This window comes from Mya arenaria, chromosome 10 (assembly GCF_026914265.1).
Source record: "Mya arenaria isolate MELC-2E11 chromosome 10, ASM2691426v1".
Taxonomy (NCBI): Eukaryota; Metazoa; Mollusca; class Bivalvia; order Myida; family Myidae; genus Mya; species Mya arenaria.
Genome location: NC_069131.1, coordinates 48,705,909 through 48,827,804, shown reverse-complemented (window position 1 = coordinate 48,827,804; position 121,896 = coordinate 48,705,909). Strand labels below are relative to the sequence as shown.

At 34.3% G+C, this 121,896-nt stretch overlaps 5 protein-coding genes and 1 pseudogene across 8 annotated transcripts; 4 read left to right on the top strand and 2 right to left on the bottom strand.

The window, feature by feature from the left end:
* Positions 1-678: 678 nt before the first annotated feature.
* On the bottom strand, positions 679-7,628 carry LOC128206183 (MORN repeat-containing protein 2-like). Of its 2 annotated transcripts, XM_052908488.1 has the most exons (5): positions 7,525-7,605; positions 4,863-4,874; positions 2,973-3,053; positions 1,800-2,040; positions 679-1,524 (listed from the first exon to the last, which is right to left on the bottom strand). In XM_052908488.1, the coding sequence occupies exons 1-5, from the start codon at positions 7,529-7,531 to the stop codon at positions 1,419-1,421; spliced, it is 447 nt and encodes a 148-aa protein (XP_052764448.1). In that variant the 5' UTR covers positions 7,532-7,605; the 3' UTR covers positions 679-1,418. The 2 variants fall into 2 exon arrangements, with proteins under 2 accessions (XP_052764448.1, XP_052764449.1); XM_052908489.1 differs by lacking the exon at positions 4,863-4,874 and having other exon boundaries at positions 7,525-7,628.
* A 166-nt stretch (positions 7,629-7,794) lies between these two features.
* Positions 7,795-25,250, top strand: LOC128206224 (dihydrolipoyllysine-residue acetyltransferase component of pyruvate dehydrogenase complex, mitochondrial-like). Its single transcript, XM_052908550.1, has 12 exons — positions 7,795-7,966; positions 9,468-9,541; positions 10,039-10,262; positions 14,313-14,472; positions 15,306-15,448; positions 16,051-16,197; positions 16,447-16,532; positions 17,239-17,379; positions 19,635-19,716; positions 20,472-20,552; positions 21,481-21,620; positions 23,271-25,250. Exons 1-12 carry the CDS (start codon positions 7,848-7,850, stop codon positions 23,398-23,400), a joined length of 1,527 nt encoding a protein of 508 aa, XP_052764510.1. The 5' UTR covers positions 7,795-7,847; the 3' UTR covers positions 23,401-25,250.
* A 2,356-nt stretch (positions 25,251-27,606) lies between these two features.
* LOC128204768 (uncharacterized) lies at positions 27,607-32,386 on the top strand. The gene is made up of 2 exons (XM_052906173.1): positions 27,607-27,717; positions 31,242-32,386. The coding sequence occupies exon 2, from the start codon at positions 31,289-31,291 to the stop codon at positions 32,384-32,386; it is 1,098 nt and encodes a 365-aa protein (XP_052762133.1). The 5' UTR covers positions 27,607-27,717; positions 31,242-31,288.
* A 12,942-nt stretch (positions 32,387-45,328) lies between these two features.
* On the top strand, positions 45,329-64,907 carry LOC128204767 (uncharacterized). Its single transcript, XM_052906172.1, has 12 exons — positions 45,329-45,476; positions 45,919-46,097; positions 46,522-46,690; positions 47,281-47,418; positions 53,159-53,269; positions 53,988-54,194; positions 54,865-55,046; positions 56,507-56,633; positions 58,784-58,901; positions 62,479-62,623; positions 63,154-63,308; positions 63,844-64,907. Exons 1-12 carry the CDS (start codon positions 45,329-45,331, stop codon positions 64,007-64,009), a joined length of 1,845 nt encoding a protein of 614 aa, XP_052762132.1. The 3' UTR covers positions 64,010-64,907.
* A 4,986-nt stretch (positions 64,908-69,893) lies between these two features.
* LOC128204766 (uncharacterized) lies at positions 69,894-75,310 on the top strand (annotated as a pseudogene).
* An 8,965-nt stretch (positions 75,311-84,275) lies between these two features.
* On the bottom strand, positions 84,276-103,602 carry LOC128206371 (C-type lectin domain family 17, member A-like). 3 transcript variants are annotated; one of them, XM_052908765.1, is made up of 8 exons: positions 103,544-103,602; positions 102,703-102,985; positions 101,991-102,085; positions 101,707-101,797; positions 100,161-100,247; positions 87,832-87,890; positions 86,790-86,894; positions 84,276-86,119 (listed from the first exon to the last, which is right to left on the bottom strand). In XM_052908765.1, exons 2-7 carry the CDS (start codon positions 102,863-102,865, stop codon positions 86,832-86,834), a joined length of 558 nt encoding a protein of 185 aa, XP_052764725.1. In that variant the 5' UTR covers positions 102,866-102,985; positions 103,544-103,602; the 3' UTR covers positions 84,276-86,119; positions 86,790-86,831. The 3 variants fall into 3 exon arrangements, with proteins under 3 accessions (XP_052764725.1, XP_052764727.1, XP_052764726.1); XM_052908767.1 differs by lacking the exons at positions 84,276-86,119; positions 86,790-86,894; positions 87,832-87,890; positions 103,544-103,602 and adding an exon at positions 93,545-93,934 and having other exon boundaries at positions 102,703-103,335; XM_052908766.1 differs by lacking the exons at positions 84,276-86,119; positions 86,790-86,894; positions 87,832-87,890; positions 103,544-103,602 and adding an exon at positions 93,550-93,853 and having other exon boundaries at positions 102,703-103,334.
* Between the last annotated feature and the right edge of the window lie 18,294 nt (positions 103,603-121,896).

Here is a 121,896-nt window from a genome sequence, read left to right as displayed (position 1 = left end):
CGACGGCAGAGCAATCTTAAAATGTTTACATCATATTCCCAATATCGCTTCGAGTTGTAAAATGAAGTGAACGTCGCGACATGGTTGTTTTGAAAATGTTGACAAGGACATCAAGGATAGATACCTTGATGTTTTATCACGAGCAATTAAAACACTGGACGCTGCTTCCATGTAGAGTCGAACCCCGTTGGCTCGAACTCCCCAGGGACCAGCGAATATAATAAACCTCGGGAAGTTCGAGCCATGTGGGAATGCTTTCCTTCAGTCAAAAGAAATCGCTCCAATACATCCAGTTCGAGCAAACGAGGAAATCGAGCCAAGCGAGTTCGAGCCAATGGGGTTCGACTAAATACACAAACTAAGAACAATTGCGTTTTTATGAAAACCATCAAACAAACTATAGTGTTGCCTTTTTCGTTTGGATTAAAAGATTAAAGAATTAATTGAACTGACCTTTCTGCCGAAATGTTAATTTAAAGTATCACACACTGGCCGAATTATTTAAAATGCATTAAATTCCCATCTGCAGCTGAAAACAAGTCGCAATGTTAAATATGCCTATTCAGTTGGTAGCCTGATTGTACTTTATCCTAAAAGCGCCAGCCTGACATTTCATCTAATAAAAGTACATTAGAATTACTAATGCTACAAGTTAGCAAAATAATGACAATGCATGTATTGGTTTTGATAATAATATTTATTACAAATAGATTCAACAAATAATGATTTATTTACACAATAATAATATTGTTGTAAGAATGATCCATTCATAACAATGACAGCAAAGTAAGTTTTTGTAGTGCATATTTTCTCAATTGGTAGACGCATTTAATGAAAAATATGATCATAATCTCGAAGCTTAATTTATTTCCATGTACACATACTAACAAACATTAATTATTTATTTCTGAACAAAATTCATAAAGATAATCTGATCCCACAAAAACTCTTTTTGCACTTAATTTTAAACTAAAAACATAATTTTGGAAATGTACATATTGTTTATGAAGATGTACATCGATAATGACTTGTAATTTATATTCAGCATAATTAGCATTTCAGCATAAATCACCTCGATCAACGGTGTTTAATACAAGATTCTTTTATTGATTGTTTATTGATTTTTCGACTCTATGTCTTGCATGGCTATTAAAATACAATCAGATAAAATCAGGTCCATGACACATGATACATAATAAAAAAAATATATATTTCTTTTCTTTTCGACTCACTGAAATGTAAAGTGTTTTTATGTATATATCCATATAAAATAAAGTTAAAACCGCCCTGTATCATTTTTGTTTTTGTATGTTCACACATTAAGAAAAAAATGTTTCTTTTCGAATACTTATGTATAAATAAATGTTCGTGAAGATGGCCGATAGAATCCAAATTAAGTGTTAGAGCGGAAGCGGAAGTTACTCTAGACGAAGCTGAAAATGGAGACCTGGCGCCGCCTTATACCGGAACTGGCCGGTCCATATTTGTTGGTCGGTATCTGTGAAATTTCCAGTTCCTTCCAACCTGCAATATTAAAAAATTACATGTAACTGTAAATAAAGATCTGTTGGGAATACAGTGATTTAAGATAGTCTTGACAAATTGTTTTTCTCTCCCGAATTTAACGATTTGTTGCTGTTCTAATGAACACTTGAACGAAATGAAGTAGGTCATATCAATCAAAGCGCGTTCATCCATTTTCAAGGAAGTTTGTATGCAGTTAACAAACGCATTTTAAACAATAAAAATCAAATATCTTCAACAAATTCTTAACACTGCATCTTAAAAATTGGACTCACTTGTTTTCCACGAAGTCTCCCTCATACGATGACCCGTTAGGCCAGGTGTACACGCCCCGCCCCTGGAACTGGTTATTTACAAACTCCCCCGTGTACTTTGCCCCCGAGTGGTGGGTGAGCATCCCCTGGCCCGACATCTTGTCTTCCGACCACTCGCCTTCGTAGACGCTCCCGTCCGTGGTCACGTGACGGCCCTGACCGGTCCGAATGATGGAGCCGTCTTGCTGCATGTATTCACCCTCTGAAGAGGCGTGAGAGAAATACGTGCATGAGAATCAGATGATATTTGTGTTTATAATTTTCGTAAAACTTAGTGTTCGACATTATGTTTTATCTAATGGGATGGGATAATTTAAAAAAAAATTGGCAACTCAGCAGTCAACCGTTTTTTTTTTTTATTCGGGTAAATCGATATATTTAAATAGAGGCTGATCAGCCAGTGTACAAAAATCTAAACACAATCAACAAATCGGTTTAAAGATGTTTATCTGCTACAATCCGCGCCAATTTTGTTTAGTAAATGCATAGTTATAACCTTAAATATATAACTATATATATCGCTTGACACATCGAATTTTAACACACACAGACATATATCTAAAATGTATATTTAAATTGTAATTTATATACATTGATCTCGTTTGCATACCCAGTGTGTGTATATACCACGTGATAAATTACGTCATATATGCTACATCGGAAGGCAATATTTTGCTTAAAATGAAGACTTGATTAAAACAAAGATAACTTTTCTTTTACTACACCATTTTAAATGAAACAATTTTTTTACCGGAGTTTGATAAGGTGATTAGTTTCATCAAACACTTCGACAAACCTGTTTCCAGAAAAAAATGTTTTGACAGTGCTCCGTCAGACGGCCGTATTGTGGAAAGGTTTGTCGAAGTGTTTTAAGAAACTAAACTCTCAATCAAATTCTAGAATGCCGGACTCCGTAAGCGGCGTAGATTGAGCTTTGTTTCATTTAAAATGGTGAAGAAATAGTGAAGTTATCTTTGTTTAAAGTCTTCATTCGATGCAAAAAGTTGCCTACCGACGTAGCATATATAACGTATTTTATCACGTGGTACACACACACTGAAACCAACGGTAAAGAAACTAAAAACAGTATGTTCTTCTAAACCTAACTAATAATGCAAATACAAGGAAACTGACCATATTTGTCGCCATTCGGGAAAACAAACATGCCGTTCATGATGACGGGCCCAGCGTCCTCCCCTTTCTTCCCCTTCTTCTCTGGAAGATAATGTAAAAAATGTTTTATTACAGCATTTGAACGTCCGTGTAGGAGGAGCTACAATAGTGAACGTTCACACAGGGGGTGCTACCATAGTAAACGCTTATGCGGGAGGTGCTAACATAGTGAACGCTTACTCAGGAGCTGCTAGAAAGGGACAGCGCATATATGCCTACTTCGGTCATATAAAAAATCTCAGTGAATAAGTTTTTATTTGAATAAACACATTTTGGCAAGCGTTTATTTTCGTTGCTAACTTTCATTCTTTTTATCAGCCATATGTGCACATTGATTATTAAAAAGCATTAGATGTGTATGTTTGGCTTGATAATTGTCAGTGTATTGAAGGAGTTGTAAAGTGATCAAGTTTGTTGCAAAACCACTACTGTTCCTGTAGCAGGTCCGATCGAACGATAAGGATGATATTACATGCCTGTGTATGTTAATTAAAGTAAACTCATAAATAATTAAATTTACTTTATTAATATCTTAACGTTATATATTATTTACTAATAAACGCACTATAAAAACAGTATACAATTGTGACTTAAAAATTGAAACAATACATAGTGTAGTGTTAGTTGTTTTGGGATCGATTACACTGATATTGGAATGTTAATTACGATTATCTGGTTACTAGGAAAATAATTTACACAATTTATAACTAATAAATACGTTTTTGTTTCAAAGAACTATACAAAACATAAAATACTCTGAGCAGAAAGGAATCTTAAACTAGAGATTAAACAGCTTTACTCGTTTGATCAAACAAAGATGTCGAGGAATTTGTTAAATAGGACGGATGAATCAAGAAAGCTTAACTATATTAAACTATTGTTTGTTTATCTATCACGGTTCTCGATGTACTTTGCAACTTTTCATTTCTAGTTTAAGTTCGGATTGAAAATCAAATTCTTTGAAAGGCAACGACAGACTATAAAAATCTTATTAAATACGGGTACAGTGAAAACCCGTTATGTCGAAGTCGACGGGACCTCGGAAAAGACTTCGAAATAGCGAATATTTCACATTACCGAAATACAAAAAATGTAGCTTCAAACCAAGAATATTCGAGTCCAAATCAAATGATGTCATTGTTGTAATATATATATATATATACATATGTATGTATGTATTGAACCTATTTAAGCAATGTTATAACATATATCTAAGTTTTTACCTTGCACACAAAAATGTTCGCCCATGTATTCCGCATACATGTACACGGATAATTTAATATATAATCATAATTTTGAGAACTTCAAACATCCATAAAACATCCATAAAAATTGGTACAACGACATAATACTACATTGTGAAAGCAAATTGGTTAAATGTGTACGTTTGTTCGTCATGCAATCACACCACAATGACCATTGGGTTACTACATGCATATATCAGGTGACAAAAGTCTGATAATTATAATTATGTTAATAGAACTCATAAAAAAACATATTAAAGGTTTGTCATAAGAATAATATATATGTATTTATAGATACCAAAGAACCCTGCACCAAAGAAACTGTTAAACATGAATAGCATAGAAAGTTTTTCTTAAGTACATGAGACAAGTTTTATAAGAATTATTTAGTTATTTAGTGTATTCCTGTGAAGGTAATCATGCTTGCATCACACAATGCTTTTTAGTAAACATAGCAATGTTTTTAGTAGAAGTAAAATGGCAAGGGCACAAAAGACCGGCAATGAATATGACAGAGGCTGATTTGTGAAGGCAAGCAAGAATGCATAAAAAGAGCAGGACCAGGAACAGTTTGCTTCAACTACAATGAAACTAATTAGTATGGTACCTTCCACATTCTCTGAAAAATAAATGAATGAATGGTCGTAAAATTTGTAATGAACGAGATAAAATACAATCTAACAAGAAAAATAAATTGCTATCTGAAAGAAAAGGAGTAATTGCTTGGTTTCTTTATATGTTATAAAAATGAAAAATGTGTGCATGCAATGAAAGGCAAATTAGTTGCAAATGCACATCAATCTAAATGTGATGTTAGGTATCTAATATCTAAAATTGCATTACATATTGACAATCTACTTCCATTAAGTAGTTTTAATTATAATTGTAATCAAGTGATTTGTATCTAGTATTGCATATAAATCATTTTATAAAAGGATGTTGTTTTAATTATATCCATTTCCAGGGACCGCTCCAGGATTTGAAGCTAGAGGGGCCGTAACTTGCGCCCCACCCCCTAAGAACTGAAACATATTTTGTTTGAAGTCTTGGCAGGGGGTCTAGGGGTTACAAACTCCCCTAAGACTAAAAGTTGGTGAAAATACATGAAAGCTTATTCAAACAAATAAAACCCTGCAATGGTAATTCCAGGTCACAATGGTTTACACTTTACAGTAAAATGATATTATCACAGTAGATGTCAATGAAGGACTGATGCAATAACCAAAAGTGGGCAACATTCCCCTAAGGGGTCACTTAAAGAAAAGGTTAAACTAGCTCTTTAACTTCTTTACTAAAACGTCTTCAATAAACCACCAAATGTTTTTGCACTTATGCTGGCAAAAGCAAAACTGGTGATGGCCCAATAAACATGTTCATGAATGAACATTTACATGTATATGAATGTTGATACCAAACATGAGTTCGCAATCAAATGTTAAGCAAAGTGTCACTTTTTTATGGATGCCAAATTTTGAGATGTTTTGTCCTTGAAGGCATTGCTGGTAACATGTGTTTAAAGATTTATGTGTACCTGGTATATGTCTGTGTATATGAGTTTTTATATGGCTCAGATTTGAATTAAGTAATTGCTGTTTTATTTCCAAAAAAGATGCTACTGACATTTTAATCCAGTTTCACTATACCTCAACCTTTCCTTGAAAAAAAAGAAAATTATTCAATTGTCTTTGGTGCATGCTGTTGGGGGAAGGGAGCAAGACAAATCGGCCACTTACCAAATCGGCCTACTACCAAATCGGCCCCTAAGACGTTTCGGCCCTGCCATTTCGTCCCCTTAATTAAAATGACTCGAGATGTTTCGGCCCCTTAGTGATTTTCAACAGAGACATTTCGGCCCCTTAATTTTATTTTATTTTTTATCTTGAGTATAAAGAAAAACATTGTCGTCTTATAAATGTAAATGAGATCTGTAAATAAGTTGTAAATAACATCTTTAAATTTACAAATAGACAAATATGCATGAAAAACATTGATATGACTGGTATAAAAAATATAATTAAAATCTAAATAACTATTAACCCCGATTTTTAATATAAAATGTTAGAAAATCTAAGAAAGTTTATTTGTTATAACTGTTAATTATTAATTGATCATTAAAGACTTCAAAGAAAATGTGTCTTTGAACCATGCGTTCTTTGCAAGGCAAACTGTAAGTGTTGTGGGTGTGAAAAAGACATTCAAAGACGTGTGAATGAATAATTGTCTTTAATTCGTTAATGTTATTTACAGTTGATTTGAGTAATTATAAACAACGTAAGTATATAATATATATATTATATTAAATCGTTTCTAAAAGTGGGTACCATTTGTTTTAAACGTGTTGCTGTGCTACTGTTAAATTTTCGTGTATTGGACATTATATTTTTATTGTGTAATGGAATTTTGTTAAAAATTGTAATGTCTGATTAGGATTTGTGTATTGAGTGTGATAAGGTTGTGAGGCCGCTGCAACATGCCATCACCTGCGATGTATGTGACCGTTGGCAGCAAATCATTATCCATCAATTCAGATGTTTCGCAATGGACATGTCATTATACATAATATTAGCAACATAGTTATGTATAATATTTAAAGATTATTTAAAAAAAATGAAGTTCAAACAATTTTTCTTCAACTCTATTTCGTTTTATAAAAATATCTCGTGAATAAATCTTTACATGTTTTCAAGTGTACAGATATTTTCTTTAAATCTATTTTTATCTATACCTTTGTATGCATGTATATAGCTTTGTCTATTAAAATAAAAAAATGAAATCACATGTTTTTTACTTATATTTAGAAATAAAAAAATAAAATATAAATAAGGGCCGAAACATCTCGGTAATCAGGGGCCGAAACTTCTACGGGATGGGGACAATTTGGTAAGGGGCCGAAAAGGTTACCGTTTGAGCTAGGGGCCAATTTGGTAAGGGGCCGATTTGTCTGGTAGCCTGGGGGAACCCATGATAGTGATATCGAATGCACTTGGTGTGCCTCATTTTTTACCAACATGTCACAATGAGAACACTATTATCATAATCTCTACAAGTAAGAGTGAGTGGAAGTCAAAAGTACACACTAGTATGTGCAATGTTGATATCATACATGTACATGAAATCTGACAAATTGTCAATCACTGAAATTCTGAATCAACTTTTTTGTGTTTTTTTGCCTAATAAAAATGTAAAATAGTGATAGCATTACATATCTTAAACATATTGTTTAAGTGCAGTTCCATGAAGTTTACAACCTAACATATCTGCCAAATTACCTGGCATATTGGTCTCTCTTTTGTACTTTTCTCTCTTTATTCTTTTTATTTCCTGAACATGGGCGCCGCCATTTGTAAACAGTGTCCTAGGCGACACATTTTGAGCCGCAGCTTCGACTCAATATTCTATGGAGAAAATGGAGATCAAATTACGAAAATGGGCAATTATTGTTAACTATTTCCAAACTTGAATACTAAAATCATTATACAAGTACAAAACTATAGTTTATTGTATACGAAACTAAACCGTAAACAAACTGACTACGAAAACGAGGCTTACGGATTTCTGTCGGTCACAGGGGCAAGGTCGCTCCACAAAAATCATGTTTCGATCAGCATCTCTTGGTCGAGAAGTTGTCAGAAAATGTGCATCTCGTAGATGTCTTTCAACTCTACCTAACTTATGCAAAACCGTTAGGAAATCGCAGAGCATCGGCCTAAGGTAAGCTTGGAATTAAATGTGTCACACAATTTCGTGCCTTAAAACTCAACCACTACCACCTAGATATTACTTCTGACACAAGTAACTATGTTCTGACAACTTGACATTGAATTGAAAATTATAGAAACCCTAAATGTCTATATTTCCAAACATTTTATGTTCATATAAATGATCAGTGATTAAGTGTGTAGTGGCTAGAAAAAGCCACCTGGTTAGTCCAAATAATTGTACATTGACGGATTTTTTTAGATTTTTGATATGGCTATTCCTTCACGTACAAATTGTTTAGTATCAAAAGTGGGTAGTTGTTCCGATCAGGATTCCGGGTTAAAGCATATAGCGTCTATAAAATATCATAAAAACAAGAAATATTGCCAGATAATTTTATTTTACATTAGTTCCGTACACAAAAAATAAATATCCAACTTATAATTATGAGTTTGACGGCTTTTCTTCATTTCATTCTGTCAAAACTTAACGATATATACATGAAGGGCACCTGCAAGGCTTCAGGGCACAGTTTTAAATCGCTCGGAACATTTCGGCCATGGCCGAGATGTTACGATTGTGCAACGAGGTCGATCTCGAAGCTTTGTCGGAGGAGGCCGAGTTATTACGATTGTATCGAGTTGTTTCCCTTCGCATAATTGTTTTCTGTGTAAGTCAACTTTCGTTTTATTGGAAAGGTAAACAACTTGTTTTAATGCATTAAATGCTTGTTTAGTGCAAAATAACTTTTCACTTACATGGTAAAATATGAATATAACTCTTTATGATCAATTTCAACTATAAAATACTTCACTTAAAACAATTTCAATATTTTTAAAACACCCCCGTTTTTTGCACATTCCCGTTTAGACGTTAGGGATTAGAAGAATCCCGTATAACACATCTATTATTTTAGACTAGCCACCTGGTTAGCTCTGTTTGTTAATTTATAGCCACGATAATGCGCGTATAGGGAACTTTTTTTAACATTTGGATATTCATTTTGTTCCCTAAACGGCACAAGTCGACTGATTCATACCAATGTAAAATACATTCTTCAACAGTACTGTAACTCCACAATATTTAACACTGCATTGTTAAATAAAAACACAAAAGTTAAACATAAATTGTTTTTAGCCAATACCTTTCTCTTATTACGCTCGTGTTTAATGAAACACAAATTTAGATCGATCTGTAAACAAAGCATCGCCATTTTTTTTAACTATCTAACAGGTGCCCATTACCTTTCCGCTCAATATACTTAGCGCTGGGATCTGTCATTCTTGGCTAGGAAAACAACAAGTAGGATATGGACGTGTAGAGTTGCCAACACAAAGATCTTCAAATACTCTGAAGCCGCTGTTTATATGGACTAAGTTTGTTAGAGCTCCATGCTAGTGTTCCAGCGGTGGTGGGTTTGAGCCCCATATTGGGCGCACTTTTCTTCCAAGGCTTACTTAAGTGATCATTAGATTTTGAAATCAACCAGAGACTGTCCTGGTTTCACTTTCAGATGCAGAGCAGGTTTCCCTAATAGTGCGGTTTGCAGTCAGCCATGGATCAGTCAGCAACGCTTTTACTCCTCAGGTAATAAACTCCATTAAATAGTTGGTCGTTATCAGGCTGCAATTGTTTACAATTATCTTTAAGTTACAAATGAAAATCCAGCAGCTGAAGAATGAAACCTTAAATAGCCACAAAAGGGCTTGATTCATTACAACTGCACCAAAGTCAGAGCTGACCAAGCTCTTCTCTCTGTGTTTTAATGTTTAGATGTTGTATATCCTTGTTACACGGCCACATTTTTGCGACTGAATTATTATCTTGGGCTTTATAAAAGTGGTGGAAATTAACACAAGCCCTCAAGCCCTGCACTTGTAAAATGTGTTCCAGGCTATCTCATCTTTTGACTTTTATATAGCAGGGCTTGTTAAAAAATTAAGTCTTATTTCAATGACTGCTTTATACCTCAGTAAAGAATGAGGGTGAATTTTCACCCAAGGCTTTTATATTCCTTTTTTAACTGCACAGGAGATTCATGAATTACATTAGTTGTTCACCATGTGAAAATTCCCTAAATCCAGAGCTGCCTAGTCATATCAAGGTCGTACTGCCAGCCCTATCACCCACAATGGAGATGGGAACAATCGTGAACTGGCAGAAGGCTGAAGGGGACAAAATATCGGAGGGTGACCTATTGGCTGAGATAGAAACAGACAAGGCAACAATGGGTTTTGAGGCATCCGAAGAGGGATTTCTTGCCAAGATTTGTCTTCCAGAAGGCAGCAAAGATGTTCCTATTGGCAAGGTAGAACAGATTTTGGCTTATACTCTATTAGACTTTCAATTAATGTATAATAAAGATAAATATATAAGCCTTAAAGCTGTACATTTTGACAACTTTTATATTTTTTATCTTGGAACGAGTCAATTTTGGCGAGAATGCATGGAATCCAGTGTTATAAGACTGCTGACATAAAACAGATCGCAGATTTTCATACTTAAGTTCAAAAATTGATGTTTTATGTATTTTGGGCTTTACTTTTCGAAGAATAAGGAGAGCTGTGCTACTCACCCAGGTGTTGGCGTTGGCGTCACACCTTGGTTAATGTTTTGCATGTAACCATCTTTATACCCCCCAAAACAAAGTTTGGGGGGGGTATACTGGAATCGGGTTGTCCGTCTGTCCGTCCGTTTTTTTTTTGTCCGGGATTCATCTTTGTCGTTATTGAACAAATCTTTTTCAAACTTTCAGATATTAATGGCCATGATGTAAACTTGCGCCTCTGTGAAATTGGTACGGGTCACATGACCCTGACCAGAGTTATCTCCCCTTGATGTGTTAAAGTAGGCAAAATAAGCCCTGTCCGGGATTCATCTTTGTTATTATTCAACAAATCTTTATCAAACTTTCAGAAATTAATGGCCATGTTGTAAACTTTCGCCTCTGTGAATTTGGTACAGGTCACATGACCCTGACTGGAGTTATCTCCCCTTGATGTGTTAAAGTAGGCAAAATAAGCCCTGTCCGGGATTCATCTTTGTTATTATTCAACAAATCTTTATCAAACTTTCAGAAATTAATGGCCATGTTGTAAACTTTCGCCTCTGTGAATTTGGTACAGGTCACATGACCCTGACTGGAGTTATCTCCCCTTGTAGGCAAAATTAGCTTTGTCCGGCCTAACTCCAGGGCAAACAACCTAGACATGGAGGGGTGGGGGGTATTCGTTAGCCTATGGCTTACAGTTCTAGTTAGGTCATTATCTCAGCAAATGCATCATGTATTGCATTGAAACTTTAGATATGTATTCCCAAGTATCCAACCTGCTTAATTAATCAAGTTAGATAACACTAATTTGAATATAATAGCAAATTATGGACCTTTATTATTTGACTTAAAAATTCTGGTTAAGGTTTTGCATGTAAGCACATAAAGGTTAATATCTCAGCAACTACTTGATGTATTGCATTGAGACTTAATACAGTGATTCATGCATGTTTTGCCAAAACTATTCAATTCTTACAATGAAAAGCGGCAGAATATTTCAGTGGAAGAATTTATATTATGGCATTTTTATGCCCCTGAAGGTGGTCATATTAAAATCGCACCGTCCGTCCATCGGTACGTCCGTCCTTCCGTCCGTCCGTGTGTCCGGCTCAATAACTTGTGTCCAGGCTGTAACTTTCCCTTGCATGGACAGATTTTGAAATAACTTGCCACATGTGTTCCACATACCAAGACGACGTGTCGCGTGCAAGACCCGTGCCCCTACCTCAAAGGTCAAGGTCACACTTGGGTGTTTATTCACAATGGAATGCTGCAGCATATATAAGGACATAGCAATGACGGTTGTCAACTATGGGTGGTAATTTTTATGTTTAGAGGCAATTTAAAATAACTTGCCATATGTATTTGACATGTAAAGGCGAAATCAACTTTTCGTGTACTGACCTGGTTCATAGGTCAATGTCACAATCGGGGGCATTCGTCACATACTGTAACAGCTTTTGTTTTATAATAAGACAGTTAAAATTTACATACAACATGAACAACTTTCAGGTACATGGAATGATCATTTCAAGGCCAGAGTATGAAAAATACCCAATTTTTTCAATATTCTTTTCTTTTTTGTAAGTTCATTTATCTATTTGTACTTTCTTTGAGACTCATATGCTATCAACATGGATTGCTAATAATTCAAATACATTAAATTTTCATGAAAAGCTATCACACTCTTATTTCAGCAGATACTTTGGAAGTTAACACATTCTTGATTCTTATTTAGAATGAAAAAAAATCCTGAATATGTGCAGTTTATATGTTTTCTGACAAGATAACATTTTTTTATTTTCTCTTAAATTACATTAACATAATATCGCTTAGTAAATAAGAGTTGTAATCAATATTGATATTGATATCTAACTTGAATAAAATCAGCTTCATCATTATGTATAATGTTCTTTTCAACACAAATTAATGGCATTTTATTAAAAAGGTCAATGTTATCAATTACCATATAATAAACGTGTCCAAAAAATACCACAGGTACAAATTTTCATACTTGAAATAAAAAATGCAACATATCATAATGATTAGATGATATAACTGTTTCATAATGTACTTCATACGCACATACATTACTACGCATTTCAAAATGTAGGTCAAAATCATTTGAATGCAAATATGATCCATTTCGACAGCGCTGTTTTGATAAAATCTTCGTTTTGTTTGAAGTCCTAACATAAATACAATCACAAAACAGCTAATTGATATATTTCATCTCTTTTCCCATATTAAAAGACAAAATACAATGTTCCTACTTTAAAGGGCATCCAGTGCAAAACGAGATACATGTATATGAAATGTGTTTATGAGTCTCATGTAAGCCCATTTAGCCGTAAGTATCACCGTTTAAGTCCATTTTGTGTTTTTCCAACCTAATGTGTTAATATTCTAGTACCAAACAACCCAATAAACATCTTTCCCCTGGTCGAAACAGTATTTAGAAAGCAAAAACGTGTTTCTATAAGTCCACTGAATTCCCAAACCCCATTAGGACGCAATTTCAAATTGTGTCTTGTAGACAAAATAGGTCTCCAGCAGCTCTTTGCATCCTTATTGTGGTTACAGACAAACCGACTCATTATCAAACAAGCCCCAGACAGGCTCGAAAAAAAAGTCAAGCCAGAGGTCATTCAACGTCATTATGGCTACTATCAACCCATATCTGCCAAACAATTACCATATATAGAATGTTCTCAAGTCCACTGTGTGTCGAATAAACATTATGTGCCAAACAAACAATAAAGGGGCTCTAAAAATAGGGGATATTATGATAGGACGCTTTTCTGGTGACCTGTATCATGTTGAGTTCGGTGTGTAAACACGTATCCGTCGAGACTTCATGTTTATTCACCGAAGGAGACGTGATGCAGGTCACCAGAAAAAACGTTTATATCACTGGTTTGCAGATATTAGCGCAAAAATGAATAATTTCAAGACAAAATGTAAAAAAGTTGTCTAAATGGTAAATCTGTGAGAGTGCAGCTTTAATTATATGAGTACCGAACAATTAATAAATCGATAAAAAAAACTTAATTTTAAAACAATTTTACTAAAGAGTTGATTGAAAGACACTAAAGAGTTGATTGAAAGACACCATGAAGTAATTCATATTCTAAGAAAAGCTTCAATTCAATATGTGTAACCTTTGTAGAAGCTTGTGCCAATTGTTGTACGATTTGTTATAAATACTAATTTCTTTAAGCTTGATTTAAGCTGATCTAGCTTGAAGAATCACTCTCAAGTCTGTTCGCTGGGTAGAAACCAGCAATTTTTTCCATTTAAAAAGGCCATGAGGATCAAACCCACTACCTAGGCCTTAAAAAAAATACATTTGGTTCGGGTAACCCGACCCTACCTACGGAATAGGGCCGACCCACCGTTTTTTTAGTCAGTTTGAAAAAAAAAAATGAAAAACTAAAAAAAAATATTTCATTTTGTAGTTGAAAACCTTTAATAAATGCTTATACAGAAGATAACTTTAACACCATTATCCAATGATGAAAATGACATTCTTATATAAAGCCTAATAAAAAACAAAACAAAAACCAACCTCACCCTATTTATTTTGAAAAGGATGTTACCCTAACCAAACATTTTTTTAGGCCCTATTGGGTGAGAGGTGGACCAATAGTATCAACTTTTATTGTGATCAGGTCTATCTGTTTTCACCTGTATAGTCATAAATATATGATTGTGGTATGTTATATAGGCATTATGGCCCATAATTTATGGATATATGGTATTTTATTATCAGTAGGTGGTCAAAAAAATCAAATAATTCTCTTGCAGCTGCTGTGTATCATAGTTGAAGATGAGGCTGACATAGCAGCATTTAAAGACTTTACTCCAACAGCTGATGATGATAGTCCACCTGATACTGTTCCATCGAAAACAGAAAAGCCCCCTGCACCAAAACCCGCCACACCACCCCCACCCCCTGCTGCACCAGGTAAGAACGAGGCTGTATCATGGATCAACACAACGCCATTATGGCATTAAGTCACAGGTTTTTTGTCCGGTATTTTGGGATCATGACCTTTACCTTTGGAATCTGGAATTTTCTTGCATGTTGAAAATCTTTTTTTTTAAAAGTAACGAAAAATCCTTGAACAAGATCTTAGTGATTGACTTTCAAAATGGGCTTACAACTTTATTAGCCAAGCATCAAGTCATGGAGCCATTTTTTTAAATCTATTTTCTTTAAGTGCTAGACTCTTTGATTTTGACTCGAACTCCTTAAATTTGTGAGGGTGAAGACCTAATAGCAGAAAACAGTCGGTGTCAAACATTGGCAAGTAGGCTTAACATATAAAGTTACATCAGTTTTATAGGCAGTAAGGGTAAACCTTCAGGATCAGGGTTAAAATTTAACTATTTTTGCCACTAGCTGCAAAGAACCAGTGGCCTAAAAACATATTTGCTAAATATAAATTCTGCTAAATTGTCAAAAAATCATCAAATCACATGACTTTCAATATTACTTTGATAAAATTTAAACTATTTAAAATTAAAACTCAGTATTCTGGGATAATGATGTCACATGTCCAAACAGTTTTTTTTTCCTAAAACATGGGACATGTGCGTGATCAATGTAATAATGCAGAAAAATCAATATGTACATAAGTGTCTTGCTAAAAATATCAAGTTTGCATCACATGCTACACGCATTTTCTGAAATTGACTTGCAAATAGGGAGTTAGCAACTGCTAAATTTGAACCCTGAGGATAGTACTAGTTTTGATTACTGCATATAGAAATAATTCCATTTCATTCCATATTCAGCCCCTCCACGGCCGACAACGCCAGCTCCAGTAGCCCAAGCCCCACCAGCTGCCCCTGCTTCATCGCCTGCCAGCTCTGGGGGACGGGTGTTTGCTACTCCATATGCACGAACGCTTGCAGCAGAGAAAGGAGTTGATCTTAATGTAGGCAGGGTGTTCTTTTTTTTAACATTATTATTTTCTTTTTAACCATTTGGCAGCAGCTCAATATTTATAAATTTAGAAGCATATTTCACAAAGAATCGTGATGTAATTTATTTTCAGTAAAGATCCTTCTACGTATGATAGTGAAGTGCATACAAATTAAGAGGATCATAAAATATTTGAACACCTTAATAAAAACAATATTGGTGTAACATTTGTCCAGATGACTCCATTTATATAGTTTTACCTTAAAAGGAGGTTAAACAATATTTATTGGAATATAAACCACGTGGAGCTTTGTTTGTAAAAGGTGATATAGTTTACTTGTATTTTGTTATTTCATGGCAACATTATTGTCAGAATATGCATACAGTCAAACACCATTGGCTCGAAACCCCAGGGACCGGAGAAAATACCTCAAGCTTCGAGCGGGAATGCTTACCTTAAGTATAAAAAAATCAGTCAGAGACAAAATTGAGACAACTTCACAAGCAAGTTCGAGCCACCATGGTCGACTGTATATGTTAACAAAACCACAAAGGTTGATATATACATATGATATCTGAATTTAATTTAACATGCAAGCATGATAATCTCTGCAGATGGTGACAGGCACTGGCCCCGACGGTCAGATCCGGGCAGAAGATGTAATGAGCTTCACCCCCAGTGGCACCGCACCGACCCCCTCAGCACCAAGTGTGGCTGCCCCTGGGGCTTTTGTAGACATACCTGTGTCTGGTATGAGAAAGGTAAGATATCAATTTATGCTTTTTTGTTGTTTGAGGGTGTTGTGCAAGCAGTTTACCCTTGGCTTAAGTACAAAAATGTTTGATGTCTGTTTTCAGCCCTTTTAAATAAACAAAAAAAATCATTAAATGGTGTCATATATATATATATATATATATATATATATATATATATATATATATATATATATATATATATATATATATTTTTAATTTTTTTTTTATATCAATATTTTAACTTATTCTTTTTAGACAATCGCCAAGAGACTGACAGAGTCTAAACAGACAATACCACACTATTATCTCACCATAGATGTAAGCTTGGATAAAACTCTCTCGTAAGTAACCAGGTTTTAAACTTTTTTTTCCTCTTTTCTTTTAAATCCACAATTTATGGCTGCACTCTCACAGATTGACTGTTTATATTTTTGGAATGAGCAAATTTTAGCTTAAATATCTGGAAACCAGTGACAAAAGATTGCTGACAAACGATCAGTTTTCATTTTTACTTTGGTAAATTGATAGTTTATGGCTAAAAGTGTTACTAATGCTTTAAGAAAAATAAGATTTTCGCAGTTGTCCAAATAATTGAGATATGCTCTATTGTGAGTTATACTATATGACTGAATTGAAGGCATTGATACCAAAATCCGCTGATTCTGGGACAAAAACTTAAAAAAAATGTTAAAGCTGTCAATCTGTGCGAGCGCAGCTTTAACACAAGTGTTTGTACACAGACCATATGGAATTCATAAGACAATTGTTCTAAAATTTATATTTATAATAAAATATTGGTTAAATAGTTGAAGTGAAGTGACTTAAAAGAATGCTTTTAGTCATTTATACAAGCCTTAATTCTTATACTATGGCTTGGCATCACATTTTTGAACAAGCCCTGCTATATAAAATTCAGAATTTGAGCAAGCCCGGAAGACATTTTACCAGTGCAGGGCTTGCGGGCTTGTGTTAATTTCGACCAGTGTGCTTTGCTTATAACCAAAAGAAATTACAAAAAATCATACTTTAAACTCTTTTTTGCTTCAGATTGCGTAAAGAATTGAACACTCTGCTCGAGAAACAAAACAAAAAAATATCAGTGAATGACTTTATCATAAAAGCCTCGGCTCTTGCGTGTAAAGTGGTCCCAGAGGCTAATTCATCATGGCAAGATTCATTTGTTAGACAGTAAGTATCTTATTTGGGTTATATAAATCATGATGTTAAACTTTTAATGTTGAATTTTATATTGTGTAATCTTATTAATGTGTGATAAAAATTAACTTACATCAGTGATCGAAAATATGTAATAAACTAGTTTAATATTTTGAGCTAGTAAAACTTCTCAATTTTCTTATTGTTTATTATATATAATGACAAGCTAGTGTAATTTTTGGTCTGTCATAAGAATATAGTCATACATGCTATATTTTCTTGAGACCATTCAGGGGGATTTGTTCAGAAAGGCTGAAAATTCGGGGGGATTTTGGTAGTATTTAGGGGGATTTTTTAGCAGGTTTAAGTTGGCGAAATATCAAAGTATTTTTAGATGCAAGTACGAAAAAATGTATTCACATATATTTTGCTATGAAAACCTCTAAATTTTTCATTATACAGAATTATTTTATGTCATGATTTATCATATTCTTATGATACACTGTCATGTCATACTGTAATACTGTAAATTAAATTTAACTTCCTCCAAAGTCTTAAAAATTCTGCTTTATACTATCAGCTATGATGACGTTCAGACACTAAGTGAATGGACTTATTGTTAAGGTTTCCTTTTGGCATTAATCAAACATTTTTTAAACAGTCATTTCACCCTTGCGGAGATGTTCCTTTACATTCAGTTTCACTCACATACTCAGGGTTCGAATTTAGCACTCGCAAAATGCGAGCCAAAATTGAAAAATGCGAGTTGAATTTAAAGACATTCGCAAAAATTTATGAGTTCAAATTTGCAGAAAATATGCAATTCTCGAAATAGATATGAACATAATTGATGATAAATTCCTGCACAATAGATATAAAACTCATTCAAGAAATGCCTTCAGTTTTCGGATAATCATACAGATATTTATGACGTAGATTAACGTTATGCGCACAGGCAGGTACTCGTTATTATGTGGCAGGTACTCGTTACTATATATTTTTGTAGACTGGTTTTTCGTTTCCATTTTTGGCGGCGGTATTTAGCGATAATCGTATCGAGATACAGTCTGTATAATGATGAAGAGCAAAAAGATAAAAAAAATTACGCGTGTTGATTTTAAATCGCAGACAGCTGATGGCAATGATAAACCAGTTCTAAACAAAGAAGCCAAAATGAAATAATTCGTCCGTTAAAACTGTTCCGATGTGGAAGAGGAAGTTGAACATTATATTGACCCTTAACACAGATGTCAGTAACACTCGGAAGAGGAGTTGACATTAAACAGAGATAGATAGATAGATGACGAAAAGAACGTTTTCAAAATATTTCGCACATACCAATACTTGCCTAATCAAGACTTCCTCAGTACATAATATCAGTGTTACATATATGATAATATTGTTTAATATACAATTACAGTCATGATCTCTCATTAAAACAATTACACCATACCTTAAACCATTGTTTTTCATACAATATATACTTTCGCCTTGCAAACACAAAGGTTTGCCTTAAAAAATACGAGTGAGTGTCTGGTTTTGCAAGTTGAGAGTGTCAAAAAAAGTTACATTCGAACCCTGATACTGTGGTTTCACTTAGTCATTATTGCCTGATGTAAAATATCTAAAAAAAAAAAGACCAGGGGATGGATCGAAATTTCGGGGGATTTTTCCCCCCGCCAGGGGATATGGCATGTATGTAGTGCAAGAAATTTGGGCTTGTGCTTTGAAACCTACATTTCATTTACATTCAGAAAGTGTCATCATAGCATTTTAGAAAGCCCATGATTCTATAGCTTAGATTATAAAATATAACTAAAAAACTGGTCATGGTATTCTAATACCGCATAGTTCACATGTTGCAAGAAGGAATATTACAATATGCTAATGTGTAAGAAAGCCCATTAATCTGGCATTAATTAAGTGTTTTTTTCTGAAAACATAACCCACACTGTCTTACAGACTACCATTTGCCTCCACTTGCGGTGGTCCTGTCAAAAGGTGGTTTTAATGTCATTGAAGTCTAATAAATACTTTTATTACATGCTTGCAGGTGTTTTATAGAGATTTATCAGTGAATTTAAATTGATATTTCACTGTTTCAAACAGTGAAAATATCAAAATGATATAATTTTTTACTGTCTTTTTCTCACATCCAAATCAAACATCAGTGTGCAAAGGGCTAGGCCACTTGTGAAATTTTACTTTTTTGAGCTTACTTGGGGAAATATATTGCGATCTTACACTTAAACATCCAATTATCCTCTATACATGAATCTCTGTTTCAGATATAACACAGTAGATGTCAATGTTGCTGTGGCAACAGATGCTGGTCTTATTACTCCCATAGTTTTTAGAGCAGATTTAAAGGTACAATTTACTTATTGTATTTAAAACTGTTATTAATAGAAATGTGAAACATTTGCATGTTCATGTGTTCCAAGAACTGAATGAGCTATTAAATTGGTTACTTAAAAATAATAAAGTGATTTGTTTAACCTTACTCGGCCCCCATTTTGAATGGTGGTTTTTTTTTTTTTCTGGTGTATTTTTTGTTTTGTTTTACTTCCTATGGCTAACCTTTATGAGATAATGAAAACATGAAATAAAAAATATGACCACAAGAAAGGCTAAACATTCTTTTGGGTTGTGGGTAATTTTGTATGTTGGTCAGCTAAGGCCAAACAAACTATTTATTCATTGTGGTCCAAGTTCAGCAGAAATCGCATTTACCTATTGAAGAAATACTTGATAGTTTGTGGGTGACTAGTAATTGGTATGTGTTAAAGCATTTGCTAAGATTCACATCCCATTTCTATACATAATACAAGCCTGCCTTTTTACTTACTAAGTAGAAAACAAACTTACAGATGAACAGACAGACAAGGGATACTTAGAGGTTATTTCCTCTGAGGCTATAATGAAAAATGATTCTCAAGTTTTTATGTATTAATAATATTGATGTAAGAAATTGAACTGATTTGATAGAATCAGATTTGATCGAAGTTCCACCCCTTTTCATAATTGTGTTTAAAACTTTCCCCCGTTTTAAAAGTCGAAACTGATATAAACCCTCTTTTTACTGAAGTAGTTATAAAAGTTAATTTTTGTTGTTTTATTGATAGGGATTGTCTCAGATAGGAAAAGATGTTGGGGTGCTGGCCACGAAGGCTCGTGAAGGGAAGCTACAGCCTCATGAGTTCCAGGTATGGGGGATGCAGTATTTAATTTTTTGTGTCACTAAGGTAGCATGGCTGACTCATAGGCAGGGCTTCTAAAAACCGGCATTTTGCCGGTCTGGATCGATTTTGACCAAGCCAGACCGATTTCAGTTTCAAAAAGTAAAAAAAAAAATTGGTCCGAAATTTTCTCATTTTTTTTATAATTTCAGTCCAAAACGACTAAGTCAGTAAAAATTGTAGAAATTGTAATACAGAAACATTCTTGGGTCATTCACACATTCAAAATTACCCCAGAAATTACAAAGTGTCCTAGTTACCATCGGACCAATGCGACCAGCTGCTTTTTCCGCTACGCTGAACACTCGATATCTGTTAATTTGCAGACGCTTGAGTCATAGGGATTATTTTGTCTGTCAGCATGGCAGCATCACACTTATGTTTCCAATTAATAACTTTTGAGCAGCTTTGTGTTTTGTCTATTTTACTTGGTGTGCTCATAGGTCAAAGTCAGTATATGACCTCTGTTGGTTTTGGGGTCAATAGGTCGAAGTCATCATGACCTTTGCTGCAAAACTACAGGCTTTTCCAATAAATAACTTTTGGACAAATTAATGTCTGCTATCTGCTATGCACATTGGTCATGGCCGGTAGATGACCCGTGAAGATTGAAAGGAAATCTAAAGCCTCATGAATTTCAGGTGGGCAGTGTTTTATTTTTTTGCTAGGGCTTGATTTTGACAAAAAGTCATAACATTTCAAATAACTGCTATTTGTAAAGAAAACAGGTTTTGTCCATCATGGGGACTTCAGGCAAGAAATAAAATGCTAGTAAAGCTTGTTAAACGTTAGAAAAATAGTCACAGTTTCTGTTTTTGGAGGACGAGCTCTAAAACAAGAATGAAACCGAACAACAACTTGTTAATCACTGACCCTACTTTTATGTTTGTTCCAGGGTGGCACATTCACCATATCCAACCTAGGCATGTTTGGTATCAAGAGTTTCTCGGCAGTAATAAATCCGCCCCAGGCCTGTATTCTCGCAGTGGGAGGAGCAGAGAAAAGACTGGTTGTGGATGAGAACTCCGAGACTGGGTGAGTGTGTTATAAGTGGGCTGTAGGGGTGGGGTGGAGACAGGACTGGTTGTGTATGAGAACTCAGATTCTGGGTAAGTGTGTTATAAGTGGGCTGTATGGGTGGGGTGGAGACAGGACTGGTTGTGGATGAGAACTCAGATTCTGGGTAAGTGTGTTATAAGTGCACTGTAAGGGTGGGGTGGAGACAGGACTGGTTGTGGATGAGAACTCAGATTCTGGGTAAGTGTGTTATAAGTGCTCTGTAGGGGTGGGGTGGAGACAGGACTGGTTGTGGATGAGAACTCAGATTCTGGGTAAGTGTGTTATAAGTGGGCTGTAGGGGTGGGATGGAGACAAGACTGGTTGTGGATGAGAACTCAGATTCTGGGTAAGTGTGTTATAAGTGCACTGTAAGGGTGGGGTGGAGATAGGACTGGTTGTGGATGAGAACTCAGATTCTGGGTAAGTGTGTTATAAGTGGGCTGTATGGGTGGGGTGGAGACAAGACTGGTTGTGGATGAGAACTCAGATTCTTGGTGAGTGCATTATAAGTAGCCTGTAGGGGTGGGATTGGTGGTTGACTGTCTATTCAGTGGATAAAAAGATTATGAGTGAGTGTGTTTAAAAAAGCTACAATAGGTATGTTAAAGGGTAATGTTGGAGATCAGGATAAGAGGGCTACCTGTGTAATCCCAGTGGGAGGGGCAAAGAAATGACTTGAAGAGAATGAGACCAAAGATTCTGGGTGAGCCAGTGCCTTATAAATAGGTGGTAAAGGTTGGGCTGTGAGGGAAGGTTTATGTATAATTGCAGTAGGAGGTGCAGTTAATAGAGTGTAAGAGGGTGAGATCAAAGATTCTTTTGTGTTATAAGGGGGCTCTAGGGGTTGGGGAAAGGAAGTGTTTGGCTGGATAATAAGCGTTAGAGGTGTGATGAGAAGATTGGTAATTGATCAGAAAAAAAGGATTCTACAAATATGAATTATTAGATATTACTGAGCCCTGTTAGGGAAAGGCTGTGATGGCATGCAGGGAAGCTACAGTCATATAGATATTGTACAAGCTCAAAACCTTAGTGCTCCCAAGATGACCTTTCCGAATAAAATTAGGGATGCCTTACGCATATTGTTATGGCCTTGTTGTTTGCATCAGCAAAACTTAAAAAAAAACTGTTTAAGAGCCTGGAAGAGGATGTTTTATACATATGTTCACTATGAAAAACTCCTTCATACATGTAGGCAGCTCCATGACTTGGACTTTTATAAAAGTTATGCCTGTTATTATTTGAAAACAATAGACAGTGGCATCCAATCAGAACATCTCAGCCAATACATCAAAAACAACCTTGGATGTATATGGACAGTTTACAATGTCAGAATTCTTACATTAAATACAATGCATGTAGATAACATTGATATTTTAATGTAGCAGATAAACTGAATGACTTTATTCTTCATATTATAATACATACACTTCAATTTGAACTCAGTAATACAAATTACACGTTAAAAATACAATTAAATAATATTATTGATTTTACGAACTGCTTCTACTGGTGAACCAGCGTACGTTGTTTTTGATGGAAAATGGCCAGGTGTTCTGATTGTTCAGTGGCCACTTGCAGAAGTCTTGGATCATACTTACACTTATCATTGTCTGCATATTTCAGATACCGAGAGGCTACAGTGATGTCAGTTACTCTTAGTTGTGATCACCGGGTGGTTGATGGAGCGGTGGGGGCAAAATGGCTCGCAGAATTCCGCAAATTCCTGGAGAACCCGTCAACCATGTTATTATGAGGGAACATCTCAGCATTGTAGAAATCTGTTTTCAAATTTAGACTTATTGAGGGGTTTTCTCAAAGTTGCAGTTTTAAATGAAACGTTTGGGGGTTTTAGTATTAGGGATTTCCTCAAAGTTTTAATGCCTGTAGTTTGAGGAGCATTTTGAAATTGACTGTTGTGTTTCACTGATATTCTTTGAACATCTTTTGGAAGTGCTGTGGAGAGATCGAAGTGATTTTTGAAGAAATGACTACTCTATATTGATTAAATATTATACTTATTTATTGACTGACATCTTATGCAAGAAAAAGTGCTATTCACAATAAGAAGTGCTACCAAGTTTCACTTACAAATCATTTTTATTGAATTGAAACTGTTTCCATCAAGAGTGCTATTTAGTTCCATTTGTTTTCTTTATTAAATGAATCTCAGTGTTTGACCATATATTTTGTCTAATTGGAAGGCAATATTTTTCAATTCTACCATGCAATATTTTTGGTATATCAGCAGTCACCTTTTATTGAATTTGATCAGGTGAATCAGTAGATTTTAACAGGCTGGGCCAGTATACAAAATATAATCTCAAACACTAAGTTGGCCAAAGGGTTATTTGTCTGCAACTCTGTAGGCTCAATGCCCATTATTTTTGGTATATGCACATAAATTTTCTCTATGAACAATTTCAAAGAAGCGTTGAAAGTTTTGAATTTATAATTTTAGTTTTATCCAATTCATTTTCTGTTAACCCATATTCGACCTAATTAGTTTGATAACACAGCATATATGGTATTTTGTGTGTTTGTTTCTTGGTTGCCTGAAGAAATGACAATTGCTCTTTAAACTCAAATGCTTTGAATTTAGTCTAGTTTGGTAAGTGTTTGATAATACATGGCATAGCTGGGCAATCACTTTGATTTGAAAATTTTACAAATACTTTCCTGCTAAGTGTTCAAAATTATGTTTTGTCTACTGCCCTAGATTTTTTTTATAAGCTGAACTACTAAAGAAATATACATTAATGTTTTGAATTTTTTTTGTCTGCCACTAGACAAAATTTAATTTTGAACACCAATGTTTCAAATGCCCATGTAATATATATATATTATTAATCTATACATTGTATGAAGGTGTGGTAAGAGAAGTGATAAGTAAATGTGAGATTATTACCGAAGTAAGATTTTTAGTTGAGGTACCAAAATTTAATGAATACTGTTTTTTAATTGAATTTATCACATATAATGATATATGAAGAAAAAACCCGCACATGTAATTAAAAATACATATACATGTTGTCAGATGTATATCTATGCCATATAAGGGACAGGGCTTAAGCCATGTTTAAAAAGGACAGAGTGTTTCAGAAAAGGGACAGGGTCTAAGTGAGAAATGGGCACATTGTATCAGGCTGTGAACATCTTACGTATTTGTCAGGAAATGTTATGCAAAAAATGTAAAGTTTGTATGTATTTATAATCATATTATAAGTTTTAATCAAAACAAAATAAATATTTGACAGTCTTAAGCATTTTCATTCTATGAAGGCAGAAGGGTGCTATCAAATAAGGGCAGGGTGCAGCACCCTTCCATAATTCTTGAGCTAAAACCTTATATTTGTTCAGACATGACTAAAAAAGTTTGTTTTTTTAAATCAGACTGAAAGTTGTTCAGTTGTATGAATGTAAATGAAGCATGCATGTAAAGCAAGCAGCCATAAAATGTTGACTTTAATGAAGTGCTAATGCTCCAGTAATGTGAATTTTGAGTTCGTAGTCAGTTTTTAATCTCCAACTGTTTGCGATGTTTTGTTGTTAAGTTTCGCTGTAAGAATTATTGTAAAATATACTAATAAACTCATTTAAACTGGTCGCCTTGTTTGAACTGTTTTGTTGCGGTAAATTTCATAAGTGTGGACGGGGGAAATATAACCTGAACTCAGGAAAAGTGACCATCTTTTCTGAAACCAGAAGGCACAAATATTTAGTCCAAATTTAGGAATGTACCGGCAGCAGATAGAATCCATTTACCAAGTTTGTTCAAATTGGCCCTGTCACTTGGTTTATTGTTTTATAGTGTTTGCTTTTTGGAATGTATAGCTCCTTTTAGAGACATTTTCATGGGGGGAAATGTCTCTCAAAGGAGCTATACATTCCAAAAAGTGTCAATGATGTAAATACATTGCTGTCAGTTTAACAATCTATTTGCATTTATTATATTGCATCTTCCAAAGTCCAAATATTTGAAAGCATCTAATAATTAAAAAAATACTATTTAATGGTCACTAAAGAGGATTTGAAAAGTAGAATCGTGGAATTAGTAAACAGAAGGGTAGGTCTAAGATATTTGGTAGAAGTGATATACTCACTTTATGTAATAAAAACAAACCCTGGTGTAATGTTTGGCCCCGCCCTGGGGCTCATTGTTTAACTGTTTTAGTTCTGTAACAGTGTTTTCTGAAACTGTTATGCTCGGAGCCTAGATATTTGATATAGAATGTAGGACTAAGTGAACCACTTCCCAAGTGAACCAGGACTAAGTGAACCACTTGGTGAGACGAAGTGAACCATCTATATGTTATATAGGGAATATTGTCTTATTGTTATATTATGTTTTAGAGTTTATTTTCCCGGTTATAAAATGATTTAATAGGTAAGGAGAATAAATTGTTTATCATATCAAAGTGTTTAATTATTAGAAGTTTGTATTTTGCTATAACAATGTTTTGAAAAAATAAAATAAAAATGAACAACAAAATTCGCTTTTATTTAATCCTTATAATGAATATATTATCAATACATCCTACTTTGTTGAATTTTATTCCATATATGTTACAAATCTCTATGTTTATTATTTACACCTCAATCATCTCCCAAAAACAAATAAATCTTAAGTGTACTTAATGGATAATAGGCCTTATTAATTGGTAATTACTAATTAAACAGCTCACTTACAGAAGCTGTGAACAAACATAGTGACATATACTTTCATTATATCAATTATTTTTTTCTATTCGGAATTGCCAGTTCATGATCAACAACACGTTTATTTATTTATTTAAAAAAAAAAGCAATACATACACTATAGAAATAGAAGTGGAACAATATAATTTAATAAAGGAGGTGAATAGTGAACATTTTCAAAAATGCTTTAACATTATATTGTGATTTCATTAACAAAAGTGTTCATAAAACGTTTAGAAATGATGCAATGGGCAATTTGACTTAAACACTGTTTACAATATTATACTCTTTTTGGTCAATTTTGTCACCTATTACTATATCTTAAATTATTTCTGTATTCCACATCTTTCAAAAAATCTCATGTATAGCATTCCAGAAAGTTGTCAAAAATGGACATTCAATAAAAAAGTGTTCGTAGTCTTCATTGCAATAAATACATGAAGGGCAGTCCTTCAGCTTCCATGTAAATAAATTAAAATCGTTGCTACATGATTATGCAATAACTTTTTTTTTATTTTAACTATCGTTTGACTTTATTATCCACAATGAACAATATAGTGCCAAGAGTTCCAGCGAATATGCTCTTGTAAACGTCGATCCAAATAACCATGAATGTAATTCATTGATTTGTAATAAATAATTTATGTCACTATCATACAGTGAAAATAGCTACTATTTTAATTGTCATGAAGCTTAAAAGTCTAAGGTTTCATGCCTTTTCAATTTCTAACAGCTAAATAAACATCTTTAACTGTGTAACAAACGTGTGAAGTATTGCATTCAAATGGCGATAATTACTAGTTATTATCACCTTTCAGGCAGTGTGCCATCACACAATAGCCACTATATAATGCATATGTGGTTCACTTGGTCCTGAAATGGTACACTTAGGAACAGGTTCACTTGTGAAATGGTTCACTTCGTCCTGCACCCTTTGATATGTAAGCGTCAGGTTGAGATTCTGTATTATTTTTGATAAAATCAAATCAGCAATACTCATTATTTAATTACAATTGACGGAACAATATAAAATCCGAAATGTCGGACTGTAGCGTATTTGACTGGACTAGGATTAATAATAAAATGATTCCAGATTATGGCAGATATATCTTAAATCCTACTCAAAGATATATCTAACCATTTCGTTAATCATTGGCGCAGTGTACCGGAGATTAAATTTCCCGCCTTCATATTGCTACCGAAAATTGCCGAGGAGTTCCGATTGGTATTCGGTGAACCTTAGATAGTGAGAGCACATCAGAGTGACCGCCCCTGCATTGTTTACATTGTAACCAAGTCGTGCAATTGACGAAATTTATTCGTGTAAAAGCGAATAATTAAGCGAAAAAAGAGTGAACTTGGAAGGAAAATGAAGGTAATGTATTTAATTTTTATAAGGCGCTTATGTTTTGTCATGAACGGACGTTCATTGCACGATTTAAACAGTTTTACATGTACCTCTCTAAACATGTAAACAGTATATAGATCGAATAGTGCTAAAACCCGGTATCAAGTAACCGGTATTGCCCGCTATCTGGTTTCGCGTATCGTGTTTTAAAAGCACTAATAGATTTAACACAAATATCATTTAGTTCATAATCAAGCGGAAAGTGGACACTTTAAAAAAATAATTTTTATTTTAATCTTGAAATTCACTGTGTTAGAAAATTATGTACGGAATAACTTCTAGGACATCAAGAACGCGTAAACTGATTGAGTAATTTTAAAGAATTGTCAACATTTTATTAAACATGTTTATAGGAACGAATTATAAGCACTGGAAACAAAAAACCTTTCACGCAATAATTACAAGAACATTTTATATAAATATAGGACAGTGTATAACCGTTAATGGAATAATAATTATAGGGACGGAATAATAGCCACAATTAAAGATCAATACAAGCTATACAAAAAGTAACGAATAGTCATGTATATTGTAGATTTTAAACAATTTAATTCAATATGGAAAGGTAGTACCTAGTATCACCTCACTTTTATGACAATTATTTTTATTAGTATTAGTATAAGTATTATTATCAGCTAAAACGGTACTACAACAGCTTCTATAACAGGAGAGCTACCAAGAACAACTAAGTATCATGGTTGTTTTCTTTTCAATAATCGATCTCTTCCTCTCTAACATATCAATTTGAAATCTGTTATTGTTAATGTTATCGACATTATCGCACTCGTCGTCAAAAAGAGAGGGAAATTGGAGAAAAGAACATAGAGACGAGCTGAGGTAAGATTATAATTGAGGTTGATAGGAGATGGGAAGAAGGGAGAGAAAGGATAGGAGAGGGGACAGGAAGGAATGATGATGGGAGAGTGGAGATTAGATGAAGGGAGAGGGAGGATAAGAGAGGGGAGAGGGAGGATATGGGAGGGGTGAGGCGTACTAAAAAAGGGAAAGAAAGGAGAGGGAGGGTAGGAGAGGAGAGGGGGAAGGTAGAAGAGGGGAAGAAGGGAGAGGGGGGGATAGAAGAGGGACAGGCGACAAGGAGGATGGGAGAGGGGAAGAAGGGAGGGGGTAGGAAGGAAGAAGGGAGGATGGGAGAGGGGACAGGGAGGATAGAAGAAGGGAGAGGGAGGATAGGAGAGGGGAAGAAGAGGGATAAAAGGAGAAGTGAGTGGGAGGATAGTAGAGGGGGAGAAGGGAGAGGTGGGGGATGATGTGAGAGGGAGAATGAGGATAGCAGAAGGGAGAGGGAGGATAGGAGAGGGGAAGAAGGGAGGGGGGAGGGGGATGGAAGGGGAGAGAGAAGAGGGAGGATAGAAGAGGCAAGAGATATAAGTGGGAGGAGAATGGTGAATATAAGATAATAATGGTGATATGAGATGGGAAGAGGATGGTTGTTGGAGAAAAGAAGAGATGAATCCTTAGGGAAGATACAAGAGGAAGCGAGAATACAAGAACTGGGAAATGAAGGAAATAGGTCGATAGAGCAGAGTTCAGAGGTAAGTGGGGAGGAAAAAGACATAAGGATAAATAGATGATTAGAAAGAGAGGAATAATGGAAATGAGAAGAAGTAACGAGACTTAGATACTATTAGTGCTAGCATTAATGAAGAAAGTAGATTTGATAGTTTTCGTAATATGCGCGACCACATACGCATGTACGATGGGAACTCTGAGAGTCAATGGAACACTGTCAAAACACTATTTTGGAAACATGTTTGTCGAAGTGTTTGATGAAACCAATCACCTTATCAAACTCCGTTAATGAAATGAAGGCATGGCTCTTTAAGCGGCTTAGACTGCCCTTTGTTTCATTCAAAATGGTGTACTTAAAGAAGTTAAAGTTATCTTTAATTTTAGTCTTCATTTTAAGCAAAATATTGCCTTCTGACGTAGCATATAAGACGTAAGACGTTTTCCCCCACAACACAAGACCGCACTCTCGCGCGACTTCGTGCCAACGAGAGTGAATTATATAAGTTGTAAAATTAAATAAGTTCAAACTAACGTTAGTAGCTGTTAATAGCTCATTATAGTTCTGAGTAGCTCTTAATAGCCTTTAGGAGCTCTGACAAGTAGTTTTAAGTAGATTTTAGTTAATCTTAGTAGCCCATCGTAGCTCTGAGTAGCTTTTAGTAGTTCTTAGTAGCTCTAAGTTAAGTACTAGGTAGTTGTTAGTATTTGTTAGAAGTTCTAAATAGCTTTTTTGCTGGACCAACCAATACCGCTGAATCGACATTCAAGAATTGTCTAAAAATTCGATCAATTTCAATGGGACGAAAGTCAAATGCATAGTATCGCTATGCTACTAATTATTCTAAGAATCCAAATATATGGTAGAACAGCAGTACAAATTATTTTGCATTGAGCTGAAAACCTCATATGGTTGTCATTGAAGAATACCTCCAAATAACAAAAATAAAGCATAATAATTGCTTTCATGTTTGTTCATTCTAGAACACACATTTATGGTATTCTCGTATTACTCTGAAGATACACTCTTATCAATTATAACTTTTGTTTTAATTTTTCAAAAAGGATGAATAAATGTTGAAAACAATGATTCTTATGAGGGATACTGAGTTTAATTTGAAAGAAATGTACATAAAACTCGTTTTTTTTCTACCTAATGAGACGATAGTTAATCACAGTAAATCTTTCAGCATTCACCAATCATTTAGTATTTTTTTGCGTTTTCAGCTATTGAATACACGATTACAATTTTGGTATCAGTAATGAATATTTTACATAAATGAAATAATTAGTAAGTAGTTAAAGGTTTATCACTCAAAATTTATGTTTGCTGCACATGTGTATGTATTGATTTTGAATAAGAGTGTCACTTTAAATGAACGTTAAATCGAAAATTGATCGAAATGTCTTGACCGATTATTTCCGATGATCAATTATGATTTAAGACAGATTTTAATCTTTTGACAATATTGTAATGAAAATTGTCAACATTGAACATACATGTACATATACTATCATTTTTGCCCACTGTCATCGAAGGGAATGCATTCCTACTTTGGTGTCATATGAACTGCAAACATTTAGTAACATTTTACCTTAAATTATTTATTTTTTCTTCAGATTCACCAACGATCTAGCATAAGATATTTTAGCATTACTGCAATTTGAAATATCGGAAAATCTCAAAAGGCCTGGATAGGCTTGATCGTTACTATAAGAGACCCCTTTCGTAAATCTAGAGAAAAAATAAAATAATTTTAGGTTAATGTCACTAAATATTTTATATGTCATATGATACCAAAATATGAGTTCACTCCCTTCAAATGACTGTGTTTTTGTCAACGTTTTTATTATCACTGGTATTCAGAAGTAAGAAGAATTCAAGTGTGTTATTCGATCAGTTTTATAAATTTATAATAACGTCTTTATTCGTAAATATGAACACATAGTAATTGGTGTTTCAGGTAGATATGTATTGATATGAAGATGTAATTCTAAGACCGAGGAGTTGATGGGATCTGCCGTGTGCGGACACTCTAAAGTGACCGCTGTCCAGACCCTTGACAACAAGCCGCACAAGCTGACTGACCACACTACTGACCCATATATTGGGCATAAAACTGACCAGGAAAACAATACCTTGGCTGACCAAAATACTCATTCACAGGAAGACTGCAAAACTGGAGAGGAGGTTGAAAATAACATTGCGCAACACTTTGACCATCAAAGCGAGCAGAAAAGTGACCAGCAGTTAAGTGAGACTGAGTATCAAAGAGGTGGTGAAAGAACTGTTTTTGAATCAACTGATCAAGGTCTAGACATGTTTGCTTCAGGGAAAATCAAAAATCACACAACTGTTGAAGAGAAAGAGCAGGGTGTTGAAGGAATTCTAGAAGGAGACACACTCAAGGCTGATGAAATGGAGGATGAGAACTCCAAGCCTAAAGAAAGGGAGGTTGATAGAACTAAGAATGAGGTCGAATCAGATGTTAGTGATGATGGTGATGATGATGGTGATGATGATGATGGCGATGCAGAGGAGGGGGAGGGAGACGGTAAAAAGAAGAAAAAGAAAAAGCTAAAGCTGACTGCTGAGGAACTCAAAGAATTAAAGGATAGAACATATGGTTTCTTGAGGAAAACTGTCGAAGAAGTTATGGAAATTGAAGAAAGGGTTAATGAAGACGGGTACTTTGCCATGAAAATACGAAATGCGTTTTTGAGATGTAATCAGTCATATTTTAGCTGTAAACGGACTACCCTTGAAGATAGGGTGCAGTATAGACTCGAAATTGCGGATATATTAATAGAAACAAAGTTCTACGAAATATGCTGTGAAACTTTGATTAAAACCTACCCAAAAGGATGGAATGATGCGGAAGGAAAATCTGACACCAAGAAGTACGCGCCCCTCGTCAACGGGATGTTATCCTTGTGTAATTTCACAGACCAGTCGGAGCCCCTGCGAATGGCCGTTGCGGATTACCCAGCGTTTCTTGAGACGCTAAAACAAGCCCTGGAGGATTATGCTCCCAGACACAAGCTTGAACAAGAACCACCACTATCTGTGAGTTTGCATTGCTTTTATACTTTTTATAGACACACATAATCATTGTGTGCATATGATAAATTACATAAATTACGACTTAAATGCTATGTCGGCATTTTGCTTCGAATAAAGAATTGAAACACTTTTCTTTATTCACCATTTTAAATGAAACAAAGGTCAGCCTATACTGTTTAAAGAGCGTTTTATTGCCGGAGTTTGTTCAGGTGATTAGTTACCTCAAACACTTTGACAACCATGTTTACAATTAATACTTGGACATTGCTCAAGCACAGTGTGTGTGTATACCACGTGATAACATAGTAGAACTGAACTGATATTTGACATTTAATTATTACATAACGATATAAAAGATTGATAATTTTCAAGTTTGATACGATATGTTATTCAGTTCAAATCATTTTCATAAGCTGGTAATTTTGTTACAAACTACCCCCTGTTCCGCATTTTCCGAAAAACTCAACTGACTTGCGTCCCTTGGCGTTGCTATACATGCGTAGTTGCTTCCCTTGGTACTGCCTCTCGGTTTTGATAGAGAATGAAGATGAAACGGGAGCCAGTCAATCGACATATCAACTTCCGCGTCCGCGAAAATTCAGTAAAAAAACATGGACTTTCCGAGGTTTCCAGTCCACTTACATGGTTTATCACCAAAATAACGAGTAAAACATATGGATTTTGCTTAATCTTCCGAAGTAGACGCTTTTAATTTGAAAGTTAACAGAAGAAATGGAACGAATCAATATGTTCAACCAAGTCAAACTCAGAAAGTTTGAAACAGTTTCAAACTGACAATAAATCCTGTGTTCCTGAACCGGCTGAAGTCTGAATCTGTGAATAATTTAGTGTACCAGTATCAGTATAATATGCAGGGGCGGTTATACAATTTTAATTGGGGATCGGTGTGTTTGCCCAAATAGGCAACAGCTTTGCCTCTGTCCAATCCAGACCAGATGTGATGTTGAAAGACCAAGAAAAAAATTGCCAGCCATTACAAATTTAGGCACTTAAATTCTCATGAAAAACATGGCATAACAGTAGTGACACGCAAAACGATGGCAATGCCAAGCTGATTTAGTGGCAGTCATTTGACTGACAAAAGGAATGTCGTGCTATGTTACAACAAAAGTGGCTTTAATAACCTAGGTATTTATCGATGGAGTACTATCAAAGTTTGTATTTAAAGAAAGGCCGTCTCTAACCGACGGCTTGACTAAAGAGTAACATCCCTTTTATGTAAATTAGCCATGGAATAGATTATTTGCTAAGCAAAAGTTCTCAAATGTCAACCAAATTTTACATCAAGGTTAGCTAGATAAAACCTGCACAAAATGTTAAATCATTTAGCAGAAACTTCAAATGTATGCATCTATTTATAACATTAATTTTGCAAAACTATCTATTGTGAAATTTGCAATGAAGCGCATATGTTGTTCATTCTAAAGGTGAGAGAACTTCATCATGGTTCATGCTGGCTTTGACCAAACACATGTATTCTCTACATAGAAAATTGGTGAAATTACTACAAACATCTGAACATGATTAGTATGCCATGAATGTACTATGCACTGGCAGTTCCAAACCAGTGCATTTGTAGTCTATGGGATGCTTAGTCACAATCTGCCATTCACGGAATCTGATAGAGTTATACAAATTAACTAGATAAATTAAGGTAAGTGTGATACGATTTCAAAGAATGAAGTCATGTGTAAAGATTAAGGACAAACTTGCAACTCTAGAGTCTAAACATCAAAGTGGTCAAGACATGTTAAAGCTGCACTCTCACACATATAGCATTTTTACAACTTTATTATTCTTTGTCTTGGAAAGAGCAAATAAAAGATTGCTGACAAAAGATCAGATCATAGAACTTCATATTTCCATTCGAAAATTCATGTGAAATGGTTACTAACGGTTTAAGAACAATGCATAAAACATCAATTTTTGAACTTAAATATAAAAATCGGAGATCATTTTTTTTTGTCGGCAGTCATATAACTAGTTTCAGTGCATTTTTCGCAAAAATTGGCTTGTTTCAAGGAAAAAAATAAGAAGTTGTCAAAACGTTCAATCTGTGAGAGTGCAGTTTTAATTTTATGATATGATGATAAATTTCATTGATTAATGCTTTTAGCGCAGATCTAGATAATGTCTTGAAAAAACATTATTCACAATACTGATTTTCCATATGAGTATTCCATGTATTCATGAGCATTTTATGATGTTGACTTATTTAAGTTGATTCATCTTCATGATATCCAATCAAAATTATACACAATAAACAATATAACTGATACTTGTTTTTATACATATATTAAATGTTGAAAAAGATACTGATATAAAAATATTGCATGTAATTGATTTTCAATACTCTAATATGCTTGAAATTTGATTCAGTGTTTAACCTAACAGTATTTTTTAAATCCTATAAAATTACAGTTTAAGGACAAAAAGCAGTAAAATAAAAGTAAACATCAAATGCTGAATACAGAATATTTCACCAATAAAATCATAAACAAAGCAACAGTAGGTCATAACATGTACATAAAGAACGAATCTCCACCAACACACAATTTGACATACAGCATACAGATTTAATGTCCTTAAACTTTGATTTATTTTAGTTCTTCTGAATGACAGTGACAACATTCATAAAAATGGTCATGAAACATTACTATTATTAATTATTTGAAAAGTGTAAACTTATATTTCTATGAGCACAAGTTAAACAGTATCTTAATACTTGTGTATTTAATACATGTAGTATTATTAAAAATCATACACAAGTTTTATCAAATTAATTCTCTATTTTATGTATGAATACAACAAATACAACAAAAAATGCATTTCAGCAAGCAGTTATATTTTTTAAATTTTCAGGAAAGATTTTTCATTGTTTACAATGATCAGGACAATAAAGAAATTGACAAACTTAATAATAATTAATTGCAACAGAAATTAAAGTGTAAACCTCTTTTCAATAAAAAAGATAAATGTCATTATTTGGGAGTGACAGAATACAGCCATTGTCCATTTCACTCTTTGTACTCAATGCATTTATAGCAGCTGATTGCTTTTTGTTCACAAAATGACTTGTATACTTGTAAATATGGTAAACATATATATTTTCAAGTGGGGTTTAATTAAAATAATTCAGAAAAAAAAGAAAAATTTTTCAGTCTGCTGTACAACAAAAATTTAGAATGATAAGAAGTTTGTCTTAAAGCATTAATATTTTAAGTTTTCTGATTTGTCACCATTTGATAGAGAATTTCACAAGCAGATCCAGTGGGATGGGGACCCCCCCCCCCCCCCCCAATATCTAAGATCAGTTTTGTTTCAATATAGTAGAAAAAGGAAAAAGAGTAATAAAATAATATCCCCAAAATGCACCATTTCGATCAAGAAAATGTGAAAATTTCAAACACCACTGCCAATGCTTTTAACTAAAAACATTTCAGTTTTGATGGAGGGCTGCAAATTAAATGTTTTTGCCCTTAAATTATGCCTCCCAGTATCAAATACTGAATCCGCCCTTGAATTTCCCATTGTAAATCAAGCCTCTATTAAAAATTGCACAATTGAAGGATCAACAGCCTTTTAGCTAGGATCAACAGCCTTTTGATGACTGTAAATAGTACAAATTTCTATTAAAATCACTGAACCTTATTTTCACCCAGAATTATGAACTGAACTTTCCACAAACTCTAAAGTTGTTGATTTATGATTTTTTTCAGTCTTTCTTGTTTTTAATCGTTTTATTATTTTTATGGATAACTCCCTTTTAAACGGTTCCTAAAAGTGTTAAATCATGTGATTATGGGGGATAAAGGCCCATAACTCTAGCTCAATGATTTGTTTACAGATTTATTTTACAACATACTTTCAATAAATAGGCAAAATAAGTGAGTATCACTTAAATGAAAACCAACCATTGTTGTATTTAAAATGTGAATGACGGTCTTTAAAATCTCAAAGTCTCTTTTTGGCCAATATAAATTAATTGCTTTTCAACCATTTTTTTAAATGGGGGTATTTTGTTGTTCATTAGATAAATGTTCATGCTCTTTCTTAATGCATAAGGGGCCATAAACATGAGTTTCTAGACGAACCACAATCAAGATCATAACATTTCTCCTTTTTGATAAGTCAATGTTTTACATTGAAGAATAAACTCAGTTCCTAGACAGTTCTGGACCGATATGCAAATACATACCGGTACACTAGATCAACATTTTTATTTGAGTCAATATTTGAAAGTGGCGGCAAAAAAAAAAGGATGTCGGGGTATGGAAATCCAGCAATGAATTGATAGTTGCCTTATTGTTGTAGTGTGCATTGTATTTGGGGAAGCAGCAGCTTGGTTAGCTAAGTTAATAAGAATTCCATCCTAACGTTTGAGTGTTTTTTGGCTAGAGTCCAACACCGGACACACTGTTCATCCAAGGTTAACTTTTATGTTAAATGCAAGGGTGTCTTGATAAGTCTTTAGATAAAAGGGAGAGGGGTGAAGTTTGTGGGTAATCCTATACGAACATGGGGCATCGGTTAGTGTTTTAGTATTCATAGGTTCGAGCCCATCATTGGGCCCGCTTTTCCTCACAGATTTACTGTTAACTGTTATTGTGGAGGTCATTCTTTGATAAAATACAAGTAATTATCAAATCACTCACCTTTATCACTCACAATTTTATCTTCTTAAGTAGAGTGCAACACAGCATTCCATTAAAAATGCTGACTTAAAACAGCCAAATGTAAAGCAATATTATGGAATGCTGGTTGTTCCAATTTCCTTGTATAAAAAAATCTCCAATGTGTATAACATGTCCAAGTCCTCGCAAGTATTACGATTGAATGGCACTGCAATTATTGTTTGGTAAATCAATCCATTTCAACCAGCTGCCCCAACATACGAGCACGGTCGTAAAAGTTTAAGATCGTCTGCATTTCATTATCGCTACCTTATTTTGTGCCACTGACTTGTCGGTTTCTGAAAGTAGTGTTGCCATGGCCTCCATTTTAAATGGCTTATTTTAATCCAAGGGAAGTAACACGTTTATATTTATCGCAAGGATACAGACTGACTTCATTTAAAACACTTCGTATCGCTATTCAAACCGACTACGTAGATTTTGTAGATTTAATTCTTATATCAATGTGTAGGCGATATCAGAAACCCAGAAATATCTAACATTTTCCGGGAAATTAAAGCAATGCATTGTGGTAAATGGTGCAATGCATTGTGGTACTCGCTGGGCATGCGCACTTAAAACAAAGGGAGACAACATAGTGTCCACTCATTTCAAGGGCATTAATTCATCTAGCAACCATAGAATGGGCAGAACAGAGGCCGGATTCCGTGGTAACGGTAGACCGTAGAAGCAAAAATTACGCTTTGTATATTAAACTTGAGCGCGTTTAGTAGAAACAATGAATAAAATTAAGAACTAGAAATTACAGTTCAGTTCACCTTTAATGAAATGTTTTACTCGTTGATATCATAATTGTAAAAAAGAATACCAAAATTAAAAAAAAAAAGTGTCGAAGACCGGGTTCGAACAGGTGTCGCCAGTGTTGTATCCACTGAGCTACGAAGGCTAACTCTAAACGGGTGATATAATTAAGCTATTTACCTAACTCGATAATATCACGAGATAACATCGACTAGCCAATCATACGAAAACACTGCGAAAAAAAAATTAATTGTAAACTATGTGGTACTTCAGTTAATAAGTTTCAATGCATTGTACACATCGATACCAAGAGTATGTCAGTTTTCGAAAAAACAATTTTTTCGCCTTTTCATCATACGGAGTACAATCCCTTTAAATATGGCGAAACGAAATGATTTCCAATTCTTACGAAAAGTGTCATATGTATGAAGTTTCATCGGTTGGCCTTGTTCTAAAAAGCGGTCTTAAAGATCTTTCTTCTCAACAAGTAAGCTATCCCCCGCGCCAATGCTTAGTTCAGTCGAAAATAATGTGGACAGTATACGTTATCTAAAAAAAGTAATTAAAGCACAATTAAATGATTACAAATGAATTGATTAAACAGGCTGAAGATCAAGCGTTTTAGTGAAAGTACACATGTATGCCACTATTAAACACGCACATTTTCTATTCTTAACTAGTTTATATGATTTTATCATGTTGAAGGAAATTAAATATACAATTCAAAGTGATGTGTTTTAATATGCAGAAACAAACGTGTTTTACGATTGGTTGGCTCTGCTTATGAACAAGTTGCATTAGGTCAGGTAACGAACTATATTATTTATTTTGGTTCTGCTGTTTCGTTGTTTAGTGTGTTTTTTTTTGTTGATGGTGTTGTTGTTGTTGACTTTGTGTTGTGGATGTAATTGTCTTTATATTTGGGCATTAACCCAACAGTTTTAAGTGTAACGTTATTCAATGATATTGCCTCTTAATTATAAGACAAAAATAAGTTATCAAACCATTTAACATACACGGAATGCATGTCACAAAGATATCTAAATATACAAGATTTTAGGTTAATATTTGTGACTTTAATGCCCAGAAGTTTGTTTGTATATCTATGCACATTTTACGTTGTTTTAACATATTACAGGCTGTTTTCATTGTGTCTGAAATGGACTAGCACTACTCATGTGCCTGAATATTTGAACAGAAATCGAAAACCGTGAGCGTGTCTTGTTGGTTTGAGTGACAACAATTAATTCATTTTTGATAGAGCAATCGTCCAACAAGATAGGTTTGTTAACAGCCGTTTAAAATCATTTGTGTAACAACGTTAGATATGAAAATTTTCCGTAATGATTAAGTTAAATCTATCAGTCATGCGTCGTATTTAGCCGACTGCCTTCTTTTTACATGCCAATACCAGTTCGGTAATAAAACTCATAACCCGAAGAAAAATCCTAACTACTCATTAACGACTTTGAAACAATATTCAATTTACACCATTGCTAGTGTGGTAGTTTACATGTATTTCAATAAATTGTTTTTTTAAACAAATATTGTATTGATGAACTGGAACATTACGAATTCACATATAAAACCTGCCAATGAACGGCATTTGGATGGAACTACTTTCAAGTACTTGCAAATACTGTAATGTACTATGTATCTCGTGTACCGTGTTTCAAACCTGAATCAAATTTGAACTGATATGTTGATACTGATATACTGATAAATTTACCATTTTAGCAACATGTTATTTACTTTGGCAAATAATTAATGATGTATGTGGGATCTGCCTCTACTAACACGAACTTTTCAACTACATTTCATAAGCACCGTATGCGTCTTGGGGCTTGAGGAAGCAAGCAGTATATTATATCCGTATACAATAGCAAAAATATGTTACATAAACAAAAGCACAATACATCATGTAATATTTATTGTATAAATGTTGTATATATATATATATATATATATATATACATACAACCATGACCCCATATTTTTTCATATTGAGTTAGTTAATTTAAAGTACCAAAATGGCGGCCATTTTCGATACATAAATGAAACAATTTCCATAATTTGATTAACATAAACGGTTTGTTGACGAAAAGGCTTCGCTTACATCATATTAAGGTTCCTTTGCCCCGTAAATCCCGAATCGGATCACCTAGTAACACCGTAACTTAAAAGAAATAAGTTTGTAAGCGGCTCGGTAGCTCAGTCGGTAGAGCACACACCCTGTTAGCGACGGGTCCGGGTTTCGAGCCACAGTCTGTCTAGTCATTTGTCTGATCATATTGTGCCCAAAGAGGGGTTGTGACTGTGTATTTACTCAAAAGCTCTACCCGTGGTTTCGTCGATATCATGTTCACTTTGTTCTCTATCATTGAACTCAAGGACGAATTCCAACTTCGCAGAGGAGCATCATTATACTATAGCATTACTTATACAGGTGTTGAGAATGTGTTTAAATAAGTAAGTGGGTAATATCAGACTAATTGAATATTTTATTAACATGGCGTGTGCATTAAACAGAAGATATAATTATATATGTAAAGTATATAATGATAAGTTAGTTATAACGCATTCGAAATAACAACCGTACAATCAGACTACATAGAAAAGCATGTACGAACACGATCATTAAACAAAGTAATTACTTTTTATACTTGTTTCATACAAATAGAAAATATGATATGGATATGTATACAAAACGTACTCAGTAAGGTTAAATGAAATGATGGACTTAACTTAGTTATTTATTAAGTGAATTTCGTCGTTTAAAAAAAATGCAGATATAAGATATTAAGTCCTATTTGATTCAAAATATTTGTCTCTAAGGCTGTTATACACAGGACAGCAGAGTATAAAATCCTGTTCAATTTCTACCAGTCGCACATCGCAAAGTGTACATAGTCTCCCCCGACGTATCTGCCTGTCTCCATATGTAAAGGTTATATCCCAGACCGTGTCTCGGCAAGTAGAGATTCCTCTCAAGGTTCCACTCCAAGTACCGCTCAGTTTCAAATGAGCGTTTGAATGTGGTATAGGTACGAAGCTTGGCTACTTCGTTCACATCCTGTTGCTATTCAGTGTTAATAAGGTCAATCATTCGTTATTTTAATTCGTAAAAAATAACCATTGCTTTTTATGATAATGTCCAAGAGTGTTAAAACATCTCTCATTTCAGTAAACATCCATACCCCTGTTGTAGTCTGTACGGAATACATTTGGTTTGTCTGTTGTCAAAAAACGACCAGAGACGATCCAAGTATCTAACCATGCCTATCCAACGACGAAAGTTGCTAGGTAGCCATTCCGTTTCTCATGTCAACATTTGTAGTGGCGTATATCGGTGCACACCCATGAAATATCTCATTGCGCGGTGCTGATTGACCTCAAACACCACCGCTACAATAGTCGAATAATGACACAACACATGGATCATATATCAAATGGTTCCACCTTGTATGTAAAATCCACTTTGCAATGAAATACAAATGCCTATATACATATATGTATATACTGTCCTGTTGTTCCCCATATTAAACAGCTGAGCTGTGGCCTGACTGCGACCATTTTTGACGTGGATACATTTCGACTTGTCCGTGTTGATGAAAACGCGCCATTTTATGTGTCAATCATGAAGCTAATTCAGAAACTGTTGAAGGTCGTCCCCTTATTTTGATACTATAACTATGTCATCGGCATACAACAGTAGCCCGCAAGTGACAATTTACAACCACCAACTTCAAAACCAAGGTTACAAGGTTATTCACAAACATGGAAAATAATAATGTTTCAGGCCAGAGCGGCTGTCGTACCAATTGTTGATTCCACCGCCGCCCGAAGACCTTAGAACACTTACGTGCAATCTATCAAATCAAGCCCAATCAAGTAAATCCATCAATCATAATCATATTATCTCCACCTTAAAGTGTCTTACATATGCATATGATGTCACTTTCCAAAGTCGTTGTTATTTTCGATCTTAAAACACTTCTGAAGCAAAAAAACATATTTGTAATGTTGCCATTACCATGCCGTCCTTGTTCGACATCGCCGTCAATCAGCTGCCGCTACCGCTGCCGCTGCCGTGCTATTCACTGTTTAGAATAAATCCGCTAGCGTCGACCAGTAGACTTTGGTTATGTGGCAGATTGCACAATTCCGCTCGTAAAAACAGTTCTATGAGACGTTCAATGCATGAATCGTAAAAAGACACCCTTTTTATCAACTGACTGGACACTTAATTTTATCAAAAGAGGCCGGTCCGAGAGTTTTGCTAGAAGTCGCTCAGCCGATGTAATATTCACTTCCTGTGAGGCATTATCGTCAAGCGCACGGATGATATCACGTGCCTTCTTGAGAAGGTCATCGCCTCCTGACTATGATATCCCGCTAACGGTCAGGTGAAATTGAGAGCATGTAAGGGGCTGCAATGATAGCCGCCGTAGCCGTGCGCTGGGCATTGGTCAGAACAACCATCAGACCCGTCATTTCTCACAGAAAGTATATTTTGTTCATTAGAAAGCAATCGAGTGTCAATATAGCGAATGGAGTTCGCAATGTCACCAATTTTATTTGCCACATGCACAATTTCTTCTGTCAATTCATCTTTTAACGCCCGAACATTAAGGTCTATATTATGCATAGGGTCTGATCTAAGCTGATCTTACTTAGAGTCCAACATTCTCTGTAAACCATCCTGCCCTACCGTCATATCTTGCACAACATTCAACATTTCAAAATACTATTTACAATAGTGCCCTCAGACTCCTGTTTGATTGCTGAACCAACGTGCGCCATATTTCTATTTCCGGCGGTGACCTTTATTTTCGTGTAAGACGTCGTTGAGATAATGGGAGCTTCCTTAAATGTTGGGCTTCCACTGTTTAATACACTGTTTGTGCCTGAACGTGTGCTGCTTACCAAAGGTTCCCCTGGTAAAGCTCTAGATGACACCTCCGATGGCTTGGTTTATAATGTTTGCTATAACGTTATCAAACACTACCATTATTAACACCTTTTATAATCTGATATAAATCCAGTAACTCCTATTATTATGAAATGTCACATTAAATTTTTGAAACCGTGTCCATTACGCGCCCCAGTTTGCACCTCTGTGTATAAACAGCCAGGTAGCTCAGTTGATAGAGCACTCGCCATGTTAATGCGTTATCATTCATCAGAGGTTTGAAAATGATAATCTTACCATTCAATCGCTGCAAAATAAAATGTGCAAAGCTATAAACAGATCGTTTTCCTGATATCATCGTCGACTAATCAAAAAGCTCGTTATATTAAGCATACTTAACTATTGATCACTGACCATCGATACGCTGTTTTGCCGCTAAATTATATTTCATTAATTTAATTAAGCATTCTGTTTTCATATGACTATGACTTTCTTAGCAAATATGTTATTTTCAGCGATTTACATTTAAAACACATAGCATTCAGGTACTTAATTTCATAATGGACAAGTTTTGCAATGAAGTTATCGTTTAAAATTCGGAAAAGTCTATTTACAATCTTAAACAAGCAATATAAGATGCACGTGTTTAACAATTGTGTCTTTTATAACGCAGGAAGTAATTACGATTTCATTTTTATTTGGACTATAGTGGGGCAGGTGGCAGACAATAGTAGTGTTCTACGGGGGTGAATCTGTGGAGGGTAGTATATTGGCGTTCACACAGTTAATTGTTCACACTTTCGTAGGATAATCAAATAAATAGTTTGATATCTGAATATCCAATTAAGGTCCATTTCTTTAAATACATATTAGTATGGAAATGTAATAACGGGATAATCGCCAAATTATAATCAATCAAGCATATTAACTAGATATCCCTAAAAGTTCTAAGAACAATAAATGTGGTGGTAATGATAAGTATTTTCCTCTCAATGTCCTCTCGCATGTCATAAATGATGAACCAATATTTAGATTATTTGCCCCTCGGAGATGACACATATGGAGCCGCCAAAAACCAATATCGCGCATTCCAATACACCATTCCAATTAATTCTGGCTACTCATAAACCTTTATACATCTGAAAACACATATAACGAACTTTCAGTTTCCCTGGATCTAAATTAATCAGATAATTTTAAATTCATATATGCTTAATATCGATCGACAGATATATACCATATATGCTACTTCTTATACCTTTATATCGAGGGTTTCCAGATAAACCTAAAAAAAAACATGTAATTATCACTTGAACATTAAAAAGTATCAAATGCAATATTTCCTATCAGTAACATAGGAACTGGAAATATATCTAATAAGTTAATAAGCTACGCCGGTTTGAATATTTTTCTTTTATGTGGATTCTGTGAGCCTAATTGATATACGGCAATAATTCGTCGTCGCCGCTATTTTCAAATTTTAACGGATTGAAGATGTAAGTATAAAATATGAGGCAAACATGTCATCAATCATCATACAGTATTACATTAATTTAAAATGCTTTTATCTTGTCTCAAGTCGGTTGTCGTCAGGATTCCTAATTTTAATTGCATAATTAAGGCTCTTTTTCATTTGCTATAGTCAATCGCCACGGTTTGCCGACTCCAAGGGAATCTATTAATAGAAAACAGCGAGATGTTTCTAAATGTCTTAAATTTTCGCTGTTTGCACTCATATTCGGGGCGATAAAACTAGAGTGTGGTACGCAAAGCATCATCACTCTGGTGAACGAGAATGTGTTAATGAGGGGTCCCGGATTCGAGCCTCGGTCTGAATGCACATTTAACTCACACTGTGACACGTACATGTTTATCATTCAGTATATATATGTACACTTCAGATATATGTTATAGTAAATGTATAAATGAAATGTTTTACATTATAGCATATGTATATTTATACATAATACACAATTCATAATTATAATAGATTGCTTGTCAACATTACGGATACTTTTATCAAGCTTTGTCGTATATATATCAGGTGTTTACAATTGATGGCGACAAAATTCAACTGCATTTTCTTGGAATCGATTATCGCTATGTGGCTATTTTCTCTAAAAGCAGAAATAGATGGTAGGATAGCAGTACAAATTACTTTGCATTGGACTTAAAACTTCAAGCTGAAAATAAATTCCAATTATAATACTGCCGTCATATTTATGCATTGTTAAGAACACTTATGAAAATTAAATTCAGCTTGATAATATCGTATACCACTTAAGTTAAACATATCTATGAACATTTAGTTTCGATTAACTTATTCAAGATTTATTTAAATGTCCTGAAAGATGATCTCCGATGATCAATAATGATTTCTTGTCAACTTTGCAATGACATTTGTCAACATTGATCTGTTTATTTTGATGGTAAATTGAACATACATTAACTTGAAAAACAAAGCTTATACTTTTATCAACGCTTTTTATCATCACTAATGTTCAGAAATAAGAAGCATTTAAGAAACTTATGAAAAGTTCTAAATTCGTTAATATGAATACTTAAACAAAGGTATTTCAGGGACTGAAATGAAAATCGTATTGTAAGAACAAAGAGGTGATGGGATCTGCCGTGTGTGGACACTCTAAAGTGAACGTAGTCCTTGACACCAAGTCGGACAAGCTGACTGGAGAAGAAAAAGTCAAGACAGATGAAATGGAGGTTGAGAATTCAATGCCTAAAGAAAACAGGGTTGATAAAACTGAGGGTGGCGTCGAATCAGATGATGATGATGATGATGATGATGATGATGATGATGCTGCTGCTGCTGCTGCTGCTGCTGCTGCTGCTGCTGCTGATGATGATGATGATGATGATGATGATGATGATGATGATGAAAATAGCGGGAAAGAAAGGAAGAAAAAACCAAAACTAACTGCTGAGTTTGAAAAAAAATAACGATAGAATCTATGGATTGTTGAGGCAATCTGTTGAGGAAGTATTTGAAATTAAGGAAAAGCGTATTGAAGAAGATAATTTCGAGAAAAAATTACTAAACGCATTTGTGAACTTCTATAAGTCCTATTTTGGATGTAACCGGTCTACTCTTGAAGATCAGGTGAAGTATAGACTGGGAATTGCGGACATATTAATAGAAACAAAATTCTACGAAATATGCTGTGAAACTATAATTGAAACCTACCCACAAGGATGGAAAGAAAATAAAGGGAAAGAGTGTATTGTCATGAGCTTATTGGGAAATTTCGCCGACGTGTCGGAGCGCCTACGAATGGCCCTTGCGACTTACCCAAGGTTTCTGGAAACGGTCAAACAAGCCCTGGAGGATTTTGCTCCCAGACAAAAGCTTGATCAAGAATCACCACTATCTGTGAGTTTGCAGTGTTGTTGTTCATGTTATAACTAGAAGATTAATTCATAGCTTCATTTGACTATAAATTAACCACTTTTCTGTGTTTCTAATGTGTCTCTACAATCTAAATTATCATAAGTTATTAACGTAATATTTTGAACATAAACACCAATATGTTAAGATAATAAAAAAGCTGAATTAAAGATATGCTTAGTAGCTGCTAAATGAAAATCATATTAAAGATGCTATCTGGAATGGGGCTTGACTCATTATGGATGTCATAATGGTTGTATTATATATATATATATATATATATATATATATATATATATATATATATATATATATATATATATATATATGGTATTGAATTAACTGCAAATTCAAAGATTTAAGATATCTGTCTAGCAAATTAATTTGTAATATTATTTTCTAATTCCAGGAGATAGAAGCGAAATTGTTGGATTCCTGTTTGATGGTACTACACAATACATCGATGACAGATGGCACTGGTGCACGCCTCCGAAGCCTTGATTTTACGACAACCACACAGTTATACCTCACTTCGCCGAAAGAAGACAGACAGCTGACCGCATTAGCGACACTTGCAGGTAACAATGATGATAGTATTACGTCCTGTATAACAAATATGTAAATGCTATGTAAGGAAACACAAGGCAATACTGTGTAAAAATTATTTCAAGTTTCCTTAGCTACACTACTTATCTAAGCCTACTTTCTATTTAGTTACTCTTTTAGTGGTAGCTTCGAGAATGTTTTTGTTTTTTTGTTTTTGATAGATGTTTAGGCCAATCACAATTGCCTTACAAGAACACAGTCAACCTACAAATAGATGATATCAAAAACACAAACATTGCAGTAATATTTTTATGATTGTTAGCAACTTCAGGTTATATTGGTTAAAAATAAATACAAATCATTCCGATATTAATAAGGCCCCACAACAAGGTTTGAGGGTGCCCTTCAAATATATCACCCTGTCCATATTTCCACTTTTTAGAATGTTTTTCTTTATTGAATTTTTATCTTTAAAATCATCGAAGACATATATTGCAGTTTTCATACATTAACTTAAATTAAAAATTACGAATGTTTAGTGAAATTTAACAACAGTCATAAATTTTGTTTAGCATTTTCATTATATCACATTAAAATACATTGGTCTCTATTTCATGTGTAGGCATAATAAACGAGGCAGAGTGTAACGTAATCAAAGCGGCACAATCTCCGGTGAAGCAACTTCTCAAAATAATTCAGAAGGGAATCAAACAGGCACAGCGACGTTACAAAGGCTGGTCTTGTCAAGAATGTGCATTCAGTAAGTTGCAATGATAATTGGATTATATTTGAGATCCCCTTATTTCGAAGGAAATTGTCGAGGTATTGTCATAGACTTGGTAACATTGACTTGACCTTAAGTAAAAAAACTGTTCAGGATATGTACATGCAATTAAGTACAGATATTGTTAAAAGACAACCCGAGACAATCTGCACATGGCATATGTAGCCTATTTTAATGGCTTTGAACCTTCTAAAATTTCGCACTTACGCACTGGATTCCAGAATTTCAAGGTTACAAAATGTAACTAACTTTTCTGTAAATGCATGCTACTACAGTGCTCAATTATTCAGTTTTAAAATGTAACTTACTTTTTGTTAGCATATATTACTAAGGTGCTCTATTTAAATTGTTTTAAAAATATGAGTTTTCTGTGAGCCCACAACATGTTTATATCAGCGAAGTCTAATCAAAGGACTTTTAATAACACTATTAAATACTATTGGAATAAAAGAATACATGAGGCAGTTTTCCAATAAAATCGCATTTTTAAATATTCTTCCTTAACACCATATTGTCAGATGCTTGCATATTCAAATGGTCTACTTGGTTGTTGTAAAATTGGTATGAATCTGGCGGACTGAGTTTAATACCAACTTTCGTCAAAAAATTGTTCAGTATCTGTGCACGTTCAAACATGCAGATCAAAACGAAACCTGCAATGCGTTCAGTATGGCGAATGTTAACATTACGTTATCAATCTGGTCTGTTTTGTTTTCCTGTTTCTACGCAGCGCATACACTGCTAGCTGGAAACCGGAAACGCGTCTACTTAACGTATGACAATTGTCATGACGAATTACAAATTAACCTAAATACATTCATTGCGCACGTCAATAGGAAGTAACGTGTGTTAATGAACCTTTACGGAAGAAAAATGAATACATTCACTGCGCTTATCGATAGGGAGTGACGTTTGTTTTAGCCACATTCATGCTACTGAAGCCATTCATTTATTAAGAAAAACTGTATTTCTATGAAACTAATTTGTAGCAGTCAAAACATCAGGAGTTTGTTGATAAAATGGACAAGATGAAATACCTAAAACGATGAAGTATTACCTGTTAAAGAAACGGACAGCGATTGACAAAAATTAATAATATTTGACGATTATGTTTGGGAGTAAAAATGACATTGGCATTGAGTTTCTGCCACATAGGATATACCATTACATCCAGGAGAGATAAGGAAAGTCACAGGTTTTTTCCTGAATGAAAGATAATTTTGAAAGTGCTGTAACTGAACTGTTGCCTGAGCATGGTAACAGCTCGATAGTGTATCCTAGAGTTGTGGAATCCCAAAAAGGAGGTGCCAGTGCTCGGATTCCAGTCCGGCTTTGTAATGTATCTGTTAGGCCGATAATAATCAAGCGAAAGCGGAATAATGCCAGCGCTAGAAAGTAACTGTGTTACGCCGAGAGGATCCATCAAAACCTATGTCTGCAGCTTTGTCAGCATCATCTGAAATAGAATACAAAACTAAAAATGATCATGAAGCAAATACAAAGTATGGAGTTAATTTGGATGAACCTGAACTTAACGAAGAGCAAAATAAGTTATTTGAGAAGTGGGAGAGTATCATTCCGAAGAATACAATAGATGTTGGTAACACCTTTGGAATCAAACAAAGCATACTACTGATCAACAATGAAAGATTTAAAGATCCTTTACGTAAAATACAACCAGCAGTTTAGAATGAAGTGTAAAACACTATAAAGAAATGATTGAAATAGGTGCAATTCGAGAATCAAAAAGTCCATTGTCTTCAAATGTAGTAAGGCCACACAAAATAAATATTGTTTTCCTCGGATTATGGACACAAAGATTGGAGCGAGAGAGCGAAACAAAAAGATAAAATACAATCTTGTCATAAAACCCGAAGAGAGCGAAGGGAGAATTTTTTTTCTTCAAATCATTTTAAAGAAGAAAGATTGTTGAATATAATTTTGGTTAAACCTTAAAATGAATACAATTTTGAATTTTATTGGACAATTGAATTATCAATTCGTTCTAAGTAATCACAGTATATGAACAAACCAAATTTCTAAGATAATTATATCATATTTTATTTATGATGATTATTCATAATAAAAAAATCCTGCTGTTAGGAAACATTTAACAAAAATATCTATCTGAAACACTTTAACATCACTTGCAACTGTATTTAGACATTAATTATGATTGACTTTGGATGTTTGAAAAATGACCAGATAGCATGTTTTACTAAGGCGGAACCCAACGAGTTAAGATTCAATCTGATTTTTTTAACTTCTTGATTGAGTTTCGTTTTTAATATCACAGTAAATGCCCTGGCATGTTTTTACCAAAATGAAAAGTATGTTGGTATAATAATAGTTCTTGAGTAAAGTACTAATAATGGTAAAAAGCTTTGACAAATATAAACTTATTTTCACAGACAAATGATGCCATTTCAAGAATTTATTCTAAGTTAAGTTTTCATTTCACATGAGAAAACAACATTTCGCCACAGTTTTAAAAACACAACTCATGTTTACCTGCAGCGGCGCAAATTTTGGATATCAAATTTTATTATCATAGGATTGTTATTAGACTTGTTGGTCCCAGTGTGGAGTCATTATTTGTCATTCCAATTTACATCCACTAACATCACAAATAACTCAATATTATAGCTACCAGTACCAGGCACAGGTAGCAGTTATGTTGAGAGGACCCACCATATTGCCACGCCTCCCCCAAAAATATATACATTTATATCTTTTAAGACCAAACATGATTGAAAAATGATCATTTATCACAAAAACGTATACAATGTATATCTATAAAAGATTCCACGAAAAACCCCAACTGATACCATTCTTACTTATTCATAAGTGATTGGTCCTGTGAACGTAACTGCTGCCTGTGGTATCAGGTACACATATCAATTTGCATAATTAATAATGTTGTTTATCATGGAATGATGAACAATGGTAGTACCATGGCCACAACACATTTATTGTTAAAAATAATATTAAATTTCAAAATTGCAAGCCATAGTGTTTTAACAGAAATCTGCCATTTTCATGGAATTTATTGAAACCAATTTCCAAATCAGTTGATTTACAATATAATTCTCGATGCATCGGTTAATTCCCTTTACCAGAAAAAAACACTAGAATTTCTTAGGAAAATTATAATTGATTATATTTCAGCTGTAGATATAGCTTATTTCGTTGGAAAATTATAAATGATTATATTTCAGCTTTCACTCCAAAACAAGTGTTGTTTATTTACATTTTCAAAAGAATAGGTGCGGTAAATCCAAGGAAAGAAACATCAATTTCGTGTGGCCTAATTGTAAGGAAAAAAAAGGTGCAATGAGATTGTGCATAGACTTCTGCATAGACTGTAGGACATTGAACCGAAGAACTAAAAAATTGAACATTTGGACTCCGTTTTCTCTCGATTAAATCTTAAACTTCAACCTTCCGCATGTACATTATTCATTACCAAGACAACATACATTGAACATGCTATATCTCGGGAAGGAATTGAAACAGACCTGCAAAAGTCAGTGGTTGTTAGAAGATGACCAGTACCAAAAACGGTCAAAGATGTGTCGGCTAGTGCAAGTTTGCAAAGGGATTCGTGGACATTGCCCGTCTACTGATCAACGTGCTAATATGGTATCCATCAGATAAGACGAAGAAAAATCACCACCACTGAAGAACACCCTATTTATTTGGGAACAGGATCAGCAGGATGCGTTTGATGAAATGAAAAAAGGCTGGGAATCCACCATTAATCAATACGGAAAAATTAGGCGCCTAAATAGGCAGTAACGAAAAAAAAACTACGACTATCACCGACGATAACCCTTTGACATACATTACACCTACAGCAAGGTGGTTAGCTTTATTGGCGAATTATATCTTCACTCCTCGTTACCGAGACGGACACACAGCACTTACGTCGACGGGTTCAGCAATGTTCACATCGAAATAGACAACAATGTATCTACCACTACAAATACATCATCAGAGCAGACAACATTTTGTTGAACTCCAAAACCTTACTGGAAGTAGCAGAAAACATACCTTAAGAAGTCCTTGAAGCCTACTTAATGTGTACAATATATAAGATGAAGGCTCAGCTGAACGACGCTATCCTCTCGATTGTCTACGAGTATATTCAGATGGTGAAATGCCTCTTGCCCAGCAGAAGTATGAAAAAGAATCTACCGCTGTATTGAGTACTCACTTTTTACTGTGTTTATATCATAACAGCTCATTTTAATTAATCCTGGTTTAATATCTAAATCTTTCAAAGTAACATACATACGTCTACCTTTGTTTTCAATTGCCATTACAGATATTAGTTTCCTTCTCTTTTTCCTAAGAAATAATTTCATTTAATGTATGTGTTTAAACACTTAACTGTCTAGTGAAGCTACTTTTTTATCACGTTCATGTTGTTGTTGTTTTTTGATAAAATTTGCGTCTTCTTGTATATTTTTCTCTCTCTTTTTTTACTCAATGTCATATACATATATTATTTTTAATATTTCCATTAGTAAAAAATATAGTACAAATCAAAATAATACATCAGTCCTTCTATCTATAATAAGGTTTATATAACATGTTAAAATACTATTTATGTTCTTCATATCCATTCAGTTTATAATATTTTATATATCTTACAAGTTGCACAACATAAGTAACTTGTTTTTCATGTTCTAAAATTGAAAACCGGTTTAATTATTTCCTTTTCGTCAAAACTGTTTCCATTGATATCTTCTATGTGTATGAACTAGTTCTTTAAAATGTTTGTGCTGAGCTTTAAAAGTTGCCTTCTGTCTTTAAACTGGGTTGCTTTTAGCAAAACAGAAATCTCTTTGGGAATGGCACCAACCACTGCTACAACAATTGGTATGCTTGGTAGAAAGGCTAAAACGGCAGTACATTCAATAATGCCACAAGTACTTTTCAAGCTGTATTTATATTTCCACATACTTTCTTAGTTCATAACTCTTTCTATGTGCTGCGACTAAATTTTATTTAAAGAATTAAAATATGTCCTTCATTTTCTATTTTATTATCTGTCTTATATCGTTATGATTTGAAATCTTCGCAAAATCGGGATAGAATCCACTGACAGAGCAAACGGCCATTTCCATTTACGCAAGTTGGTATTTAATATTCCCGTTCCAGAAATCAGTCTGCTTATATTTCCGTTGTTGTTTCCTGTTATTAGTATTATTGTGTTGTCAAAATGGTTTGGAACCACTATTAAAATTGAGCACTGTTGAAAAGTGGGGCTGAGAAAAAGGTGAATTACATTTAAAAACTATTAGAACTGAGCATTGTAGCAGTGTGCATTATTGGATTCAAAGAAAAGTAAGTCCAATTTTGAACCTACTACAACTGAGTGCAAAAGAGTAAAATGAAATGAAACATGTATTAACTGATCAGTGAATCCCATAATGCATACAATCGTCCTATTTTTATTGAACACCATTGACAGACGAGTGTCGGCATCCACTTTTATTTTTTAGGTTGGAACACTGTTATTTATTCAATTTGCAATGTAAAGCTTCAAAGTTGCATCGTATAAAAACAGATACAGTCACTTAATTTATATTTTGGTAATATATCTTTAAAATTAAAATTCTCAGATTAATGCAAAATCTTCACTGTATTTTAAACTGTTTGAATATTAAAATGAGTTTTGTTTGTAACAAGTTCTTTTGTACATTTCTAGCTGTGCGAAAACTTGCCCAGAACGATGCAAACATTCACCTACTGGTTGAACTTGGGGCGTTGAAACTGCTCGTAGAAATGGGCAGAACTGGCAGCGAGGCTGAACTGTATGGTACGAGCTTTAAACTTACAATGCTTAAAAATACACATTGCTTATTTTCGATTTCACGACGAAAAAAAACTAGGGTAGGTAGAAACCGGAAACAAGAATTTGCTTGTTATGCATTAGTTATTTTGGCCAAAAAACAAAACAAATAAAACAGTTGGCCTCTTTAAATATGTCACAGTTGTCTCGTTGTAAACAAAGGAGTTTAAAATATTTTAATGACTATAAATAATCTCCCATAAGAGTATAAAAAGCTTATTCCAATTGCCATGATGATCACGAAATAAACTGCAAATAAGTTGATAAATCTGACACATTACGGTTAGTCTCTGCAAACAAAGGGGTATATATATAAATATATATATATATATATATATAAATATATATATATATATATATATATATATATATATATATATATATATATATATATATATATATATATATATATCAAAATAGCCGGCTTGGTCTGTAGATAATGAACATGTAGTATGCAGTTGTGAAAACAGTTGTCCAAAATATCAATCCAAAATGGCGTCCAAGATTTCCGCCATAAACTATGAGAAGTTTCAGCTATTGCCTACATATTAAAAATAACTATAAATGCAATTAATTAACTCAAAACACCGAAGAAAGATTAAAAAGAAGACATTATGTGGACACAATTTTGTTAAAATTATTTAATACCATATACTGTATAGTATATAAATCCGTGCATTTTCAGAGAGCGTACAAGGAATCTGGGCCCTCTGTTTTGACAAACTGGTCCAGCAGAAAGTAGTCGCCCAGGCATACGAAGGGGGTGTGGTCAGCTTCCTGTGGGACTTCAAACAGTCGGCAAGTCTGAAAGTGACGCAGGCGTGTAATGGAGCTCTTTGGACACTCAAGGACATGCTGAGAACTTCAAAAGTTCAGAAATACAAGGAAATAGGTAAATATACATTGTGGTTGTTTTTGTTCTTTGTTTAACTCCGTAATTTTTCTCTGAAAATTTCTTTTAAATAAATCATTTACATACCACTTTTCATGTCTTTCCAAATTGAAACTTACTTGAGATTGGAAATTTTATCCGCATAAAAAAATTAAGCGCTATCGTTCCTCGAATTTAAAAGGCTAAATATTATTCAAACCAAAAACTTGAGTTGATATTTGATCAAATTCTAAATATTAAAACATATAGCTTCCTACAAAAAATAATCCCATTAACGATCCTGGCATGGTTTAGAAAAGAGTAACTGTATTTTTTCATACATAGTCAAGATTAATGAAATTACTATATATATGGGTCATTAGGTCATTACACAAGTTTTATCTACATTAAAAAGAAGAGCTACTTGCATGCAACTGTCATAACAAATGCGTTTTACAAGGGTTGACAAGTACCTAAAACATGTTCACAAGATCTTTGTATATAGTTATAAATTATTATTATTATTATAGATTCTTGTATTACCATAATGGATTCACCTTCCGTTCCTCCGTGTATCCGTTTGTACGGAATGAAGATTTTCAACGGGCTCGAGTGTCGCCATTTGACCTCTTTTGAGTAAGTTTTGTTTTTGTACAACCAAAACATAACTTTTATTAATATTATCCCTCAGGTGAACAACTTGAGTCCTCCACAGAAAAGAAGAAAGAAAGCGAACCGGATAAAGCCGTTAACAGGGAAAATATTACAGGAAGCTCAAGTGAGTCACAAGGTCACGTGATGATCTCCTACCAATGGGCGGATCAGCAAAAACTTAAAGAAATCAGGGACAGGATCAAACGGCATGGGTATAAGGTAAGATATTTAATTTCTTGGATTGTCAATTAAGGGCTTATCAGCATGTTTGCATTACCTGCACATTATGACAGACACATAAGAATTACTCTATCCCTCGTCGTCGGTGTCCATATCATCACACTTTATACTCCGATCAATAACTTTTAAACGCATTGGTGTAGAATCTTCGAAATTAGTGTGCACATTGGCCATTACTAGAAAGTGATAGATGATTGCAGCAGGTGGCATATCTAATTTGTTGATCTGTATTGATTGCATTGATTGAAGTGCCCCATTTGCAAGTGTATATATATATCTCATGTCTTCATTTTTCGCGAGCGGTCAGTTTTTCATTGGTTATTTAATGCAAGCACAACCCGAGTTATTGAAATTTTACCCAAACGCGAACTTAATATGTCAATCACATGTGTAGTTAAATGTATTCATTGTACAATGTGTTTTTTTCAGTAAATCGTTCAGTTACTAGAGTGTATACATGTATATTTTAATGTCTTTGTCATTTGTCTTGTAATTGCACTGTTAAGATTTGCCTATTTTTATAGTTCTGATAATAGAGATAACTTAAGACAAAAACAGAAAGCACACAAACTTCTCTAAAGTAAGTGACCTGATTTTGGAGTTTAAAATATTCGTATGTGTTGGTATATACTGTACTAGTCAATGAACTGAAGTATAATTAAGCATTTATTGTGAATTATATATTGTATGAATTAAGGACTTTGCTTGAATTCTTCCTTAGGTTGGAATATTGTTTAAATTACCTCTTCTAGATATTGTAATAATTGTTTCCGCTAGGTTTGGATAGTGTATGAACTACTCCCAAAAAGGTGTGGATATCCACCTAGGTTTTGATTATATAACAAATATCACCTATATGCGTGGATGATTTATGACATGTATTTCTTTGTTTAAGATATTGCATATGTTCCTCCGCAAGGTTTGCATTTTAGGTAAATTATCTCTAAAAGGTTTGGAGATGTTTTGTATTTTACCTTTCTTAGGTATAAATAGTGTATGTATTACCTCCGCTGGGTCTATTGGGTTAATTATCTCTCAAATGTTTTAATACATTGTTTAAGTTACCTCCCATAGATATGGATATGGTATGAACTATTTCCCCTATGTGTGGAAAATATATGAATTGCCACCCATATGTATAGATACCGTAACTATGATCTATCTCCACTATGTGTGAATATTGTAGGATTTATCTCACATATGTATGGATCGTGGATGAATTATCAGGGTGGTTAGCTAAATTATCTTCCATAGGTTTGGATAGTGGATAAATTATCTCCCCAAGGTACGGATAGTGGATAAATTATCTCCCTAAGGTATGATAGTAGATGAATTATCTTTCCTGAGAGTTAATATTGTCTATATTATCTCCCGTAGGTTTGTATAATGGATAAATTATATCCACTAGGTGTAAATATTCTCTTAACTATCTCCCCCAGGTGTGGATGGACATAGATGAGATGGGTGGCTCCACTATACAGGCGATGGCAGAGGCAGTGGAGAATGCTGATCTTGTATTGATGTGTATGTCTACAAAATACAAGCATAGTACAGTCTGCCGGGCAGGTCAGTAATTAAATCTACAAAGAAAACTATTTTTCAATGCTCACCTATCCCAACTTTCCATACTATTATTTGACACAACATTGACTTTAATGATACTGTGTCAAACATTTCAGACATCACCCGAAAATAAAACAAATTGACACTCATCTCTATGCTTGTTTCGAATGATCTCCAATATATGAAAATATGAAACACCTATGTTTCTCTGGCCTTGTGTATATTTAATACTTTTTAACATAATTAATTTTGCTTTTGCTTTTGGGAGTTACTGAAACTATTTTGGTACATATAAAGAGCAATTGAGTGATAATATTCTCTTTTTGTTTTGTGTATTTTTACAAATTTGACACAAGATTACATTAATGGGACCCCTTAGTTCATGTATGTTTTTTTCTGAAAATAATCTAAATCGAAAACTTACAGATATTAACAAACAACAATCAACAACTGGTATTTATTGTATTAAGCATTTTTTGTATATCCAAGCTGAAAATGATCAAAATTTCAGAAGTGTTAATAACGCTTTCCTGCAAACTTGGTCGTTTATTGACACATTTCTAAAAAGTCATTAATAATAGTGCTCTAATTTTAACTTAAGATGGTGTTTTGTGTTTGTTATCACTAATTTGTTCACACTATACACAATTGTGTTTTTTTTTCAATGTCTGATCCTATAAAACATGAAAGAGTCAATTTAATTTATTGTCACATACCACCGACACAACGGAATTCTGAAAGGGTCATCGCCTGTAAGTGTGTTGATCTGAAATTGAGACACTCGATAGTACAATGATGAAAACGCGAAATCACGACGATAACAAAAACGCGCAAGTAAGATAGTAAAACGCGATCGAATTGGCGTGCTTTCACCATCGAACTGTCGCGTTTTCACCATCGTAATATCGGATATCTAGTCTTTCGTTATCGTAGTATCGTACGATAACGTTTTATCATCATACTGTCGTGTTATTATCAACGTACTGTCGTGTTGACATTATCATATAATCGGTTTATCATCATCGTAATGTCCCGTTATCATCGTCGCACTGTCGCGTTATTATCATCGTACTATCGCGAATTCATCGTCATACTGTAGCGTCGTACAACGATGGTGGAAACGCGACAGTAATATGGTAAAATCACGATAGTATATAGCATTATCATTATCGTACTATCGTTTTTTTTCCGTTATCGTAATTTCGTGATTTTGCGTTTTCATCATCGTAAATGTACTATCGAGTATCGCATATCAGATCAAAACATTCACAAGCGATCGCCCGAACGACACATTACAACGCTATGGTCCGTTGTGATCCGTGGTTGATTTGGCTAGGAAAATCTCGTAATCATTAATAATTACTAAGGCAGTTGCATTGTGTCCGCTAGGTATCAGAAACTCTGCCGTAGAAAATTACTTTGGCGAAATCCGAATTTGAAATGACTCCGCCCTTTTCAGTACAATAAATATTGACAGCAGTCAATACCACACAGGCATGGAGGCTACTGACACTATAATGTCATTGAATAATATTTCATTCTAACATGTATTTATTCGAAGAAGAGTTGACTCCCCTGCCTCATGCATATTCATTAAAACGGATTTTAGTAATTGTTTTCACTGTATTTATGAAGTATAACGGAATTAAGCAACGTGGTTGCCGATGATGATTTAATTTACATATTAATTTTGTACTCTTTCATCCTGGCTCATAAAACATTTCGCTTAGTTTTGACTCACTGGTGTACAGTTCTATTATCACCTTTGCAAACTTATAAACATTGTAAGATTTTTTCATCTCATGTATGTACATATACAGAACACGTAAAAGTCATTTACTTAAAATACATAACCACTTATTACGAGTTATAACGATAAAAGCTTTAAAAATCAAATTTGACATTTTCACTTTACCGATACATAACACAATGTACTACTAATTCTATTCAATGTATATATTTGCCATGCTGCGTCACAATACGCACTTAGCCTTCTAAGGAATATCGAACATACAAAACCAAGTTAAAATCTTCAATTCTTACCGTCAAACCTATATTTAGTGGCGAACTTTGAGAGAAAGTCAAATTGACTGCTTGTGGCAGATGATCACCTAATGTTAAAATGTACATTTAATATAACGTTCAACTTACAGAGGCTGAGTACGCATTCCAGAAGGGAAAAAGGATCATTCCATTAAAAATGGAACAGGGTTACGTACCAGACGGCTGGCTGGGGTTCATCTGTGGGGCTAAACTCTTCTATGAATTTAGGTGTAAACAATGTTTCTGTGTTGTATTAGTTTTTCTGTGTTTCAAATTTTGTGGCAGCAATAGCAGCGTCATTGCCGTTGTAAAAACATTTTTAGCATTCGCAATAAAAATAGTTGGAAGATATGACCATGAAACTAAGTAATATTGACAGCGACAATACATACACATGTATCAATACCTTTAAGGTATTAGCCATGTAATACAACTCGGGAAACATCGGGTAACATCGACATATATCGCCACTCGCCGTAACAGATCGCGACGAACATCGGGCGTATTCGGCCTGTACCGGATGTTGCTATTTTTAGAAACAGAAGGTATTTCCCGGCTATTCATAGGTCAATAATGGAATTTCTACATCGTAGGATTTGGAAACATTGTGATGTTTTTCTCATGAATATACGTTTAAAATAAATAAACACTAAAAGTACACGCTGACAGTTGATTACGATACAGCTAACAATTTGAGTCATTACAGTAAAACATGGATTATAAGTGAAATATACGCGTAAGAGAAGATTTTTTCTCGAAAAAACGAACTGTCAACAATCGGCATGGAACTGGGATATTCGTATCAAAGGGCTCAGAATGTAAGTATCCTTGAGCAGTTTTGTACGTTGATGTGTTAAAAAACGTTTGTTTTTTAATTTATCTTTGGAATTTTTAAATCATTTTTATTAGCTAAATGTTTAGACAGCATGTTCATATTTTACATGTACTTATGTACATGTTACATATTTTTATATATACTTATGTACATAACTTATGTTTAAGATATGATACGAGTATGTAATCTTTAAATTGATTGTTTTATCTTAGAAAAATATTAGACTTAAAATTTTGTTTAAAAATGATGTGTTTTGGTACGTGACCTATTTCTAACATACCACAATACATGTACATACCCGTTATTTGTTTACAAAATGCATATTTTCAAAATTAACCTGTTGTATGTGGTTTGGGGCTTGAAGCCGCATCTGCTAGGACACTATTGACATTCATTGGCTTGGTGTAGGTCTCGTTAAAACCCCATACTGTTGTGAATCATTATCAACCATATGCACAACAACTACACATTTGTGCCTACCAACCCTTACTCTTGGCTAAAACAGATATTAGTGCAGAATGTATAATACTTGTGCATTTGTATTTTACGGTGGTAGTTTCTGCTGGTTGATAATCAGAAGTCTAATTTCTTCCAGGCAGGAAAATGACTGAATATTACTTAGTCAACAACACTGGGTTATGAAGAATTCCAGCCTGCATTAAATACTATGTTGGATCCTTGAGAGCGGATTTGACAGCCATGTCCATCCACAAGGCAGTCGCATCTGATCAAGATGATGTGAGTATTTCATATAAAACATATTTGACTTGGTTTTTGTTTTTATAAACCTTCTGTATTCAATAATCAAGTGGTGGTGGTGGTGGTGATGGTGGTCAAGTGGTGGTGGTGGTGGTGGTGGTGGTGGTGGTGGTGGTGGTGGTGGTGATGATGATGATGATGATGATGATGATGATGAATTTTATTGATAAATTGAATAATTTTCTTTATATATATATATATATATATATATATATATATATATATATATATATATATATATATATATATATATATATATATATATATATATACATGTTTGTATCAGCTTGTTGTTTTTTCAAAATAATGTCGAGAAATATTAAACTGTTTATATTTTATTTTGTATATGTATGGCAGTATAATTATCTATACTAATTAGTTAGAAAGGCTTTAAAGTACAACTTTTTTCCTTTACAGCACTAAACATTCTTGATGGGTAAAGTACCTGAAGGTGCATGAAAACCAAATCAGCATTGACTAAGCATTGAGTAGTTATCATCTGTGCACACACTACAAGTACAAAGCATGGGAACAGACCAAACTTCAAATGTTGAAGAGTGAAGAATTATTGTGAAAATAAATAATTGTTAGAATACCAATGACAAAATAAAACAGATATACATCAAATTACCCACAGAGATTGTTTACATGTTATAATATTAAAAAACAACAACATTAGTTGAGAACTTTCACTCTGATATTTTTGGAGGGGCGAGCCCACTTATTGTTCTTGTTTCTTCACATATTTTAGTTTAAAAGTACACTCATTTGTTTTAAACTCTGTAGTCTGAGTTATTATCACAAGTAAAATTCATTTATTTGAAACTGTACATTTTATGAATAAGTCCAATTAAGCTTTATAAATTTTTACAAGAAAAAGGTTGATTTTTAAGCATTTTATTAGCTATAAAAATGTATGGTAACATGACATTATGTATATTTTCTTCAAAACTGGACGGTAAACTATCATAAATTGTCTTTTAAATTGTTCAATAGACATCATAGATAATATATAAAATGATTTCAGCAGCTTGCCTTATAGTTAACTATTTTTTATGAATTTTATAAAACTGCTATATATTTTCAAACATCGAAAAACTGCTCTTTTCCGAAGAATCATAAGATCAATCAAAATGATTTTTTTCCATGTGTATCAATAATGTGTTCATTTGAACTTTAGTTTTCTGTTAACTGAAGTTTATTTTATTGTGTTTATTTCATAATCTCTGATAATGCGAAAAAAAAATCAAATATAGACAAAATATTTACTCGTCGCTCTTTGTAGCCCTTGGATTTTGGGGTGGGTGTAATGAAACATAAATAACTTTTTTAATTCACGGTAAAAAATCTTCAAAATTTGGATAAAAGTCCCATAGTGTACCGTGATTATAACTATGTTGTCGGTTAAAGCTTTTAAAAAAGTGTGTATTACGCGGCTAATACCTTAACTTTATTTTTTAAAAAGGTTAAGTTATAGATTCGATTTTAATAGTGGTTTAAGTATGCCCCTTTTTCGTTTTAAATAACCAGGCGAGCGTTGTCATCCGCTTGTAATGCTCTTTGGACTGACAGTTTATTTTTTTGTTTGTTTAATGCGCATATGATTTCCTCTTAATATATGGACAGTTATCGAAACAGTTGTCCTACTTTTAATTCTTGCTTTGAGCTTTTGAGGCTTAAATTCAACTTTGAAATATTGACGTATGCACTTACTTTGCCTGGCCAGGGACATAAAACACCTTAAAACAACATCCATCCTAACTTAAGTCATTTTGCTTATAGAAGTAAGTTATTGGTCATATGATAATAATGATATTAGTTTTTTAAAATGCATTTTTTTCATTGACATTATAAAAAATAACTGTTAAGACAATGACTTAAGTTATGAAATGACTCAATGAATACGGCTACTGTGTTAAATATGGAACACTCGTTTCACATGATTGGACTCTGTTGTTAACAAACAGGCAACAAACTTTTGTATTGTATGGGTCAGTTTAACATTTTTAATTAAATTAAAATTAATTATTTTTATTTCAAATTCAATGAACAATTTTATTAGACCATTCAAACGATTTGCGATAAAAAAAAATATGTTAAAACATCATTATTTTGCATGTGCAAAATGATTTTTGTAATTCATATGGGTCCTTCAGGTTATGCTTATTTTTAATTACTGACATAACTTAAATAGTTTAATGAAAACTGCAGCGAGAAATACCCTTTTGAGGTCAAGATGGGTGAACTTATGAAAGAGATGAACAAAGTGCTGAAAGCATCTCATTCCAGGGACCATCAAGCCTCTGGGCACATAGATCACACACTTTCGCCGGTCATATCTATTGTTGTGCCTGTGGTATGGTCAAAATTTCCTATGTTTGAATCAATCTAAAAAAATATTTATTTATTTTGTATTTGAGTCAGACCGGTATCAAAAAATTAAGCACTCAAAAACGTAAGCCTTGGTCATAACTCCAAACATTCAAGATATCTAAATGAGTGTTTTGTACGCTTGTTGCCAGGGTTAATAGGCACATCTAATTCTGGCTTAAAATTGTTGAACTATGCTCTTTATTTGACCGGATAAAAACAGTTGCGCTCTTGATTATTGCAAGATAAATCAACGATTCAATCTATTTTTTTAAATGCATTTTTTTACTTAATGACTAGTTATTGATCTTATGAAAGGAAGATCAGACTTTTTATGAAGATTTAGTATTGATCGGGATGCAAGTTGTAAACCTAGTGAAATATAAAGAAAGAAATCGTGAGAATTGATATTTTGAATTTAAACGATGTACCGAAGGCCTTTTTGTAAATAATTTTCATTGTCGAGGATCATAACTAGTACAAGGTTAAGTAACGCAATTTTTTGTTGCCTCCTAGGTTCACGCAGAGCCTCCAAGAGGAAACGATACGCCTGATGGAGTTTCCATGACAACAGTTGCTAAGGTGCCAGTTACCCTGGCAACCATTCAGGCTGTTAGAAAATGGAGTCCTGATGAAGTAAATCAATGGAGGAAAAAAAATAACATAGCAAGGTAAACGTTATGGCAAATACATTGCATGTTTTTCTTTTTGAGTTCGTCCTTTTTTAAGATAAAAACATCTGAAATTGTTGTTGCATATGTGTCGTCGGCTCGGCATCGTTGCAGTGAAAAACCTTTTTTTTTTTGGGGGGGGGGGGGAGTAAAACAAGGTTAAAGATATTGAAATGAAAATTGGTACACATGTTGCTAGGGACATACACTACGCACATGTACTGCAAGGTCAATAACTGTGGCTTTATTACTAGATACGCCCCCTTTTTACTTATAAAAACAAACATTTGCTCTGAGGGTCTCTTTTTAAATTCATCTTTCATTGTTTTGTTTTTTTAAATCTTAAACACTCCACTTCAGTTACCTTGCATAAAGTTCTTTCATTATAAAAGACATAATCTGCTTAGATTTTCTAAATGTATGCACAATTTCAATAAAAATAACTTATACAGTCTACTAGGAAAAGGGTGCCTTATGAAGTGTTGTGATAAGTAGACAATTTGTTGTATTAAAAAATGGTAAATTTGTATTCTAGTTCAGTACCAAAGCTCAAATCCGGGGAAGAAGTTGCATTTTTGCTGACCATGAGGGCTGAGTCACCGGACTTCTTCTACCGCTGTGTACAGGACATGCTGAATGGGAAGGACATTTCATCCATGGCTCGCCTGTTTACGGCGCTCCATGACATAACACATACATGAACAGAGACTGCCACTCGGAACACCACGGCCTTTATCCAATAAGTTTGACCTCGGAAAAAACATGGGTCCATAGAAATAATCCAACATGGCGGCCATATTGAAAACGTTTTGTATGTGTTTGTTTTGAACCGAAAAGGTACATATTTAATGTTTAAAAGAAGAGAAAATGTGACATTATATCGGTTATGAAATATAATATGAATCTGTTTTCTATGCTTTTCCAAATTCAATAAGAAACGAATCAAAATAATTGATTTCAAAATATTGTTTACTTTATTGAATGGGTCTTCTTATCGAAATGAAAATTGAGTAAATAACCGGCGGCCGAATTATATTTTCGTATATCTTGAATCCCATTTACGAGTTCGATCCCGTAAGTTTGCCGGAGATGGCCGAGTTGTTACGATTGATAAAAAACTGCAAAGAAACATTTCCACCATGGGCCGCCTGGTGTGAACGCTGCATGACATCACACAGACACTGAAACACGGACTCCATACAATTATTCTTATATTTCTGCGTTATATTCTTTCAAATTCACACGTGTATATAATTGTAATCACTTTTAAAATATACTTTCAGAGCTAGATTTACTTAAATATGCTAAATTTTCAATTTGCCTTCACATTGTTTTGATTTTTATTCTTGTGTTTAATCATATTATAATTAGATTTCGATGGAATGTAGTCACAACGTAAATAGACACATGGCTTATTACAAACCAAATAGTATTTCTAGCTTTCTTAAAATTGGCTCTTGCATGAAACAATTCGGCATTAGACCGGTTGATATATTTTGTCCATTTCAACAAACCTACAAGTCTTGAATAACATGTATAAATTAATTTAATAATATTTCAGATATAATTGTTATAATTTATTCTATCGAATTAGCATTGATAAGTGTTTCCTGTGTTAAGACACCGAACGTTTTAGTTCCTCATTTACATGTATTATGGATTCCATTTAATATGTTTTTGTTTAGAATTGTTGTCAGTGATATCATTTACGAAAACGTTTTGTAACGTCAAATGAAATTCGGTGATTTTGTTTTACCTTTGATAAAAAGCCGTTATAGAGAACTGTCCTAAAAATTATAAAGGAAACATTTAAAATCCATATCCTGCAAACAATGTAAGTTGAATAAAATGTTATTATACTTCAATTTGTTACTTTAAAATGAACAGATCAAAACAGAACAGAAGTTTATTTCGACTTATGCAACATATATTGTATCTCGTCAATCAAATATCAAAACAAAACTATACAAGTAAATTATTCATGCATGTGATCATCGTGACAAGGCAGAAAATATAAATAACCATTGAAGTATAGCTAAGAAATATGACCAATGTGCATGTATTCCAGTTTTGTTCTAATTATAATTGATTAAAACTGTATTACTAGTTACTTAGATATATTATCGAAATGAGGGTGGATAATGGTTTCAACAATAATATCAGAACTTAAACAATATCACTGATTTACATGTTTCTTCTTTTAATTGCCTGTACTTAGAATATCCATGCATTTACAATATTTTTTTTGTTATTATAATTAACAAGTTGAGTGAATTTAAACATGCTGGGTTTTAGATATACATTCATTATGATAAGTTTTTATAGGTGGTCATCGAAACAACTACATCTCATAACACAATGAAATATACCCTAAACGTCATGTATATGGCATAATATACATAGTCTTTCATTTCTTGGCAGTCTATCTTATCCATACTAACCAGTTTGAATACGTATCCATAGGGTTTTTATTTCCCTTTTTATAAAAACTATTAAGATAATCAGCCATACAAAACGTACTATGGAAATGCATGTATATTATATGTTCGCACTGTTGGTAATATCAGCACGCCACTTTTGTAGAAAACTATTAATTAAACGTTGTATAAAATATGGAGCAAAGATGTGACATTATAAATTCCCGGATTAACCCAGACGTCTAAAAATCCATTCTCTTCAAATAAACATTTTACGTTAGATGCTGAAGTTGTGAGGCGTTCCTAGCTTAAATCCACGTATTACGGGTACCGAAAATTAGTAAAATATTATTAGATTCATGAACTTTGAACAAATGAGCACCTATCTGTAAATATATTCAGTAAAGCGCCCTTATTCTCTGCCCCCCCCCCAAAAAAAAACAACAAAAAAACAACACACAAACAAACTGAGGTTGCATAATTGGGGATCGAACTTACAAATAACTCACACAATTGAAGTGGTGTTGGTTTTGTTATGATGGTTAAAAATGAAAAGAAAGAGATATCCTTAATATAAAACGTCAAATGAAAGTAAATTGTTTAGAACAATAAAAGCAGATATGAAGGATATTCTATGTTGAGGTTGAAGTCAGCTTTACCCATTTAGATCTTGTTTTTGTTTTCCTATTGTCAAACATTTAGTGTTCTACCTCCATTGACACTAATGTCAAATTTTGGTAACATTTTAAAATACTTCCCTCTTACATAAAATTTGTACCTACCTTTTGTATATACGCTCTGTATTTTAAATGGTTTCAGACGTACATGACATATTCTGTAATCTTTGAAGGCAACAAACGTTAAACGACGTTTAGCACACAAAACCCTTTCAAATGAAAACTAAATAGTTTGGGTTCAGCAGCCTTCTTATTCCGAAATTAGGCTTATTGTTAATACAAAAAGCTACACCTGCTTTGTGAATAACATCTTGTGGATGAATTTCATTTTGTTATAAGATGTTGTTGATTCGATGACCCGTCAATATAATTACATACGTGAGCAGATTTACTATATATTTGTCTATCAGCTGCGAGTTTAATGAATCATTTAAACCACTGAAGGGAACTAACTGTTATAAAATCATGATTACTATACAGCGGTTATCCTTCGAACATCACTCGTAGATGATATGATATATTTAGTAATAGGTATCCAAATACGAATATTGATAGTAGCCTTTTATTGATCTAAAATATTCCATATACCCATTATTATTATAAGTATTAGTAGAAGTGTTGTTATTGTTTACGTTAGTAGTAGTAGCAGTAGTAGTAGTTGTTGTTGTTGTTGTTGTTTTTGTAGTGGTAGTTGCAGTGTTAATAGTGGTGGTAGTAGTTGTGGTAGTAGTGTGGTAGTGGTGGTGGCGGTGTTTGTAGTAGTAGTGTAATTGAAAAAGGGGATAAAATCCTACTGATCTTATTTTCGAAGACATTAATGGAAACCACTCCATACTTGAGCATAAGATCCATAACCACTACCGTTACGAATTTGTGGTTTAGACTCAATAATACAATCAATACTGTAAGGAAAAGCCCAGAAGTTCAAAACTTAAAAGTTATCCTTCAGGAGCACAAGGCAAGAGTAAAAACTAGAAAATATATCATGTTGTTAGACTTCTATACAAAGCATAGTTAAATGCCTTCTGCCGTGGACGCATGCAATTGTATTCATAGGCACTGATGTACAATGTCGTGAAAAACATGTATACAATTTTTGATTACTCTTTTTCTCTCATTTTTACCGTGTTACTTGGTATGCATTTTACATAGTTTTAGAATTGTTTGCTGATATTTATGTTACTCTGAATAAAACTGATTTTTGACTGACTCTTGTTGATCAATCGATTTTTTATGGACCCAACAATGTTCTTCTGTTGTTTTTTTCTTTTCCATCATTTTTATTTGTTAACATTATGTCGTCATTATTCATTTCTAGTAACTTGTTGTCATTGCAAATTACTGACTGTTTTACTGTTTTACTTTCAATAACATTCTTTCGTTTTAAATTAATGCAAAGGTATTAGAAAAGAATAGAAAGTAGATTGGATGAAGAGGGAGAAGGAAACAAAGTAAGGTTTTGTCTTGTCCGAATTAAGGGAAAATCACGAGATCTGTTTGAAATGATGAACTATAAAGACACAGAAAGCTCTGAGATCTGTTGAACGGACTCTTTTATATGTTTATAGGCTCTATTGTTAATAGTTATTTAGAAATATGACACATTTGTTACAAACACTATTATTTTTTAAGGTTGGATTTACAAAATTCATTTTAAAGAATATTTTGCCAGTTGTTGTTTGGCGTTTGTTCATAAACGTAAGTACAATAAGAAAGATTAGAATCATCAAAGCTTCAACACATCGTTGCCAGCCTAAAATATGTAGGTGAGTCCTATAAAATGTTGTACTTTCAGTTTTATTAATTGTAAGATATACTTCATGAATAATATAAACTTTAACTTATAGTTAACGTAACTCCATTGGATTTGTTATAACCTATAACAATGTCAACCCTCAAAATGTCACTCATTGTTACATTGAAGTCATATCTGCCACATACTTAAGTTAACAACATTGAAATTCAAACGTAGCTTTTAAATAGTACTTAATATTAAACGATATTGTTAGGTTTCATGATATTATTGCCTTCTCGGAGTCAAAATAATAGTTTTTCTTTATACTTAGCTGACTACATGTACATAAAGACATTGCATATACAATCAGATTAAATAAGTTGGTAATTATATGTCATGAGTATAAAACCAAATGCTCTTCTGCGGCGGAAATCTATTTACCACAGGTAAGTCAGATAATTCATATTGACCAAATTACTTGCCATAAAATATTATTGTATTTGCAACGAACATTACTTATTACATGATTTGGGCGAATTAGAAGTTGCATAGCATTATCATTGTGTATATACTATGTGGTGTAAAAGGAATCTGTAAGCGCTCTATTCGGACATCATCCATATTGTGTACAATCCTTAGCCAAACTTTCAGCGTTGCATCGTTCTATAACATTCTGCCAAGTTGAAATTTGGCCAAGTATTGCATCATAAAAACACAAGTAAATAGAAGTAACAGTAGTATATACTTGCATACTATTTTAAATATCAAGTCCATCAATCTTTAATCATATGACTGTATGATCTAAACAAACGGCTTGAAATTAAAAACAGTGCATTATCTTAAGATAAAAAAAAACAGAACAACCTATCAGAATGATAACGATCGTTCAAATAACAATTATATCAACATGAATGCACGCCCTTCTACCTCGATTGTAATCTGGCAAACAATCAAGAATAGATCTAGATTTGTTTACTCCCCTGTTGCTTTATATTTTAGTACAAATACCGAATTAAAGACATTGTTGCCTGAGGCAGATTTCAACCAATATTTGGAGCTTCTAACAAAAAGAAGCTCTTCTATCGCCTGACACTCTTTTAAAGCCTTAAGTACTAGATGGAGTTAAAATAAAACTTGTGTTTGAGTAGACATTATCTCATTGCATAAAAAAGCTTTATTTTACTTACACATAAATACCAACCTATTGAGTCGAACATAAGGAACGTTAAGGTGTATTATTTTTTAGAACGTCCACAAAAGTGTTGCCTACTTTAACTGTCAATATCACTTGAGACTAGCATTAACAGCGAGAAATAAACAGTTCGTTTCAAGTTTCAAGTGATCAATTGTTAAGTGTCTCGGAATAATCCTAGCCACATTCTCGACGGATATGGATGTTGCCGGCGGTCGTCGGACCCGCTTTAACTATCTGTACTACAAATTCAAATTGATTGGTAAACAATCGAGGTATATTTTTCATTTTATTTTTTTTGATAAGACTGAATATACCCTAGTTACGCTAATCGTCAGATTAACTTAAGTTTACGTTTAACGGTATAAAATATATTGAAAAATTATGAAAAAACAAAACGATTTCATTTTCACTTAGCTATATAACTATCTATGTATATAACGTTCAAAATATGGTGGCTGATTGGTTCCATTTTGCGTTTTAACAAAATTACGAGAAAGCACAAACAGCCCTTTGGTATGAAAATGCACCACGTGCCGGTACGATAATGTGCCTAGTGCCGGTATGAAAACGTGTCAAGTGCCGGTACAGAAACGTGCCAAGTGCCGGTATGAAAATGCACTAAGTGCCGGTACAATAATGCGCTCAGTGCTGGTACGAAAATGCGCCAAGTGCCGGTACAATAATGCGCTAAGTGCCGGTATAAAAATGCGCCAAGTGCCGGTACGAAAATGCACCAAGTGCCGGTACCAAAATGCGCAAAGTGGCGTGGCAAAAATGCGCCACATGGTTATTAAGCTTTTTTGCTTACCGTAAATGACTGGGTATAAGACGATAGGGGGTATTAGACGCAGGGAAAAAAATCTGTGAAAAATCCGAGAAAAAAACTTTTAATCTATATTTTTGGTTAAAAGACGCATAGAAAAAATGTCAAAATCGTCCGGCATTTTCAGCCACCATGTTTGTTGACAGTGACAAAAATTTTTTTTTCGTGAAAATGGCGATGGTTATCTTTAAAACCATACAACCATACTGTCGAGAATGAAAAGTTCTGTTATGCAAAAAATATTTTGACAGTGCCCAACTTTGCTTTTTATATGTAAGTTTGATTATTGTTTAATTCAATTTATTATGCAAAATAATATTGAATACCGTAATTCACAAGAGGTCGGACACCATAGATTAATTATTTGTTTCGCTCTCCGAATACATAGAAAATTATCATTTTTACATTTTATTTACATGTTTGTTTAACCTGCCTTTTTTCTTCATGTTTGCTTTTTACCACTTATTAATTTATCCATAGTAATCAATGGTCATAAACTTATTTATTACGCCTATTAGTGTAAATCCTTCATGAAGTTAATTAAAACACCATTTTATACATGCACTGAACTGAATAGACACATTCTATCGGCTTCAGATTAAAGAGTCACACTGTGTGACGTCACATAACTTACAGTTATACCCACGAGGATCTCGTGGAGAGCATGGACATTGCTATGCAGGATTAATGTATAACTGTACGATTATTGCTTCATATAGTCTGTAAGTGTGGTACAAGTTTGAAAGCTTATTGGCAGATCGTTTTACAAACATGCCATGTCGATGTTTTCTTAATCCCTTGATTGCCCTTGGTGTTTGTTTAATCCTCAAATAAATATATCGCACTTCCTTTTCAACAGGCAATAAATCGTTTAGGATGGGTAGTACCTAATTAAATTGTCACAGTGGTATTCGCCCTGCCACTTGTTGATTTCAGCCCTGCCTCGTTTTGAATTTTGCCCCGTTATGTGCCGTTTCTTCCGAAAAAGTGACAACACCACCATATATAAACGACCCAAACAATAGTGACACCACAACAACATAAGCAAAACAAAATGGTGATTACAGATCCACAAGTCTTTATTATACAGTCAGTTTTAATATTTCGAATTCACTTTGAATAACGTCATCATGTGGCATTTATTTATATGAGGGATCGACCATCAACTGCCAAAGCTGCTTTTTATCGAACCTGTGATACCTGGATTGACAGTCAAATATGTGACCTCTAGACCACGGATCCGCCACTGTATGAGAACATACACTGATGAATTTAGCATTTTATACAAGTGTCTTATATGGTTTTCAAAATGGAAATTTTCGAAAAAGACGATCAACAAGTTCTGTCATCTTTTTAAATGGCACATAAATAAAACATCATAGGTAATACTTACAATCGTTTTTGAAATATACAGATATTTGATAAATATAATAAACAGTCGCCTAATTTACAATATAAAATTTCACCTAATTTACAATATAAATACATCATTCTGCAAGATACTTTCAAATTGTTTGATATTGCCAAAATTCGACATATTTCATAACTGATGGTGTACTTTGATTGCATTTCAATACATATTTACATAATTAAACACGTTGCATTCAAATTCCTTCAAGCGTTAACGTTCGTTTATAGTATTGTTAACAAAGCCGTCAAACGTGCAGTTACAAATTAATACTAATTTTTATCATGATCATCATAAACACAACTGTTAATTGCAAAATTCGATTTTCGAATCGCTTTTTTTTGAAGAAACGTTTATGTCTGTATGCGATGAAAGTTCAGTTCGATGTGGAACCAAAACGACCATGCATCAGAAAAAGATAAAACAGGCATGCATATAATGGTGTGCCTTTTAAATTAGGAAGTGTTTTTTTTTATTATAATCGCCGGCGAGTGGAGGACTGCCTTCTGAAAGACCAGTCACTAAGGGAGGATCAAGTCAAATGTAAGGTTCCAAGAAAGAATTAAAGTTAAAAGGCTAACACGCTATAGAATGGTGGTCATTACAAATTGCAATTTGATAGAAAAAAGCATTTGACAATACATGTAGCCCGGAGTTCACATAGCTGGGGTTCCTCATTGCGGTACAAATAAAAGGTGAAATTCAAGCTATTGAATTTAATGAAGCGGATCAATGATTCTGTTGTTTCATAAGTAACGTGTGCATATTAAACCGGTAAAATTTTGCTTTTACCGGGGGATTAGCTTGGGAAACCAGTATTGTTATAATTTCGTGCTCCTACTATAACCATTGGGCAATAAACAATTTTTATAACGCATCGGAACTCATGATATATGTTAGTTTCGGTCATGTGATCAGTGCTGGAAACATGTTCTCCAACCTAAAGTCACTTGTCTGTCTTGCGAAAACAATGACTTGAACAAATAAAGAAGGAAAGGGCTCTCGCGTTTTACTTTTACAGAATGTTTTTTTCCAGTTATTTGTCATTTTCCGACTGAACCACAGCACTACTTAATTGGCAGTTAGTCTCCTTGGATCTAGCATTTCCGACTTCAAGGTTATACGAACGTGTCTATTTTCAATTTACATTATTTTCAGTAATCCTACAGTCATTCTCAGTTTTTGTCGAGAACGGGGACGGACGGATCTCTAAAACAGAAATAGCGCGGGCGTACCGACTGGCGGGCTTTAACCCGACCAAAGGAGAGTTGGAGAATGTCATGAAAGAACATGACGAGAATGGTACATCACTCCTCCTACCTAAATATATGAGCCCCATGGAAAAAGCTCAATTTTCAATAATGTGTAATTGTTCGTCTCATAAAATGATCGTGAAAATGTTAAGCGTTCTGTGATGGAAGAGCGCAACATTAGAGTGGTCCGGGTTATGTACGGTCTAGTTTTTGACAGCGACCGAATTAAAGCCCGAGACCCAGTACCTGTATGGTGTCGCATGAATATCACATCGAATCCTGCTCTCTCTCTCTCTCTCTCTCTCTCTCTCTCTCTCTCTCTCTCTCTCTCTACGTCTAGGAAAAAAACTCGTACAGATATTGTATAAACCTATTTGCTTCTTAAAATTGTCTAAAGGTACCAGAAATTTATATTTTAAATGTATAAGCCGTCGCACTTTATTTTCATTAAATAACTCGGTAAAAATTGAGAATTCGAATTATCGTCCTGTAAAGACACGCTGGGTTGGGTACGATATTATTATTGAGCGCTTTTATTTGAAAAAAAGCAACAACAACAACATTCTCGCCAACTTTTGTTTTCAAATAAACATAAATGTCGTTTTTGGCTCTTCAAAATAAGGGTTAATTTAGTCTGACCGTATTATGACACAGCTATAAATTAAACGACAACTTTTAAATGTGTAATATATCACTAATGCCACAAAACTCTCCTTTAGAGGTATTTTTGAGATTTAAATAATAACTTAACCAAAGTATCTCCTGTATTAACTATTTGTATTACCAAAGAAGACGATTTTCCTCTTGCAGATGATGGTTATATCGATTTGAGAAATACTTCAATGTATTGCGTTCGAAGATGATCAAGGTTGATTTCGAAATGGAGCGCATAAAGACGGCGTTTCAGGTAAAACTACTCACATATTAGATCCCCATGCAACTTGAATTACACTTATTTTTAAACGTTTTTTCATTTGTCTTCTGGTTTCATTTAGATAGTGTTTGAAAATAACCAGTTAGCAAAAAGCAACTAAAAAGTATGTTTTTGCAACGTGCAATCAGTGGATGGAATATTCCTCATGACGTACATAGTTTGGGACTTTTACTTAACTCAATCCCATCCTGTTTGCAAACTACTCTTACCCTATTCACTTTGCACCTTGATATGCCCTTTGCTTAAACAACCATGAAACAATTTTATATCTTTTTCTAACAAACTAATCTTACGATTAAATAATGTTTCATAACCTTTACAACATTATTATGCTCATATTTTAAGCATACATTCGTGTAACAGCCTTAATATCCGGTCCTTACAATTTTTGTTGCATTATTGGTGTGTCGTGACCTGAGAAGTCTGCCATCTGTTCTTAATTGTTCGTAATCCGCGCATACATGCTACACACTTGATGTACGCTCCTTACGTATTTTTATCATATATTTGTCTGCTCCTAAACACGTTTTACATCAGTTCGGATTGTTTGTAGTCTGCGCATACATGTTACTCATTAACTATGTGCTCCTACCTTACTTTATTCGATTCTCTTCGTTTGTCTGCACCTAACACATGTGTCGTCTGGTTAAGGTGTTGGATACGAACAACGATGGATGCATCACAGCAGCCGAACTTTGACACGCGCTGACAGGTGCTGATGACCATTTCACGGAGCGTGAGATTGCGGACATCATCGGCCGAGCGGATAAAAACCACGATGGGAAAACAGACTATCAAGGTGTAGATCAATACAGTATTTAATGTTTTTGGGGTCGTTTAACTGTTTAACTGTTATCAGTGGTTTGTTGAAAATACTTAATATCGCTTGAGTAAGGAACAGAACAAAGCAAATACTTTATTTTACCTGAGACGAAACATATTGGTCCCTAAATTGTAAATTATTATTTTTAAAGGCATCTCGTCATATAGCAAAAGTGTATTTTAAGACATTGGAAACATCCAGTTGTCTGTCTTATCTAATTGATGGCATGCATACTTCATGAACACAACATCACACACTCGCGTTGCATCGAGCCAGTATGAAAATAAATATAATGTTGTTACTTGTTTCACAATCGCTGTAAAACCATTTCTTTAAACATTTTACTTTTTGTATGCCTCGGAGCAGGGTATATTTTACCAGGGATATATTTAAATAATTTAAATAAAAACAACATTAAAATGCATTCAAACGCAGTGCTGCAAACATGATAATAGTATTCAAATTCACGAACTTCAAGGATTATTTTAGTTTGGATGTAGACGGATTTTTAATAAAGAACTTTTCATTTAATCAAATAAAACAAGACATTTTAACTTAACTATGATACATGAAAAGGAGTTTTCACTCCCTCCAAGTAAAGGATTGGCAGGCCGAATTTGATGACCATAAAAAAGTATGTAAATGACGTTATAAAATGATATTAAGGTGTTAACCCCACCTGATTGATTTTGTTTCCAGAATTTGTTGATGCGGAATTATGCAAGTCGGTCTTCTGAATCTAGCGGCGACAAAATACAGAAGATTGTTTGTTCGAATTATTTTAAGTGCAATCTTGGATATTCTTGGATGTATAGTGTGGGTATTTATTAAACTTAACTTTTCATTGAAATGCTGCAATGATGTAATGTAAGTCAAATGAAGTTTGTTTTATGTTTCCAGGCCTCATATTCACTAATGTCTTGTGTTTAAGTGTGATAATATTACGAACGGCCTCGAGTCCTAGTCGAGAATCAAGAATTAAAACTGAAAACTTCATTGTTAAGATACCTTTATATGAAAATTGATAGTGAAAACTACTGTATATTTTAAGAATTTGCTTTTCTGAGTCTACACTTGAGACCTTCCTTACGCATGGATCAAGAACTGCAGATTTATTCGCAAAATCGATCTGACCAGAGCAACAATGGTAAAATGTGCTGTACCTGTTATCAATCACCTGTTCTACAATGAGAGGGACATTTAACTATTTAAAACATGCATACATCAAAGAGCATGTGTCTCAAACTTAGACTCAAAACGTAAGTGCATATGGCTTTTGTTTTGTGAAAGGTGATGAAAGATTAAGCCTGTAAAGAGGTTTTAAAACTCATTTATAACGCTGTTACTTTGGTGTTTACAAGACGCAATAACGTATTAAACTGTGTGTTTTGAAGACTGTTTTTGCAAATACGTCACATTGATTTGATTTGCTCGTCGATTGGTAGTAAGAAACTCTGGAATGATGATATATATCATGTGTTTACGGTGCGGATCGGAATATCCGACCAAATGGCACGCAAGTAAGCCGGTAACGAGGATAGCCAATAACTGGCCATGTAGCGTGCCCGAGGGTCGGATGTTTTTAATTGGTACGAAAAAACATAATTGATATTTTTTCTTGCGTACCTTAAATCTTCATGATGCGTAGAAATTTTAAATCAAGATTGACGTCAAACAGTTCCTCTATAAAGAGCGTTATTAACGATTACTTATTTTGATTTTGTGATTTAATTTCATGTATACATGTTTTTACTCGAGCTCTATTGAAATATCATTCTTTACCTTCCATAGACTACACATTAAATGAATTAAAAAGTGGCGCTTTTTCACCTGATTCACTAGAAATGCCAGGTGTTCTTGGTGTGCAAGAACATTCCATCGACCAATCGACAGTCATCGCCAGTTAAGTATGTAATGTTATGTTGTAATCGCTAAACTTTAGTGTTTATGAAATATCAAAGACATGGAATAAATAAACGATCTATATTATATATATATTGTTTGATATACATGTTTTCCCAAATGTGGTAGTCAAATGTATAAAACCTGTGATAAAAAAAAACTGTGATAAAGAAATTTAAATATTACAAACATTGTGAAATGTATTAAGTATATATTGTATTTGTACATATCTGTTCCTTTCTACCAGTTGTTTTAGTTTTAGTGATATGCAATTTGAGTTTTATGTTGATTCCTGTTATTCAATTAGATTACTGATGTATTTGAACCATGTGTCGTCACGTACCGCAATTTGATTACAACCTACTTTTTAAAGCCGAAATAATCTTAAAATTAATCAAAATGCTGATCTTCATACGCCCATTTTGTGCAAATAAATTGTTATATACCAACGGATGTCCAAACTAAATAGGCCATTTATATGCTGCATATAGGAAGACATACAATAGTAAGCCATTATCGGAGTTAATAAAATAAATCAAGAACATCTGAGGCCCATGTACAAAAACGACACAAACCTAAAAATTGTGCATTTTCAAATAGGAAAGAGGGATATCGGTTTAATGACTGATTTATTCTTCAAATACAGGTTAGATCAGATAAATATATCATATATTCATTTAGAGTGTTTTGTAAAAAGGAGACGACGATTTATTATTATCAAACAACAAGTTTCTCAGACTTTACACACAGGATTATTGTTTAACTTGATAACAGCAAGCTACTTCTGTTGGAACTACATTTTACATAAAATTATTTTAATATATTTGCAATTCAATTTCAAACGGAGTTTAAGCAAGGTTTGAGACCGGAAACAAGAGTTAACTAGTAAACCAGAAACCATCGCCGAAAAACAAAGACAACAAATCCAATCTGCTTTCAGTAGGGACTTTTGTAGAAGTTACGAGATGGGGAGCGAAGGGAAACAAGAATTAAAAGTTGCTCTCATTAAGCTAGAAAGCAGATATGATCCTGATTCCGTAATCTTTCCTGTGTGCAGACATTCCTGTTCAAGCTAGCTACTTTACCTTATATGAAATTGTCAATATATATGTAGGAAAACACATACACTCTTACTTTATGTACGTGTATTCTGCATTTGGATGGATGCAGTTTCCAAATTATGTGCTTATAATGTTTATACATTCTTATAATCTCAAAGGTCTATTGAACAATTGTCATATCTTTTAGATGACACAGACCAAGGGAGATTCGACATTGGAAAGATCGGTGGTCACACGTGTATGAAAAGTGTTTGGGTTTGAAAATGCGGATACTTGACATGTGTTACTTTCGGACAGCTTGACTTAAGAGTTATAATGGTACAAATAAAACAATCGCCCTTGATAGTATTCCAGATGAATTTCCGATAGGCAATTGCATTGGTTGGTAATAAACGGACATATATTGACCAATCAACAAACATTTTCACTGACTTTTTTTACCAAACCAAAATTCTAACCAGATTGATACAATTGGCTGTTGGTTATAAGTTTTCAAACTCCCCGATCGTTTGATAGAATCGGAGATTCAGGGTCACTTGCAATTACAGATTCTGACCATGACATGATCTGCGCAGCATGGTAGAAGGTTGATGTATCGGAAAGTGACGATAGTGGCGCTTCTTAAAAGAATGCAAGGTTATGCATTTCTAGAAGTTTGCTGCACCATTTTATTCGAATGTCAATAATAATTCGACGAGTTTGGCAAAAGTTGACGGAATAACGCAAGAAGTAAAGAGACAAAAATATGTATTTCGGGTTTGAACAGTTTTAAAAGAATATGGATTGTTATCAACTGACAAAAGTACGATGAAAGTCTCATCTGTTCTTGATATTTCACAAACCATGGAACCGGAGCAATGGTATATATACAAACATCATATCATAAATTTCATTGTTATTATTTCGATGTTGACCCACGTTTTATATATTTTCAAAATGAGATTAAGTTTTTGGTTAGTTGTACCATATTGGAGAATGTTTTCATTGTTTTAATTCCTTCCTTTATTCTCATATTGAACTTAATCTTGCCTTTGAAATGGGACGTGTTTAGATACATTTTTATTCCGAGTACACAAACACATATACTTACATGTCATCTGTAATCAACAAACAATTTTTATAAAATTGAAGAAATAATACAATATATTAGTTTTGCAGATAACAGGTAGCCCACAGTAAAAATAAAATAAAACTACCAAATGAGAAAAGTTAATCAAACAATCAATTAATCAACCAATAGCTCTCTTTCCTCCGTAATGTAGATATGAATGAGTATGTACATGTTTAAATATCAAGTTTATATATTTACAACAATAAGATAAGCATATACTGTTAAAGTTTGTATTGTGCTTTGATAGTCAGGTAACACACATATTATGCATATTACAAGTTCATCATTATCGGGTTTTAAGTAGCACCCATCAGTTTAAGAGTAAACAATGTTCCGTTTAATTGAAGAAACTATGATATATATTCACAACCAAAGTGAGTAATATTACATATAAATAATATGGCTATCGCTACACACTCACTTTATCAGGTGTACAGGTATTACAGTTTTGACAGAGAATGACCTAATAATTATGTTAGTTAATGGTTGCATAACATGGCAAAAACCGGTCTTAATCGGCGAGAAAACGTGTTTGAACGAAACAATTCTCGTTTCGTTTCTGACCGGCTGAGTGTTAACAAAAATCATATTTCGGGCCACGATTTAAACAAAAAAAATACTTGTAGGAAAATTTCCAATCACAAATCTACTATTGCTTCTTCGGCAGCAGGCATAGATGAGTTAGTGGTAAATGAGTCCACAACACTCATCTACATTGATAAATATATGTTTCAGCCACTTCTTTTAAACATCTACTCGAATCCGAGTGTGTACGAAACCTTTATACAATGTCCTTTTATTTCAGTCTTTGTAAATATATTTGCAAACACAAAACATTCGATGTAAAATAACGTTTAACGACCGTCTTTATGATTGAACTCAAATCAAATGAGGAAGTTATTCCGAAATATCTACGTTTTGCGTTCAATTGATGAAATTATCAATGAAAATAGTTTGTTGGTATTTGTGAAATAACACTGTTTCAATATGTAACGTTACAAAAATTATCGAATTGTAAATCGTATAAGGAGAATAACAAATAGGGAACACTGTTAGAATTTGTTAACGTATCAAGAAAATAATGTGTTTCCGTCTTATGTTCAACAATAATAGCAAAAATACAACTTCGCACTTTGGCATGAAGGCATAACATGGACGTCCGCAGAGGTCAAAACCCTCGAAAAAGTGCATTATCCCTATATATAACGTGCAGAGGTCAGTGTTATAAATACGACGCACATCTCATATCGGACGTCTTGGTGGTAACAGTATTTTCATTTTACATCTTCTAAGGTTATGCTATGAAACACACCACTACTTTCACAGTGGGAGGGTGGCGGGTTTGCATCTGGTGACTCTCCTACCCTTCCGGTCGCTCTTGCATAAACTGCGTATCCTGTTGATACACATGTGCTTGTGCGTGCTCTCTTGTAATAGTAGTTGGGTTTAAGTAGATCTTGACTGGATAAAATAGAACTCAAATGAAGTACTTAGTATTTTGAAAAATAACAGAAGATTAAACTTCAACCTATAATAGCGTTTTTGAATGCTTATTGTATATCAATAGGTTGTTGAAGTCATTGCAGCAATATATAAAACATGCATAGTAAATAAGGCGATATAATGTCATCTTAATGTATTGAGTGCCTCTAAACAGAGATGAGTTTTGAATTTATGAACTTTTCCCTGCAGTTTTCATTGTTTTTTTAATATAAACAGAAGCTACAGTTTCAAAATAATAGTACTTATTTCAAAGCATGCCTTTATTGACCAAATATATTTGTAATGGACAACAATCAAAAGAAAGAAATATTATAGCGTTTTATAATCTTATCAAAGAAAATATTTAGATATTTAATAAAACAGCAACAGAAAAATCAAAGCAACAATAAAGCATGATAACTGATCTTTGTCTTAAATTTAAGCTCGCCGAAATAGAACAATGAGAAAAAGAAGACATATAACAGACCTTTGTCTTTGATATGAGCTCGCCGCAACAGAACAATCACAACAACAAGAACGATAACTGCTACCATCGCCGCTCCAAATAACGATCCAATGACTATCATTCCAAAATTTGCCTCACTGCAATATTAAATGTACAATTTATAAAAGCATGGCAGTTTCTGAATAATGATATGTTAATATATAGTTTTTACTAGATGGCCCATGACTTGATATCAAAACAGTGCTCATAAGACCTGAAATAGGATCTGTTAACATATAGTTTTTACTAGATGGCCCATGACTTGATATCAAAACAGTGCTCATAAGACCTGAAATAGGATCTGTTAACATATAGTTTTTACTAGATGGCCCATGACTTGATATCAAAACAGTGCTCATAAGACCTGAAATAGGATCTGTTAACATATAGTTTTTACTAGATGACCCATGATTTGATATCAAACACAGTGCTCATAAGACCTAAAATAGGATCTGTTAACATATAGTTTTTACTAGATGGCCCATGACTTGATATCAAACACAGTGCTGATAAGACCTGAATTATGATCTGTCCTCATATGAACTGAAATATGATCTGTTAATATATAGTTTTTAATTGATGGCCCACGACCTGATATCCAACACAGTGGTCATAAGACCTGAAATATGATCTGTTAACATATAGTTTTTACTAGATGGCCCATGACTTGATATCAAAACAGTGCTCATAAGACCTGAAATAGGATCTGTTAACATATAGTTTTTACTTAATGGCCCACGACCTGATACCAGTCGCAGTGCTCATAAGACCTGAAATATGATATGTTAATATATAGTTTTTACTAGGTGGCCCACGATCTGAAATCCAACACAGTGCTCATAAGACCTGAAATATGATCTGTTAACATATAGTTTTAACTAGATGGCCCACGACCTGATACCAAACACAGTGCTCATAAGACCTGAAATATGATCTGTTAACATATAGTTTTTACTAGGTGGCCCACGATCTGAAATCCAACACAGTGCTCATAAGACCCTTATATATATAAACAAGACACGTATAAAAGTAAAGAACGAATCAAAAAATAACTTTGACCTAAACTTTGAATACCCTTTGACGTAGGAAGATGTCTGCTTTAATTTCAGTTCTCTATTTAAGGATCATTTTAATTACGCCGCATTGTAAGATGTTGACACGTTTTACCGCCAAAAACTGTCAGTTTAGCCAAACCGCAAATCAGGTATAAATAGAAGACATGACATGTTTTTAGAAATGGCCTTATTTAATAGCTGTCTAAATCATCCATTGTGATTGCGTTATAGCCTAAGCATAGTTTGAATATAATTATTTGTTCCCATAACAATAGAGGATCTGTTAAACTACAATAGGATGGAAGTATCGTATTCGACGATCACACTATACATCAAATACATTGATGGACAACATGTCCATGGAATCTATTTATTTAAAAAAGTTATGCCTCTCTGGCCGTTTATCGGTAATCTGTACATTCAAACAGTCAATAAAGACACCTCATTTAAATTTGAGAGGGAAATGTTTTTGCCCTATAGTCGACACACGCATTCAGAAATTGTGAGTACAAACATTACTTGTGGTGGCGTACATGTAGTACACGCCTTACACCGACAGCACTAATTACGTTTACACTCAAATTTGACAAAAATGCTCATCTGCACGCCTAATAGGTTCAACCTAAAGGCGATAATGTATAAGTACAACACCACGAGACAATCCGTACATATTTCCCCCTTTTAAGCAATATGCGTACACACCCATCTGATTGTGGTGATACTGTAGTAGTTTCCCTCTTACATCCTTCGCATGTCTGTATGTTTGGACAGACGGAAACAGCCTCCCGTGATACATGAGCGTTGTTCAACCGTTCTGTAAACAGTCTAACATTTAAAAAAGATTCTTGAAATAATGGTTTAAGTTAAGCTTCATAGAACCATATTTTAATCAAGCGGTATGTTCCGAATTTAGCAAAATAAAAGCTAAACGCAGTAAATGCGTAATTTTATAACTTGGTAAATATTATTTTAAAGAGTAACAAAAAGGTTAACATAATTGAGTTCTGACCTCTTTATACTCTAATCTTGACCAGTCTCCTGCATCTTGAATGACGTTGTAGATACCGTTCCCGACGTTGCCGTCCCCATTAGCAGTAAACACTTTCACATTATCACCCTTACTCGCAAGGTCAAGCTCAATTGACTTTAGTTTAAACATATTTATTTTACAACGATTGTGAAACAAGTTATTACAACATTATATTAATCACTCTCGTTGGCACGATTTTACGCGAGAGTGTGGTCTTGTGTTGTGGGGGAAACCGGAGAACCCGGAGAAAACCCACTTGTCCGGCTTGGTGACCACGAACCAAACTCACATGCGCCCGAGCCGGGAATGGAAACCGGGTCGCCTAGGTGAGAAGCGAGTGCGCTAACCACTGCGCTCAATTGACTGGATTCGCTTGACAAGGTTGTCTATTTCTTCATGATTTTAGAAAATAAAAGCGAGGTTTTTTTTTTAAATAATTTATACATATGCTACCAAATACCGAAACAAAGTAAACATTGAACATAAATAATCGGTCTGGTGTGTTATAAGGTATTTAAAATATAACTATAATTGCACTATAATAATTAGCCGGTACACACAGTGACTTATTTATATTTATAAATAATAATCTGTTAACCCTACCTCGGTAGCTACTAAACTGTGCACACATCGTCGTAGACATAGTGCCACAGGTGTTAATATGGTGTTGATGAGCCCCCATAAGCATGGCACGAGTTGCTACAAACGCCGAGGTAGACCAAGCGTCCAGAACGAAATTCGGTTTGCTGAGGGGATAAGTCATACAGCATACATTAGCGTAATTCTTTCTAAAACTTATGCTGAAGTAGCAGTCAAGATTCTCTTGTAAGTAGAAAGTGACCCAGGGGTTTTCTTAAAGTGGTTGTGGGTCTAAACCTTTCGTGTAGTCCACGAGCAGGCTGTCGGGACTGATTTCAAGAACAAGAGTAAATGAACCAAGCATGATTTGTTTATCGTCTTCGTCTAAGACTTGGGCATTCCTTGCCCACGCTTCGGAGCCAATAAACATGAAATCTCCAGGCCTTATCTTCTTCTGCAGTTCGACCATCAGAGGATGCACCATATGCGGTCGTAGGAAAACAATGACAGTCGTCGCGCTCGCAGCGTTGAGTAACTGGTGATATACTAGATGGTACTTGTGCTCCGTGACTTCGATGATCTGTGACACACAAATAGCGAAATCCAAGGCTTCCTTTATAACTTTATTTCGATTACCCTCTCAGTACGCCCCCGCGCTGAAAACGACTTGTATATAGTCCGCTCCGAGATTGTGAAGCAAAGCGATCATTGCCTTAGCATGAGGATCGTCGGGTGTTACTGTACGCATGGAATATAGATATTTGCTTCTGTCACTGAGGGCGGGACTAGTTGATGCGTAACTGATTTGTACGTATTTAAGACGGGGAAGAACCTCGGCCACGGAAATACTAATGGAACTTCCACCACACCAATAAATCCAATGATTTTGTCCTTTACGTTAACTCTGGTACCATCTCTTAACACCACACCATCTTTGACTAATTCGTAAATCTTTCTTTGCACTACTACAGGGTTATTGCATGTACACAACATAATCACACCGATCTTTAACTGTGAAAAGTACAAACTGCTCTTATTGATCTGGTTGACAGCAAACCGAATCGCCTCAGCAACCGTATAAGCGTTTGTCGGGGAAATCTCACCACACCCGGTTTCACCGTCTGAGTTAAAAATGGGATTAATTCCAACAACATACGCGTCCCCTTCATCGACAATATAGCGTTATTGGAGATTGGAAATAGAGTAACACTCATCACAATCGTCACAAGAGGGACAAACTGCCTTCCGAAGCTGCGGCCACATTAACTCGATATCCCCGTTGTAGTCACGGATGAGGCTTGTATTTAAAGTTAACCGACCGTTTGCGAAGTCTCCGACCTTAAAAAGGTGTGCGTTTAAGTTATATACACTTGGCGCGTAATTCATGAGGTACATATGACAGGTCATACAACTATTATATAAGTATTATACGAATGAGTGTTGTTTATTGGATTTTGTTTTATCGTCATATTTCTGAATTAACAAAGAACAAGAAATTTAAAAAATCCTTATATTTGTATTGTTTGTAAGTATTTGTTTATAATCTACACACCTTGACAAGCGTTGCCTTGGCTTGAAAATTGTACAACTCGTACTTTCGGTTGACTCCGTCTACTTCCACTTGTGATTGCGCAGATAGTGAAATCGTGGACGTATTGCGTATATCATATAAACATCGTACACTAACAATTAACAATTTCAAGGCTACTATCGTCATTTGCGTTAACCAAATGTCTTAATGGTTTACTATGGAGAATTAAAGAAAACCATTATTTTATTAGAAAGGTGAAGATCACTTATCTTAAGTAATATGTACTGTTTTTGATTGTTTTTAATAATTATTGATTCATGGGTTATAATAAATGATTCACCGCTTCCTTTACATTGTTACAACTGTTCAGAAAATATATACGTAGTAAAGAAACTTAAAAATGAACTTTGTGATCAATCCCTGCTCATCTTTCAATACAGAACGACCGTAAGTGTTCAGGTTATTGCCTCCGCCAATGAGATCTCAGTACAGATTCACATATAATCTTCCATGACAACCTAAAATTCCATTAAGCGGATAATAACCGCCAACTGTCAATTTAGTAGCGCAAATAATCGCCAATTTCCATTTAGCCATAAGTTGATTTTAATAATTAATTTTATCAATGCGGTAAACCCACGCGAATTGTGACGATATGTTTTGCTGCCGCGTCAATAAAAAAACAAAAAACAAAATAGATTCGACTTTTCAAATTGCTGTAAGAATTACAGTCCTACGTCTGTGTTGAAATATAGCACACGCTAAGCGGAAAACTGGTTTCATTACATAGGATATCATGTTTCTATCGTCAGTTAAGCCGTTTTGTTCTCAAAAAGGGCAACTGCCTTAAAAGTCAGGCGCAACAATTTAACAAGCCTTGAATCGCATGTGAAGTCACCGCGCTGCCAGGGAAATTGTGCCTGTTATGGGCTGTTAATTAAATTAATGACACACCCCGATATTTGAGTAACATATACGATATAACAGTTTAGTTTCGTTTAAACCTGAGCGCTTCATTCGCGGGTTACTTATACTTCAATCTGATTTTTCATATAATATATTAAGTATTAATGTAAAGAACGACAACTCTGTTCCAACATGGCAATGTTACTTCAATTTGAAGATCATTGTCAGGAACTAGACTGGTCACATTCTCGACCTTCCGGTAGTCGTCGCCACCGAATGCTGGGCTGGAAAACTGTAGTTGGAGAACTCTAACGTCCGGTGAGACTGAACCAAGGACATGAGCGACGGCCGCCGCATCCGTTCTGCTTTCAGGACCCAAGACAGCTGAAATGAAAAGCATCTAGATGACAACTTATCTTTATAAAGTCACAATCAAACTCTTTAATAGTGTTTTATTGGCTTGATGCATGCTTGGATGAGGTAGATATATTTTTTAGTTGTCATTGATAAATGATGGAACAAGAGTGAGGTTATGGTCATGCTTACTAGTTTAAGCCCCAAGTAGACTCGGGTTTCAGTGCACTCTTGTTTCGCTGTTTCGCTGACCGTTCCAAGGTACAGCAATTTTGATGGGTGTGTGGTTTGTTGGCTGTGATCATATTTGTGTATGTGATGTTAGATTGTTTTAGTAATTGTATGTGTGTATGTGGTGTAAATATGTTTGTGTCTCTAGTTTTTGGCCCTTGCCTTGTGTCCCTACACAGGGTTTATTTTGAATTTTCGGCTACTGGGCTTTTCCCTGTAGTTTTCATTGTATTTCTAATATTACGAATTTCTTGAAGAAATGAGACTTACTAGACTTACTATTGTAAACGTTAAGACTGGCGATATTTAGTTTAGATTTCGTTTAATTGCAAACAGTCGGCTTACATAAAATGTAGTTCGTTTCAAATAGTGAAACGAATTACTTAAACTACATAAAAGGAGGACGTCATGTTATGGTAAGGCTAGCATTTAATGTAAGTTCAAATACATGTTTTAATTGTTGCTATACCTATAAGCGGTGACGTCTGATTTCCGGAAAGTACGTTGCTCATTAGAAGTACCGCCGTCTCTGTTGCTGACGTCCAATCTCCGCACGTCTCGTGAACACCAATGCCTGTGATGACAGGGAGCGTAAGATATTACAAACGTAACTGAACAGAAGCTTGTTATTAAAACAATATTTGATATAAATGAGTCATGCTTTAAATATAGAGTGCTAGAGTTAATTGGAAGAGTCCATATCAAGGGGTGATAGCGAAAAGCTCATAAGTGACATTCTTTAAAGAAGCTTGTAGAACCTTTTCGCTTGCACCTCTCCATGTGGACTCTACCAATCCAACTTGTATCACCACTCGATGTTAACGTTTTCAAATAATTTAATCTATCAGAGTGGCTTTGACATTTCACGTTACAGCGGAAAGGCGTTTTTAACGTGTTTTCCTTCTCATACCATTTATAGTGTGTAAAGCTGAGTTAACCTCACTTGCCTGAATATTACTCTCAGACTATTTGAATTGAAATGAACATTAAAGCTGCACTCTCACAGATATACCCTTTTTACAACTGTTTTTTTGTCTTGGAAAGAGAATTTTTTTGCAAACCAAAGATGAAAGTTTGTTGACAAATGATCAGATGCCGATTTTCATATTGCTTTCGAAAATTAATGTATTATGGCTTAAACCGTTAATGACGTTTTAAGAAAATGCATAAATGATTATTTTTGGGGGGATTTTTTGAAAATTTTGTCTCGTTCCAAGACAAAAAATAAAAAAAAAGTTGTCAAAACGTCAATCTGTGAGAGTGCAAATATAAACTGCTTTATACAGAAACAGTATGAGAATAAACCTAAAACTAAATATGTGCATTCAAATAAATACAAATTAATAGTAGATTAAGTAATTAATTTGCTAGAATTGGTTCTTTACCAAGGTATTATTTCATAAAACAGTCAGACTGTATTAAAAAGTATGATATTTAATAAAAATGCTGAATTTGTGCTTGTTTATATACCTTAGAGATAATAAAACCCAAGATTTCACTATGAATCTTACCTTTCTTTTTTGAATAGCAAGACATAACAATGGCCTGGTATTATACGCAGGTGCATCTTCTGAAATTGTAATCACGCTATACATTACATTAGGAATTGTACGAGAAGAAATACTTTGTTTCTTTTTTGATAAAGGGAAAGATGTAGTTGAGGATGGGTTTCGTGTTTTATTTGAATACAAGCGAAATGATTCAATACTATGTTTTTAATTTGACAATATCACAGCGGTGGAAGTATTTTATAGCAAACTGTCATGCAACACTTATAACAAATTGTTAAAAACATGGCAAATTATATATGCAATAATGCACAATAACTAAGCGTTTAAAGGACTCTGCGAAGTTTTGTAAAGATAGTCATGAAAATGACCATTGCTATTTTTGTTTGACATTAATGTATACACGTTTTGTAGTATGGGCCAGTGGCCGTAAATAACGAAATAAACTTGACTTGACATCAGTATGAAGACGAAATTCGAAATGATTATGTTACTGATAGAAATACTAACATCAATTAATATCTTTAAAATAAATCAAGCGATACTACTATTAAATACATATCAAAGATCGCTGACAAATAATCAAATCGATATTATCGAAATGCTATTGATATCAACGACGTAGAAAGTGCAATAAAACTTCAAATATGAAGACAGTTCCAGAAATGGCATATCGCTCTAACGCTGTTTATTGTTAAATAAGGGGCCACCATAGGTCTGTTGTAATCTCAATCGTGCACGTTGACATCGAAATAAATTGGAATAAACTTTCTCAAAACAATTATCCAGAGAACTGGAAACCCATTGTTCTACCCCTAATTATCAATATTTTTTTTCAAGTAATGGAAAATTAAGTTTACGTCTAAGCGTTATCGAAAATAAATAAAGTTTTTTAAGCATGGACAAAAAATAATTTATACATGGGATGCAACATTGAAAATCATTTATGTGCGCGTATAAGACATTATATTTATGTAGTAAGATATTAAAGGCATAAAAAAGTAAGAACGTCTTACCGATTGAAAACGGAAGTCCACCAAAGTCATTCAGTTGTTTCATGTACCACGTGACATCCTCCGCATGCATGACCGAGGGCACGTGTACACGTGAACTGCACCCGCCTCCTGACAAGGGCGGGTGATTGCCTGTTCAGTGGCGTGTAAACTTGCTCAGTTCTGAAGCTGTTCATCGCCCGTTTAGTGGCATGTTAATTTGTTAAGTTCTTGGGCTTGTTATCGCCCATTCAGTGGCGTGTTAGATTGTTCAGTACTGGGGCTGATGATCACCCGTTTATTGGCGTGTTAATTTGTTTAGTACAAGGGCGGGTGATCGCCCGTTCAGTGGCGTGTTAATTTGCTCAGTACTGAAGCAGTTGATCGCCCGTTCAGCGGCATGTTAATTTGTTCAGTACAAGGGCGGGTGATCGCCCGTTCAGTGGCGTGTTAGTTTGCTCAGTACTAGGGCTGTTGATCGTCCGTTCAGCGGCGTGTTAATTTGTTCAGTACTGGGGCAAGTGATCGTCCGTTCAGTGGCGTGTTAATTTGCTCAGTACTGGGGCTGGTGATCGCCAGTTCAGCGGCGTGTTAATTTGTTCAGTACAAAGGCGGGTGTTCGCCTGTTTAGTGGCGTGCTAATTTGCTCAGTACTGGGGCTGGTGATCGCCCGTTCATGTGCGTGTTAATTTGCTCAGTACTGGGGCTGATGATCGCCCGTTCAGTGGCGTGTTAATTTGCTCAGTAATGGGGCTGGTAATCGCCCGTTCAGCGGCGTGTTTATTTTTTCAGTACTGGGGCTGGTGATCGCCCGTTCAGTGGCGTGTTAATTTGCTCAGTACTGGGGCTGGTGATCGGCCGTTTAGTCGCGTGTTAATTTGTTAAGTACAGGGGCTGGTGATCGACCGTTCAGTGGCGTGGTAATTTGTTCAGTACAGGGGCTGGTGATCGCCCGTTCAGTGACGTGTTAATTTGTTCAGTACTGGGGCTGGTGATCACCAATTCAGCGGCATGTTAATTTGTTCAGTACAGGACAGGTGATCGCCCTTTCAGTGGCATGTTATTTTGTTCAGTACTGAAGCTGGTGATCGCCCGTTCATTGGCGTGTTAATTTGTTCAGTACTTGGGCTGGTGATCGCCCGTTCACATTATTTTGTTTAGTACAAGGGCGGATGATCGCAAGTTCAGCGGCGTGTTAATTTGTTCAGCACTGGGGCTGGTGATCGCCCGTTCAGTGGCATGTTTATTTGTTCAGTACAAGGGCGGGTGATCGCCCGTTCAGTGGCGTGTTAATTTGTTCAGTATCTTAATGACGACAAAACGGATAACCCCATCATTAAAACGTTTTATTGGAGAAATCCAAGTGTTTTCAAAATGGTTTCACTGCTAAATTCTAAAAGAAGAAACGAACTTAATAATCTTGCCACCCATATAAGGGATTCATATAGAAGTAGTAATAACATATTAAACAACACTGTATGATCCTTTTTCTTTGCATAATATATTCATGATGTGATGAAAAATTATAATTTGTTCTCTTATTTTTATCTTTATGAGCTCATGCACTGCTTAATATTTAAGTATCACTTTGTTAATATGTAGCAAATCATACTCGTGTATTGCTTATTGTTAAACATTTGCTTTTATCTGTTTTGTATATCTTTATGATGAGAAACCGTAATGGTTTAAATCAAATAAATTATGCTCTGTTCTGTTCCAATCATTGACGGAAATGAGTTAAAGAAGCAATTAAACATTTGAAGAATAATAAGGCTAGTGGCGAAGATATGATTTAAATGATCATATTATATATGCATCCAAGTCCATAAATATGTTAATGTTAAACTTTTTAATATCATTTTTGATAAAGGTTTCGGACAACAAACCTGGACTGTTGGTGTTATAAATCCAGTTTATAAGAATAAAGTAGATATGCCTGACCCAGCTAACTTCAGGCCAATTACTTTACTGAATTGCTTTGTAATTTATTTACTATAATATTGAATAACTGACTTCAGAAATATGTAAAGAAATATGATTTGTTTTGTGATTTTCAATCTGGCTTTAGACAAGGATATTCAGCAGTAGACAACATGTTTGTTCTTAATATGCTTATAGATATTATTCATAATTCAAAGTGAAAGTTTTTTGTGCATTTAAAGATCTTAAGGCCACACCAAATTGATATTTTGTTCCGCGGATTTACCGCTCCTATTTTTTGAATATGTAAAAAAAAACATTTTATTTTTTTTGTGCGCCCGCACCTCCATTTTGATCGCCAAGCAGATTTTTTTTAGGTAATAATTTATTAAAAGGCTAAACATAATCACATATAATTTTTCTACGCTAGTTTTGGTGTTTTTGTAAAGGGAAGTTACCGATGCGTAGTGTTTTTATACTGTATATCGATCGGTTTAGCATGGGTTCAATAAATTCAATCAAAATGGCCGCTTCCGGTAGAAACAATGTGACTCGAAGTTTGGAAATTAAATCTTATTTTTGACAATAAATATGTTTTGAGCATGCTTGAAGTCATTGTTGATCGTCTCATACTCTAAAGGATCATTATTTAAAGCAACCATTATGCAATAAAGCATGTGTATCTGAGACTGGTAGCGATTATATTGCGTAATTAGTGACTCGTTTTGAATAGAAATCGGAATGATCAACCTAGTACTATTTTGTTCAAGTCATAATACAAGGGACCAACATTTTACCTCGTTACGACGATGTTGAAGATGTCACAGGTCAACTTACCTGGAACATGAGTCATTGTTTGGTCCAAATTGATGATTGTATCAAGCTCATTTTTGATCAAATTCTGACAAAGCAACAGTTTTGAACAAATATCTTTTCACAAATAGCGATATAAACACTGGTCTGGATATACCTCATAAGACATAAGTAAGTCCAAGTTTATCACCTTATATTTTGTTTTTATTTGCAACATAATCCGGGATTGTAATGCGCTTGTCAATTGTAACCACTGCCCCACCCACCCCTCGCCCTTGTTCAAGGGGTAAACCGGGGACAGCAGAGGCAATGGGCTGTGTTTTTACCTTTCAGGTGGCCCTGCAGTGCCTAGTGAATGTGGTTTTGTCTTCATATTGAAAATTGTCGGGAATGGGCCTCACATAGGTATTCAGGGTTCCGGGGCCATTTGGCAGGGATTTTACCAGCAGTGTGTCCCTGCAGGTCGGGTATTTTACCCGGGTTTTGAGAGACCAGAAGTCAAAGTCCCCGCTTTTCCGGACTTGGGGGGGGGGGATATACAATTGGCTGGTGCATAAAAACATCTAAATAACCAAAAAAAGTACTCTGAAAAATACCCTTATTCTTTTTGTTTTAATAAGCACATGTCATTGCATTTCCTGTGATAATAAAAACAAAATTTAGTCTATGTTATATGGAGTCTGATGTTTGATGATACCATTGTGTAAGTGATCATTTTTTACAAATCCAAAATCAATCCTAAGTTATGTCTAAATACAGTTGCATATTATTACTGATTCAGGTAGATTTATATAAGTCGTTTCAAACTTTTAACTAAAAGCAGGGTTATTTATTATTATGAATGAATGTCATATTAAAGTACGTTTAAATTATATAAGAAATTAGATTTATCCATATAATGTTTGTACTAAACACGGATGAATAAATAGTATGTATTCCGACATTTTCCCAATGTCCATTAGAGGTTCAGTTCAAGATGGCATTAAAATGGGTTTAAGGGCAATTACTTTGAACAATCTTTCTTATTTATATTGAATATAAGGAAAAATATATTTTTCGCTCTTCGCTCGCTTCGGTTTTTATGAAAACTGACAAAAAAATTTTTTTATTGTTTTTTCGCTCGCTCGCTCCAATTTTTTGGGGCAAAAATCCGAGCAACTAAACATTAATTTGGTGTGGCCTAAAGGTGCATCTGATACTATAAATTGAAGTTAGTTGTGGCTCAAATTGGACAAAACATGCATAGAAGGTAAGTTCTTACAAAATGTTAGAAATATGAACGAAAATGCAAAGAGCAAGGTTTGTGTAAATGGTAAAAAGTCGAAATATTTTAAATGTGCTATAGCTGTAAGGCAAGCGGGAAGTTTATCACCGCTGCTATTTTCACTTTTTGTAAATGAGTTGCATAGTGTTTTTTTGAAATAGTAATAACGTAAATGGTAGAATTGTGTCAAAACATGATTATGATGTTCGTTTTTTTTGTTTGCATTTTTATATCCTGATGAAACCGTCATTTTGTCAGAATCATTTTCAGATTTGCAAAATGCTCTTTTTAGTATAAGTAAATTGATCCAATGTCAAATGCGATTGATTCACAAACGTTGTGTTAAACAAACGTTAAACAACTTACTACCGGTATCTTGTTCTTAACGCCACACTTGTGCAGACGAATTGAATGCTACTATCTCAAATCAACAGAAAATGGTATATAATACAATATTATAAAATTAATTTTAAGAACGAATGATATTTGGATTGTATTCATTATGATACATATACAAAAAATACTACCCAAATTTAGATTATTATTGAATTTGATTGTTCACATTCTGCTTATTTGCGTATGCGCAGTCGACTGGTTTGCAAACAAACATGGAGGAAACAAGTATGAAACCGGTAACGATATCAAAACAAATATCAAGTTTATTACATCGAAAGTGTAACTTGAAAAGTTATTTGTTGGCGAAATTATGCTCCCCGATCCATACAGCATTGCAACAAAAGCTGGGATAACAAAATATTCAAACAACCTTATGTTTTTATCGAGACATTTATAACTAACTGATCAATAATTCTGGACTTTACACTCGGGAATCAATCAAGGCATACAAGTATTTATAATAGTGTGAACATGCTTACTAGGTGATTTACTTTGAAGAGTTCACTGTTTGTCCTCTTAAGACGAAAGCCACTCCAAACCAGTTCGTTACAAGCTACACGTGCCATGGGTCTGTTGCGATAGTGTGGTTATGTCATCAGCGCCCATTGAACATACACAGCTTGGTAAGTGAGACTGTTTTCTGACAAAGTCATAATTATCAAATAAAAAGATAATTATTCTAAACAAAGCGGGATCGACCGAGGACACTCTGAACAGGAGCCTGAAAGTTACACACAAACTCACTGATAAGGCAGGCGGATTTTGATACGGGCAATGTAATTTGATAATACATGGTAAATGGATTATATTTGGCTAATACAATTATTCTTAGTCCTATGTGCAACGATGTATGCATTAAATGCTTTATCATATAATGTGTGATGATCTTGGAATATTTAAGATTGGGAGAAGCATGCGTTATATTGCTGCTGTGCTGTTGTAGATGTGTGGTCTGAACGAAAAGTCCAGAACGAGTTTGTCATGTGTCTGGAACAAGTTTTAAAGAAAGAAGGTTAGTGTTTGCGCGTCAAGTAAACAAACTTTTAAACATATTGTGTTTTATTATCTGCTTTCTTTACGCATTTCAACATGACTATAAGGTGACGCTGTGTGATCGCCGGTTATGCCAGTTTCAATGGATGTTAACATCGATTGACGTCGGAACGTGTACTGCGAAGCCCGTCACGCTGTGTGATCGTTTGTGTGGTCGTTTGGGCTTCCGTGAGTAGGACCCCTTGGATTCGTTGAATACGTTAAAATGCCATTTGGTTTATCAAATTCACCTGCTACCTACCAGAGACTGATGGATGAATGTTTAGGACGATTAAATATGAGCATCTGCGTCATTTACCTTGTATGTAATTTTAAGTTATCACCTGAAAAATGCTTCTTTATACAACAAAAAGTCCATTTTCTAGGCCATGTAGTGAGTAGAGAAGGGGTTGAAACCGATCCAGCAAAGATTGAAAAGGTGAAAAACTGGCCGACTCCTAAGAACAGCGACGGGCTCAGGTTAGAGCTAGCGTTCGCGGGATATTACCGTAGGTTCATAAAGGACTTTTCAAAGGTCACAGGACCATTATAGGACTTACTTCCTGGAACGCCGACCAAGAAGGGAAAACACAAGAAGCCAACCAAAGACTGGATACGGACAGTGAAAGAACAGAATATATTTGAAGACCTTAAGAAACTACTAACAGGCCTACCAATCTTAGAATATCCGGATTTTACCAAACCATTCGAAATACACACTGATGCAAGTACTAGAGCCCTGGGAGCAGTACTACACCAGACACAGGACGAACAGAAGCGCGTGATAGCCTTTGCCAGCAGATCATTATCCAAAAGCGAACGCAACTACCCAGCGCATAAACTTGAATATTTGGCATTAAAATGGGCAATCACAGAGAAGTTTTCAGATTATTTGAAAATTATCAAGTTTGAAGTATACACGGACAATAACCCTCTGACGTATATTTTCACGACAGCCAAACTAGATGCAACAGGCCACAGATGGGCAACGGCATTATGGAATTACAACTTTACCATACATTATAGGGCAGGATTGAAAAACGCTGATGCTGATAGCTTAAGTAAATATCCAGAAAGGGGCAATAAAGAGAAGACACTAGATGACGATACAGTAAAGGCCATGTGTAATAGCACAAACCAGATAGTAACAATAAAGACTATACCAACCATGAACATCAACTTAGTAGAGACTTTAGAAGAACCAGGACAGACGCTAGCGCAGAAGGAATTGAGAGAAGTAAGAAGAAGCCAGAGAAAGAATCCAATGATTGAGAAATGGAAAAGAGCGACCAGAGATTATTCAAGATAATATGTGGAAGAGACGACATAGTAATGAGAAGACATTAAAAGAATCTGATGATGAAGAGGGGTGTGATGTACAAACGTATTGGTGAGGAGAGGTTCTGTTGGCCGGGAATGGCACAAGCTGTTGATAGCTGGATCAACAATTGCAACAGATGTCTTCGGAGAAAGACCCCGACCAACACCAGAGCGCAATTAGTCAACATGACGTCAGCATATCTACTTGAGAGAGTCTGTATTGACTACTGTGAAATCATTAATGTTCGTGGGCATGAAATTTCGTGGTTTCCCGAAAAAAAACAATTTCGTGGGTACTTGAATTCGTGGATTTTCATTTTTGAAAAAAAAATAAGATGCGATCGTCCTAGATCGTCTGCATAATATCCACGCGCTGGCCCGTGATTTCCGTCTTCTTCGTCACTCGGTTTATGACACTCACTAATGTGGTACGACATGCCAATTAGTGCATATACCCATGTCACTTATCGATTTAATTGGGAATAAAGGTTATAAAAGAAGATGTACCCTGATCATAAATACAGATAGGGGAAGCCATTGAATGCCAATTAAGAATTTTGCAAACTGTGAAAACACCGAAAAGGTGCGTATATTGTCACGTTCGGTGCTTAGTAACCTTCAATGTACTAGTAATCGATTAATTATTTCATTTAATAAAAAAATCGAGTACAGACACTCATCACGCACATCTTGTAAACTTGGAGATTTTCATTAACAGCACACATTTAAACACGTGCTTATAACTGTCATTTGATGCATAAAACACATTTAATTAATTTGGATCATTATTTGTTAAAGGCAGTTATAATATACTAACAGAATAATGATCGTAAGTTATACAGTGAGACAGGTTTTAACACTGTATACTGCGACCTCTGTAAATTATATACTAGAGTGTGTACGTAACAAGGCAATTGAAAAAGTGAATAAAGGGTTTATATTTCGTGGGATCTTGAATTCGTGGATCACCCAACCCACGAAAACCACGAACATTAATGCCCCACGAACATTAATGATTTCACAGTATTTCACTCTGGGGCCATGCAAAGGCAACATTTCGAACATTTTAGTAATAACTGACCATTTCACCAAATTCGCACAAGCAATACCTACAAGAAACAAAACAGCTAAAACAACCGCAGAAGCCCTTTTCAACAACTTCATAGTACATAACGGTGTACCATCCATCTTACATTCTGATCAAGGCGCGAATTTTGAGTCTGATATGATACAAGAGTTATGCCAATTAACAAACATGAAGAAGTCAAAAACAACCCCATATCATCCGATGGGAAATGGGCAAACAGAAAGGATGAATAGGACTCTCCTTGATATGTTAGGGACATTAGAGCCAAAACAAAAGCAGTACTGGAAGAAATACGTAGCACCATTGGTGTTTGCTTATAATTGTACTCCTCATGAAACGACGAATATAACACCTTATGAGCTCATGTTTGGACAAAATCCACATCTATCGATAGATAGAGTGTTTGATATACAGCCAAGAGATAACATCAAAAATCCAGCCGCTAGAGATTACATAGAAGATTTAAAGAAACGGATGAAAAAGACACAAGAGATAGTAGAAGAACAGACAAGGAAGTCCAAAGCGAAGCAGAAAGCGGGATATGACAAGAAGGTCAAGGCTGTTAGGATAGAAGTAGGAGACAGAGTCTTGGTTAAGAAGCTGGCGTTTGACGGAAAACACAAAATAGATGATAAATTTGAAGAGGAAGTGTATGAAGTAGTAAGTCAACCGAGAAGTAAATACCAGTGTTCAAGGTCAAGAATAGAATGTCAGGGATAACAAGGACACTCCACATAACTCATTTACACCCGGTAAATTGCCAGGATGACACTGATGATGAAGTGGAACAAGAAGATCTAGGTGAGAAGGTAGTAGAAGTACAAGGAAACCAGACCTCTACAGAAGGTAGAACTGAAGCAGAAACTGATAAGAATAAAGTAGAAAATAAAGATAAGAATAACAGCGACGTCGCAGATGAAACAGATAGTGAAAGTGAAGAGGGATATGAGTGTGTAGACATGACACACCGAAGTGGGGACGCCTACAATCCCAGAGGAGCAAGTGAAGTTAAAACAGGTACCGACACAAGAGGAATTGAAATAGAGGATAGAAGAGATAGAGATAATATTGTTGACAAACATACAGATGATGTTGGAATTGAAAGGGAACAGCCCGCTCAGACGAATTTGAGGAGTCAACACCAAAGTTAGTTAAAGATGACAAGGCAGGAACTACAGTTGGAGACAGGAACACTGAGGATACTAGATGGAGTACAGACCGTACAGATGAAGAAAGAGAAGAAAGTGATGATATCACTAGAAAGAAAGATGTGATAGAACAGGTAGAAGTAGACAGAAATGCTACAAGAGACACTTTAGATCAATAGTAGAAGGTCAGATAGATGAAGTTGATGAGAGAAAAGAAATTGCAGAGGAGCCAGTAATATGAAGGTCAGAGAGACAGAGAAGACCACCAGATAGGTACAGAGATTACCAGATGAACCAAATGGTTCAGAGACAACCTGATTCAAGGATTGAAGCTCTTGGAATTCCTGCACAGTCACGAGCATTGAGAAACTTGGATTTGATTTTGAGACAGAAGGTGATAGAGTCTCTGACGAAGTAGATTAAAATGAGATTAATAGAGCTATTGAACCAATTTTATGTTTTATTGATACATGTTTTTATCAAAATCTTGGTTAATTCATGAGTGAAACAAACTGTTGACATGCAGATAAGATTGCGATGACGCAATTTTGAAGGAGGGGAGATGTAAGACTAACATTTAAATGGTTGGGTTAAATTTATTAGCTATAGGGATGCATTTTTTGGTAAAAATGAAATACTGGTTGATTTCTGGTAGATTTGAACTTGCTGTAATTTAGATAAGTACGTTTATAGGGTTGATTAAGTATTTTAGACCACTTAAGTAGTGTTATTGCTAAAGTAGTAGTGGTTGTTAGACCGAACGACGAGCCTAGAGTGAATGGCGGGACGTCATTTTTCGGAGAAGGAAAGTATGTAGCCCAGTTGAAATTATGAGAGTTTAAGGGAGACAATTCATGCATATTGATTTTACTTTTTTACCACTTATTGGTAATTGTTTCCCTTAGACCATGATATGCTATATGGTTGAGTGAATTCTTTGAAATTGGTCAGGTGACTGTAATTATCATTATTGCAAAGCTTTTCCCTCCATTGTTGAAAACGTTTGAGAAATTCTGGAAGCTTTTAATTTAATCTGGTCGAAGTGAAGGAAAACTATTATAGTCAGTATTGGTTGCATTTGATCTTTGAACTATTCTATTTGTGTTTGCAATGTGTTGGAAATATAATCATGCATTTGGTAGATTTGTCAGGCTGAATTATGTATTTTCGTGGTATTAGACTTTTGAGGATTGGTTTCAATATAGCATTATCTGCTAATGGTTCTTTACATTTAATATTGCATTTATGGTTTTGGGTTTTCAGTTATAACCAGCATGAACTGCATTCACCTGAGAGATGTGTGATTGAGAGTGAGGAGTTCAGTCCCTCAGACTTGGTAGGAGATTGATGTAAACTGCTTTGTACATGTTTGCTTATTGTATATGTACATTGTATGTCATTTAATGTGTTATGTCATTTTAACGCCACTAGACAATTACTTGATTGTACTGATGATAAAATAGCAAAAAGAAGAAAATTGTCGAAAATTGACATAAACTTGGCATCGACGTGTACAATGCATTGCAACTTACTAACTGAGTTACCACATTTATTTAAAGTTAGCAGTTACTTCGTATTTTTCCATTAAAAATATTTCTTGGTATGTCTACCAGTATAAGTCATTCCTTATGCGTGATTCGCTAGTCGGTGTTATCATGTGATATTACCGAGGTTTGTGTATAGCTTTAATATGTCACTCAATGAGTGTAAGCCGCCGTGGCTCAGTGGAAACGACGCTGGACTGCAATTTTGGCGACACGGGTTCGAACCCGGTCTCCGACACAATTTTTTACATTTTGGTACTTTTTTATAATTATGATATCAACGCGTTACACATTCTATTAGATAATTGTCCTGAGATTCGTTACAGAAAAAAAAGTTTTTTGGTGCCAATCTGGTGTACAGTCCCTTTAAGGACCACTTTAAATTCAATCAGATTTTGTTGGACAAAATCTGCAGTAATTGTAAAGCTTCTTTAAATTAAAGCTTCTAAATTAAGTATGTATGTAAAGTCCTATGAACATGTATACATTAATACATGGAAATGATTTGTATAAGGTCGTACAGAGCAGTATGGTGTCAATGTGGCGAGAACTTGTCGTAGTTCTCTTAAAAAATAATAGAACGATAACCATTACATGACGCCATTCCACCCTGACATTTATATTGAAATGACGCAGAAATTCATTTAAAGTCAAAATAATAATACAATTCGATATGGTCTACGTAGCAATTCTAAATTCTAAATTTTGTCAAAGCCTCGCCTTCTTATTAAGGTTTATGTCATATATAATGAAACAAAGTTCTAGATCTCAATGAACAGGGTGTAACTTAATTTGTAAATCTCATTTGATTATTACCTGTGAACGTTGCAACAGAGTCATACCCATAGAATTTCCATACAGCCTCCAACTCCGAATCCTGAATCCCTAACCACCACTGTTTGGCTGAAATGAGAATATATTATAGTATAAACACGTATGACATGCTTTTATAAAGGGCAAGACACAATATATCTGTTACAAAAATTCATCAATAAACAGGTACAGTGCACTATTCCAGGCTGAACTGCACCATTCTGCAACTCCCTAAACTGAACTGCACCGCACTGCGTCGTGGTTCACTGCCCTGAACTGCAATGCCCATACTGCAACGCCCCGAACTGCACTGCACCGCACTGCGTCATGGTTCACCGCCCTGAACTGCACTGCACCGGACTGCGTGGTGGTTCACCGCTATGAACTGCAATGCACCGCACTGCGCCGTGGTTCACCGCCCTAAACTGTACTGCACCGCACTGCGCGGTGGTTCACCGTCCTGAACTGCACTGCAGCATACTGCAACGACCCGAACTGCACTGAATCGCACAGTGATCCCTTGCTGCATAATATTAAGGTTGGATGAAATCTCTGTTGTGTCAAACCACTATTAGCATTGACCTAGATTTAAAACTTAAATACATGCTAGGCTGATTAAAACGAACTGCTTTCTCTACTAAAATTAGAACGATTTAAATGAGTAAGATTTTGTAACGCTTAATATGTAATAAAGCAACACGCCACGTTGATTCTCACAACCTCGATGTATAGGCCGGTCATTTCAACAAATTAATGAATCTTTTATGATATATTCAACATATACACATTTAAACAAAGTTGGATACCGAAAATAAAGAAGTCATATTTGTGTCCTCTCTTTTTAAGTCTTCTGCAAAAAGAAAAGGAACATACTGACTCTTTTATAACAAATACAAGTGATAGGCGTAACACATATAGCGCCGAAATATTCAACAACCGAAGCATCCATAACGATCTTGACCCTGAATATTTTATCGCTTCATTTGTTTTACTTTAGTTGGGCATTGTCGGCTTTTTTCATGTTATCAATTTTACAACTTTTCTTTAAAAAATATCATATAAAAGTGATCAGTTAAGATATTTTTATATATTTTAGAGAATAAGAAATGGAAGAAGTGTTGAGTTAGAAGATGCTTTGAATTAAGTAATCATTTCTGTCTGAAGTTTTTGCTAGTAGATATTTGTGGTATGAAAAACTATCAAGTCCTTTTATTATTGTATTCCTAAATATAAACAAATTAACTTGTCAAAGACGAATATGCCCCTTTATCAGTTTAAAAAACATAAGCTGAAAAAATATGTGCATTAAATGTGATGATACTCTGTAAACAAGCTTATTAGAGAAAACTATGCAGACGTTTCTAAACAAACAAAAAAGGTTAATAAGAGGTGTTTTATCATGCGCGGAATCAAACTATGTCGTTATATCTGTTCAATTTTAAAATAAAATTAAATTTGTAACAAATAAGAAGGCGGATAGGCGATTTCATTGGCTGGAATAAAGGTTATACTCATGATGACTATGGCGTAAGTAGGATGAAACACTTATGATGGAGCTTAGATAGCTCGGCTTTAATAAACATGTTTTCCGCCTCCGTATTCACATGGATCAGGTGGGCTCCATATCGACGACAGTGATGCTTAATGAGAAATAGAGTCATAAATGTATGAAATACACAATCTTAACTTATCGAACTAGCCTGATCGAAAGATAAAAAAACAAATGTAAACTAACAGCGTAACATACTGACTAATGTTAACCTTTAAAGTAAAATATCTGAATGTTAATCAGATCCATATAAGGGAAAACAAGATTTAACTGATCCATCGTACCTCTGCACCGAGGAAGTCGACAAAGTCAGAGTCGGCAAACAGATAGCAGGAGCCATGAAATGGTACCCACCCATCTCGGCAGGCCGTCCCGCGTTCTGGATTGAAATTAAATAATTATCTTAACCCAAAATTATTAGCCGTTTAATATTCAATTGATGAAATAAATATCCATCGTCTAATAACTACAATTTGAGTGGAATGATCTTTGTTTGTGTGATGAGTTATTTACGAACTATACTCAGCAAGATTACCTTGCCGTATATACTAAAGGACAGATTCTGGTGTTTTATTTTAGTTCGACATCCTAGCCTCAAATGTGTACCATAAGCATATCAAACATGATTATGTGTCAAGATTATAGACAAACGCTGTCGTTTTTTTTGTGTTTAAGCTTGACACTCTTGCATCAAACACGTACCTTACCTTGCCAGATGGAGAACAAATGCTGCTGTATGTCTGCAATCTCGACTTTCTGGCCCCAAACTAGTACTAGGTATATAGACCATGATTACCTTGCGGGATTGAGATAAACCTAGCTTGTATGTCAGTTACCTCGATATTCTGGCCTCAAACTAGTACCATTGGTATGTAAAAAGCAATTACCTTGCCGGATATAGGGCAATCGGATGGAAGACAAATGGTGCTGTATTTCTGCAAGTACATCGATTTCCCGGCCTCATACTAGTACCATAAGTATGTTAACCATGCTAACCTTGACGGATGGAGGACAAATTATGCTGTATTTCTGCAAGCTGCCTCGATATCCTGGCCTCAAACTCGCATCGGGATGAACACGTTGGCTCCTCTAGACAGCAAACCTGACCCAGCACACAACCAGCCAGAAACAAAAGTCCAGCTTCCATCTTTACACCCATTTGCTTGAGTCTTTGAATTCCGATATGATTAGTTACAGTTTTTTGAAACACATTCAATATAATGTTTTCTTTGCTAACATCTGAAAATGCCGAACCTGTTTCCGTTTTATTTTAACTATGCTGAAAAGATTTCAAATCGACAAGTATTAAAAGATCGATTCAACTTGTGACGAAGTTATGGTGTATCGTATCTATGGAGCGTCTTCAGACGAAGCGAAAAATCTTCCCGCATGTGATATCGCGACATTATCCCCCTGTCGTTGTTTAACAACACTGCATATTATGATGCCTTGTACGATCATGGCACCAAGGGCGAATTATCCAAAGATATCACGGTCAATATTATATTCGACATTACCACTCATGGGATGGGAAACCCATCAAAGGTTGCAACATGTCAAGAGTTTGATTTAGGAATAAACCACTGTATGTTGTTGGCCTTAGTCTATACCCCTCTTGACCTAAGCGCTATATTAACTAGCTTCAAAATAGTCATAGTAGGAAGAAATTAGGCTGTGACTCAATTTCCGGTGCGTTTGAGCTTGAGACGTTAGGGATTACATCCTCAGATACTGTTTCATTTAAACATATTGTTTCTCATATTATTTTCAATGAAATTCCTAATGAAAAAGAATTATTACATTTATACAATTGTTAAGGGTTCAATAAATAACTTACCAAATATATCCTGACCAAAAATGATATTCCAAATACTAACTTGTATAAATCCACTTAAACCACTTGATACTGAACGTAGATTCGTCATTACCATGCTTTTAAAGAAGAACAGGAAGTGTTACACTTGAAGTCATGGTGAATATTTTGCTTTGTGTCACTGACTGTTTTCATATTTTCTATCGCATCATAGTGTAAACTATTTGTATAATTAGATTATCATAGCAATACTACCAGCATAAACAATGTGATATGATCTTTCATAACGCGCATGTGTTAAGCAATTTTTAAAATGTATTTCAAATAAAGGAAAATAAAAAGAGAAAAAAATGTAATAACTTTATCAACATCGGGGAAAAGCCCATTGCCGCCTCAAACACGCGAATGAATTACATTACAGAGCGTGCATTTTGTTTATGTAATGTGCGCATACATGATGACAAAGTGCATTTTTCAAAAAATGCAATAACATATTTTTTCATGTAATTTCTACGTACTATTTCTAACTTTTTTTCTTACTTATTTTATGAATTTTCTGAATTATTCAATTCGTATCTGAACACCCTTATTGATTTGAGGCAAGAAGGTCAAGGTCACAGTGACCTTCAGGTGAAAAATGATTTGTCGATCGCCAGACTAGTCGTCACGTTTTGTTTACAATCATTTACTATAGAATTCGTTGACCCAGGGACTTCATACTGGGTATATAGATTGGTAATTACCACAAGATGATCCCGATGTTGGTTCGTCTCCAATCCATAAATACAATCATCATGCCCATCGTTGGCTACTCCTCAGCATCGACCACACAATGGGTAGACAATATACTTAAAAAAATAATAATAATAATTTCTGAAAGTTTATATTCCTTTTTTCGAAAAGGAGGGTATTTTTGGTCAGATTAGCCATTGTTATATTTGATTTTGCAATAGAATTTACCACTGTATTAGTGCCACTCATTTTAATCCTTTCGGAGCCGACTCCATCTTAACCGCATGGTTGCTGTCTAAGAATAAATCTTTCTTGGTACCGCACAGTGACTGACGGGGAAAGATTGTTTCTTGGTACATCGTTTGATGTATTACGTAATAATATACCAGATTCATATATGTATATGTAAAATGACTGTTAGCTTTTTAAATGTGCGTGTATTTTGTTAAAATTATGATTGAATAGTTTATTTACATTGTGAGTATCGCGTTTTTCTTTATATTCCTTTGATTGTTGTTATAATATATTTCATTGGGTTTGGATTAAAACATTTGTTTGGATACTACAGTCATATGCTTAACGATTAAATGACCAGCCTTTTCAATTCTGAAGATATTTTTAAAATTTAAAGTGATCTCCTCTCCTTTTTTGTTACATGTAATTGCAATGCAGGTAAAACTAATCGTTTAACAGCAACTTAAAATAGACATGCTAAAACATACCGTGTAAATTGTGTTTTAATATGTATAGACTAGGAATGATTAGGTCATTTGATATTTGTTTAAATGATTCATATTCAAAGCACGGAGCCGTACGTCTGGTCGTCTGCTTTAAATATGGTAGGAACTTTACATTTTATATTTTATATTTCTTCATTAAGAAATTCAGATTGATTTGTTACATTATAATAAATTGATTGTGACAATTATTCTTAAATAAGACAATTATATAATTATTATTATTATATATTTAATATTTTTATATATTTTTTATTATTATTAAATATTCAACATAACACAACATGATTCATAATTTACACACGTAATGTAAAGTATATGGTGTTTATCATGCAATGCTTATATAAGAGGTGAGAGTTGTACAGAAAAAATTCATTTATATATTGTTAACAAGCTGATAAAATAGAAGAGAAAAAAACAAAACAAAACAAAAAACAGATAAAGTTTTATCAAGTAAATAAAGCATTTATAAACCACGAAGAGTTTGAAAAAAAGACTGTACTAGAGGGTGTTGCTTAAATGTAATTTTCCTTTCGAGTTTGCTCGTGGACTGTTAATTTGTCATTCATGTATGCAATTTCATATCGATCTTGTATCGTTTTAAGTCTATACATGTAGTTGTACTGAAAGGTTCTTATTGTGGTTTTGAATGTGCATATTAATGGCAATGTTCCGAGAATTTGATAACATTCATCTTTTAAACCATGGTTTGCTTTAAAGATTTTGATTTATATACATAATTTATTTGGTTTTTGCTTAGTCATTTTAACCTTTTGAACAAGTGAGACAATAAATTGATTTACTACTGATTCCTCTTTCAATTTCTGTTTTATCTTACTCGGTATACTAACCGTTAGCTGGTAATACTTTGGGAAATCAGAACTGCCTATGGTATATAGATGTTTTATCTCATTAAATGTATAGAATGATTTTTATCTGAAATCAAAGTTATATTGGACGAATTTGATACCCATTTATGATAGTATACACTTTGTTTATTTACTTTTATGTCGGAGTTATTCCATAGTATTCTTTTACTTGAAGTAGTATTCAATATTCCAATATATTTGCTTTTTTCAGACCATGATAAGAGTACTTTGACCAGCTAAAATGTTATATTTATGTGCAATGATGTTTATTATGTCTTCCGAAAACCAAACTGCCTCCAAATTTATGTGGGTCATTATAGAAGATTTTGTATTGATGCCTATTTGTTTCATCCAAAAGTATCTTCACCCATGACACTTTGTTCGAGTTTTTACCATATAAATATTTGGAACTCTAAGTCCATTATATTTAAATCGTTCTTGTTTCTCTAACAATAAACTTAAACATTGACGTGTCAATGTCATCAGGGATGCATTTATGTTGTGATAGTTGAACTGTCAATGGATAGATAAATTTTGGAAGCGCAAAAGTTTTTCCTACTGTAACCTTTCCCAAAAGCGTCAGTTTTCTGTGTTGCCTACTTTTGAGACGATTCTTAAAACTTTGTAGCTTTGGAACAAGATTATTTTGAATCATATTGCTATTGCTCTTGTTAGAAGCGATTCCAAGTGTTTTGGCTTCATGACAGTCGTTTTGAAAACTGATAACCGTCTAAGTAAGCAATATATGATGATTTTAAACTCCCTACTGTTAAAATTGTACTGCCACTAGATTTTGATGAATTTAACTTGAGGCCAGATATTCTTCCAAAGTTATTTTTTGTTTTTATCAAAGTGCGAAAGAGGATTTGATTTCATCATTAATACTAGTTTATAGTCTACATTAAGTAATCTTACTGGTCTCCAGTTTGAGATCGCTTCTTTATCTTTGCCTTGTTTTGGAATTAAATAAATTAAAACCTTGTTTCATAAGAGGAGATAAATTACCTTCTGTAAAACATTGATTAATGGCATTGACAAAGAATATTTTTATATCGTTCCAAAATCGTATAACACTCGGCAATGACACCATCAGTAGAGGTAGTAGTTGTACTATTGTTACAGCCCAGTTCATGATTGCTTTCATCTGGTGTATTACATCCTATTTTAATGACTAGCGCGAACATAAAAGGTGTTTTTCAGAACTGAATAATGTAGTCATTTCCTTCCGTTTAGTCTCACTTGAACACATGATAATCAACGTGAAATTACACTGAAAGGGCAAAGTGTTATTTAGCTGATTTACTATCACATTTGGGCTCATTTCGATAACGGACTTCTATTTTTAACCGATAAGAATGTTACAAAAGGTTATTTAGGAATTTATATACCATTATGCCAAATGATAATTAAAATTTCCAAAACCGTTTTCACCACTTGTCCTATGAACTCATAACACAAATTAATCAACACAGACCCGAATTTGCATTGAGTAGTTTGGAAGTATTTTTTATTTTAATATTTAACTGTTTTCGGGAATCCAATTTTGTATACAATTTCTATCTTGTCAATTTTTTGGTACAAGGATATGGTCCAGAATGCCACTCTATATTAAGGATTGAGAATTCTACTTCAGATTGATTGATATTTTGTTTGAATCTAAGTGATGCACATACTTCATTTTGATGCTCGCCTGGAGAGGAGTATGAGATGCCGCGGTATACTTATCGTACATCGTTTTTGTAAAATGTTAGATGATGAAATATCTTAAAACACAGCAAGAACATTGAAAAGAAAGTGTTGAACAATATGAAGTTAATTAAAACGATGAAAGATAACACAAAAACAAGTTGATTAAAATGTTTTACCTTTTGTCCCCTTCCTGGGAATTTATTTTCTTAAATATGACGGCATAATTTGCATTTATCTATAATTCGAAAAGCGTAGCAGATAACATTTCGGACGTCTGGTGTTACCCTTTAACGTAACGACAGGACAGTTAGTGTTCTTTGAAAATGTATTTAAAAAACAACAACATTAATTTATTGCTTACAGTATTGCCAACAGCAGGCGCTGATACACATCAATCAAATTAAATTTATTAATAGTTAAAGTCAATATGTGAAAAGATCCTAAACACATTTATGTATACTTATAGTTCATCATTCTGCTTAAATTTGGTGTAAATATTATATTTATGTTGCCCTTAGTAATTCACATGTACCGGAAGTTTACATCCGGTGAAGTTTTATTGAATATATTTTGTATAACATATTCTGCTGAGAAATGCAAATTATTCCAGTGAAATGCTAGGATTATTCAAGCACATATCCTATTAAATATGTTCCTAGGTTGATCGAACCTAGGTGTGGGAACATATTGAAATGAGCGTCAAAACAATTTAATGTTAACAAGAAACATATGAAAAACGAACTTATCAAATGTAACTGTGCAAACAGGAAGAACAAGTTCGCTATTTTAATTGCGTATTAATCGCTACCAGAACCTGACTGTCATCCGAGCATATGCAAGATGGGTTCTTTGAAAATTTATAACTGCTAAACTTCTAGGAAGAAAAAGGACATAAATTTAATGTTTGATTCAATTGGATTTGAACTGATCGGATTAAATGTATTGATGTCATTAACGTGAAACAATAACAATGGCATTTTTTTGCAATCTGAAGTGTTGCTTGTTTGCATAAAATGTACATATAAATAAGTAGGTACATGTAGTGAACAACATAAATGGACCAGACATGCTTTCTTTTCAAAAGTGTCATTTTTTGCAAACAACGTATATCATTTCTTTGTTTTTGCGCTGTGACTGTAAAACGTCCGTTCAAATAGCAATGTTTAATTTTCAAATCTTTTCTTGGAATATGTATTCATATCTCTTGACCAATACTTACCTCTTCAAGTTGTGTTATATATCTTATCGGCTCAAGAACAAAGAAGTTCCCATAAGCCAACCGGTGCTTAAGGGGACATTGCACTCATATTTGTAAACAATGCGAACAGACCGTTGTTTGATGACGTTTTAGGTTTAAGGTGGATGGTTAAAGGAGGGTTAGGACGAGCAGCCTAGTTCTGGGATTAACTTTTTCTAAGTATAACTTTGGAAAACCCAAAACAACTCGGAAACTATTAAAATGATAAAACGAAAACACACGTGGATTTGACTTATCTATTGTCCAACTATACAGTAAATATATCCTAAAATTTATAATTTAAAGCATGAACGCATTCATATCTTTATTTGAAATATGTTGTCGCCGACGACTTTATTGGAAGCCAAAACATCAATTTGGTGTTAAGCCGATTCCCTATGTCCTTAACTTGCCTGGTCATTTAATTGTCAACGAAAACATTTTAAACTTGTTTGATGACACCTCAATGATCATATGACGCGTGTAGAGCGTACTATTACCACATTCACAACTCTGGCATTAGAGCCCAATTGTTGTATAAACAAAAATAAATCGAATTTTTTACACAAAATACAGAGCTAGACAAAAGACCTTTAATTGATTTATTCAACATGAAATCATTATAACTACTAAATATTTGTCAATAGTGATGACATGCGATTCCTATTTTAGATTTTAAAAAAAGTTTCGAAAGAATTATTTCAAATTTGGTAAAGCTCAATACGCATTTAAGACATGCACTGGCTTATTCAGCCACCAACTTTTGTCTTAATCTAGACAAATACATTTACCTTATTAGGCTAATATTTACATAAAGATGAATAAAGAACACCTGACGGTCAAGACAATATAATTATTTGGAAAGTATATTTACAATTACATAATTTAATGCCCTTAAAATTCTTGCAGATATGTATGCCAGTGTATCAAATACTTTATTTCATGTTTTGAATGTTGCATTGCAATTATTTATTATGCATTTTATGTGTAAAGAGTGAATATAGGGAAGAGAGGTGGGGTTTACAAAAGCTCATTTATAGACCATCACATTTGAAACAAAGTCAGACGATTGCCGTGCATAAAATTAAAGATATGATGATATAAATTGTTTTCAATTTCACCTTTTTTAAAATTCTTGTAAAAAACGGTTAAAACAGTGCTCAACGTAGACAAAACAAATTCTGATGAAATATGCTGCCACTCCGGAAAAAAAACACAAGAAAAAGATGATCAAGTTCATAAAATAAATAGCAAAAACGTCGCATTATTACAATCTGTACCAAATTGTATCAATGTTAAGATAAAGGTTAAAATAACATGATACATCTTTGCAATATTGAATGTTCATGAATTCATTAGCATATGTCTGAAACTTCACAACGGCTATAATTGTTTGGAAAATTTGCGGGGCTAAAATTGAGCCTTCGTGAACTTACTTCCTTTAATGAAATTATTAACATGAGTATATAGTTTAAAGCGTTTTCAACCTAAAAACATGGCTTTGGAGTATTCAGACAATAACTAGACCCACCAGTTTATAAAGACAGGCAGTATTAGTAGTATAAACACAAATATAAGTTAAATTTTGATTCAAAACATAATTGCGGCTGATTGTATTACCTGTCAACATTTGAATGCTTAGGCTTATAATCTACGGATTAATCAATTATTTATTTAAAACAAAGACATATTGATTGTCAAAACGCATCGGTATAATGATTGATTTTAAGAAACACACAAGAGGCATAATTATAAAAAAATTTGTTCGTGATCATATGCAAATGCCAAAGCCGAAAATGCCGAAAGTCGAATAATCAATGTTTTAATCAATGTTTCGGTTTCAAAATATACTGACAAATTGTTCACATGAACTAGTGTAAACTGCAAGGTCAATCCCATTAGCTTAAAAACAAACAAAAACCTTTATTTTAAAACACAAGGATCATGTCCAAACAAAGAGCGAACAAAGAGCAAACAAAGATCAGACATAAAACATAGCACTACGATACAAGGAACATTACACAAATATTCAAATACATATGACAGTAACAGCTCAAAAATGTGAAATAAATCTGAAAAATTGCAATTTTAACCGCGATTCGGCTCAAATTAAGGAAATGTAAACTGTCACTTTTCAAGGTACCATGTTTGAAGTGAGTGGGGGAGGGGGGGGGGGGCGGGACGTGGACTGGAGTCACGATTGGTCGATCGGTCGGTCGGAAGGTCGGTCTCGAAATTCCTGAACAGTTTTGGGCGGTTTGTTCTGACACTTATCATAAGATGTACACGGGCTTTTACATGTGTTTCAACTGCGGCAAAACTACATCCCATTAACTCTATTTTTTATTTTATATGTCAAACAATTCCATCCTGTGCCATTGTGGCATGCCGGATATTTTGTACAATAGTGATAGTTCAAAATTCTTTACAAGCAAGTTTACACGTACATCTCAATATTTGCCTGTTTTAACATTTATGATTTCATTTTGTTTTCAGTTAAGCAAGATTGTATGTATTTTAGCCGTGTGCGTTTGTGTGTTGCCTGCGACAGTCCAGTCATCAGAAGGTATACTATTTTGCTTGTTTGGTTAAAAAAATGATCTGACAGTACCGCTTGAATTATATAGTGTGTGTGTGTTTTAGCCGATGGCCTTTTATTACCATTCGACTTGACTTCAATTTTATACAAATTCTAAAAAAAGTCACAATGAAATAGTATGTAGAGTGTTTGTTGAATTTCTTCAGCTATTAATTAAGATAGAATCTCTATGGCAAAATTGTTCCCTTGCGCAACGCAGAACTTCTTTAATGCTATGCCGCAACATATGCGTTAGGACGTTTTGTATGCTACTTGCTTGATTTAGTGAAAACAGTGTTAGTACTACACGCTTAAGCTGTAATTTTTAATATATTAAGTTACACAATTGTTTATCGGGGGTGATTCATTTGTTAAAAGTTTCCATTGTTGGGACGTTTTACTCTTGTATATATATACAATAAATAGTTAGACTTTGTTGATAAACTTGAAGTTTCAGATGGTAAATATGTTTTCTATTTTATATACATTTGTCTTTATTCCAGTATGTGATCTTTTAAACGACTGTTCATGTTGTTCGGGTACAAGTTGTGATGCCTTTAAACAGTGTCCAAATGGTTGCAAAGAAGGATATACTGGATTGGACTGCAAAAACCGATGCCCAACTACATGCCAATCTTGCCCACAACAGTTTGAAAATCCGGATTCTCAAGAACATCGAAAGTGTCTGACATGCAAACCCGGATATTTTCTTACGGAAAACGCAACAGAATGCACAAAGAGATGTCACCAAAACTGCAACACGTGTATCTCGGACTTGCATTACAACTCCTGTAAAACAGGGTTTTATGGGTCAAACTGTTTGAGATCCTGTCCGAAAAGCTGTAAGAACGACGTTTGCGATATCAAGACAGGTTTCTGCTCTGATGGTTGCAAAGACAACTTTAGGGGAGATACGTGCACGGAGTGTCGGAATGGAAAATATGGCATTGACTGCGAGCGAACATGTCCCCCGAAATGCCTAAATGAAACATGCGATCAAATCTCTGGGCTGTGTGATCTTGGTTGCCAATCAGGCTTTTCAGGGGATATATGTTGTGTCGGGAACGAAAACTGCCTACAATGCGAAAATACTGGGAACTGTCTGACATGCAAAGCAGGCTATTACGACGACTGCAGCAAACAATGCATCGGTCACTGTACCTCGGTTGGTTGCAACATGTTAACGGGCCATTGCTTAAAATGTTCAGGGAAGTTTGACGGTGATCGCTGTATTTCGTGCAGTGTTGGCTATTACGGAGAACAATGCACAACCAATTGTCCGCCGAACTGTAAGAATGATATTTGCGACCAAGCGACTGGAATTTGTTTGTCTGGTTGCAAAGGCTGGTTTGATGGAGACTTATGCGATAAATGTCAGGATGGAATGTACGGTGAAAATTGCTCTGTTGAGTGTCAATGTTACTGTAAGGATAAAGTTTGCTACAAAGAGTCAGGCGCATGCGTATATGGTGCAAAGAATGTTTCGGTAATAAATGGACAATGCATATCCGTCATTAAAGGTAAATATTAACTAATGACTACGGTGTTGCTATCAGTTAGGATTTAAACAGTGTAAGATTAAATAATATCAATAAAATGATAACTTCAAGACCAAGTTCTGTAGTCCTTAATTGAAATGTAATTATATTGTTAATCCCTATTAGTGTATGTCTTTAGCTCATTGAGTTATGCCTTATTTAGTTTTGTCATTTCAGATGAAAACTATGGAAATCGCAATTCGAACGATGGAAGACGCCCTCAAATGGACTTTGTAGCAGTCTCCGTGGCAACACTATCACTCCTTTGCAGAGTTTACAGCATTCTCGGATAAATAAATATGGAATGGATAGACCATTGTTTTCGGATCGAATTCAAATCCAGTTTTAATACCTTTTCAAAGGTGTATTACATTGTAAGCAGATAATGAAGTATATCTAGTACCTCTTCCTTCTTTTCTATTTTGAATACAACACCGAAAACGAAAATGAATAAACAGTTAATCATGATTAATTATGAATGTCAGGAAATTATATACATTGTTCAAAGACATTTATAGCTGTCATTCGCTAGTGTATATATAACATCCACGTCGATGTGTAGTTTGCATAAGATGCAGCTATATAATCTTATTTTCAAGGTTGATTCTTTCGTGTTATTTTTAGTGTCTTTTTTGTAAACTGTATAGAAATGATGCTATCCCATAATTTGTAATACTTTATATTTAGACTAATTATGATCGATAACATTTGTAAATGTTATATTCATTATTGCTTTTAGTTTAGTATAGAATGCAAGTAGCATGTTTTGTAGTATAGAATGCAAGTAGCATTTTTCGTGTATATTTTAAGTTAATCAAGCAATCACAATTGATGTAAGTATACTGCAAATAGGTTTGTAGAAGAAATGGTATTTTGCGAGCCGTATATAACGGACACAGCATCCAAAACTAGGAGAGCTTTATAGCTTGCTATGCAAAACTCGTTTTAATACTGCATGAGCGTAAAGACACGATAAGCTTTTGCTACGGTATAACAGTTGCACGGGCCGTGCATACCATGGAGCATTGCGATATGTGTTGAGCAAACAGGTAGCGAAAGAGTTTGATGGTGCAGGGTGTTAGATGTATTGCGTTTCGATTGTTATCGATCTGAGTTTGCAGAGTAAATGATAGAGGGACTGAAGCGCGGGCTCGTAAAACCATTAGCTGTACATGTGGGTTCGAACGCAATGAATTGTGTTCACTGCTGAAACTTAGGTCACACACACACACACACACACACACACACACACACACACACACACACACACGCCTTACGGCCGACCCGATATAAAAAACAAGCCCATTAGGCATGGCAACTTCTCGGCAACGGAAATATATAAGGTGACCTAAAATGACAGACGATTTTCAAATGTATTTTTTCTTGCTTGTTTCACTTGTTCAGTTATTATATAGCACAATTTGTTATGCACAGAGTTTTTTTCAGTAAATCATGATACTATATGCTAATCACTCAAGCGTATTTGTTCGTATAAATTGACATACAATGGTTAAGAGAAGTATGTTTTCTAATGTTAATACTATGTCAACGTGTATAATAATTCTGACCAACGTTTTTATAATTAAGTACTTATGAACATTTGCTATGCCGTAAATTTGTTTTATAATAACATAATACATACTAATAAAACATGTGTTATAAGTAGTTCCATCGAAGGGTATCGTAGATTAAAAATATGAAAAGGGAAGGCCGGAAACTAAAACTTTTCCAAGTTTGGTTGTAGCAATGGTAACACAAATTTTGGCGCTATTTTATACTCAAAACGATTGTTTGTATTTCCAAATAATTTGAACTTATATTGTTGTATGTATTTTGATCACTCATTTGATTATTAAATGACATATTCCATTCAAATACTTGATTTGCTTTTTATTTTTACCTTTTAAAACTAATAATCTATAACGAGTATGGATGCATTAATGATGTTTTATTCAGTTTTGATGAACACTGTTTCAAGGATAAAACATATAACCCATGCAACACGTGTTTATGTAAGGCCCAACCAATTCCAGGTATCATTTGAACCAACATTAATCAACAAAGAATTAACAATACGAGCAATTGGCCACAAACGAAGAATATCCTAAGTGAACAGAAACTAGCAGTTGGTAAATATGGAGCGACCATCTTGGAAACAGTCAATGATAAAAAATTAGTGTTTCACTGAGGGTTTAAACTAGTTGGTATGGCCATAACATCACTCTTGTCTCAACATTTATCAAGTATTACATTTTACAATGATAAGCCGGTTCAGAGCTTACATCAACCAAAAATCTATGAAGAATGAATTTAAATATCAAATATAAACATATAAAATAATTTCAAGTAATACATGACGAGACACAAATCCCCTAGCAAGGCGAATGAATCCAGGCGGAACAGTGGTGATAGCTCTTTACAGGTTCGATTCCAAGTCACTTTAAGACAACTATTCGTCAATTATTGTCTTGTCAAGGTTTAAAACTATGTAATAATACGAACAATCTCTTACATAAGGCATCATCGGCATCCGAAAACAATGTAAAAAATAACTCTCATTCAAGAAAACCTTTTGCGGTCTCCAACGCTCGACCCAATCGAAAAAAAGTCCTGAGAACATTTGAAAAGTAAAAAATGTCAAATCAAACATTCATATTTGGGTTGGAGTAAGAGAACCGGAGCTTCACTAGCCAAATATGTCATAAAGGTTAGTCGATAAATCACATTTTGGAGGTTTGAGATCAACATGAATTTTATGTGCAAGAAATTCCTTTTCAAATACTAAAAGACATGTATCATGTAAAATAATACCGTTTAATCTAGGTTCAAACAATCATTAAGTCGATCAATAAGCCTTATTGTAGAAAGCGTTTTAATAATTTAACATAGCTTTTTGAGAATTGCGTGTTAGAAATCAGAATAAGACAAACCATTTAAAACACAGATTTAAGACAGTAATTTTATTAACAGAGTATATCGCTTAATGAAGAACATAAAAAAAATGTTTTCTTCGATTTATGATTTGTAAAATCCTTGTTGTAGCAGTTTAGCAGTCATTTATTTATTAAGGGAAAAATCCATCAACGTCCGAATATAGTCTAGCGAATCTTACCTTTTGCGGAATGAGGACGGGGTCATTAAAACACCATCGTTCAAAAAAGGATAACTAACAATTTCAAAATTAAAATCAACCTGCTGGTTATTAAGTTTGATAGTCAGTTTGCAAGTTGTAATACCAAGTTACTCCAACTGCCATGATACTATCCAGTATAACACCCAGTGAGTTGTAACTTCAAGGTTCATTTTATTATAAGACATTCACGAGCAGGCATATACGTAATGGTTAGACTATATTATGGCAATTGAGAAGGATGGGGTGAGCGTAGTAACATGATTTAATATATATCGTGTTTTCAGAAGAATGGGAACCAAATTATGACGTCATAAAATATGCAATTCCTAACGATTAAACATAGTACTTACTCGAAACATAATACTTACTCGTTTTGAAGGCTGACAGGTGATTTCATGATTGGCTGGAAATGTTTTTATCTTTTTTGTCTTTGAAATTTCCGGATATATTATAACATTTGACCACACCAACGGTTCAATAATGAAACCATTAAGTCACGTAGCCTACAAATTATTTCATGCTTTAAGAAAAAGTATAAACCTATTGGACCTCAGATATTTTGTTATTCCTGTGTGAACAGATGCATGTTGAGAAATAATCTTTAATTCTATGCTTTTCCACTCATTTTGAGTGTGCGTCTTTTTCCATTTATTGTCCGGAACTATTTATATCAGAGGGTTCATGTTCCAAATGTAATGCCGTTATCTACAAACATGGCAGATCCCTGACACACACACACACACGCACGCACGCACGCACACAGACACACAGACACACATAATATAAGACTTTCACCAAGATGTCCTTGGTTCCACTCCTGGCCTTGACTTGGTTTGTGGTCACCAAGCCGGACAAAAGGTTTTCTTCCTTAGGGCACTCCGGTTTCCCCAACAACACAATACCATTCTATTGTTTAGTATTGCGTTACCTAGAGTGATAAATATAATGTTTTAATAACTTGTTTCACAATCATATCATAATACTAATAATACATGTAATGGCAAGTCATTTATGTTTCTTTTGAAATCCATTCCAGTACGAATTATCACGTAAAGACAAAAAGTCGCTTCTATAAAATTGATTGTATGTACAAACTACTGTTTTGATCCTATCTAGCTTAATACAGAACAAGAGAACCTCCTGCGTTGTTAGTTTCTCGATAAGATAATACATCAGGACTACAAAAACGAGTTGATTAAGGTATTAGGAATTGTGTATTTAAGATTTGTAAATGTTTATTCAGGGCGTACAATCTAGAAAAGATCTAATTTATTTCGCATATGTAAATAAACTATGCTTAATACTGGATTAAGTACAGTTTAAAAGGTATTTTACCTTTCCCATTTACGACTCAGTGGTAGGTTTTGAATCCTGTCACGAATTAATTTCTTTTCTACAATATGTATAACCTTGATTAAAATCTAGAACATTGACCATGTTTACCATTTGAATACAAGGGGAAGTCAGTATATAATGCAACTAAAGCGCTAATATATATATATATATATATATATATATATATATATATATATATATATATCTATATATATATATATATATATATATATATATATATATATATATATATATATATATATGAAATAGAATTCAAATAAAAGTTAATTAAATTAATAATTATACAAGGTTTTGACGTTTATTTATACGTTGAACAATCGGTACAATCGTTGCATTCCGTTTAAAACGATGATACCAAAGAACAAATGTGCCTATCATAAATTGGGTCACTTTTCCATTCACAGTTGATGATGTAGTCGAACCTCGTTGGCTCGAACTCAAAGGAACCGGTCAAAATACCTTCGAGCCAAGCGGGAATGCTTACGTTGTGTTCATCATAAAGAAATCAGTCCTTAATATTCACTTCGAGCCAACTAGAAATTCGAGTCAAACGAGTTCGGACCAACGGGGATCGATTGTATTACATTTTACAAATTATATAATGATTTTGTTTCTATTTAAGTAACAGTAACCTTGACCTTAACCCTATGTACACGCAACCACATGCAGACTATCATCTTTAGAACGGTGTATGATTCTACAAATATCTTTTTAAATTGGTGTAACACTAAATTCCACGTTCTATATGCATAATTATGTAAATGGCCCTAATTATGCTGAGTAAGGCCACACACCAAACATCAGGTGTTTAAATGTACATATTTGTTAACATTCCATTAAATATTGTATGACTTATATACTTCTGGAAATACTCCCAGTGAATGCTCTATGCTATTTGTTTTAAAGTCCATGGCCATATATCTGCTCTCACTACGTGCAAGCACACAAAAAACATTAGGTTAAATACTGCACATGCTGCTTAACATTTCAACTCTCTGGCTAGTTGGCATTTTGGGAAACTCGCTATACAACACTTCATTACACAAGCGATTTTGCAATACGAATGAATTGTTTGTCTCACATTATGTTTGAATCGAATGATATTTTTAAATATCAGATATTCTTTATAACACTTGAAAAAAATGCCAAAAATATTCAAAAATGAGATGACCAGCAAACAATACTGTATTTAACCAAATGCATATGTACATGTAGATTTAATTAGGACGAGTAGCAAATGAATATAATTTTTATCAACAAACTGGAATCTGTTTATCTGTTTGAAAGGAATTCTTGAGATGATCATACCTGAATCTCACCTGTGTCCTTTGTCGAAGGTAATATTTAAAGAGTACAATGATCGAGAAACAATTATCAAGCATTCTGAAAGCTTTCATTCAGTCAAATTAAGACATATTTTAACCGTTTTAAACTTACACAGTTATAGTCTACATCCCTTTTGGAATCGATGTTTTTTCATGATATCGAGTTTTAAGTACGTGCCATTTCGCGGGAAAGTTAAACTAAATCTTATGCCCGAGCATAGTTACGCCCGTGGTCAATCTTAAACATGTGAACATTTTAAGGTAATATCTCAACCGCGAGTTTTAATTGTTAACGTGTTTCTGTACCATTAAATACTGAATGTCCCTCGTTTGTATGCACTATTAACGGACAAAGCCCCAGTCTCTGATCTTGTCACTATATTAATAAACATTTACAAATAAATAATACCAGCAATTTGAATTAAGCCTCTCCAAACCGTTTCCATCAAGCTTTACCGGATATCAGAAACCGTCGACAGAAATAAAGTGTTTCTTCTATAGGAAAACATAACATATTATCAGAAAGGGTTGTACTTGATAATATCACAAAATCAGCTAAATGGGCCTTTAAAACGTACCAAATGATATCAAAGCTGCTTATAAATTGCAACTCACGAGAAATAAACTTACAATTTTTAGTGAGGAGAACTACAGTAAGAGAACAATTTGGTTGTGTACACAATCATGAAGATGCAGTGGATGTTGTTGTTAATTTCTGCGTGTGTAGCTGTCAAGGCAAGCGATGAGATAATATACGACATCAGTTCACAGGTAATCTATGTAATCAAATAACAAATTTATTGTTAGGAAATAATGTTATATTTATACAATCGATAGATAGTTAAAGATCAATTAATAATGGATTTTTTCCATTCAATTAAAACAATCTTTATTGTTGGCGTAATTATCTTATGTTTAGATAATTATTTCTGATGCATTGTTTGCCATGTCTGTTATATGATTACAATTATGTACTGTTTGATTAATTCAAATTGAAATCTCGTCTTCGTAGTAATAGAATGATTTCAAGACCGTTCAAACTAGGAGGGAACGTTTCTTTCCAGGTGCCGAGTTGTTTAAGTTTAAGTGTAAGCTAATCCATTATCATGACACAATCACTATCGATATTCTAAAAGATGTTCACACGTACAGGTATACTTTTTGCCTAACAACTTCTCTAATAGTATTATAATACTCATGGGTATTTGCATTTACATTTTATTTTGCTTTTAGCCCGCCTGTGAATCGATCACAAGAGAACGAACGGGTGACTGTAGGTGGGTCGCAGGATTAAACATGGCTGACCTTGTTGTCGAGAAGGGACGAATCATTGCATACAAAATCCAATGGTCAGGTGGATGGTCGGACTGGTATGTCCCGGGACTGAATGACATCGACGTGAAATTCAATCCATATTCAAGGCCTTGTGATATGACCTATACTTCGAACAGCATGAGGCATATGTGGTCCTACTTTTCCGATCATACACACGAGTTCATAATTTGTCGACCAAGATCTGGGCTCTGATTTCATGGACAGATACAATAAACATGGCTCGCTTGAGTGTTCGAGATAATATAATTTCGTTTCATTTGGTTCTTGTGGTTATATCTTACAATTGTCTATACGATCGACTGTTTAAATGTATTATGTTGCTGTTGTTTCAAATAAGAAATTAATACATGTTTATACGGCAAATAGTAAATTAATGAATGCAATGCTGTTTCAGTTGTAATTCATTTTTGTTGTTCAGTTATATTTGATTTTACTTTACGTTATCGAGTGGTCACAGAGGGCAATATTTGCTCGAGTGAAATAATTTGCGATCTCACACCGATATCCATTAACTGATCTGTTTCCATAATGCTAATATTTAAGAAAAAACTGCTTATTATATTTGAGTAACTTCAAAATCGCGTAAGAAACGCAACGTCATTTTTGTCCGTCATGGAGCTAAATTGTTTGTTTGCATTGTATTCTTGATTTCTGTATATATATATATGCACTAGAGACTATTTGTTGGCCTTGTAAATCAATTGTTTAATCACTAACAACTTTCTTTAGCCTTAGTTAAAAATACATTGTTTCACATGTGCGTATTGAAATGCAAGCACATGGGCTAAACTTATTGTTTATTTTTCAATGCCGTCGAGAATTTAATGCTATATAAAACATCTAGAATGTTATTTAGTTTAAAAAACGATTAGTTTGTTGATTGGTTGATTGTCCGAAGAGTCAGGCGGTCCGTTGCCAATCATGTCTGGAGGGATCTACTTCAGCTGTTTTAGATTAACTGTGGCACAAGTATAAACTATCTGTTTCCTTTTTACTTAATTTTACTTTTATTGAAATGGTATCTATAAATAGCACTATGTAAAACCATGGACAAGCCCAGAACTCAAATATTAAAATCAGAACCGTGTTAGGATGCCAAAGGGTAGGGCGAAAACGACACTGAACTTGAAAACAAGAGAACATTCTCAGCAGACAAACTATAAACACATCAAAAAGGTATTATCAATAAATACCGTTGAGTGGATTGTTAATTCCGACATCAATGACTTCAATGACATTATAAAGTGGTTCTATTGGCTTTTGACCCTCTGTATGGAGCAAAGAAATAGAAGGGAGTACTGTGAAACATGGAGAACAAAGTACCGGTCAAGCGCAGTATTTTTCTTTGTGAAAATAAGTGCTAATATTTGCATAATCCACAAAACATATACTTTATGAATTATTATAATTTATAGATACCAATCGTCGTCTTCACCGATAACTGTTTTATATGGTTATGCAACAATACAACAACACCAGGTTCCAATCATTGTTATCGGGACGATTGACGAAATAAAGATTTTGGGTAAATAAATCTCAAAACACACATACATTGTTCTTACCGACCGTAAATGATATCAAGTGACAAGTACGTTTCATCACTGTACATCATTTATAACTCTTTTATATTTGTAGTTTTAATAATACCTGGATTCCTCAAAAGACAATCTCTATGTATGTCTTTGCATAAACTAGCTACAGTATATACCAGGTATCATCTCTAAGAAAAAAAATGATATTCAAGTAATGGAGTTATTTTTCTTGGTTAAGTCTACAACCACCGTGTTTCCATAAACCTCTAACGTTTTACCAATCTACTCTTCTAGCATTCAAATTTTCTTCAATAGA

Excerpts from the sequence above, each read along its gene's own strand:
- LOC128206183 (XM_052908488.1), bottom strand. Across the intron at positions 2,041-2,972 it reads CCCGAATGGCGACAAATATG|AGGGTGAATACATGCAGCAA; the intron begins GTCAGTTTCCTT and ends ACGCCTCTTCAG. Across the intron at positions 1,525-1,799 it reads GGAGACTTCGTGGAAAACAA|GTTGGAAGGAACTGGAAATT; the intron begins GTGAGTCCAATT and ends TTAATATTGCAG.
- LOC128206224 (XM_052908550.1), top strand. The coding sequence starts at position 7,848 with ATGTTTCGATCAGCATCTCTTGGTCGAGAAGTTGTCAGAAAATGTGCA. Across the intron at positions 16,198-16,446 it reads CTGTGTCTGGTATGAGAAAG|ACAATCGCCAAGAGACTGAC; the intron begins GTAAGATATCAA and ends TATTCTTTTTAG. Across the intron at positions 21,621-23,270 it reads GATGAGAACTCCGAGACTGG|ATACCGAGAGGCTACAGTGA; the intron begins GTGAGTGTGTTA and ends TGCATATTTCAG.
- LOC128204768 (XM_052906173.1), top strand. The coding sequence starts at position 31,289 with ATGGGATCTGCCGTGTGCGGACACTCTAAAGTGACCGCTGTCCAGACC.
- LOC128204767 (XM_052906172.1), top strand. The coding sequence starts at position 45,329 with ATGGGATCTGCCGTGTGTGGACACTCTAAAGTGAACGTAGTCCTTGAC. Across the intron at positions 45,477-45,918 it reads CAGGGTTGATAAAACTGAGG|GATGGAAAGAAAATAAAGGG; the intron begins GTGGCGTCGAAT and ends CCTACCCACAAG. Across the intron at positions 46,098-46,521 it reads ATCAAGAATCACCACTATCT|GAGATAGAAGCGAAATTGTT; the intron begins GTGAGTTTGCAG and ends TTCTAATTCCAG.
- LOC128206371 (XM_052908765.1), bottom strand. The coding sequence starts at position 102,865 with ATGGGTGTAAAGATGGAAGCTGGACTTTTGTTTCTGGCTGGTTGTGTG. Across the intron at positions 102,086-102,702 it reads TTTGTCCTCCATCCGTCAAG|AACGCGGGACGGCCTGCCGA; the intron begins GTTAGCATGGTT and ends ATTTCAATCCAG. Across the intron at positions 101,798-101,990 it reads TCGACTTCCTCGGTGCAGAG|CATCACTGTCGTCGATATGG; the intron begins GTACGATGGATC and ends TTTCTCATTAAG.